The 139,311-nt window shown below is 33.8% G+C and overlaps 7 protein-coding genes, 1 long non-coding RNA gene, 2 other non-coding genes and 2 pseudogenes across 11 annotated transcripts; 8 read left to right on the top strand and 4 right to left on the bottom strand.

The window, feature by feature from the left end:
- Positions 1-10,043: 10,043 nt before the first annotated feature.
- On the bottom strand, positions 10,044-13,440 carry LOC146908491 (cytochrome P450 76T24-like). Its single transcript, XM_085730051.1, has 2 exons — positions 12,521-13,440; positions 10,044-10,820 (listed from the first exon to the last, which is right to left on the bottom strand). Exons 1-2 carry the CDS (start codon positions 13,415-13,417, stop codon positions 10,206-10,208), a joined length of 1,512 nt encoding a protein of 503 aa, XP_085586177.1. The 5' UTR covers positions 13,418-13,440; the 3' UTR covers positions 10,044-10,205.
- A 6,723-nt stretch (positions 13,441-20,163) lies between these two features.
- LOC146908490 (AAA-type ATPase family protein) lies at positions 20,164-25,663 on the top strand. The gene is made up of 13 exons (XM_085722582.1): positions 20,164-20,484; positions 21,600-21,691; positions 21,806-21,825; positions 22,032-22,251; positions 22,325-22,420; positions 22,525-22,640; positions 22,745-22,825; positions 23,461-23,584; positions 24,256-24,305; positions 24,551-24,641; positions 24,880-24,915; positions 25,057-25,154; positions 25,265-25,663. The coding sequence occupies exons 1-13, from the start codon at positions 20,168-20,170 to the stop codon at positions 25,379-25,381; spliced, it is 1,458 nt and encodes a 485-aa protein (XP_085578708.1). The 5' UTR covers positions 20,164-20,167; the 3' UTR covers positions 25,382-25,663.
- Positions 25,664-26,487: 824 nt separating this feature from the next.
- On the bottom strand, positions 26,488-26,571 carry TRNAL-CAA (transfer RNA leucine (anticodon CAA)). The gene has a single exon. It is a non-coding gene; the product is annotated as a tRNA-Leu (tRNA).
- A 1,016-nt stretch (positions 26,572-27,587) lies between these two features.
- RCK (DNA helicase ROCK-N-ROLLERS) lies at positions 27,588-37,618 on the bottom strand. 2 transcript variants are annotated; one of them, XM_085726392.1, is made up of 28 exons: positions 37,419-37,618; positions 36,566-36,652; positions 35,974-36,157; positions 35,500-35,661; positions 35,000-35,237; positions 34,869-34,905; positions 34,730-34,776; positions 34,433-34,470; positions 34,312-34,333; positions 33,982-34,194; positions 33,644-33,800; positions 33,481-33,532; positions 32,192-32,263; positions 32,023-32,072; positions 31,815-31,932; positions 31,673-31,736; positions 31,465-31,548; positions 31,252-31,377; positions 30,970-31,166; positions 30,702-30,890; positions 30,341-30,592; positions 30,211-30,260; positions 30,008-30,025; positions 29,412-29,491; positions 29,127-29,325; positions 28,984-29,021; positions 28,514-28,894; positions 27,588-28,429 (listed from the first exon to the last, which is right to left on the bottom strand). In XM_085726392.1, exons 2-28 carry the CDS (start codon positions 36,631-36,633, stop codon positions 27,810-27,812), a joined length of 3,756 nt encoding a protein of 1,251 aa, XP_085582518.1. In that variant the 5' UTR covers positions 36,634-36,652; positions 37,419-37,618; the 3' UTR covers positions 27,588-27,809. The 2 variants fall into 2 exon arrangements, with proteins under 2 accessions (XP_085582518.1, XP_085582519.1); XM_085726393.1 differs by lacking the exons at positions 34,312-34,333; positions 34,433-34,470 and having other exon boundaries at positions 37,419-37,557.
- A 6,285-nt stretch (positions 37,619-43,903) lies between these two features.
- TRNAV-AAC (transfer RNA valine (anticodon AAC)) lies at positions 43,904-43,977 on the top strand. The gene has a single exon. It is a non-coding gene; the product is annotated as a tRNA-Val (tRNA).
- Positions 43,978-45,290: 1,313 nt separating this feature from the next.
- On the bottom strand, positions 45,291-48,706 carry LOC146908486 (vacuolar-processing enzyme-like; annotated as a pseudogene).
- An 11,185-nt stretch (positions 48,707-59,891) lies between these two features.
- Positions 59,892-61,501, top strand: LOC146908485 (fasciclin-like arabinogalactan protein 10). The gene has a single exon (XM_085730050.1). It carries the CDS (start codon positions 60,084-60,086, stop codon positions 61,341-61,343), a length of 1,260 nt encoding a protein of 419 aa, XP_085586176.1. The 5' UTR covers positions 59,892-60,083; the 3' UTR covers positions 61,344-61,501.
- An 8,523-nt stretch (positions 61,502-70,024) lies between these two features.
- Positions 70,025-72,887, top strand: LOC146908484 (uncharacterized). Its single transcript, XM_085727410.1, has 5 exons — positions 70,025-70,364; positions 70,702-71,090; positions 71,624-71,738; positions 72,025-72,516; positions 72,751-72,887. Exons 1-5 carry the CDS (start codon positions 70,116-70,118, stop codon positions 72,778-72,780), a joined length of 1,275 nt encoding a protein of 424 aa, XP_085583536.1. The 5' UTR covers positions 70,025-70,115; the 3' UTR covers positions 72,781-72,887.
- Positions 72,888-73,579: 692 nt separating this feature from the next.
- Positions 73,580-75,371, top strand: LOC146908483 (uncharacterized). Its single transcript, XM_085727408.1, has 2 exons — positions 73,580-73,790; positions 73,937-75,371. Exons 1-2 carry the CDS (start codon positions 73,667-73,669, stop codon positions 75,010-75,012), a joined length of 1,200 nt encoding a protein of 399 aa, XP_085583534.1. The 5' UTR covers positions 73,580-73,666; the 3' UTR covers positions 75,013-75,371.
- A 5,407-nt stretch (positions 75,372-80,778) lies between these two features.
- LOC146908482 (uncharacterized) lies at positions 80,779-100,472 on the top strand (annotated as a pseudogene).
- A 1,908-nt stretch (positions 100,473-102,380) lies between these two features.
- LOC146908481 (uncharacterized) lies at positions 102,381-104,934 on the top strand. The gene is made up of 2 exons (XM_085729274.1): positions 102,381-103,075; positions 103,185-104,934. Exons 1-2 carry the CDS (start codon positions 102,381-102,383, stop codon positions 104,932-104,934), a joined length of 2,445 nt encoding a protein of 814 aa, XP_085585400.1.
- A 5,781-nt stretch (positions 104,935-110,715) lies between these two features.
- On the top strand, positions 110,716-114,478 carry LOC146908480 (uncharacterized). The gene is made up of 2 exons (XR_015018857.1): positions 110,716-111,175; positions 114,206-114,478. It is a non-coding gene; the product is annotated as an uncharacterized LOC146908480 (long non-coding RNA).
- Positions 114,479-139,311: the final 24,833 nt, after the last annotated feature.

The raw sequence follows: 139,311 nt of genomic DNA, 5'->3' as shown, positions 1-139,311 counted from the left end.
AAAATAGTTTTTGTTTTCATGTTTTAGAATAAATGTTTAGTTTAACTTTCTTTTTGAAGGAGTGTGTAGTTTAACTTGTTATAGGAAAATGAGATGCAAAGATAGTTATTATGATAGAGAGGAAGTAAAATGATAGTTCCCTACAAATGATTCCCTCAACAAAAAAAAAAAAAAAAATCCCTTCAAATGATAGTTTAACTTTTTGGTATTTTCATCTTTTAAAAATATACTAAGACAATTGTTCACTTAAATAATACATTTTCTCATTGTTGACAAATAAAACTAACATTTTTTTTTGGTGAATAAATAAAAGGGTTAATTATGTTTCTAGTCCCTATAAAATAGCGACCTTGTAAGTTTAGTCCCTACTTAATTTTAATAGCATTTTTAGTCCCCATAAAAAAAAATTACTTATAATTTTAGTCCCTGCTAAAACAAAGTTTGATTAATTATCCTTAAACTCTTAAATTTTTGAACGATTTTTTTGAGACAAGATTAGAACACTATGAAAGGTTCGTTTACTAAAATTTAGAATTTTCTGACATGAAATGAATTAAATATTAATTTTTTAAAACGACAAAAGTTAAAGATAAAAAGTAATAAAATCTGGATGTAGAAATCAAATTTTGCGATAATTTTTTGCGGACGAACTTTTAGTAATGTTCTAAACATGTCTGCAAAAAATTGTTCAAAAATTTAAGAGTTTAAGCATAAATTAAACAAATTTGAATTGAGTAGGGACTAATACTCAGTGCAGAAAAACAAAATTAGGGACTAAAAATGCTATTAAAATTAAGTAGGGACTAAACTTACAAGGTCGCTATTTTATAGGGACTAGAAACATAATTAACCCTAAATAAAACTATCATTTGTCAAAAAAAAAACTAACATAAATTTTAAGATATAAAAATAAAAAATATTTTCCCAAAGGAAATTCTATTTTCATTTATGTTTTTATATTTAATTATAAAATAGCAACACATGTTTTCAGCCTGCTTCCAACTCTGACAATGTCTTAATCGTACCACTTCTTCGGTATTCCATTGTGAACCATATATATTGGCTCTGTTTTGGTAAACCCAAAAAAAAGAGCTTTTAGCTCTTAACTTTTAGCTTATAAACTCATTTGACAAAAAAAGCTCTGTTTGGTAACACAAAAGATCTGTTTGGTACAACGAGCTTATAGCTTATTTCAGGAGCTTATAAGCTATTTTTCAGAAGCTACTTCAAGTAGCTTTTGAGCTTATAGCTTTTAACTTCTCATTTTTTCTTCCATATTTACCCTTATTATTCAAAGCAAAAGCTATCAGCTAATTTTACCAAACACTTCAACTAACTTATCAACTAAAAGCTATCAGCTAGCTTATCAGCTATCAGCTAATTTTATCAAACAGAGCAATTGTGAAAATTTCATTATTGTTATGTTGTCTCACTTTTTGATTATGAAACTTGCCCCACAATTGAGTTTCAAACAAAACCCTCTGCCCCACAAAAGACAAGGGGGCGGTGACCTTTTGGCAACACCTAGAGCAGCAATCATATCCATGTAGAAATAATTCTTAGAAGACAAACAAAATCTAATCAACTACTAGAGAGATAAAGAAATAAATAGAGGAAAATTATGAATGTGATAGATTGGTGATGTAATTGTTATAGAGATAGAATGAATATGAATTGTTGAATTAATGTATGAAAGTTAGTGTATAAATCTAAGTGTTTTATACATGGAAAATGTTATTTCTCTGGAAAAATAGCATCAAGAATTTTTCAAGACACAGCTGACAAGTTTTAATTGCATGATTTATTTGTTCACTTTCTATTTTTCAACCACACCTTCATGAATTGTGGCAAATAGTGTATTGTGATTGGTTGTTCTTTATTCTTGAAGAATTTTTTATGTTATTTTTCTAGAGATATAACATTGCTCTATACATCTAATACAAAATAATTAATGAACTAGATCCAGGTCATTTACGTCATGACAAATGATGGACACATGCTGTGGAATTCAATATAAAATATTCGTTTTAAAATTTATGCATTCAACTTTTAAAAGTTAAAATATTGTTTATTTTCATATAAAAATTTAAATTTGATTTTCTTAGCATGTGCTCTAAGGACACAAGTTAGCAAGACTCTTAGTATGAATTCTTAGTGACCCATCAAATTTTAAATAAGAGTCATGCTAACTAGTGCTTTATTGGGTTGACGTGTTAAGAAAACAAAAAATAAAGTAACTTTTGTCTTAAAAAAAAGCTTCTTCTTTTTTACACTTTTAAGAAGTTAATTACAAATGTTTTAAAATAAGAGTCTTGCTAACAAGTGTTTCAGGGACACTCTTTAAAGATTTCTAATGAAAAAATTATTCTTTTAAAAGTTTAAAGACTTCATTTTCAAATATAATAAATACATAAAATCTTGTCACTTTAGGTGTTTAAGCCGTGAAAGTACTCGTTAGCATTTCTTTTAAACTAATTTTAGTATCCTTCAAAAAAAATTAGTATATTTGGTTCCTTAGCAAGTACCTAAGGTCATTTGTTAGTTGAAGTTCACATGTTGAATGTCAACAAAAGCTCTTCCGGGAGTCATAAACTTTCACTTATTATATGCTTTCAAATGAAACCCTTACATTTCTTATAATAGAATGTAGATCACGAGATCTTGTTGAAAGGACTATGCATCACTATGCTTTTTAATTTAGATAAAGAGAAGCAAACTCGGCTAGCTAGCTTCATTCCAAAACAAAATGTATTGCAGCAAATAAAAGAAAAAAACTCAAAGTTGGATAACTCAATACATAAGTTTGCTTTGCAGTAACAACCAAATTGAAATCAAATTCTAATTCAACTATATATCTATTCTATCACTATGGAGTAGCATAATCTAGGTAGATATTCGTTTGCTTCATAAAACTAAGTCAATTAAGATGACCTCTTGAAGGTCACAGTTCTTAATTACAAAGAGAGTTAATAGATTGACGATTAATGAAATTACTAGATAAATTAATCTTGCGGAGTTCTGGAAGTGCAAACGGTTGATCACCATCATCTAGCACAAAATCAAAGTTAGTAGCAAGGAAGAATATATTTCCTTTATATATTGTGATAGACGATGATGATGATGAACCACCTTAAATATAGTAACGCAAACTTATATAGTGGGTAATCCTTTTTTTAGAAGGAAATAGGCAATTTATTAATTTAATGACTTAATTAATGATTTGGTCCCTTAAGTTATTTGTTGATTACATTTTGGTCTCATAAGTTATTAACGTTACAACTTGGTCCATTAAGTTAGTCTATGTTAGCCAATTAAATACAATAAAATTCAACATCAAACTCATAAATTCATCACATTCATCATCTTCATCATCTCTCTTCATATCCTTCATCAACAAACCCAGAAAAACTCATTTTCATCATTGTTTTATCTATAAATAAATTTCTTAAACAAAATAAAAAAATAACAGAGATACAAAACTTAAATAATAAAATCAAACTTAAAGTAATAAAATCAAAAGAAAACAACAACAATCCATAGATCTTGCCCAATTGAAAGTCCTTATAATTCTTGTGAGGAGCTCTAAAAGCAAAGATTTTGGATCTCTGAACATTCACATCACCACCGCTACCACCATTGGCAGATGAAGAGCTATTTGAATCTTTAGCTTGGAATCAAAATCATTCTCCATTTCCAACATTGCTCGGCTACCACTTTTCATTTTCATCCACTGAATCATAGTTGATCCACGATGTGGCAAAATTTACAAATTTTTGGGTATATCCGTTGTGGTATTCAAATAAATAAATGCCGCCTGTGCTTTTTTTAATTGGATTTTGTTTTTCTCTCAAATGAAATTTTTTAATCAGTGGTGATGGTGATATCGAGGAAGTTGCATAAAATATAGAGAATTTGGGGTTAGGGTGTTTGAATTTGGGAGAATTTCTGTTTGTTGATGATGGTCTTGAAAGGGGATGATGAAGGTGATGAATTTGATGATGAATATGATGAATTTCTGAGTTTGATGATGAATTTTAACGTTTTTTAACAAAAGTTAACAGCAATGATTTTAATTGACTAACAGAATATAACGTAAGGGACCAAAATGTAACGTTAATAACTTATGAGACCAAAATGAAACCAACAAATAACTTAAGGGACCAAATCATTAATTAAGCCTAATTTAATTAAGTTGTTGTTACAGAAAGAGATGTAATATGTTCATTCCTCCATCCAAACCCCTGTTGTCTGTTGAGCTCTCGAAGAATCACACATTTCTAAGAGCATCTCCAATGGGGGGTCCTTACTTAACAAGGATCATTCCCCGTTAGGGACCCTCCATTGGAGGAAGAAAAAATGAGTCCCGTTAAGGAACGTGCAACTATATAAGGATCCTCTTTCTCCTGGGTAACTAACGGGTCCCACGTTTAAAAAAGTAATAAAATGTGTACTACTTGGTCCCACTTGCATAAAGGAATAATAAAATGTGTACTACATGGTCCCACTTGTAAAAAGGAGTAATAGATAAATTATTTTTGTTTAATGATGTAAAGATAGTGGGACATATTAAAGTACTTTTCATTGAAGTCCTTATTAGTGTATTGTCATTGGAGTCATTGAGTCCTTAATAGATACTTTTATTAAAAAATTATAAATAAATGATATGTCACGTGGGGTCCATTTAAGGAGTCCTTGTTAAGGAACTACCATTGTGGATGCTCTAAGTTACCTTTCTTATAAGTAGTGGTGAAGGATACACTTTGGCTCCACCCACCAGTTCCATTATTGTTACCCCACAAATGTGATGAAACTGTCAACGTATCAGGGTTCAATGTACCAAAAAATGAACAAATAATACCCAATGTGTGGGCCATGGGAAGAGATCCAAGCATGGGAACAAAATGTCTAAAATACTCCCGGCGGTAGTTAACTACGTATCGCTGCCTTATGCTCCCTCCATTTCATAATACTTGTCCATTTTGGAGAATAATTGTTTCGAAATACTTGTCACTTTCAAGTTTCAATGCAACATTAATTATTGTCTTATCAATAATACCCTTGCATATTTATCGCAGAGAGGGAAAAAATAGAATGAAATAATAAATTGTTAAGGGTATTATAGAAAAGACACATATAATTTCATAAAAAATAACAAAATTTATTTGGTTTCTTGGTTACTGCAATTTCTATAAAATGTACATGTATTTTGAAACGGAGGGAGTAACTAGAAAATCGACGGTAGTTAACTACCGCTGAGTTTTTGGTCATTTTCATGTGTTGCTAGAAAGGCGAAAACAATGGATGTCAAAAAAGCAAGTTTCGCATAGGAAAATCCAATTATATTCATGCATGAAAGATTTTTGAAATGTGACATTAATTATAACTATAAGGGTAATAATTTTGAGCTTATACCTTTTAGAGAAGGAAAAAGAATTTGTTCAAGATTGTCATTAGCTCATAGAAATGTGCATTTAATCGTGGCATCCCTTCTACGTAATTTTGAATGAACACTTGGAGATGGACTAAAGAGGGTGCAATCTCTTCGAGTTCAAGTTACTTCATCGGCTTAACAGCTTAAGTAGATTTTTTTTTGTGGTGACCGGGGTTCGAACCCCGGACCTTGCATATTTTATACATTGTCCATACCAACTGAGTTAAGCTCACGAGGACAGTTAAGTAGATATGTTTAAAGCGAAAATGTGAATAAGATTAACTAATATCATTTGTGTCGCTACCATGGTTTAAAAGAAATTACAAGTACGGAAATTTCATTCCAATAGTTTCACTTATAGTAAGAGTTTTTCTAAACAAACTTCTTTGATTCTTATATTATCTGTATGTGCATAGGCAACATTGTACGACCCATGCCTAGGTGCCAATATTTTGCTAGTTTTTACTGTAGTAGAGAACTAGGTGTAGGTTCCTCTAAAAAAGTTAGCTGGTGTAGCTACGAGAGATTAAGGGCCAGTTTGTTTGAGATTTTTTTAAAAAAAAAAATCTATTTTTTTAACTAAAAAATCACTTGTTTTTTTTGAAGGAACTTGTTTTTTTTTTTAGTGTTTGTTTAAGATTTTAAAAAAAATCCATTGTTAAAAACATCATTTTTAGCCTCAAAATGAAAAGCTATTCCAAGTAGCTTTTTCAAAATCTATTTTTTTTCTTTTTTGGTGGTGCAATCTATTTTTTTTTCTAAATACAAGGAACACAAGCGTAAGAGTTTTAAATCTTAAAATAATGATTTTTATTTTAGTAAACAAACATAAATAGCTTTAGAATTTTTTAGAAAATCTCTAAATTCTTTTAACCCAAAATCTACTTTTTTTTTTTTTTAAAGTTAAAACAAACGCACCCTAATATTCTTCATTTTTTAAGTAAAGAGATCTAGATGAAATAGTAAGAGACATTCAGAAATTTGATGGTTCTACCAAATATTGTAGTATGTATTTCTCTCTCCTAAAAGGGAAATGTTAACGAGTGCCCCAGGGGCACTCTTTAAGCACTTTAAATGATAAGTTTTTTTATGAAAAGTTGTGTATTTAATGCATTGAAAATTGTAATAGTTGACTTCTTGAAGGAATAATTGCTAAATTTGGGATCCTTAAAGAGTGCCCTGGAGGCACTCGTTAACAAGACCCTTTTTTTTTCTTCAAAGAATGTATTAAAATATCTTAGTTACCCTTATTGTGAGATTTACATTTCTTGGCAGACTATTTTCAGTCCCCACACTTCGTGTGAGATTTTCCACCATAGTTTCAATCCTTTAGAACATTCTTGGCAGCAATATGGTTCTTGATCACATCGGATTAGTCTGTTACACTCTATTATCAACCTCAGTAGACTTCTAAAATTCTTTGTTTTCGCATAAGAAAGGTTGGAACAATTTTTTCTCAAACTATTGTGACAAATAGACTTGAAAATAAAATACAATTGTATGATGAAGGGTTTTTTGTTGGATCCAATTTTAGCTAACACATGTTTGATGTTTTGATAAACAAACTCAAATGATTATAATCCAAATATAATGAGAGAGTAGAGTTTGTTTGTTGTTGAAGAGTTTTTTTAGTGTAGTGATAATTTTCACTTGAGAGAGATGATTTCTTTGTGTAAAAACTCTTGTTAATTCCATTGAAGTGTTCCTCTATTTATATGAGCTGAGAAACTTGGAGACAACTTCAGATACTAGTTGTTGGGCATGTTTCCCAATGTGACAGGTGCTCTCATTTGTTGCTTGGAGAGCAAGAATGCCAAAAATGTGAATTTTGTCAAGTGAACGTTCTCAAGAACGTTCTTCTAGTTCCAGGCAGATTTGAAGCAAACACGTGTAGTGTAGACCAGCCGTGATATGGTGGCTTCTTGATGTGATATGATCATGTCATATTGATGATGTCACTTGTATCTCTTTGTAGTTTAACCAGAACATTCTAAAGAACTTTTTCTTGTGTAAACTGAATTTGTTCTTTTTCCTTTTCCCTTTAAGGCACGAGATTCTTCAACCATTCAGTGATGATTCTTCTTTTAATGCAAAGCCTTGTTGTGACACATTAGATTCCTTCTATTTATGTCATATTGTCAAAGGTTCTTTATATCATCTTTTGGTGAGACATAAGGAATATTTTGTTGTTTGATCTTTAATGATTTGAATGTTGAATGTAGCAAAAAGTTCATGCATGTCCTTTTGCTCTTTTGCTTTGATGAAGATATTATCTTCACTTGTAAGTTTATAATGTTCTTCTCTTTAACAAGAACATTCACATGAAACATTTCTCACAAAACACATTAGAAGATAGCAACTTAAAAACAAAGAAATAATAGTTACAATTTTGTTTCATCGACAACTTCTTCTCTAATTAATTTTGGGTTTCTGCGGATATGCATCAAACCCATAAATTAAAAACCAAAATGCATTTAATCTTTAGGATTTTAGTTGCTTGAAACAATAAGAAACAATAAAGATGCAAGAACCAAAAACCAAGATAAAGATGAAAGAAGCAAAATTCATTTCATCTTTTAGGTTGTAGTTGCTTGAATCAATAAGAATGCAATAACTAAAAATCAAATCCCAAAATCCATTTATTATTTTGAGTTGTAATTTGTAGTTGGTTGAACCAATAAGAATCAATACATACATGTGCAAGAACTAAAACTCAAAACTATCCATTTCATCTTTTAGGTTCTAGTTGTAGTTGCTTGAATCAATAAGAAGGTAAGGACCAAAAATCAAATCCCAAAATCCATTTATTAAGTTGAGTTGTACTCCCTCCGGTCACATTTATAAGCAAAAAATACTTTTTTAGATACATTGAAGAATTAATGTATCTAGTCACATTTATAGGTCAGATACATTAATTGTTCAATGTACCTAAAAAGTTGTTTTTTGTTTATAAATGTGACCGGAGGGAGTAATTTGTATTTGCTTTAACCAATAAGTATTGATACATATGAAAGAACTATAAAACTCAAAACTATCAATTTCATCTTGAGAAATACTATGAACACTCTCTTTAACCACTCTCTCTAATAATCATTCATTTATAGGATGAAACTCATGTGCATTTCAGCATTTTATGTGGGATCAATTTCCAAAATGTGATACCCACATAAATTTTATTCAATAAAAGAATGAGTGTTAGATAGAATATTGTTAAAAACATAGGGTGGAGTTTAACATGGGAAAGGTCAATCCTTTCCCACCATGGGAAAGCTTATTTTAACCATTAGATTACTGATTTTATCACGGTCTCACCACACTATATTTCTCTCTCTCTCTCTCTCTCTCTCTCTCTCTCTCTCTCTCTCTCTCTCTCTCTCTCTCTCTCTCTCTCTCTCACCATTCTCTTCAACCTCCATCAGACTACCTACCATGAACCCACCACCACCAATGTCTACAACCTCCATGAGTATTGATATTTTCAGATCTGGAATTTTACATTACAATATTTTTCACCCTCCTGTCCTCCTTTAAACGCACCCACCACTTCTGACCACCACTTCTGCCGTCATCTCTTCCCCTCTCTGTCTCTTCCTCTCTCCATTCCCTTCGACGAAACCACCCTCTCCGCCGTAAGCGACGTTGCTATCAATCACAGGGAAACACATTCGTAACAAATGCCGCAGAAACCATTATCTGAACAGTCAAGATACTCACCTGTTTCTCCTTTAATTAACACACTCAAAACAAGAACTAACATCAACTTTATAACTTTTAACTAATTATCCTCTTTCTCTCTCAAACCCAAGAAATTAATTCACGCAAACAGCTGACTAACACTTTCAAAAATTTTCCTTTTTATATGACTTTAGATCTTTTTATTATTCTTTTTGATAATTAGTTAAAATCAGGTCATGTGTTTTTCTTTTATTATTATGATGATTATGATTTTTTTTGTCACAATGACATTTCCACCAAGTCTGTTTGCTAGAAAATATGAAGTGATTGTGTTTGGAGTTTATGAGAAAAAGCAGAGAAGTGGAGGAGAATAACGATGGAGGTTGAAGAAAATGGTGAAAGAGAAAGAGAAAAAATATAGTGTAGATAGACCATGATAAAATCAGTACTCTTCTTTAATCTAATGGTTAAAAAATATTTTCCCATGATGGGAAAGGATTGTCCTTTCCCATGTTAAACTCCACCAAAACATAGTGTGCATAACACTTCTTTTTATCTTTTAAGTTATAGTTGTAGTTGCTTGAATCAATAAGAATGCAAGAAGCAAAAATCAAATCCCAAAATGCACTTATTATTTTGGGTTGTAATTTGTAATTGCTTGAACCAAAAAGAATCGATACATATGCAAGAACTAAAACTCAAAATGCATTTCATCTTTTGGGTGTTCAATTTTTGGGTTTGATGCATATGCTCAAAAAAAAATTAAAAAAAAAAACACAAAAAAGAAGAAATTGTTGATGAACCAAGATTGCAACTCTAATTCAAACACGTTAATTCATATTGTAGCTGTTGTAAGAGATTTAAATTTTAGTTGGAATTCACATAAATCCCGCTAAATTAGGCGAGTCTCATATACATTTAGTGGGACTCATATAACTTTTAACAAATCAAAGAGAATGGATTGAAAAATATGCGTCGAAGAGTGTATTACTAACATTATTCCAATATATAACTTTTAACTTATGTATACATATATTTATATTTATTAAAAAAAACTTATATATACATATATCATGAGGAGCATTACTCTTGTATATAATTAACCATGCTTGATTGAAGTAGCTTGAACTCGAAGAGGTTGGACCCTCTTTAAGGATAACCCAAATCGCTCCTCCATATTCATCTGTTCTGACTTTAGCCCATCCGCAAGTATCCATTCAAAGTTGTGTAGAAGGGATGCCACGATTAAGTGCACACTCCTATGAGCTAATGACAATCCTGGACAAATTCTTTTGCCAGCTCCAAAGGGTATAAGCTCAAAATGGTTGCCCTTATAATTAATGTCACACTCCAAAAATCTTTCAGGCATGAACATATTTGGATTTTTCCAAATGGTTGGATCTCTTCCCATAGCCCATACATTAACTATTACTTGTGCATTTTTTGGCACATTGAAGCCTAATATGTTCACACTTTCATCACATTTGTGGGGTACCAATAATGGAGCTGGTGGATGCAATCGAAAGGTTTCCTTCACAACTGCTTGTAAGAAAGGCAGCTTAGAAATATCTGATTCTTCAACTATTTCATCTTTGCCAATAGCTTTAGATAATTCTGTTCTTGCTTTTGTCATATTGCTAGGGTTACGTAGTAGCTCTGCCATGGTCCATTCAATTGTGCTTGAAGTTGTGTCAATCCCAGCAGCAAATAAATCCTAACAAAACATCATTTCTGGATTCAGTAAAGTATACTAATTGCATTTATTATTTATTTTGGATGTACTCTTAGGGCCCCGTCCAACAAATGGTTATTATGTCTAATGCAAAATTTGATGCAATATCTTTTCAAAATTGACAACAAAATGCAAAATAACTAGAGGTCTTTTAAATTCGATTAGTATTACAATATCAAACGATACAAGATAATTATTAAATGTATTTGTGTGACTTGTTTTTTTTATTGAATTAATTAACAAGTAGCAAAAATTTTGTACCAAAAAAAAACAAGTAGCAAAAATAGTTAGTGAAATTAATACTGAAACGTAAAGAAACTAATAGTAATAAAATTAATATTCTAATTAAGTTAAAATAAAAACATTGAGGCTGAGACATATCTTTTTAATGTTCTCTCTCATTTCCTTTTCAAAACTCTAGTCGTCATTACTTTTCTTCTTTTTATCTATTGGGCAGGGATTTAGGGTCAGTTTTGACATATAATCATTCTTTCGAATTGTTTTGTTTTTTTAGTTAAATAAGTGATTTTCACATATTTTCAATCTTATTTCATTTATTTGTGTGATTTCGTCCGTTTTGTATGACTCTGTTTGTTTTTATTTCACGTCTTTGTGCGGTGTTTATTTGATTTATGTTGAAAGATTAGTTTTGAGTAAGTGCACATTCAATCAATGACATTGGTGTCACATACAAATGATCTGCAAACATGAGTATTCCGGATATTTGAATATACTCGTATATGTTGCAAATTCATCCTTTTAATTTTTAGCGACTTTGAATGTGTACAGTATCAATGTACTCTATCAATTTGAATGAATGAATATTGTTTATTTTTTTAAAATAAAATTGGCTAAAAGTAGTTGGTTTATTCGAATTATTGATTATCTTGTTATGTTTATACTATATATAAAGAAAACAACTCCTCTCAGCTCTTTTGAGCTGGCATTTTCTTTCCAAAAATGCCTTCAATTTTCAATGCAGATAACACATGTAACCCGGTCACTATTATAAGCGAAAATCAATATTTTAGATTTATTTATTAAATGATGTATGTGATTTACGATAAAGATCGTATACTTCATTAATTGAACGAATATAAAATACTTCATCCATTTCAAAATGAATGTCGTTTAAGGTTTTTACACACATATTAAGAAATACATTAATTAAAAGAAAGAGATATGTTATTTTACCAAATTATTCTAATCACTATTGGTTTGTTTTTTATTAAAGAAAAAATAATACTTTGGAAGTAGTGTATATAGTATTAATTGAATGGTACAATTGAAAAGAAAATGTTATTATTGCATTGAAAACTGAAAGTGGCATTCATTTTACAACAATTTTTTTGCTTATAATTGTAATTAGGAATGGAGCTAGAAGGGGACCAGCAGAAGTCACGGTTCCCTCGAACTTTTAAAAAGAAAATATATTAGCATGCAATTATAGGTTTTGGTCCCTACATATTTTTTTTTTAAAATTTATATGATATTGTATAATGGTCCTTTTTTAACTCGATATATTGGATCTTAAACACGTATGTTTACAAGCTTAATTGAACTTATGCTTAACTAGAATCTTTTACCGTGAAAGTGAGGTTTTGGTTGAACTTTACGGAAGAACCCTAATAAATCCTTACCTAGAAAAAAAGATTAAAAAATTATGAGAAAATAACACTAACCGGAAGTAGATGAAACATCTCCTTGGGACTCAACTGATCGGAAATAGTTTCTCCATCATTGTTAAGAAGTGAATCTAACACATCATTGCAAACTTGATCAGAATCAGTCTTGGAAGCTCTTCTTTCTTCAATGATTCCGCCAATAATCTCAAACAAACTCCCAAGATGAATGGCCATCTTTGCATACAATCGTTGTGGGTCTAAAGGACGAAGAATCGGAAAGAAATCAGCAATATTAGACTTCCCAGAAAGTTCCGATAAACCTCTCAGAATGTTCTCAAACACTTGAGATTTTTCATCTTGTGTTGAATGAGCCAAATCCATAGAGAAGAAAGTGTTTGAAATTGAATTAAGGACAGTTGTAAAAACAGCCTCACCAATATCAAAAGCTTCACCTTTGTTACATTTATCATTCACGTAAGCCAATAATTCTTGCAACTTTTTTTGGCGAATATTTTTTGTTGAGTCAAGCATTTTTGGAGAAAATACTTTTGTAGCACAAATTTTCCTAAGTTTCTTCCACAAAGCTAATGTTGGAAGCCACCCAAATGAGAATTTGTAATGATCAAGTGCATGTACTGCATGTGGGACAGTTCTATTAGAGAAGATTTGAGAATTTTCATGTAAAACTTGTTTGGCTAGTTGTGGTGATGAAATTACTATGGTTGTTATTGTTCCTAGTTTTAGTGTCATAATTGGTCCATAGGTTTTTGAGAGATTTGTGAGTGTCTTGTGTGGGTTTTTGCCAAGTTGTAAGATGTTTCCTATGATGGGAAGTGGCTTTGGCCCTGGTGGAAGTTTTGTAGAATTTTGGGTTTGGTTTAATTTTCTAAGAATCAAGATGAGGATGCTTGCACTGACAAAGGAAATTAGTATCAAAAGCTTTTGGTAGTCCATGGCTTGTGGCTCTTCCACACCTTAATTTTCTGAATGATATAAACGTATATATAGTAAAGTGGGCCTTATAGATTTATTGTATGAGTTATTTTACAAAAATATTCTTCATTAGTGGTATGAAAAACAAATTAAAAAAAAAATAAAGTGATAAATAGTACGTCTTTTTCAAAAGAAATAAAAAATGGTTTTTTTGTCCTTTTGTTAAGAAACATTGAACAATTTTCAAGTGTGTTGGAAACTAAATTTCATTTGTGTCGTTATTTGTTATGAGAGAGTATTAAAAGTAAGTAAGTTGGTAGAATCAAGAGTAATTAATTTAAGGGTATTCAACTATTCATGAAAGAAAATGTATAGGAGTAAACGTTACCTTTTTTTTTGCATAATGGAAAAATAATCATTATTGATTAGTTTAGTTGATATTGTAAAATGATATATAATTTAGGACAAACAAATTTTGTTAAAATGACATATAATTTAGACGGATGGAATACATGATAATCAATTTTGTCTAAAAGTGTCAAATTTATGGCTTCAAGAGTTTGATCATAATCCAACATTTTTTTTTTGAAGGAAAACATAATTTTTTTTCGAAGAATATAAAATAAATTATATAAAACCAAAAGAGCTTCACATTCACATAAAGAGTGTTAAATTTTTTTTGTTACCCATAAAGAGTGTTAGTTAAGACTCAAGAGTAATTACAGACAAAACAGAAGAAAACCATAATAATTAGAAGCATTTGATTTGATTTTTTTTCCTAAAACTTGTTGTTCCCTATTTTATTATACTTGTGTAAAATAATTTTTCTGCTTCATTACGAAATTTCTATCTCAGTATACGGCAAAAATAATTTATCCCACACACGTCTTCACCAAAAACAAGCAATAATTAAGACATATCGAGAAAAATTGGTTGCGTTTTGGCCACAGCCACAACCACAACCATAGCCACAATTTTTTTTTACGCAACCATAACCACAATTTTTTTTTTATTTTGACGCGACCATAGCCACAATTTCGCAAGCAAATATTCCCCGTCTTTATATATAAACACCTCTTTAATTAAAAATTTGTCTTTAAATATAAATCTCTTTTCAAAATACTAGATACATTTATTATTATTTTTTCTTAAACATACCTCTAATTAATACTGTTAACTTTTTTTAAAATCAGGGGTGGATCGAGTGTGGTGTGCACCTGCACACCCTGGATTTTGAAAATTTGCACCAGTAATCTTTATTTTTTGCATTATGACCACCCTGAATTATTTATTTTGCACCTTAAACTTATAGATTTTGCACTTACACTTCCAAAATCCTTCACATCAGCTTGCGCGTCAAACTTTCTCACGAAGCATTAATTATTCTATCAGCTTTGTTGGAACTTTTCTCACAAATCTAATTATTAAGCTTGTAATTAATTAGTTTAGTTTTACTACTTTCGTCCGTAACTATAAGACATTTTTAAGGAGAAAAAAATTGTCATTTTTTATAAGATTCTTTTGGTATTTTTAAGTACATTAATTATTTCTTTACCAACAAACCCTTATTTATTTTGCATCTTTTTCTTCAATCAACAATACATATTATGTTGAATCAACAATAAATATTATGTTGAAAACATAAATCAACTCTATCTGTCTTAAGGATAAAATTATAAAACAATACTCCCTCCGTCTCACAATATTAGTCGTTTAAGGTTTGTGCATGATTATTAAAGAAATGATTAATTGTGTTGATTTCAATGGTAAAGTTGGTACTCCCTCCGTTTCAAAATACATGTCCATTTTTTGCAATGTGCACTATTCACTTGACTTACTTTGACCATATTTTTTTAACTAATCTATAAATACAAATATTAGCATGTAAGATGTTGTTTGATTTGTCTCGACAAATATTTTCAAAATATTAAATTTTTATAATTTTTTACTTTAGATAATTAAAGATATTAACAGTCAAAATTATGCATTGGCATGTGTGAAGCGGTTGACTTGGACATGTATTTTGAAACGGAGGGTCATTTACTAAAATACTCATATTAATTGTAGTTAGTGGAGTAGTTAAAGTTGGATGAAATTCAATAAATAAGGATATAATAATGGAAAAAAATAATAAATGTTGCATTGGTAGTGTAAAGTGACAATTATTTTGAGAAAAAAATATGTTTAAGAGACAATAATTGTAAGATGGAGAGAGTAGTAATTATATACAAATTTAATACTACTACCAACTTTCTTAATATCCGTAATTTTGACAAAAGGCTCATATATTCAGGAAAGAAGGCAGTAAGTTTTCAGTTTTTCTAATGAAAATTCAAATTCAAATTTAAATATGAAAAGTCAAATTTAATACACATACAAACAAAAGACAATTTGGTAATATTTACACACAAAATAGACACATCAATTGCACTAACAACTTTTTTTAAAAAGGGTCTTGCTAACCCGTGCCCTCAGGGCAATGCTTAAGGAATCTATAAATAAAAAATTTGTCTTAAAAATATAAGTTTTGACTTTTGATTAAGTGATAATTGCACATTTTTTTATAAAAAGTTAATAGTTTTGGTTGCTTAATCAATGCCCCAAGAGCACTGTTTAACATTCTTCTTTCAAAAAATATGCAAAATACTCCTTCAAAAAAAATATGAAAAAATAAATATGCAAAATACTCCTTCAAAAAAAATATGAAAAAATACAAAGAGGACTTGCTTATCTATATAAGAACGGAGAAAGTAGATGCACAAGTGAATTTCTTAAAATCATATCGGTGGAAAGAAAATAAAAATAAAACTATTGTAAATTTTAAAGTTTTGAAGTGTTATTAGATTTTTTTTTTTTAAGGAGAAGTTTTATTAGATATTTAATTATAATAATCTTCCTAATTAACTCCATTAGAGTATTAAGGAAGAGGAATATTATTGTTCGATCTCTATTATTTATTCTTTATCTCTTAACAAATTAACCACTAATAGTTGTCTTTGAAAAAATATCATTACCTAAATCTAAATGTGAAGGATCAATTCTCCAAGTCCTTCTTCGGCCTCCATGCATGTTGTCCACAACCATCACAGGTATATAAACCAGAGGAGTGCTAGGGACACATAATCGTATATAAATTGACTAACACTACTAGAAAATTGAAATTTCCCTAAAAGTAAACAGCTTTTAGCCACGTTTATGACAAACAAACTGAATTGAGAGGAAATCATTAAACTGAACTGAGAGGAAATCTCAACATGCATTTATAGCAACATGAATGTGTAATACTCTAACTAACCTTCTACTTTAGTTAACCAGTTGTAACTAAATGCAACTAATTAACTAAATAATTTTGATTAAAATCTGTTAAAGCAATAACTTGTTGTGCAAATCACTGTGATTCACCACATATCAAGATGACCTATAGATTTTTTTGTGATAGGAAAACGACTTAACCTTTCTAATTAATGAAAGGGATGAAGATCTGACCTTAACATTGTTTTATGGTTAATTTGACAATCGCAAACCTCGAGAGAGTTGTGCCCTTAAGTTAACCATGATGCTTGTGTTGAGAAACGCCTTATGACCACTTGGTCTCAGGAAAAGTCGTACGAAATTGTAACTTTCTATTACTTTTCAAATCTCTATTCTTAAATAAGTCATGTTCTTAATCATGCATTTTATATTCGGGATTTGCAAGTATCTTTATGGTTTTTAAACTTTAATTTTAACGGTTGAAACCATTAAATGATTTCTTTTCTTTTTTTTAACAAACAAATTTTCACATAGAAAAGTTGCACAGAGTAACAGCACCACACTTCCAGTGGGTTCAATCTTTTTGTGCTACAACTTAAGATATTGTATACTTATAGTAGTTTATGTGTTTAGAGTATATATTATTTTTGTTACTAATATTTGAGGTTATTTTTGTTACTAATATTTAACTCTAATTTCTTTCAAACTCAACCTTTTTCCAACAATCCAATTTTCTTAGTTTCTTTAGCTCCAAGCTCTTCAAGTATTATCCATCCATGAGTGTTAAGTCTCTTTAGAACAAGAATCATCTCCATGCATACTCAAAATATAATCTATTAAAAAAGAAAACAAATTATATCTAGAGATAGGAGAGACAAACCCTACACATAGAAAGAGAAAAAAACAAGGAAAATCAATAAAGCAAAAATAAAAGAAAAAACAAAATGAGAGAACACAACTAAACAAAAAAACTAAGAAAAACAACATAATTTGGAATTGCACCCCCCCTCCTCCTCCTCCTCCTCCTCCTTCTTCTTCAACATCAATACATGTGGCGCTAACTTCCAATACTTTCTGAATCACATTGAGATCAACATGCACTACTTTGCTTAAATAGGTTGGGAATGTGGAATTTGCTCTTCAAAGGTTATCTTTGAAATGGTTCGACCCTCTTCAGGCATTACTATCCCATCACACGGGAAAAACCAAAATAGCACTAAAGGATAAGAAATGACTTGTACTGTAAAAGGATAACAAGCCTTCATTTGCAAGTGTGCTAGTGGTGCGATGTGTCGTGCTAAATAGAATAAAAATTGGAGGCATCAGTGTCCAATCAACCCTAGACACCGTCTTAGAGATTCAAATTATTTTTATTCATCTCATACTTTCATCCATTTCACTTCGAAAACATCATAGCTAAGTCTTAGAGTTTTAGAGTCATTAGAGTAAATTGATATGTGAGTGTTGCAAAGAATTCACTATCATCCTCAAATGATTGTAATTTCTCTTTTGTAAACTTTTTTAATGATTTATGCAATTATGTTTTTATTCATTATAATTTTCTCTATTTCATTAACTTGGTATAGGTTGTTTTATAATTGTCTGTTTGATGATTATTTTATTTTTTATGAAAACAAACTCAACGCATTTCATTAATAACAACAGTTGTAATACAAGATGGCATATAATCAAGATAGCATAAGATAATGACGCCTTGACTAACAAGTGGACATCATTATTTGTTTGTCTCCTGATGAAACTTATCTTAAAGTTTTGATGATTTAGAAGTGAAGTTTTGCAGCCATTCAGAATAGTGTTGAACATAGAATCGGTGTTGAGATTGCAAGAGATGTCGCCAGACACTTGCTTACGATCAAATTCGATAGACACAGAAGGAAACTTCAAATTACTAAGCCAGTTTATTGCTTCTTTTAAAACCCTTGCTTCCGCCTCGTTGGGTATACCAAGTTGTCTTCACCACAATGATCTCCTCTCATTCCTTGCTAAGACACATACCAACCCCATATCATCCTTGCTCCTTAAAAATTGACGCATGGACATTGCATTTCACTGCTTTTGTTAACGATATATAGTATGAGAAATGATATATAAACACACTTTTTTAGACACAAATACGACAGCAGGGGCAAACTCGTAATTTCCATCAAAATCTAGGGGCAGAATTGATTTTTCAGCTGCAACCTCTTCTCTCTTATCGTCTTCCTCTCTCTTTCTCCCCCATCTCTGAACAGTAAACACAGTTCAGACCTTACCGCCACCATTGCCGGCCGTCACATCAGTCACCACCCCGCCGTCCTAATCCACCACCGAATCGCAACTCTTCTTCTCCAGCTCGTCAATCACCACGACCAGTGAGAGAGAGCACCGCCGTTCATAATCACCATAACAAATTGAATAGTCATGAAAACTTAAACTACCTTTATATCACTGATTGATTTACAAAACCATATACAAAATCACATAAACATAAGTCTAAATCTAGATTAAGGAAACTCCAACACAACCACCACAATCAAACGGTAACCGCGGCGGTGACGGTGTCGGTGACCTTTGCGAGATTCCGACGCCGAGGAGAATTTTCCGGCGATGGATTTGTGGCTTTTTCCGGTGGATTTCATTGTTGAAGGGTTGAAGATGAAGTGAGAGCTATGAGGGAGAAACTACCGGTGAAGGGAGTGAGAGAAAGATACAGTAACAGGAAAGAAAACAGAAAAAGTGAAAAATTGGAAAATACCGTATAAAAATACGGTGGTGTCTGTATTGTGTTGGGTTTTTTTGTGTTCACTTATCATTGCTGATATAGTATAGACCACATGTGAGCCTCTCCCTCCCACCTTAATCAATTGATACATTTCCCGGTTTTTTTTTTTTATTATTGATGAGATCTTCTATTATATTTCATACCAAAATTTTCACCAATTAAATAGATTAAATATTAGATATCAAGGTCTCTTCTCCTATAAAAGGAGGATACCAAAATATATATACTTGTAATTCTATTCAATTCAAAATACCCACAAATCAAAATATAAATCTTCCAAAAAATAGCTTTTAAAAGATGATTTTTTTTTTAAAGAAAAAATATGTGATTTTTGTTATGTGTAATCTTTACCAATAAATATTTAAGTTAATCAATGTCAAAATCTCATTTTGAATTTATAGCAAATAAGTTTAAAATAACTTCTACTAATTTTTTAGTAAATTTTCAAAAAAAAAAATACAATTTTAAAAATACAAAGGCAAATCCATTTTTTAAAATCCACAACAAACGGACCAAATATTAAAATTATATAAAAAATTATTTTATCTTTTAAAGTCTTCTTACATACCATTCTTAAAAATAAAATAAAATTTCTTACATACCAAATCTATGATAAATCTCAAATTATTCGATTATAAAATAAATATATTTTATTAATTTTAATTTTAATTGCAAAGTAGAAATTTCCTTTTGCATAATCACTTTTATGATGAAAATCGCGTTTGTTATTGTGATCGATGAGTTTTTTGCAGGGAATCATTGATTCCTTTAACTCTGTTTTCTCTCCTCAATCTTCTTCATCTTCTTCTTCTCAAACCAATTTCAGTGCTTCTTCAATGGAAGCTTCACCTTCTTCTCCTTCTTCTTCGGTTTCAAACGAACGCGTCGCGTATAAGCTGAAAGGCTACTACGATTTAGCAACACAAGAGATCGATAAAGCTGTTAGGGCTGAAGAATGGGGTTTGGTTGATGACGCTATTCTTCACTACAGGAATGCTCATAGGATCCTTCTCGAAGCTAGTTCTACTCCTGTTCCTTCATTCATCACTCCCAGGTGAGGTTTCTGCTATATTAATGATGGGTTTTTAATATGATTGATGAAAAATTTGAAATTTGAATGATTTGTTTATGTGGGTTATTGATTATTTGTCTTTTTTCATTGATTAGTTGAAGGGGAGAAAAATGGTATATGGGGTTATTGAATTTTTGATTTAATATTTGTGTTGTTGGCAAAAGCATTAATCTTGTTAGGACGAATGTGAAATTTTATGATTTTTGAATTGCACAAAAAAATTAGTGTTTTAATCTCTTAGAGTTGTTCTTAGTTTGGTGCTAGCTAGGATGTTATCTTGTTAGAGTATGTTTGGATTAACAATGAGTTTGACGAAATCACATTGCGCCATAGTGGTTTTTACAAAAGCTATACTGGTTGTCCTTAGTTTGGTGCTAGCTAGGATGTTGTCGTGTTAGAGTATGTTTGGATTAACGTTGAGTTTGATGAATTCACAGTGTGCCATAGTGGTTTTGACAAAAGCTATACTTTGGAGCATCGATAAAATCTCATGATCATGGTGATTTTGTCAAATTCGCTACTAATCCAAAATCAAAGTTGAATAATAGCATTGCTAAACCTTAATTACTGTCAATTGAAGACTTGGAGCTAGTTTAGATTAAGCTTCTCAATAAGAACTTATGGAAACAGAAATATAAAAATAATCTTGCAATAATGAGTTTTTTAAACGATAGCTTCCTGTACAAGTTAAAATCTCTCTATTTTTGGAAGCATTCTCATGTATCTTCATTCTTCTCTCCATAAACGTATGTAAGTTTGTAATTTTTTGTAAGTGAAGAACCATAAATTTATTTTAATTGAGAAGCTTTCATAAGCTAAAAGTTAATCCAATTTCGGTCTTAGTTATAATAGCAGATTTCTGATATTCGGTATCTTGCATTCCCCATTCTTGTTTTGCTGCATCTTTTCAGTTTCCAAATTGCACCCGAATTCAGTGAGTTAATCATAAGGGACAGCCTTTGGCTATGTGACAGCTTAGATATAGTACACTCACTTCATTTACACTGTTCCTTAGTAACTTGATGACAAAGGAAGATTCCTATGATCTTATGTTTTTGTTGGTTACTTACTAGAATCCATAATCTTGTGTGTGACAGTGAGAAACAGAAAGTACAATCATATCGTCAAAAGATATCAAAATGGCAGGGACAAGTTTCTGAGAGATTGCAGGCTCTCAGTAGACGAGCAGGTTTGCATCTGTTTCAGCAACTGTCTCCTTTTTGAATTCCGTTTTGACTTTTACGAGAATTCTTGTTGTTTTTCGTCATCCTCATTTGTTCCTATTCCTCTTTTTCCATTCCAGGTAGCTCATTTGCCAATCAGGTATGCTATGTTCTCTGTAAACTGTAAGTACAGGGTTTTTTCTTTTCCTCGTTTTGGCTTCAACAAAATCAGTGCTTCTTAAAACATATTGTGTTGTTTTTCATCGTACTTAAATATGCACTGTACGTTTCACTGAACATTATTGGGTACTGGTTTTATGATTACATGAGCCATTAATATTCCTTTTTCTCCAAAAATGTTTGTAGAGCACCTCAAACCGTGCACAAACTGCTGCAGTTCCAACTAAACTATCAAATACTACAAAAAAAGTGCTACAAAAGAATCCTCAAAGAAAAGATGAGGTGAATAAAGTTCAAAGCCCGAAACCTAGTCAAACATCTGGTGAAAATTATGATACGAAACTGGTTGAAATGATTAACACTGCCATTGTAGATAGAAGTCCTTCTGTTCGATGGGACGATGTTGGTAAGATGTGATGCACATCTGCTTTTTACTTTTATGTGTTACCATTTGTTTGATTCTTATTATCGAAATCCAGGTGGCCTGGAAAAGGCAAAGCAAGCTTTAATGGAGATGGTTATTTTGCCAACAAAGAGAAGAGACTTGTTCACTGGTCTTCGAAGACCAGCTAGAGGTATTGCCTTGGAACCTTGTCTCTTTGGGTTATGTAATAGACAATGATCTAAATTGTAGAATGAAAATGCAAAATGTTGAAACTGATGAACCTTTTCATTTTAGGTTTGCTTCTCTTTGGTCCGCCTGGTAATGGTAAGACCATGCTTGCCAAAGCAGTGGCTTCAGAATCAGAAGCAACATTTTTTAATGTCACGGCAGCTTCCTTGACGTCAAAATGGGTACTTTTTTTATCTATATACCCTAACTTGTTTGTGTTGAGTTTCATTTCATTTTAAGACTTAAGAAGTGTAACCATGGTTAACTTGTACTCACTACTCAATAGGTGGGTGAAGCTGAAAAGCTTGTACGGACACTATTCTTGGTAGCTGTATCGAGACAGCCATCTGTAATTTTCATTGATGAGGTATCTCTCTCATCTATATAGAAAGGACCCCCACCCCCTACTCCTGCTATAAATTTGGCAACAAGTCATGAAAACTATAATTCTTTGAGGACGTTCTTCAATAACTATATGATGAACAGAACCCTTGTATTAAATGATTTTTTGTTTAATGCTTGGTTTGGAGTGCAACTCTAATTGATTATTGGACTATAATTTTTAAGAACGTAGATGTAAAAATGGGGTGGCTAAGGATCTCTTTTGATAAACTTCTTGGGTGTTTTCATCTTCTAATTAAAATAGGTATATGACTGCACCACCAAAAAAAAAAGGTAGATTACTTAAATATTTATGAAGACTGTTGAAAAATGTACACTACTCCAGCGTCTTTTTTGAATGTCAGTAAGATTATTTCTGTCAAACATGTCTATCCAGATTTTTAATCATTTCCACAAGACCAATATAATTTGACAAGCACTATCATCAATTGTCCTAAATCTAGTCACTTACGATATCTGCATTGTAATTTTATGCTATCTTGTGTTTAATTAGTTAAATAGATGGATTTACTAAACAGAAAGAAAAGGTTGAATGCTTCGTGTCTAAATTTTCTCCACTTCATTCAAATGATATTAATGTTCTTTTTTATCTGACAACAGATTGATAGTATAATGTCAACAAGGACGACAAATGAAAATGAGGCCAGCAGACGATTAAAATCTGAATTCCTTATCCAGTTTGATGGGGTGACATCCAATCCTGATGACATTGTGATTGTAATTGGTAAGCATTACATCTGATATTAATCATTCTCTATCTGTAATGAACATGGTTTAGACTTTAGATCAGCATGTCTACCATGAACAGTGCTCTTGTTAATCTATTTTGGGATAGCTGCAGTTGCTCTCTCATCTTTGTTCCCCTTTGACAAATGACTTTATGTGGTTAAAATTCTCTTCTAGGGAATGCTGGAATTCGAAAAACTCATGGGAAACATAATAATATGATTTTTCTGAAAACGATCGTATGAATGATGTAATGTTATTTTTCTTTTAAACGTGTACAATGCAATTATAATTATTAGATGGGCTTTGGGATTGTTCCAGAAGAACTCGGCTGCTCTAAAGATAGGAGTAAACTTTAGAGGAGTCAAACCTATAACATCGTTACAGAATGATTCTTTTTCCTATCTTGTTTTCACTTTTAAATTCAGTTGTATCTCCCACATATGGTTTCCATTGTAATCTGCCTCCTGAGAATATGGCCTCTATTTATTGATGGATGAAAAACTAAACTGTGGCTATTGTAAATCTGGAATTGCTTGCTTTTTAGATTTTGTTTTTTAATTTCATAAAATGTCATAAGCTAGTAATTATCATGTGTGATGAGTCTCTGCTCGTGTAACTATTAGTCTCATTAAACTTGTATAAATTTCCTTTCCCTTCTGAATATAGGTGCAACCAATAAGCCACAGGAATTGGATGATGCCGTTCTTAGGAGACTGGTGAGAATTTCTTCATTGTCCTTTACTGGATTAAAAGTATGATATAATTCCAGAATGTCATATTGCCGATGTGACTTTAAGTGGAGAATGTTTTATCACTTAGAATTAAATGATCATCTAGTTCGAATTTTGTAAGAAAAATGTGTGTTAGAAAATGTGTTTATAACAACACTCTTGACTTAATAATCGTTTTTTCGCATTGATATGATTCCTTACTAACTCTCTTCTTGTTTTTACTGTGCTAGGTTAAGAGAATATATGTACCTTTACCAAATGAAAATGTTAGGAAACTTCTGCTAAAACACAAACTCAAGGGTCAAGCGTTCTCCTTACCTAGTAAGCGACGTGCTCTTTTTACCCCTCGATACTAAACTTTTATATGCATATTCTTGGAGGCACCGGAAGGCGGAACATGCAAAAAAATTACCAATTGGGAGTTTATAATTTGTTTTGTACACTTTTAACTTTCTACGCGGACATTTCATAAAATTAAGATAAATAATAATATTATTGTAATATTATATTACTAACACTACTCTAGTTTAACTAAAAACTTACGATTTTTTTGTTACAGGTAGAGATCTAGAGATGCTGGTAAAAGAAACCGAAGGTAAGTATAGATTTTGAGTCACGATGAAAAGGAAATTAATATGTTGAAATATTCTTTTCCTTTTCTCTCTTCTTTGTTTTATTGTGTCCAAAATTTGGGCACCAAATATGATTCATTATTTTTGTTTTGCATGGTTTACAGGATACTCTGGAAGTGATCTGCAAGCCTTGTGTGAAGAAGCTGCAATGATGCCAATTAGAGAGCTGGGTTCTAACATTCTCACCATCAAGGCAAATCAGGCATGCTGTTTTCAAACCACTTTAATTTTTTTGTTGCGCACTATTATTAATCTTTTAAGCGAAAATCTTCCTTTGTTGTTAAGGTTAATTATTTTTTTTGGTTTTACCAGGTAAGAGGACTGAGGTATGAGGACTTCAAGAAAGCAATGGCTGTGATCAGACCAAGTTTAAACAAAAGTAAATGGGAAGAGCTTGAGAGATGGAATGAGGAGTTTGGTTCAAATTGAAGTCTTATTCAAAAACATGCTATAATTTTTGCATGTGCTTAAAATTCAAAACAAATGTACATTAACTGAAATGTAGAGCAAGACAAGGGCACCAAAGTTTATGGTAAAATTAATCATGTTGAAACTATTTATTGATGGCTATCCTGAAATCATATTGCCTTGAAAGGCTTTGTTTTAAATTTAGGGACCTGGCAATACAGCCTTGAATGGAATGGTTGCCATTATATTATACATACACGTGTATATTATTATAAATTAATTTTAAAACTTTCACTCTTCGTATGTGTTAGAATATATGAAATTTTAGGTGTTATAAATCCAAACTCTAGATTTTGTAAATTTCCAGTATATTAAGAGCCTAATATAATGTGGCATTAAGATTTGAAGTAAAGAACGATAACAATGGAGTGAAAGTCTTTTGCTCAGTGTGTTATAGGAGCATTTTATGCAAGAAGATGAACATCCACCAAATATTCTAAATATTCACGGCAAATATCAATTTTTTCATCTTAATTTTGTTTAACCTTTCAAATTATAAGTGTTCCGCTATCAAGTCACTCATATCACGAAGAGGCGATTCTCAACTTATAACTCCATTTTGTAAGGTTGAGTTAAACTAAATCTAAATTTTAAGAATTATTATCTCTATCTTTAAATATAAACTTATTGTTGAAAAATGAATTTGATAGCATTCCATTAAAATTAGAATAAAGGATTTAAACCTCCAAAAGTTTGATCTAATGTTAAAAAGACATTTTTCTCATTTGAGAGATGTAAATATAAATTCTTTTGTAATGTTTATTGAACCCAAGGTTTTCCTTATCTTGGACGGGAACATAATCCCCATACTCTGCATTTTTTTACTTAAAACAAAAAATTATCAAATAAAATTGTATAAAAAATGTCTAATATTTTCTTTTCAACTTTTTAGTAGATGTTTTGCCCAAAAAAAAAAATAGTGGATGTCAAACTGATTAAAATGATTTAAATTAATCTGACGGTCGCTGCTTAGTTCTTAATGCTATGTGTTTAATTAAATTAAATTTTAGATTATTGCTTAAAATGACCAAAACGAAATCACAAATAATGAGATAAAAAATGAAAAATGTCAGAAGTGGGATTTGAACCCACGCTCTCTCACGAGAACCAGAACTTGAGTCTGGCGCCTTAGACCACTCGGCCATCCTGACTTCTTGTTATAGCTTCTGTCTTGTTAATATACATATTATATCCACACACTTAAATCCAAATTAAAAGAATCACACGTCCTTTATGTTACCTTGAGATGAAAATTTCTTTGTCAGCAACCGTCGGATCATGATTCGTATATCTTATATCTTTCATCAGTATAAATGTTTAAATAAATTATTTTTTTAAGGGATATAAATGATCATGTTTACAAGTGTGCAAATGATCATTGGATGGAGCAATTTTTTTGGTGTAATGAATAGATAGATTTTTAAAGTCAGAAGGTTGAGTATATCATTTTTCAACCTAATAATTTTATGTTAGTATCCTTAACAAATGGGAGGGGATTTTTGGAGGGAAGAGCTAAGTGTATATTTTAAAATAAAATATATTTAATATTTTTGAAAATTTAAATACAACATGATAAATAATCATATAGTATTTCAACCACATTTAATTTTAAAAATCTTTTATTTTGTTCATAACTTAAAAATACAAAGTATTTCCCTCTCCTCCAAAATCCTCCATCCAAATTAACCATGTACCATAGATGAAAACACTATCGTACTATACAGGAAAGAAGTACACATCCTTTATGCTAACTTTCATATGAGTTGATAAAACATATTTATTATACATGTGTATTTCTAAAATTAGATAGGATTAGCTATATTTCTATAAAACTAAAACTAATGGAGATCATAAAACATGTTCTATTCGTTATTGAAGTTATCTTTGATACAATCAACAACTACTACACTTAGAAAGAGTTTTCTCCGCTATTAATATATGAAAGAATTGAATGTGAAATTATATGAATGGTTGAACATTGTTTAGTTATTGATATCGAAAATGAAAAAACCATTTAATATTTTCATAATATTAAAAATCGTAGAGAATAATTATGATATATATTTATGCTACTAAAAATGAAAGCAGAGGGAGGTTCGAACCAAACGGATCACTAACATCGTGATAACCGAGGAAGGTTGTTGCATTTTGAAAGGTAAAGAGAATGTTTGTGCTATTCAGCCAAACATAAGAGGAAGTGAGTGTATTTTCCTCGTTATTTCATTTAGAAGCACTATATATTTTCGACAATGTTAAATTTATTTCAGATGTAATGGACAACATAGGCATGCATGCCTATAACTGCAGCCATGTATTGCCAAGTTCTACCAGTTTGCTGAAGCAGTACAAATCCTTGGTGTTATTACAGTTGTTCAGTTGTAAAAGAAAATCAGAGAAAAGAGAACACACTTTTAAACCCGAGAGATGGCTCCATTTGATTCATTTGGCCTGTAGTTTCCAAAAAACAGCACTGTCTTCTTATTTCACATGAATTTAACTTCTCTTCTTTTGATTCTATCAGCGAGCAACGCTGCTTCTTACTTCTCTGTTCAAAGCTTCCAAAATCTGATGACCAATTTTTCTCTTTAGACATTGGAAAACCAATAAATGGAACGAAATTTGACGATTGAACAGAATTGGTGCTTGAAACGCCCTTAGAAATATTTACTACTCCATCTGTGCAACAAGAATCTTCTGATTTCTTGTGATCAACAGAAGTGCCAACTTGAAAACCAGATGAATAGTTTTCCACATCAGCAGTTTTCATATCTGAAGTAAGCATACTACCAGTGACCATGTCTGAGAAATTTGTCTCTCCTACCATACCTAAAGCAGCTTTCAAATAATTGGGGTGATTCTTTGAGAACTCAGTTTTCTGGATAGCCGTCTCCATGCAATCAAGCTTACTTATCTGGGGAAAATCCTTAGATTTTCTCTTTATATGGTCAAATATTGTTTCTTCAGTTGCATTTTCATAGCTTCTTGCTTTAGGTTCAGGGAAGAAAACACCTTCAGTAATAAAAAGAAACAATGATGACATTAAAAAGAGAAAAAAAGGATTGTATCAACTATACAGCTAGTGAAAAGGTGTACCTGTATCAACTACACTGCTTATGTTTTCTGAGTTTACAGCTATATTGTGATCATTTAAAGTCAGACTAAGGTTGATATCTTCCTGTTCTGCTTTTCTGAGATCAGCCTGAAAATTGACATCAGTTTGTCCTGGAACTTTGTTGTCATCATCATCCAAGACAACTACTTCATGCCCATGGTAAGACGTCTTCTCACGACCATGGTTAGACCACTTCTCACGGGCATGATTTCTTCCAAGAAGGACCTCCACTGGTGGGCAGCGAATATTTTCAAATGAAGATAGGAGAGAAAAGTTTTTTGCTTTCTCCCGTATGTGATCAAATACTGTTTTCTCAGTGATGATTTTGAATTTGTCTTCTTCAACCTCGGGAACACACTCATCTTCCATACAAAATGACAGAATTAGATGGTGAAGATAAGAATGTTTTTAAGAATCCTAGAAGTTAGTAAAATCATATTAGGAGTGGTACCTTCCTCAAACATTTCATCCAAAAGGTTGAAAGTGGGACTGCAAATAAAGAGCACCATAAATATTCGATGTCTTCAAAATCCTATACTTAACTTACAAAAGGATAAATATTTATGTCAGACATTTCAAGTGAAGATGACTTACATGGAATTACTTTCCTCCTTATCCTTGCTCAAAGTGCTTGTCTCTTCCTGCTGTATATGATTTACATTCCTGTCATCATCTTCTTTTACAAATATCTCTTCAGGTGGAGGAAAAGAAGCCTGCTTCCTGTTTCTTTTTAAAATCACATCTGAACTTATCTCTTTCATAAAGAAAAGCTTTTGATGGACATCAATACCAACTGTATGAAAAAGAAACTGAAGAATTGAGTCATAATTCCACAATGTAGACTAACTATTTTGGATAAGTTTATTAACCACTTCTTACTGTATTCCTCAAATATAAAATTGGCTTTGATAGTCTGCTTCCCTTGTGAGACGGGCACAAGAATTGTAGTGCTATATGGGCTGTAAAATGAAAACATAATGATCTCAGACTGAAATATGTCTTGGAAAGTAAAAAAAATAAATAGCAGAACACAAATTGATTTATGTTGGCAGTAATAGTTAATTGATTTATTCATTTTACACGCAACACAAATTGTATATGTAATATGCAGTAATGTAAGTGTTTACGATATCCACACCAGTCCATAAAGATATCTTAAATGTTTACAACTTCCATGGAAGCAAATTCTCAAGCTTTTTTTTTTTTTTACAAGTACAATGACCATAATATTATAACGATGTAATGCAATGACTTCTTTTATATATCAGTGACAATCGACAAATTAAAATTCTTAACATGCTTCAGTTAAAATATTTTCTTAGACACAAATATTAATAAGTTAGTGGTTAGTTTAATTTTCAAGGTTCGAAGGATATCCTATTTAAAAAAATTTCAATGTCCTAATCTCCAATATGGATACCCTCTAACTTAAATTATTTTTACTGCAAATATAAAGTCAGGGTTAATTCATGTACCTGGAGAACTGATCAACCCTGCAACAACGATTTGCATAAGATTAAACTGTGATTAGATGAGGAAACAACAACTCACACAAATATAGTGCGATAATACTAAATACTAATTAGTCAATATCATCAAGTAGACATGTTTGATAGAAACTCTTTTAATATGTGTACACTATCAAGTCATAAAATCTGAATCTGTAAATCATCATCACCTAATTTTTTCATGAAAGAGAATAGTGTTGTCTTCTTCCAAACCAATGATCTGTGAGAAAGAAATTTGAGAAACTTATTTAAATTATTAAATGTCGAAAAGTATTCTAAGAAAACATTCAGATAACACACCATATCAGCATAATGTCGTTTTGCTAACTGCCCTGACTGTGATATCTTAGTCAATGTTACTACAAGCTTGGACTTTCCATGTGTATGGCTTTCGATTTCCGTAAGCTTCACATCAACTTTTGGAGGTAGAGACAAGAGAGAATCCTTAATATGGTTACCAAATGGGTATTTTCGACCAGTCACTAGCTCTATTTTCCTCGGATCAGCTTCAGCGAATGCTTCAAATGATTTAACTCCCATTGAATGCAGTGCCTGAATAGAGCATCAAATTAAGAACATCGACAAATTAAATGATATAGTGCATAAGATATTAGCAATTATTATATGCATTAATAAAATAAATAAAATCAATTCATATCACCTTTGCTGTGACCATCCCAATGCCAGGCAACTGTTTTAAAAGGTATGGACTATCATCCCAAAGTTTCTGATTAAATGATTTGGCTAGAAGGGCTGAATTCACAGCTCCTTTGAAATTCTTTTTATAAACAAAATAGTCTTTCATGCACTTTGCAATTCTGCATCCATTTGAGCATATAGAATTTATGTCCTGTAACAGGAGTTTGTTGAATCACCAAGACATAAGTATATTGATCTGTACCAAAAAATACTGATGTTACAATACTTACCTGAATTAGAGATAGTTCATGCACTGAAGGATCACCGGTTAAGCAGTCATTTGCTAAAATAAATATCTTTTCTTCTCTTGTTTGAATGCGCTTTTTCTTTTTTCCTTTATCTCCAAGAATGTGAAATCGAAGCCGGCCATCTTTGTCTGCATTGATATCATTTAAGATCTTCTTTTCATTGCGCCTGAGCTGTATCCCTTCATTTTCCAGTAAATAATTGTGTCAATGTTTAATGCCGAAACAATTTGTCCTAATTCAAAAAGTTTCAACACATATCCGCACATGCAATTTCTTCGGCAAAGCATACAACACGAAGAGCATCTTCTAAACTGCAGCTTTCAGGAGTCCGCATTATTTGTTTCATGGTGTCAAATCTCAAATAGTACTTTGTCATTAACCTTCCAGGATCTAAGGTAGGAAAAGTAAAAATATCAGCATCCAGTTGGATTTTCACAAATATTTAAGGAATATCATTATTCTGGAATAAATCAATACCTAATGGTCTCAAGAGGAAACCATCTTCATCAATCCATACCATTTGATACTGTGATAATTCGTTAACTTTCTGAACACAAATATCTGAGATAAGATGGTTTCAGTAACTTATAGAAGGAAATAGGGGGAAAACTATCTAGGTGAAATAGAAAGGGAGACAATAAGAAGTAGAAAGCTATAAAAGATAATCAGATGGTGAAAATTGTACCTTGCACATGCTTCTCTAAACGATCGTCAGAAATTCCCTTCTTAATTCCATAGTTCTCAGGATTCTTCTTGTGCATAAATTTTACGATCAGATGGGATGGCAGAAACTAAGACAAAAGTAAAAGAAGTCCGTACTCACTTACCCTTTTCATTCTAACATACAAGTATGAGCATTTCATCCATTCAATTGCTTTTGTAATATCAGATACTGTCAGTTGAACTATTTCGGCAAGTAAATGCTCCGTCACACATGAGAGTAATCTAGGATAAACAAAAATGTTTATAGAACATGAGCAACATTAAAGTATGTTATATTATATCAATTAGCAACTTAGAAAGAGGCTATCTTACTGCGATTCCACTACTTCACACCCACTTAAGAGATTCTCATACAAATGAACCTGGAGTACAAGAAAATGCAAGAAAAAAGAAGAGCACATGAGAAAGAAAAGAGTAAGTGATCAAAACTGAAGAACTTTGGGAATGTAGAAGTTGAAAAGCGTTCTGCAGAACAGTTCACCGTTTCTCTCCTTGTCATGATTATAACCATGCCTGTATCATCGAATGGTGGTCGGCCTGCCCTTCCTGACATCTGTACAATAAAAACTTTAGCCCAAAATGATATATTATCAATCAAAGAGTGCAACTAATACTCAAGCTTTGATTTGTTGGGTGGGTCACTACTCAAGTTAGTCATACGCCAATTAAAAGAAAGATAGAAATCACTACTTGTTATCCCATTTTCGTTACTAAAAAATCTTCAAATTTTTAGAAAAGCAATTTCAAACAACGTAAATTGTTCGAAAGTGTACTTTTAAACAAATAGCGGTGCACTTCTAAACAAAATAGAATGCACTTTTACACAATTTTTTGTTCAGATTTCCACAAAAAGGAGAACTAATGCACTCGGAATATTACGTGCGCATTGAGGTACCAACATATTGGTCCCGGCCATTACCTTTTGAGATAGTCATTGTCAGACTGAAAGAATTGAACAAAGTAAACATATGTTGTAATTGTTTGTGTTTTAAGTGCAGCTCTTAAATGAAAGAGCATTGTCAAATAATGGATTTTTACATTTGAACATGTTCCACATGTAAGAATGGTACCCACAGTAGAGCATGTTCTTGCAGCGTTAATAATATTATTGTGTCTCACTCTCCTTTGCAAATGTCACTTTTTGTTGCAAAAGTTGTTCTAAACTTTATCCAATCAGAGTGAAGAGTTCTTATCTAATGTGGCAAAGGTATGGCTCACCTCTATTTAGTATTCTTAATTTTCTTGCATTGGAGTCGCCTAGTAGTAGTAGTAGTAGTAGTAAGAGTATGATCATGTAACTTCAAGGGACGAAGTTCAAACTTCCTCAAGGATGGTTGTCAAATAAGTGAATAACTACTGATGTCACTTTAATTAATAATAATTTATCTCATCCCCTATTAAAAAATAATAATCTTGCATGGCAGATGCTCAGATACGACTTTCTCAAAGCAAGCAACTAATTGACAAGTACAGTCATATAATTAATGCAATAAGCTATCAAAATCTATTGGCTATTTGGATTAAGAATAAATTAAATAAAACAAAATGCACATCTTAATCAAAGTCTATCGGATTAATATGCAATACTTCTATACAACTGATAGGTTAATTGTCTGTGCCATACTTCTATACAGCTGATACATCTATTGATGCAAGATTCAAATTAAGTAAAACCTACACTTATGAATAAATAATTACTCATCACTTGTAATTTTGCAATACTGTTTGTAGATAACCTAAAACTATCATAAGGTATCTTAATAAGCAAACCTGCAATATAGTGGAGCGGTCATACTCCATGTAAAGACTTTTTTCCTTGTTGCTGGAAATAATAAACATTACAATAAGTTGATTTCCAAAAAGTGGAGGGATAAAATTTGTTTTCTAAATAACTTCAATGAGTTGCATAAAACATTTAGAAAATAAAACATACAAGTGTTGTGTTGATTTAATAACCACTGTATGCGCTGGAAGGTTGATTCCATGGGCTAGTGTATTTGTGGTGCAAAGTACTTGGATGTCACCTTTGAGAAAAAGGCCTTCCACAATATTGCGATCTTTGTGGCAAAGCCCACCGTTGTGATAACCAACTGAAAACAAACTATTTTGTTAAATTCATTGGCCGACAAGACAATATTATTGCTCCCTTGTTAGCTAATGCGGTCATACTTCAGCCCCCGTTGCAAGGCTTTTGGGCATATTTCACTTTGTATTGCTTAAGTTAATATTAATAAAATGCCATAGCTAATTTCCAATAAAAAAATAACATACCACCATAAAGAATATATGATTGCATTTGTTTGTCGCTAAGTGACATAGAAGCCTCCCTCAGGTGATCTTGCTGTTCTCTGCTCTTAATGAAAGGATTTGATTGACCAAAATTCATGACAATTTGAGCGAGTCTCTGAGCTGCTTCTTGAGCTCCTTTTCTTGTTGAACAAAATATAAGCGCAGATTTCCCTTTGGAGTATTGCATGAGAATATCTGAAATCCATTGTACACAAAGAAGGATGATTTTTCTTCTTATGTAGAAATGTTAATAGCAAAGAAAAGTTACAAAGAAGAAAGCCGCTAACTTGTACACTGAATTACACTGCTTACCAAAAATATAGTTTTGAAGGCGCTGCATGGTAGTTTAAAACAGAAATTAAGATAAATTAAATGATAGAATGGATATTTTAAAAATATTGATACTATGTGAGTTAGTCAACTTCAAACCAACCTTCTCAAATAGAAAGTCATTCTTGGCTGGAGCATAGCCTGCATAAATTTGGTAGTAAACTACAATAAATGGATTGAAGTGACTGCCAGTACTACAGGCTAAAGCTCAAGACATTGACTAATACAATAAAAAATTCACAAATTCAAATTTGGTGTGTTTTGTTGGTATCTTCTTTTTTTCCTGCTGAGAAAACCCCATAAAACTTGGTTATGTAGACTTTCTAATTTGTATTAGTTCAATGAATGAAAACAATATGAAACTGGTTCAGTTATGAATATGTTAAATTTACTAGCATACCAAAAACCTTGGTTGTCAGCTTTACTGGCCTCATTTCTTCTCCAAACCTGTGTACATTCAATAGGAAATATATCTTTGGATATTGACTTGGAGCATTATAGTATAAAGTCATATAATGAATATGGAGGTGGAAAATCACCTTTTGATCCCTTGGTCAGGAACCAGGAGCCATTTAGCTGCAATAGTAAGTATATTGCATGAAATTTTTCCCATGGTTGTTTACATGTTATTATAACTCTTGTGACAACATCAAGTGAAAAAGAAAAATACCTAGATCCTCAATATTTGGAATTGTTGCTGATAAAGCGAGGAAGCGGACCTGAGCCAGTGGATTTAATTTCATTTTTGGATTGCAAGAAATAATTTTTATTCTGCTAACAATTGCTTCCAGCGCAGCTCCACGTGGATCATTCAACAGATGGACTTCATCAATTAGTAGAAGTGCTATGTCACTGAAAAAGCTCAAACCACCGCTTTCTATACCATATCTCGACACTGCATCAAATTTCTGTTCATTTAAAAATGAACTTTAGCCACCTCATAGTGTCAACAAATCAGTCATAGTGTGTGTGTCAGTCTGACAGGAAAAATAAATGTTTCTTGTGTCTCTTTGGATTGAGGAATATGTGCATAAACATCATAATTTATGATTACTTTGAAATCCATGTCCATTTAATATTTCAAAGAAGAAAAAAGAAACAGGAAAGTACACTAAAGATTAAAGTGTCTTGGTATACTTATGTTTAGATAACTCTCATTTGAATACTGACCTCTGGAGTGGTTAGAATGATATCTGCTTCATTTATATTTCTTGGAGTGTAAGATTCATTGTCACCTGTCAGCTCTAGGCAACAAATCCCCCATGGTCCAAATTTCTGATTCCAATCACGGACCTTCTCCTGAACTAAAGCCTTAGATGGGGCAATATAGATCTTGACACCAAGTAAAAAGATAACCGTACCAATAATTAGTTAACGAGGCATGATAATTAAAATAGATTTCAAGTTGTAAGCTTCAAATGAGTCAGTGATTCACCGTACAAAAGTGTAGACTGTGTTTTATGCACCAAATACAATATCAGTCTTCTTTATGGCAAAAAAGTACTGGGTTTACACCACTGACACTAGAAGAAAGAGAACCTGTCTACCAGTTTTACCTTTCTTGAACACAAATCAATACTACTCCAAAGAAATATTACTAATTGAAAAGTTTTCAGAGACGGAATTTTGTGAGAAATTACTTACTGTTTTCAGAGATCCCTTCACATGTATGAATCTTCCCTCGGATGATATGGACCTGGAGAGAAGCCTCAAAATGCAAAGCTCAAAGAGTACTGTTTTACCACTTCCGGTCGGAGCAGAGATAACCATGTTTACATCAGAGTAGTAACAGGTAGGAAAGCATTCACTCTGGAGTGAATTAAAATATCTGTATACCACACAACATAGAGTGTTAATCATTAAACTAATGTAAGAACCGGTGTGAGATCACTTTAAATGCGTATTCTTTTCTAATCCATTACTATCAGATGTTTGAAATTGTACTGAAAAATCATCAATTATTATGTTATGTCACAAAGATATGTACTAAATGAGCACCATCTCCTAATATGATCTCTGAAGCACAGACACCTCTAAGATTAGGTGTGTCCCCATGTCTGACACGCGTCGGTACCAACACATGTGTTTACATCCAATTAATTTATTTTCTCAAATTATTATCGGTGTCGATGTATCTTAGTAAAATATGATACAGGTTAAAAGCTTTGAGGCAGCCAAGCTTATCTAGCAGCAACCTACAATATCTCTCACATATTAAAAGAAAAGTGTATAGTACCTGAAACTAAAACATGATTGAAAAGGTTGAGGCAAATCGAACACGGACTTCAAAGAATATGAATCCATGATAGGAACGCGGAGTTAACTGCACAATAACGAGTTGAAAATAGAACATCAGTTCTAAAGTAAGAGATCAATAAAATTTAAGAAAACACTATCAAGCAAATAATATATAACATTGCGTATAATCACCAATCACTGTACATTGCAAGTAATTTCCATACACTACAATAGAGATACAGAGTAACACAACAAAATTTCAAAATCAAGCATGAAAATAATCTTGACAAAAAACTCAAAATATGAAGGTCAATTTCGTAATTAAAAAATTAACAACATCACTAATTTCAATTAATTAAAATTTAAAAAAAAAAATGAACCGATGATTCCATCAAATATTGCTGGAAATGATGAGTAACCTAAGAACTTCAAAATATCTGTTATCACTTAATTCAACATCTCTCTAGTTCGCTGATCCTTCGCGTTGTGAATCGGAAAAGGTATCAGCAAATTTCAAGCTGGAAAATGAATTTAGAAGATTATAAATCGTAAAAATGAAGAACATCTTCACTAAAGATATCAATAATTATCCAATACAACTAAATTCATAGCAACAAACACAAATCTGGAAGAAAAATGCGAGATAAATTGCGAATTTGACAAAAACGTTTGAAAAATAAAATTCTTCTGGATACAGAATATTTCGCACAATTGATGGATTTGACAAATCTGAGATGAAAATCGAGCATAGAAAAGGATAAATTGAGATTCATCGAAGAAAATGTGAAAGGATTTTTCGCTCAGATTCGTAAAATTCAGAGGTAGATTTGCGTGGAGAAGGAGAGAGAAACCTGAGAAAGGAAGAAGAATCAGAAGAATTCGTCGGTGTGTGGAAGAGAGAAGTGTGAGAGGAGAAGGAATGGAACGCGGGAAGTGTGTGAATGGAGTGTGTGATTTGTAACTAACTGAAAATTCAAAAATTGAGCAGTGTGGGGTTTATATAGTTTGATGAAGTCATCTTCCCGGGAAAATTACGGTTCACGTTGTGAATGCTCAAATTGGAACTTTCTCGAATTAGTTGACTCTTTTTTGACAAAAGAGTATTAGTAGGCATCCATTGCCTTTTCACATTTTTCAAAAAAAAATTGTCAGTGTAATTAATGTGTCTGTTTTGTGTGTTAATATTACGAAATTGTCCTTTGTTTGTATGTGTATTAAATTTGACTTTTCATATTTCAAGACAAGATAGTAGTATTAATTAGGGATATGTTTAGGAAAAAAATAATAAATGCATCTAGTAATTTGAAAAGGTGTTTAAATTTAGGGACAAAAATAAAATCAAGGTTTAAATAGGCATTTCATCCCTGCAAATATATGTCATTTGAAATTTCGTCCCTAAAGTTACTAATCCTTCCAATTTGCCCCTACAAATATTAATCATTTGAAATTGGGTCTTAATTAGATTTTTTTGATGAGGTGGAAGGTAATTAGCAACGTGGCGCATACGTGGCAAGTACTGACTGGGTATGACTCAAGCCACCTTAGCAAAGCTGATATGAAATGACATTTTTGCCCTTAATGAGACTCAAACCATGTGAAAAGGCAAAAATACCCCTTTCTTCTTCTTCTTCTTTCTTCCTCCCTCTCCAGAAACCAATTCACCCTCTTCTTCTCATTCATCCCCATGATTAAACCAATACAAAACCAACATAATCTCAAGTTCAAATCTACAAAAACAAATAACTTAAAATTGTTCAAAACAACAAAAGAAAAAACCTAATTAGTAAGAACAACAACACCACCAACTTCTGTAATCTTCTCCGCAATCTTCAAAATCAGTCACAAGCACTGCGGTGGTGATGCATACCTCCGGCGTTACCACGACCACCGCGACGTAGTGTTTCCCGATACGACCGTTGTAACGCCCGTTTCGATTATTTAATTATTTTAAATGAGTTTTAGAATATATTTATATGATTAGTGTGATTTATAAGATTTATGTGATTTATATGATTTTAGAGAAATTTATGAGACATTGTGACTTATTTTATTGTTTAATAAAATAAGATTCGAAAATAAAATAAATATTAAGTTGTGGGGTTATTTTGTGTAGAAATATATTTGTTATTTGATGTAGAGATATATTTGTTATTTTGTGTAGAAATATATTTGTCATTTGATGTAGAGATATATTTGTTATTTTGTGTAGAAATATATATGTTATTTGGTGTAGAAATATATTTGTTATTTTGTGTAGAAATATATATGTTATTTGGTGTAGAAATATATTTGTTATTTTGTGTGGAAATATATATGTTATCTGGTGTAGAAATATATTTGTTATTCAGTGAAGAGGTATATTTGTTATTTGGTGTATTAATATTATTAAGTGGGAGAGATATATATTTAATTTAGAAATAAATAAGATTATGAGGAAAAGAGTAATTTTGAGGTGTAAGAGAAATTAGATGAGGGGTTATAAATAAGAGAAGTTAGGTTTAGAAAGACATAGAAACGTACGATCAGTTTTTGGAGAAAACAAGGTTTAGAGAGAAGAGACGAGAAGAGAAGAGAAGAGAAGAGAAGACAAAGAGAAGAGAGAAGGGCTGCCAATCGAAGGGCTGCCAATCGATAATTCTAAGGTAAGGATGAGGCTAGCATTCAATCTTATTATGTGTATGATTCTAACGATTAGATTTAACGAGTTGTAGGAAGAGTTTTTGAGAGATCGAGAATTAGGGTTTAAGTGAAGAATTGAGAATTAATGGTTGTTGTTGTTTGATTTTGATGATTAGAGAAATTAGGTTTCACTCAAAATTGATGAAATATAACGTTGTTGTTGATGAATTCATGGCTGCTTGTTGCTATTATTGTTATGATATGTTTTTGTTAATGATTGATGCAATGGGTAATCATAATCATAGAACTTGAAGTGAATTTATGTTGTTCTTGAAGGTTTTCATGAAAAATGGGTAAAATGGTGATTTTTGTTGAAAGGGTGTTTTAGTTCAAGTTTTATATGGATTTGGGTGTCTTTTCATATCTAGAAACGTTTAAACAAACTTTGGGACCAAATTTGGGCTTAGGGGATTCAAAATTGGGATTTTGGGATGAAAAATGAAGTTTTCCCGAGAGCTATCTTTGACAGCATTCTCTGTTTCATGTTTTTGCATCTTTTTCACACATTTCAGTTTTGAATTGGCTTTAGGTGTAAACATGAAAGTCGTAGGTATGGATGTTAGCTTTCTAATGCCGTTTGTATCACGTCAAAACGATTTATAGAACTTGAGTTATGGTCAAATTACTGCACGTAGGTCACAGTGAATTTTTATGGACTTTCAGCACAACGTTTCCGAATTTAAAATGAAAACTGGTATTGATCGGTACAGAATTGGTCTTAGGCGTAAACATGAAAGTTTTAGATAATTTTGTTAGCTTTCCAGTGGCTTTGGTTTGACGTGAATATGATTTTTAGTTTTTGAGTTATGATGAAAATACTCCAAGGAGGTCTTAGCGAAATTGTACGGTGACAACATTCTCTATTTCATGTTTTTGCGTTTTGTTCATATGTTTCTGTTTAGAATTGATCTTTGTTGTAGACATGAAAGTTGTTGATAATTGTGATATCTTTCCAGTAGCCTTGGTTTGACATGAAAATATGTTGTGCATGATTATTTATGTTCTTACAAAGATGCATGATGAATTGTTGATACTTGAATACGATGATATATCATGAATTAATTGTGTGCTGTCATGTTGATGTTAATATTATCAATGTGATATTGTTATATGAGTATTTATGTGAATTATATATGATGTTTTAAGATGCTAAGATGTTAAGACGTTAAGATGATATGAAGTTGTTAAGTCGTCGAGTCGTTATGAAGTCGTCAAGTTGTTAAGATGTCATAGATGTTCATGAAGTTTCTAAGACGTAAGATGTTGAGTCCATGCATACTCATTTAAAGATGAGGGCTCATGCCCTGGAGCTTTTGCTCAACCACGACGATGGAGCTTTTGCTCAACCACGACGATGAGGGCTTATGCCCTAAGAGTATATTTATGCTCAACCACGACGATGAGGGCTTATGCCCTAGAATGGTACCACATGCATTTGCATTTGTCAAGATGATTTGAGAAGTTGAAGTTGCATAGTCGAGTCGAAGTTGTTAAGATGTTAAGATGTCAAGTTGTCGAGTTGTTAAGATGTTAAGATGTCAAGTTATCGAGTTGTTAAGATGTCAAGTTGATGAGCTATTAATGAAGTGCTTTATGAATGATTATGATGCTTAAGATGATGAATGATTATGATGTTTATGATGATTGATTATGAAGTTGCTTATGAAGATTGATTATGAAGTTGTTTATGATAAGATGCTATGTGATTTATGATATGATGCTATGTGATTTATGATAAGATGCTACATGTTTACTAATGATGATATGTGATGATGTTTGTGATATTTATGATGATATATATGATGTTATGATTAAGGTGATATATGATGTTATGATTAAGATGATATATGATGTTTATGATTATTTATTATGATAATACAAGATGAAGTTTATGACTAATGTAGGAAGATTAATGATACTAGTTGATGAAGTTTAAGTTGTTAAATGTGATTGATGAATTATATGCTTAATATTGTTGTTTGGTGAAATCTCACCCCTTTGCTTGAAAATGTTGCTCTTCGTATGGGTAACTTGCAAGTAACCAAGATTAGTTGCGGTCGTGAGTGGACTCCTCACAAGTGTGTCTTAGGTGCTCTGATACGTAACGGGATGGGATTATGTCTTTACTTTCTGTTCCTTACGTATTACTTTATGAATCTTTCAAGAATTGATGTTGAACTAAGTTTTATGAGATTTTATATTGAGGCCCTTGTGCCAAAGATTATTTAAGTTGTTGAAATTATTCCGCTGCGAAGTTTAAAATAATATGATATTAGATTTTGAAGGATAAATATTTATTTATTCAGTTTATGTTTTTAGAAAAAGAATGTGACATTCCGTTTAAGTTGAATTACTCTGATTTTTATTATGAAATTTTTATGTTGGGAAAACGGGGTGTTACAAGGCGCTTACGTGGCTTCCTCCGACGTTACCACGACCACCGCGATGCGCGGTGTTTGAATCTGTGAAAGAGAAGAAGGAAGTTAGAAGTAAAAATGTTAGAATTTTCATTGTTTTTTCTTTTGATTTTTGCTGAGAAAGCCAATTGCAAACTGTTACAAACTGCTTCTTCCATTGAAGACAACGAAAAAGCTTCAACCAATGTGTGGTTTTTCCATTTTTCTTCCATTTTTTTGGGTGGTTTTTTCTTTTCTTTTTTCCAGAATTGTTGTTCTTTTTATCCTGTGTGCAGAAAACAAGGATATGGGTCTGTGAGATTAAGGATGAATCAGAGGAAAACAAGGTCTAAGATTTGTTGAGATTTTGGAGAAGGAATCGTTGAATGGTGTTGTTGGCTGAATCTGAAATTATAAGCAGTTTGAGCAATTGGGTTACAAATTGGGTTACAATTCACCCTCTTTTTTTCTGAACTTTGCACCTGAATTTTGGAGAAGCAGTGACTGGGTTTGAGCAATTGGGATTAGGGTTCATGGGAGAAGAAGAGAGGAGAGTTGCAGATCCAACAAGATGAAGAAGGAATAGAAGAATATGAAGACAGGGGCAAAACTGTCATTTCCCTTTTCGGTTGTCTCATTAAGGGAAAAATTGTCCATCCATGTCTGGTTTGCTGACGTGGACTCGCTTATACCCAGTCACTACTTGCCACGTATGTGCCATGTTGCTAATCACTCTCCACCTCAGCAAACAATCGTGATTAGGACTAAATTTCAAATGATTAATATTTGCAGGGGCAAAATGGGAGGATTAGTAAGTTCAGGGATGAAAAATCAAATGGCCTATAATTGCAGGGATGAAATGCATATTTAAGCTTAAAATCAAATAGGTGCTTAGATATAGGGACGGAGGGAGTAATTAATAGGAAATAGATAGATAATAGCAAGCGTAACTACTTATAAAACCTAAATACATAAAGACATCGTACAATTGCAGGTGTGATACGATATGAATACGCGGATGTCAAACTTTTTGAAATTTAAGATACGACCAATACACATTAGCATGTTGTGTTGATATTTTTCTCTAAGAGAGTGACAATCGTATTTAGTTCTTGTGACATCACTATATTCTAAGCGTGTTTTGAGCTTAATCTATTATGTAGTATGTGTTGAATTGTTTCTTTAGAAAGGGTACTTAAGGTGAGATTAAGATAGGGGTTTGGTGGCGCACGAGAAGAAGAGAAGAATTTTTGTGTTGTTGGCCATGCTTTTGTGCGGGGGCATGGCATGCATTTGATTACCGGAAACAAACTTGGTAGGGGAATTTGAGATCCACTTACATGAATAAACTTCTTGATTTGATTTTGGGGTTTTAAATCCAGGCTATCCAAAAATCACATTGAAGGTTGTCTTGACATTCTTTTTCATTCATGACTCTCAAACTAAAAATATCAAACAATATATGTTATATAACATCATATGCAAAGATCAAACAATCAAATCAACAATGATTATTCAATTGAATGACCAATTATCAATCATAAACATTGAACACAAGTATATTCTTTTGTTAAATTAGTTTCATATTTTTATGTTCAGGTTCAAATTGAATCAAACTAAATAAACTCAATCCCTAATGATTTGAGTAGGGTCCTCATCTTAGGTGATCGAATCTGTATGTCTTATGTATGTTCTTTTCAATGACTTAGTTTTTCTTCTTTTTGTTTTCTTTTTCTCATGTAACCAAAAAAATATTTCATGATTATTTCTTTTGTTTAGTACTATTGAAAAACTGTTGTATATATGTATTTTTCAAAAATAATTTATGTTTTTTTAATGTCACAAAAAATATCATTTTATATTACTTTTCACATCATAGCTTATGTATATGTTTTAATAGTATAATAAAATCTATGATATTTGAAAAAACAGTTTTTTTTTAGAGGGAAAAAATATACAAGTTTGTTTATTTTAAAAATGCCATTCTATATCGAACTATTCGTTCTTCATTTGCTTGAGAGTTTGTTTCGAATTTTTTGAAAAATATTTAAATCAAACTTTATTAGATTTTTTTTTAAGCATCCACTTTATAAGATTTTGAAGCTTGTTTAATTTATTCTCAGGGGTTATAAAATCTCACAGTGCACACACATGCATTAACGTGATTTTTCCCCTATAGTCATCGCTTTATGAAATTTTTAAACTTGCTTAATTTACTGTCAATTGGTGTAAATAGTGAAATTGCAGCTCCCATAACATCTGGTTTCGTGGTGTAGTTGGTTATCACGTCAGTCTAACACACTGAAGGTCCCCAGTTCAAGCCTGGGCGAAGCCATTGTTTATATTTTTTCCAAATTCATGTTTTTTTTCCAAATTCATGTTGTTTATACTTTCTGAAAAAAGTATATGTATTTTTTTTGGTAGATGAATGCATGTTTTAATAAATGTAATTTTAGATTGTTTACTCACCATCACACCTATACCTATCTCCTTCAAAAAATCAAACTTACTCCTATGAGCAACTGAATTCTCCATGTAATCTATAATCGTTTATTCTTTTTTAAAAATAATTTGACTCTAATTCAAGTTATATTCAAACTACAAGCTTCAACACATATATTACTAATAATATTTGAGTCTTTATTTGCTTACCATCGATAGCCTCAATACATTTGCCAAGATTTAGATCATCTTCATCAATATATCCTTCATCTCTCTCAATACTCTGTTTATCATAGAGGTGGTCAGTATGATATATAAGTGAATTTGATTTAATAAGTGCTTGAAAAAAACTTAGATCAAAGATGTTGGATAAATTCATTTGTGATTATGAGTTTTCAAAAAAGGTCTTGGTTTACAAGTTAACTGAGCGAAAAATCGGAAGTTAATAGGTACAATAGATCCTTCATTGTTTTTTGGGAACGAAAGCGTATGATGAACGACATGTGAATTTATAATAAAATACATTAAAGTATGTACTTGGTCAAAATGATACATTAGTGAAGTAACAAATGAAAAAATGAAAACTCGTATGTTAATCTCTAAATTTTTTGAAATTTATTTGGTTTGTGTTTATGCACTTAAACAATCTCCAAAAACTAATTTAGTAACATATAATTTCTTGAACAATTATAATTTACGTGAGTTTTGTGGACAAGATAAAAACAATATTTTGATTGCTGCTGGGATTTATTAGCAAGTGCGTTTATTACTCAAATATCATTGTCGAGTATCTTAATTCTTATAGTGTATAATTTGAAGTAATGAAAAGAGCAACAATCTTTCCAGTTCTTTTTTTAGTATAATATTTGTAGTAAAATACATTAGTAGATTTCGTTTCATTTATCATATTTGTTATTTAGTTTAGTTTTAATTTAGCTGCAATACTAAGAAGGACAATACATCTTGTAGAATGAAACAATTGCTGATTTATTGATATATTTGTTATAACAAGTGGATCTAAGATGGATCTCTAAAATATTATCTAAGTGTGGACCCTTACTATTTTCAATAAAAGATGAATTTTATAATAAAAATTGAGGACAGGTATTATATTATAATAAAATTTACTAAAAATAGCAAGGTCAACCTTTGAACTAGATCCACATTAGACACCCCTTATTGTTATATCCATAATTATGACAAAATTTAAGAAGAATGGGGTATCCCTGGACAAACTTGAGATACTACTGCAATCATTTGCTTCTCTGAAATGCCAATATTACACATATAAGCAAAGGCTCTTGAGTATTTCCTTCCATAGGTTGATAAGATACCACAATGACTCTCATAAGTTTTAAACTGCATAAAATATTACGTAAACTTGGTGACTTAATGTTTAACATGTATAATACCATCATATATATGTTAAACAATGCATATATTCGAGAAAATTGATCATGAATGGTTAGTGTTTGAGAAACAATATTGTATGCAAGGTCTAACTTAAAATTCAAGAAAGTGGCAAAACTAATCATAGTGTGTGTTATTGTGTTATTTTTCTTACAAGTGTTTTAAGACAGTCCCAATCATCGACAAGAGGTTGACCAATTGCACGGACATGAAACATCATAGTAGAACTCTTCTTTTTTCCAAACAAAATATTTCCTATGAGATGGATATTGTGGTCCACGTGCTTTCTATAAGCAATTTCAGCATCTAACTCGTTTCGAGCTTTCAATTTATCCTTAGAACCATCAAGTGCTTTTTCCAACTACAATTATTCAAAAAATAATAAGTATCCTTTTATGAGTGAAATAATAACATTTCAAACTTCAATGATAGAAACATAAAGAAAAAAATTAAGCTTAAATATCCCCATGTATCTACAATTTGAATCCATACACACAAAAGTTAGGATACAATGTAAATACTATATTAATTGTTATGTTGATATTTTATTCTTTATCCAAATTTGAACTTTACTATTTAAGCCCTGCCATTCATACATGATAAGACATTGAAGAGAAAATTACCTTAAGTTTAAGATGAAGTAAATATGCATCATCTTGGCTGACAAAGCTTGTTGAAGTATTGAACGGTTCAAATGAATATACACTTGTAGTGTTAGTGAGATTGTAGTTATCATTAACATTATTACGAGGGGCAGCACCAATATATGTAACTAGAAAGTCATTGTTGATATTTAAATCTCCTAATTGCGTCACGTGAGAACCAAAGTTTTTATTACTAATTGTTCTATCCCGAACCTGTACATCACTTGCAAACATTTAATATTGAATCGAAATTATATACACATATGTTTTTTTTGGTAATAATATACACATATGTTTATAATTAAGAGAAAAGTTTCAAAAAAAAAAAAAAAAGATCACTTACAGTTAAATATTGTTGTTGCAAAGTTTCATTTGCCTATCATTTTTGTCACTGCTCGATGAACAAAAGCACAAATTCAAAAAGTTAATAGTTTTATATATATCTAACATATTACAAGATTTTTTTTAGAGAGGATATACAAGATTACTTATCTAGAGTTCAATCCATTACTTGCATTTTAATGTAATAATGTTAAGTCAATTTAGTGTTATGTTTATAACAGGATATTAAAATAAAATCATTTCAAATTATCTTAAAATTAATTATTCAAAATAATAAAATGAGTATTGATTAAGTGTATGTTTGGTATCATGGTAGATATATTAGATTCGCGATGATCAACCGCGATTTTTCAAAAACTACATTTTGTAACTTTTGCAAAATTACGACAGACCACCCTAATTCTGACACACACACCGTGATACCAAACATATGCTAAAAACGTAATATTTTTGATAATTCAAAAGATATTCAATATTCTTTCAAATTTTAATCATTAAATATAACAATATATACTATATATACACACATATACATGACAAACATTAATTGTGGTATTATAATTATAACGTGTAAACATATAAAAATAAAATAAAAAAAGACATACTTTTTTTACAGATAATATCATCATATATTGAACCCTAATTGATTTTATTATGCACAAAAAAATGCAAACCTGTCTTCCATCCAAGAAATGCCAAAGGTATCTCCCAAACATGTTGTATACTCAGTTGATGAAAGATTTTTACTGTCGGGACAGTAAAATCCATAACCCAACTCACGTGCATTGGTAGATGTAGTTACATAGATATTCATATTATTAGGAAGAAGTCCTTCAAATATGCTCGCAGAATAACATGCTTCCAAATATATCACCTATTTATAATTGAATGAATTAGTCAATGGAATAAACATTTTGAATTACCTTAGTTGATATAATGGTTTTTTATTTTATTTGTCAATGTAAAATATTCAAGGATACTCACCATTTTTTTGTAAGAATTAGCAGCATGTTTTTTCTTTAACGCATCCACGAAATCTTTTGCATAAACAATGCCATAATCTGCCATACCTGATCAAATAACAATACTAGCTCACATTTATATTTTGTAGTGAATGATAACCAACTTATACATCTCAAGATGTCTTTGATGTATATTTTAGGATAGTATTGGAGAAGTAAAGTAGTGCAATTCAACCAATTAGGTTACATCATTTTGCATCTTAATTGTTTTATTTAGTGATTATCAATGTATATTATAGGTAGATTGGATAGAGACAAAAAGGAAGAATGTAACAGGAAGATTGTGAAAAAATATACTTAAAAAGGAAAAATATTTATTATATAAATTTTTTAAATAATTTTAATGTATAATTATTAAAATACATGAAATAAAAATAAATTTTGATGATAAGAATCAAATGTATTGAAAATGTTTAAAAAAAAGCAATAGAGAAATTTTTACTGACCGATCAAGCCTGGATAACCATGGCCTGAATAGTAAATAAAGACGGTATCATTTGGACCACTGTTCAGTACTTTATCACTCCCTCCCGTGATACCACTTGGGTTGCCATTAAGCACAGCAAAAAAGTTTTCTGCATTTGTATTATTCCCTGTATAATCCTGAAATTTCACCACTATATTATAAAATATCAAAAAAGGAAGGAAAAAAAACATAGAAAAAATGAAATCTTTTCAATTTCACTCTTTTGAACACTAACTTTTTGTACTGGAATATAAATTCAAAAGTACACTACTACTAAATTGATTTTTTTTATAAAATTAAATGAAGATACGATAATTAAATTAATTATTAAATGTTAAAAATATTAATAGTAATATGAATTGAAGTATGTATAATATATACCTTAGGAACACCAGGATAAACATTAGGACCATCTGGCCTATTGATTATAACACCACGCCTTGGATTTTCATTATTGTATGCAATATCATCATACATGAAAACAATTATATTTTCATCTTGAAGGCCACCACTTTTTAATACTTGATAGGCATGACAAATATTAGCTTGGTGCCTATAATTTGGGTAACCTTTTGAACCAGCAATAAGTAATGCCCATTTTTTTCCTACTACTTCCAAATTACCTTGCTCATTATGTTCATGAACCATAGGACGAATACCCTTTGATAATGTCACTGTCACACTCATCCACGCTATGGTTATTAGTGCAGCACAATAACTTGTAATTATTTGATTCATATTTTTGGAAGATATAAATTATCAACAACAAAAATGTTATGAGATTTGTGATATTAAGAACATACAAATTGTATGAAAAATCACAATTGAAGTGATGCATCTAAGTAACTTAATCACTTTATATATATACTTAAAAGTTTGCATCAAATTAAAAATCGGTTTAATTCTTTTTTGACAAAACTAGTGATTAGAGCAATTCATATTTATTTTTGTTAGAATTGTTTAGTGTAGACCGTCGACATTCCAAATCTCAATGAAGAATAACAAAATTTCAGTCCAGTCCTAGACTCCTAGTCAACATTCACAATATAGGATTCCAATTTCTTAAACTAATTTGAAACATGTATAGATTCAACACATAAAAGTTGATGCCGCACATAGGTAAGTAATTGCAGCCACCGTTTTCCAGTATTGGTAATCATGATTCTTGAAATACAAGTCTCTTGAAACCGAGCGAGACATGGTTGAAGTGCAATGTGGATGCCGCGTTCCATGATTGTAATCATGTTACATCTTTTGTGTGTTGTGTTAGAGACTCCCGCGGACAATTTATTCGGGCTCAAATGAAATGGCAGCGGACAAATATGACAATTTTGGAGGGGGAGGTAGTAGCCTTACTCGAGGCCCTTCACTATGCTGATGCAAACAAATGGGACCGGGTTGTCTTCGAGTCCGATTTTTCTACTCTAGTGCAAGCTCTTTCATCTCCGGCCATGGTGATTCAGAATTCTATGCTACCGTTTCTAGTATTATTTATCAGTTATCTTTACATTCCAACTTCAAGGTGAAGTTTGTTAGGAGACAAGCGAACATGGTTGCTCATACTTTAGCTAGGACGACATGTTCTTGGGCTAGTCACCGTATTTTTTATTCTTATCCTTCTTGTATTGAACATTGATTGATTAATGATAATAGTTAACTTTGTTTCTGTCAAAAAAAACTAGCTAGGTCTCTCCCAAGGTATCTAATCTAACTTATTTCTAATACTAATAACAATGTTAAGAAAAATTGCCAACCCTAACTCTACTACTCTTTGGCGCCAAAGATGCTTTGTTGTTATTGGTCCACATGATTTTGTAACTCATCTATTTACTAAATATTTCCATTTACATATATTAATTCTTATATTTATTATGTAACTCACCATTTGAGCTTTGTAACTTTCCACTATCTATTCTTACATCTTTCAACTACAAGCAGTGCTAACTCATTCATTTAAAAAAATAAAAAAAATAAATAAACGATCGGTTACATTCCTATTCATATGTAAATAACAATTAATTATTGTTTGTACCAAAAAAACAATTAATTATTGTAACTCCTTTTATTTTTATGCCATCACTATAGGATGTGTCCCTTTACATTCCTCCACGTAAAACCTAAAAAAATGTTAGGCTTTAAATCATCTTAATTCCCTTATTTCCCTTTCACGTAAAACCTAATCTCTCATATTCCTTTTTTACTCATTATATGTTGCATTTGATCATTTTCCTCCTGATCTTTTGGATTTACCACCAGGTTTGTTGTTGATGTCAATGACACAAAGTAAGCTATTTTATACATTTTTTTAACCATGTTATTCAAGTGTTCTAATCTTATTGTATAATCTTTACTTTCACAGGCTGGGAGTAGTTAAAAACAAAGGTACGCATACCTTTGTGGATGATTTCTCTAATATGCTAATTGATGAGAAGGTATTGGTTGTTCCTCTTAAATTGACCATATGGTTAGGTTATGTAATTATTTATACTTATCCTCTTTCATTTGTATTGCTCAGTTTATTCTCTTATATGAATATGATGTTGTTTAAGAAATTAAGAAATTTCTTAGTTGTTTCAAGTGTTTATTTCTAATATTTTTCTATATGATTCTAAGAACTCCAACTCAATACACATGAAGGCCACACAAAGGAAATAAATAGGAAATCAAAGTAGAATGCATTTAGATTTGTACCAAAATAATCTCATGGTCAAGTAATGTAATTTCCTACTTCTTATGAATTGAATTGAGCGATGACAACTTATGTTAGTCTTAACATAATTCGTTGCAAGTGGATTTATCATGTAACATAATTTTCTACTTATTCTGAAGTTAATTGAGTGATGACAACTTATATTAGTCTAACATAAATCGTTACATGCGGATTTCTTTATTTATATATATTGCGCCTTCTACAAGAGGAATCACATTTTGTATTTTTTTAAAAATTGGCAAAGATGTATTTAAAGAACTCCGATCCTAAGAGATAAAGATATACAAAAATATACTCTAGCAGGAAAAATAAAAAAACCCATATAATCAAAATAAGAAAGCTACTAAGTAACAAAAATAGGGAGATGGTGTGACGACAAAAAAAAAAACAGCGGAATAAAATGACTGAGAATATATTGACTTTTTTTACATTCCTAATTTTAATTATATGACATAGGTAATTGAACAATTGTAGTTTTTTTTTTTTTTTTTGGGAATTTTCAGGTGTGAATCACATATTCTGTTATAAAAAAGAAAGATGTCAAACCACATTTGATTATAAGTTAAATTTTTGAATAACAAAGCCAGTCATAAGCATAGTTCATATGATCCGAGAGAAAGACAAAGAAAAATTGACAAAGTTGCCTCACGGTGGAGTGGCTGTCCGAGAATACATTAGTCATGCTATTATTGGCCATTGAACAATGCATTCATTATATGCAACTTCTTGCAAGCTTCATTTTTTCTCTATTGATGTTATGGTGTAACAAATTTGTGAAACTAATGTTTTAATTTGTCACAAGTGAATCTAAACTTATTTCACAAGACCGGTCCTAATATTTTTTTCTTCAAGGGAGACTGGTCCTAATATATGTGACTATCTTTTATGTTTGGTCATGTATGTATTCGTAAAATATTTCTGAAACAACTATTATCGCAAAACTCAAACTAATTTTTTTTCTTGCAAGCTTAATTTTTTCTCTATTGATGTTAATAGGCAACTCCATGAAGTCCATCACATTTATTTTCATATATTATTTTTCAATGTAAATGACCCGTGCGGTAGCACGGGTAAACGGTCTAGTCTAATTTTATACTTGTTATTTTTTGAAACATCTCACTTCAAATTTTAATGCCTACATATTTTATCGACCGTTCATGTTATCATGCTAATTAATCACATACATATAGTAAGATAAAAACTCGTCCAAAAAAGTAGATTTTAAGGAATTTTTCTTTCATAACGTTGTGAAGTAACAAGAAGAGGATCCATAACATTTTCTCTACTCACAAGCAAAGAGAATGAAGCTTTTGTGAAGCCAAAGAAAGCCAAAAGGAACTTGATTTGTAATTTTGTAACATGGTGCTGTTGGGATAAAAGAAAATGAGTCAAAATAGTTACTATATATAGAGGGAGTGATGGCTACGTTAACCACATTTGAAAAAGTTTATTCCAACTGCTACATAATCATGGTTATATACTTATACTATTATGATATAAGGTCCACTTTCCACTATTCATAAATGGATCATGCTAAGCACTATAGGTCAAGCATCAACGTGACAATTCACAATATTTTCTCTTTTAAGCAATTTTTGGCATCCATGTCTTTTAACATCAAAATACTAAAGTTGGTAGGTTGCAGTTGGCACCATTAGCTACTTCTTTGTTCTTGCCAGCTATGTGTTCCAACATTTTTATTGCGGAAATTAATTAATACTACTAGTACATTATGAAGATTGAAAGGCATCTATCATATTGCAGAAATAACTATGTTTTGAAGAAAGTTATGCAATTTATGTGAAAATATTATTGACGTCTTGTTTCTTTTTTATTCAATGAGAATATATGTCTTTTTTCTTAGTCTAAAGGTTAGGAACTTTGTTACCAAAAAAGGTTAGGAACTTATTGTATAAATATTTATATGAATAAGAATGTCATACGTAAAATAAAACTACGATATTTGGTGACTATTATAAGCCACATCATGAGAGCTCTACACTTCCTTAGAGTCTCATTAAACAATTCACCGAAAATGTTCTCAAGTTTGTTGAACTCAAATATAACACTAGTTCAAACTACCCCTATATGTTCCAAGTGTTGTTTTTTATGAAAAAGGACAAATAGTTAGATAAAAAAAAATTGAAGAAATTTTTTTTATTGCTGATTTAGGTACATGTAAATAGTAGTACAATTAAGATTATCTCCAACTTTTAAGTTAATGTGTGAGCATCCCCTGAAAAAAGTTAATGTGAGCATTGTTTGCTTTATACTCCTTCCGGTTCTATTTACAAGATAAACTTGAGTCAACAAAAGTTGATGTATCTAGTTAAAAATTTAGTCTGGATAGATCAACTTTTGCTGACCCAATTTTTTCTTATAAATAGGACCGGAAGGAGTAGTCAAATAGTACTTAATTTGAATGATTTCGATCGATTCAGCCAAGCATTTAAAGTAAATTGATAAAGTACTAGTAGTATTTTTTTTTTTTTAATCTTCAAAACATAGTTTTTTTTTTAAAGTACATACAATGAAAATAGAGGACATGTAATTGATCCTTTAATGTATTTTTTCTTAATCAAAGGTACTGGTCCCTTTGAGTACTACAATCTATTTAAGGGGTTGATCTCTCCAAACAAATATTTCCTCATAGCATCAGGCATCAAGCGAACTCTGTATCAAATGGTTAAAGAATCCAAATATATATTATTTGTGTCACGCTATGTTAATCTCTTTAATGTATTTATAATAATAAAATATAAACCTACAAATAAATAATTGATTAATACAATTTTTTAGAGGAATTGATTAATACAATTATTTATCAAAAATTGATTAATTACAATTTAACAAAAAAAAATGTAAACCGGCCTTAAAATTAATTTATTATACGTCATTAGTCCATGTCCATTATTGAGTCGTTGACCATGCAAAGCGCTGAATTTTTGAAGCCGTTACAAGGTACTCTAACAAACTCATCAGAACAAGTACATTCAGAGTCTGAAGGGAGAGAAAATCACTTGAGTACCTAACTTTCAAATTAACAAGTCGAACTGCAATGCTCTTTACACTGTCACATTATATGTTGGTGAAACTGCAGGCTAACCACTTGCAGAATGGTCTTGCTTTTTTATATCAAAGAAAAAAATAATTATGGTCTTGCTTTTAACACTTTTCTTCAATATTCTTTGTCTTCTCCTGTTTTTTTCCTAACTTCTTATGTACAATTGCCAACTAGGAAGTCCTAGATCAAGGTACAGGCAACATATAAACCAGGTTAAATTCATATACAATCAACGGTTACATACAGATGTTATTTATATTTATGTGTATGTTTAGTGTTTACTCACAATTGATCATATATTAATACATAAATGATGAGGATTAAAATTATTTGATTGTCTAATATAGTTTTGTAACATTGTGTTTTAATACTGACTGTTGGATGGGCAAAATTTGTTCATTTCACTCACATATAAAAATAATTTTCTCATATAAATAATAAAATTTCATACAATATTTATCATGTGAAAATTTTGTCATCAAATGGGTGAGACTGTTACTTGTCAACAAAGAAAAAACGGTGAGACTATAAAATCTATTGCAACTGATCACATTAAAGTGGTGGCCACTAACCGACGATAATATGTAAATGCAATGAAAATTAGGTATAAGGATCATCTCTTATATATTTAACATTTTAATCATTTAAAGGTGATGTATAACTTAACAACTCGCAACTCAAACCCAACAATTTCTTTTTTTTGTTTTTTTTTGGATAACAAGAGGGCCTAAGCCCAACAAAGAAAGGAACTACCGCCTAACAATACGCGGAGTACAAACACCAGTTAAATCAGCTAAAAACAACATACTAATTTGAGCAGGACAATGCTCATATAACATCAAAGTGAAACCTCCATCACAAGCTATATTTGCAAGTGCGTCAGCACAAGCATTTGCTTCTCTGTACGAATGACAAATCCGAACCTCCCAATTCATATCCAACAACCGTCGAATATGTTGCAGTAAACTCCAACTTGTTGCCGTTCCTATTTTCGAGGAAGAGAGAGTAGTGGCCACTACCCAAGAATCAACATGAAGCTCCACTCTATTAAAACCACGAGCTCTAGCCAACTTCAATCCTTCAAACGCACCCCAAAGCTCAGCTACATTTGAATCACAACTCCCTAATCCTTTTGAGAAACCACAAATCCACTCCCCATTATCACCCCGCAACACTCCTCCACAACCAGCTGTATATCCCCCTTTAGACGCGCCATCGGTGTTAAGACGGATCCAACCAATCTCCGGTGGCTTCCAAGATATATTCTCCACCACTCTCCTACTAGTAGTGATCATAGGATGATTATATTGATTGTCCATGTAACAATTAACCCTCCTTGTAACCTCCTTCCAAGAGTTAAGAGGCATCGTAGCTTCACTATCATGACTCAACTTGTTTCTCCAAGACCACAAAGTATGACACGCCGTCGCCCAAAACTCAGCCCAACAACCTGTATCATTCATGCCCAACTCCATATTCATGTTTAAGTCGATCCAATTCTGCAAATTGGCTTCAAAAAAGTTCTCTCTTTGATTAATCCTAACTGTATTCAACCAAATACCTACCGCGAGTGGACAATCTCGAAGGACATGCAACGTATTTTCAACAACATCTCCACAATGATAACAATAAGGATGTCCGATTCGCATATAGTTCAACCTACTATTCGTCATGAGACGGTCATGTTGAAGCAACCACACCAAACAACGAATTCTTTCTGCAACCCGAAGCTTCCAAACACGAGACCAGCGATGATCACCACCAATTCGATTGAGACCGCATAAACTTTCATAAGCATAAGCAACAGAAAATTCACCTAATTTTGTTGCTGCTCCGGTACAAATATCAGGCCCGTTATCTATGCAAGGGGGAGGAATTGCTCTCAGCTTGTTTAAAATCTCCATTGGCATCCAAGATTGGAATTCATCAACCCGCCACTCACCATTATGATCAACAAGATCAGCTACTGTACAATTGTGCATATTAGGTGGAATATTAAGATCTAAATCACTCATCTTAAGACCCACCTCCACCCAACATTGGTCCCATGCTTTAACCGATTGTCCATTGCTAATAGACCAAAAAGACATGTTAATTAAATTAGGCCATAATTCTACCAATTTTTTCCATAAGCTGGAATCATGCGTTTTAGCTACCACCACATCCAAGAATAAATTTTCTCTATCATATTTGCCTTTCATAACATTGCACCATAATGAATTCTCACCAAATTTCAACTTCCAGCACAATTTCAAGAGACATGCCTCATTCATATATTCCATGTTTCTAATTCCAAGGCCTCCACAATACTTTGGTTTTGTAATATCCTCCCATTTTACTGCATGAATATGCCTACGGTTCTCAGTATCTCCCCAAATGAAAGATCTTTGCATTTTTTGAATCTCATGCAAACAGGCTTTGGGAATAGAACAGCTCATCATTGGGTAAATAGGCACCGCTTCAATCACCGACTTTGCAAGAGTGACTCTTCCAGCAAAAGAGAGTTGATTGGCTTTCCACAACACAAGTTTATTTTTAACTTGATCTATGAGATATTGGAAATCTTTTCTCTTCGGAGCTTTACCTGTAAGTGGCACTCCCAAATATTTTCCCAAATCCTTAGTTTCTTTGAAGCCAGAAAAATTTACTAGCCTTCTTCGAATGTCCGAATTGACATTTTTAGAGAAAAAAATGCTAGTTTTCTCATTATTTATTTTTTGACCTGAAAGTTGACAAAAATTATTCATAACATTCTTCACACACCTCATTTGTTGTTCCGTTGCTTGACCAAAGAGCAATAAATCATCTGCAAACATCAAATGAGAAACACTTGGTGCATTCCTCCCTGCTTTCAAGGAAATCCAATCCCCATTTTCCACAGCCTCACAAATAAGATGCGACAATTTATCCATACACAATACAAATAAATAAGGAGAGATGGGATCACCTTGCCTCAATCCTTTCTTGGGAGAGAAATAATTTGCCCGGTCACCATTCCAACGAACATTTGTCTTCACAGTTGTGACCGAGTGCATAATAATATTGATCAACTCCACAGGCATTCTCTGTAAGTATGAGTTCCAACCTTCTATTATAGAATCCAAAATCAAGTCGGGAGCGCCAATGGTTCATACCACACGAGAGTGAGACGACACATCCAGCACATGTTGCTAAAACCTAGCAGGGGTTCAAAAACTTCAAACTTTATGTATGTACATCTCTCATATATCAAATATTTTTATTCATATACAAAGATAATGTGAGACTTGATCTCTCATTTGAAACCCGAAAATAAATACTTAAGAGTTTAACGCGCCACTGATTTAAGGGAAAAATTAAAACTCTTCGCAAGATATTTGAGTCATTCCAAAATATGAACTTAATAGACTTGATAATATTTTTTTGGTTACAAGGCTAAAATAGACTTGATAATTCAATACACATTGACTTTTATCAATTAAAAATATCCCTCAAAAAAATCAATTAAAAATAGCCCAATTTCTTGCTTTCCATGTATACCAAATAGTAGCCAACAAAATCGAATTTTCTTTTAACAACTACAAAACAATAGAACTAGTTCTATCTCTCTCATCATCACACTACCATCCGCAATCAATCCATAAAACTTTTGAGCACTCTCTAGAGACCATCGTTTCCCTTGTCCTAATTAGGAGACGGTTTATCCCTCTTCTAGATTTCTATGGAGAAAATGATTGTCTTTTGAGTTTAACTGTAAATTTTTTACATTATAAACGTATAACAATTATTCATATCCATGACTTTAAAAATGGTTAATGTATAAGTTCAATATTTTTTTTATGATGTAACGATTATAATTGCTTGACTTTAGATTGAGTGTGTGAAAACTCTTTATTTTCCCTTCCATTTTTCTGTCTGTTACATTACAATGCATATATTATTTTTCTAAACTCGGCTTCACTCAACACTCTTATCCCTTTTATTTTTCGGTTAAGTAGTTTAATGGATGAAATTCACTTTTTTTAAGGTGAATAAATAGAGTGTTTGGAGTTCGAATCTAGACCCTGCATATAACAATGCATGTCCATTTTTTATATGAACATTTTAATGCGTTACCAATGGATAATCTATTCAAAAACTGAGATGCTTTTCCGTTGCACTGTTCACACAATAGACACAAACAAGAAAGACATCAATTGAAAAGGTTCCAAGAAGGGTTAATTAAGTTTTTAGTCCCTATAAATATTCACAGTTTTGTTTTTAGTCCCTATAAAATAAAATCACATTTTTTAGTCCCTGTGACTTTTTTCTTAAGCATTTTAGGGACTAAAAATGCTGATGGAAAAATTTTATAGGGACTAAACATGCGGATGGAAAATTTTATAGGGACTAAAAATGTTGATGGAAAATTTTATAGGGACTAAAAAGTGTGATTTTATTTTGTAGGGACTAAAAACAAAATTCTGAATATTTATAAGGACCATTTACTTAATTAACCCTTCCAAGAATTATAAAAACTGAGAATAAGACATAAGAAAGTGAAAAGGACACAGAAGCCATTTCACATAAAGAAGGGCAAATGGCAATGAAGCCAACGAATGCCACGACCTCTCTTTCCATTTCCAGCTGTGACCAAGTAACCCTTGTCCCCCCTTCTCCCAAATGATATCCCTCTCACATGGTCTTTCATAACTCTAGTTATCATCATTTCCTTAACCACCATCTTTCCTTTTTCTCTACTAAGAAGGTATACAGATTAGGTTACTATAATTGCAAATGTAATGCCAAAGACAACACATTTTTCCCTAAAAAATTAAGTAAGAGAATGATGTTTTAATAAAGAATGTACATTATTTGAACAAAAGGAGAACTTACAATTACATTACATTACTCTAAAGAGATTAGTATAATTCGAATCCACCATGCGTTATCCAAATACAAACTTAGTTATATTTCACTACTAGTACTTGAAATTCAAATAATTCATTCTTTCTAATACAGTGCATGTTGATTTAATATCGGTGACCCACCATAACTTAGTTAAAAACTACACTTGGGAGCTTAGACCATTTACAATGGTCATCAACATTAAACATCCTTCAACACCCACTTTTTCAATTCCCAACACTCCACATCATCTTCTCTCTCTTAATTCAACACTCATTCAACTTTAACCTCTCCAATGGTTTTTTTCATTCAACACTCTACCCCACCACCTTTTATTTCTTATTCTTATTTAATTTTATATTTTTGTTTTTATAATTACATAAAATTACAATTATCGATTATAATTAAATTAAAATAAAGAAAAACCGAAAAAAAATTGAAAAAAATTTATTTAAATAATTTATTTTTATTTTTGGGATCCATTTCACTAAAAAGAAGATTAAAACTTCACTTAGTTTGCTAATAGAAAGATATAATAAGAAGAAGATAGTGAAAAACTTGGTATTTTTTTCTGTGTCCAAATGAAATGAACCAAGTCTCTATTTATAGAGAAAAAAAAATCTTGAATTTTGATATATATTTTTTTTTTTAAATTTTTTTTCAACAAAATAATTGATGTAGAATTATTAAAAAAAATTAAAAACAGACCAGCCAATACAAAACCAACACGCGTCCCCTTATTCCATATTTCTTTCTTCTCTCTCCGTCCTCTGCACACTCACGCTCCTTGTCGGCGCGTGTGCTACACGCGCCATGTTTTAGCCAATGAAGCAGCGCCGCGTGGCATCCGGTGCAGATTCAATTGTGTTGAATGCATTCATCCTCTCTCTCGTCCAGCACATCCTTCAACACACCTTCAACACACCATTGGCCTGATTTTGCTTGTTGAATGTCAGATTCAACTCCCCCATTGCACATAGTCTTATATGAAATCACAATGCCCCAACAATTTCTTTAAACACACCCTTAATAATAATCTAAACATACACATGGTCATCTACTGACACAACATCTAAAAAATTTAGAAATCAATTTATTTTCTTTGTAGTTTTTGTGTGTAAATTGTGATCTATGAAGTATGAACACTCTTTAAATTAAATGTGTTCTGATGTCTTACACCGACACTCATAATTATACTGAATTACATATGTTTTTCAAATTATTAATGGTGTCAGTGTACGTATATGTATATGTATCATGTCATAAAATATAAATCTATGATTGTCCCTGTAACATGACCCTTTCCTTTTACACTTCATATTCCTAACCGTAGACTGACAAAGCATAACCATGGTTAAAGAAACAAACCCCACAGACACGCACACACTACATACAAACAGACACTGCCACCTTTAACTCTCACTCTTCCACTTCACTTCCCACACTCAAACCATCTCTCTTTCTCTCTCTCCAAAATGGGTCACCACTCTCTCATCCTCCTTCTCATCCTCTCCATGGCCACCACAATCTCCGCCCACAACATCACCGAAATCCTCTCCTCCAACCCCGACTACTCCCAATACAACACCTTCCTCTCCCAAACCAAACTCGCCGACGAAATCAACTCCCGCCAAACCATCACCGTCTTAGTCCTCAACAACGCCGCATTCTCTTCCATCACCTCCTCCCACCCTATCTCCGTCGTCAAAAAAATCCTCTCCCTCTTAGTCCTCCTCGACTACTTCGACAACACTAAACTCCACCAACTCACCAATGGCACCACTCTCTCCACCACCCTCTTCCAAACCACCGGCAACGCCGTCAACAACATCGGATCCGTTAACATCACCGACTTAAAAGGCGGTAAAGTCGGCTTCGGCTCCGCTGCTCCCGGCTCTAAACTCGACTCATCTTACTCCAAATCCGTTAAACAAATCCCTTACAATATCTCCGTCCTCGAAATCACAGCTCCGATCATCGCTCCCGGTATCCTCACCGCTCCACCGCCTTCCTCCTCCGTTAACCTCACCGCTTTGATAGAAAAAGCCGGTTGCAAAACATTTGCATCGCTTATCTCATCCAACGGTTTAATCAAAACGTTTCAATCAACCGCTGATAAAGGTTTAACGATTTTTGCTCCGAACGATGAAGCTTTTAAAGCTAAAGGTGTTCCAGATTTAACCAAGCTTTCAAATGCTGAATTGGTTTCACTTTTACAGTATCATGCTGCTGCTAAATATCTTCCCATTGGATCTTTGAAAACTACGAAAGACGCTATTTCTAGTTTAGCTGCAAACGGTGCCGGAAAATTTGATTACACTGTTACAACTGCCGGTGATTCTGTTACACTTCATACCGGAGTTGATTCTTCGAGAATTGCTGATACGGTTTTGGATTCTACTCCTCTTGCTATTTACTCTGTTGATAGTGTGCTTCTTCCATCGGAGCTGTTTGCTACTTCACCTTCTCCGGCACCGGAGCCTGCTGGTGCTCCTTCACCGACACCTGCTTCTGCTCCTTCACCGGCGGATGCGCCTACTCCATTGCCAGCTTCGCCTCCGGCTCCGGCTCCGGCTGGTGAGAGTCCCGATGGTGCTCCGGCTGATGCGCCGTCGACTGCGGCGGAGAAGAGTTCTGGTAAATCTGCTGGTGTGAACGTGAAAGCTTCTGGTGTTTTTACTGTTGCAGTGACTGCTTTGTCTGCTTTTGTGGTTTCGTTTGTTTTTATGTCTTGATTTTGTAATTTCAGAGTGTTCTTGTTTTATTATTTTGTAATTTATATTTAAAATTTACGAGCTTCTTTTTTCTTATTTCAGAATGTGATTGCACTGGATATTTTTTTAATTTATTTTTATGCTATAATTTAATTTAGGTTTGGACCGTTGTAAGTGAATTGTGCTTGGCTTTGCTTTTATTTTTGTAATAATTGTTTTTTGTCGGTGTTTGAATATTTAAAATTCACATACAATTGCGAGAACGTGAGTTTGAAATTAGAAGATATTGAAATTAATATCATCGACTTTGTCAATTGAGAACGACTATTTAAATTTTGAAATGGTAGTGAGAGAGAGTGGTGGTTTTTGTGGTGGTGTTATATGAAGTGGTGCGCTGTATGATGATTTTTGTAGTATTTGCCTTTTTAGAAGGTGTTTTTGTTAGTGAGTGAGCTGTGATAAGAGTGATTGGTGAAGGTGAGGGAAGACACGTGGTGGGGTAGGAGTGGGTCATGCATGTTAGCAATGGTGAGGACCACCACATTTTGTTGTGTTTATAGGGACATCAACTCAGATCTGACATTGATGACTGTGCGGCGAATGGTTTTTCAATTTCCAACCAGTTTTTAGTACTTTACACATGTTTGTAAAAATCTAGACCACGCGCGGAACGTTGAGCGTGTGAGTTTTGTTAAATGAACGAAAACAAAATGTTATTTATTCATTTAAATTGAAAAAATTTGTCTTCGTGAGCTTAGCTAAGTTGGTAAGGACAACGCATAAAAGACAACGCATAAAATATACTACTCCCTCCGTTTGAAAATGAGTGTCACTTTAGGCAAAAAAATTTGTTTCAAAATGAATGTCGCTTTACATTTCCAATACAACTTTAATTTTTTTTCTTCCAACTTTACCCTCAAACTTTTCTCTCACACAATTTTCAATGCAACTTTAAGTTTGTCTTTTTTTAATAAAGTAAGGACAGTTTAGTAAAAGTGTTATATCCAATGATTATTTCATTCCATTTCTTAATCTGTGTGCCAAAGCCTAAAACGACACTCATTTTGAAACGGAGGGAGTACAAGGTTTGAGGTTCAAACCCCAATCACCCCCACTTCTCCATATTTAATTCTGTGAGTTCCAGTCACTAAGCTACTAGACCAACAAAAAAAAGAAAAAAAAGAAAGAGAACTTAAAGAGAAGTTGAAGTTTCTCTCACTAAAAAACTATGACTGACTTATCGACCTCCTTTTTTTTTAAGAAGCAAAACGAAAATTTTATTTCTTAGAGTAGAAAAAGGGGTGAGTTAAATATGTTTTTTAATCCCTATAAATATACTACCTCCGTCCCTAATTATAAGACCTTTTGAGAATTTTTTTGACTCTTTATAAGACCCCTTTGCTATTTCCAACCACATTAATTATTTCTTTACATACATACCCCTATTTATTATACATCTTTTTTTTCAATCAACAATAAATCTCTGGTCCTATTTATAAGAGAAAGTTAGGTCAACAAAAGTTAATTTATAAGAGAAAGTTAGGTCAACAAAAGTTAATGTACTTAGACTTAATTTTTAACTAGATACATCAACTTTTGTTGACCCAAGTTTCTCTTATAAATAGGACCGGGGGGAGTATATGGAAAACATAAACTAACTCTCTCTTAAGGATAAAATTGTAAAAACAATAGTGATTATAAACAACTTTAATACAAATATCCACTTTCTTTATTCCCGTAATTTTAGCAAAAGGGTCTTATATATAGGGATGGAGGTAGTACTAACTTTTCGTTTTAGTCATTTAAAAAAAATAATCGACTTTTAGTGTCTCAAAAGTTTTTCATTTTCACTTTTGGTCCATCATTTAAAGTAAACTCATGTAGAATTCATATCTTTAAATAAAATTTTGCAGAAAAGTTTGTAATATTACAAGGATCTCTCCCAAAAAAAATTGAATTTTTTAACAAAACATTATTAAATATGAATTTTTATATTTATTTTCGGTTAAAAACTCATATTAATTCATGTTTTGTTAAAAAAATTCTATTTTTTTAGAGAGTTTTACAATATTCGACACATTTATGTGAAATTTCATTAAAAAATACATGAGTTGACTTAAAAATGGAGATCAAAAATAGTTATTGAAAATTTTATAGAAACTACAAAAGTCGAAGGAAAAATTTAGAGGAACTAAAACGAAAATTTGATATATTTATATAGATAAAAAACATATTTAACCCTAGATAAAATGCATCCTATAGCACAATATATGTTTCTGGTGATGTCAAATACAACACGAGTTCGAACTTTGTAGAGAATAATTTTTGTTGAGAATAGTTCTTCTTGAGAATACCTTAAACATGTCAAATACAACACGAGTTCGAACTTTGTAGAGAATAATTTATGTAGAGAATAGTTCTTCTTGAGAATACCTTAAACAATAGGCGCGTGCTAGCGTGCGCGAGCAATATATATCTCGCAGGTGCGCAAGTTAAATAATGCTATCACAGCCGTTGGATTGTGATGGTGTATGTGTTCCTTGTTACACCTGATTTTCCTTTGACAAGCAACTTCTGACCCCACTCTAAACTGAGTCACCGCTTGTAGCTACATTATTTTCCTTATTCTCAGCACTCAGCAGACACGTAGATACACAACCTTTGAAATATCAGAAATGATATTTTGACAACCACTTTTTGACAACTTTTTGACAACTTTCTCTCTCATAATCACATGATGTTGTTATCCTCTCTCTTCCTTTTTCTCTCTCCATTGTTTTTGACCAATAAGAAGTGAGAAAAACAAGGTTGTCAACAAAGTTGTCATCAAATGGATGTCAAAATATCATTACTCTTGAAATATATAGATGTTTCTAGATCTAAAAAGCCCCTTCACAGTTTTTTTGTTGGTGTTTAAATTGTTCGTTATTTGGTGTTTCCTTTTTATCAAGGGTTAAATATATTTTTTGTCCTATAAAATTGGAAACTTTTAAGTTTAATCATTACTTAATTTTAATAGGTTTTTTAATCCCTACAAAAAAAAATACTTCTAATTTTAGTCCTTGTTACAACAAAGTTTGTTTAATTATAACTCTCAAATTTTTGAACTATTTTTTTGACACAAGTTTAGAACACCATGAAAGGTTTATTTACTAAAATTTAGAATTTTTTAACATAAACGAATTAAATATGAATTTTTTAAAACGGCAGAAGTTAAAGATAAAATTAACAAAATCTGGACGTAAAAATCAAATTTTGCGACAATTTTTTGCAGAGAAACTTTTAGTAATGTTCTTAACACGTCAGCAAAAACTTGTTCAAAAACTCAAGAGTTTAAGCATAAATTAAACAAATTTGAATTGAGGAGGGACTAATAGTGAGTACCGAAATTTTTTTTAGGGAATAAAAGAACTATTAAAATTAAGTAAGGATTAAACTTAAAAGGTCCCAATTTTATAAGGATCAAAAACATATTTAACCCTTTTATCAAATAGCAATTATGGTTGTTCGCGGTTTGGTTTGGTTCGGTTCTGAGATTAAAAGTTATCCGAACTGCAAGATAAATAAGTATGCGGTTTGATTTAGTTTGGTTGACTTTTACTATAAAATCCAAACCAAACCAATGTGGTTTGGATTGGATCGGTTGATGCGTTTTTTTAGACAATATTTTTTTTTCCAACATTACAATTTTATTTTCATCGAACAATGTTCTGAACTACGTGGACGAAATTAAAACGTGCACAAAAAGTAATCATATTTTGTAAAAAATACAAAAGACTAATTTTTTTAGGCAAAATTACACTTTTAGTCCCTTAACTTTATTTTAGGTAACAGTTTAGTCCTTTAACTTTTTTTCATTTCAATTTTGTCCTTTTGATCCATTTACATATGAATTTTTAAGCTTAAAATTCATGATTTTATTTTCTTATGGTCTTTCAGTCTTCAAATCTATGATCCTTGTCTATGTTTGCATAAGAATATTAAATTTGAAGCTTGAAAATGTATATGAAAATGGACAAAAATGACCAAATTGAAATGAAAAAAAGATAAAGGACCAAATTGTTACTTGAAATTAAGTTAAGGGACTAAAAGTGTAATTTTACAATTTTTTTATCATTCTCTAAGGGTTCAAGTATCACATAAATAAATTTTATAGAAAAAGCAAAGAAGAAAATTAACAAGAGAAAAAATATGTCATTTTATTAAAGTTTTCATTGAATTTCTATGAGTATTGGTCTAGGTGATATATATTTAATTAGTGTTTTTCTTATATTGCGGTTTGGTTTGGTTCAGTTGGTAAAATTAAAACCGTAAACCGAACCAAACCATGCGGTTGAGTAAAAAAATGATCTGAATACATCCGAACCATATATAGTTTTTTGCAGTTTCGATTTAGATTGGTTCGATTTGCGTTTTTTTTATTGGTTCGGTTTTGAATACCACTAATAGCAATGATAATGAATGACAACAGTAGTTGAGTAGATTATCTACCAACAATATATGAAAGTTGATGTATATCAAAATTCCATAATCGTCCTCTTTAAAATTCACGATCTCTTTAATTTTATGTGCATAATGGTCATTTTGCATAATTTAATTTAATTGTTTTAATATTTTTTTAAATTAATCATGTATGATGGTCATCAAAACTTTAACAAATGTCCACGAATAACTATGAAATTAATTAATATGTAAAAAAATTACAGATAATGTCATAACAACTCTAACAAATTTTCACGGATAACCATGGAATCAATTTATTTGTTTTTTAACAAATAACTTAAAAACAAATATTATGATGAGGCTCTTGTGCCAAAGATTATTTAAGATGTTGATATAATTTCCGCTGTGAAGTTTTAGATATTACATTGTTGGATTTTGAAGGATAAATTATTATTTATTCCATTTATGATTTTTAAGAAGTGTAACATTCCGTTTAAGTTGTTAAACTCTGATTTTTGTTAAGAAATTTTTATGTTGGGAAAACGGGGTGTTACAATGCAAACATTGAACGGTGTTTTGAATATAAAATAAAAAGTTATTTAAAATAAACATTACATTTTTTTTATAAGGCAAGAGTCCAATGACATAAAAAAGGGATAGAAGACAGTCTAATAGAGTTAAAATGTCTTGTAGATTCCAATCTATGTCAGGTGCTCATAAATATATTATTAAAAAAAGGAAAATATAAATACAAAAAAGACTGGAGGACATAAACCTAACCCAGTAAATCCACACAAAGTTTAGGCCAACTCAATCGGGGGATACAAAGAAATAAAAACATCACCGGTGAATGTCTAACGTGAGTTCCCTCAAAGAAATAAACATTACATTAATTTTGATATTTTAAAAAAAATCATGAATTCCCTCAAAAAAAAAAACAAAAATCATGAGTTTTAAAAAAAATTAGTTTGTTGACTTTCTCAAATATATATATATATTTGTTTTCGCGTACATAAGAAAATAAATTGCACAACATACGCGATTCAAATATTTAACATAGTTTTCCTTCAAAAAAAAAATATTTAACATAGTTTTCTATATATAAGGAAAAAAAATATTCAATAAAAATATTATATTAATGTTTTTTTGAAGGATCATTATATATTTGATAGTTTTGATTTAATATTTTTAAATATTTGACGATATTAACATGTGATTATTTTTTATATAATTGCCACAATATTAAGTGAAGCACGGGACTATTCCTAGTAGTTTTTTATAATTTGAGTTGAAGCATAACGTCAAAAAAAAAAAAAAAAAAGAGTTGAAGCATATGTTTGGTGCACTGGTTTCATTCATTCATACTATTGTTTGGTGCACTGGTTTCATTCATTCATACTACTATCATATTTATGAGAGTACTCGAGAAAATGGCAGGGGGAGAAGGAATTGAAAAAACACATGAAACAAGAGAAAATATCTAAATAAAAGGGTTTTTTTTTTTAATTCAAATTGAAATTGAAGATATCATATTCTGAATTTTTGTCATCATAAATTTTAAGGTTTTTTTAATTCAAATTGAAATTGAAGATATCATATTCTGAATTTTTGACATCATAAATTTTAAATTCAAAGATAAAAGGAAAGGAATAGAAAGAAAACATGGGGGAACAAAAAAACTGTAAATGAATGCAATGGGGATGAAGAATTGAAGATGGCAGAGGTGGATTGTTTTTATGGCCGCTGGACATTGGGAGAAAGAAAGAAAGATGGGGTTAGAGATGAGAGAGAATGGGAAAATTTGTGAATGAAATAAAGTAGTATTCAGTGTTGTCGGTGCACGTTAAAAATCATATAGTTTCACAATCCAATGGCTAGAATCTTTTTAATTCACTCACTCACGGTGGGAGACCTATCATGCTCTCCCACCCTAGCCTGAGCCTAAACAATAACCCCTAGTCCTAAAACTCTTGATAGGATACGAGATTTAATGTCTTCAAACCAAACCATGACCAAAACTCTAGCAACCAAAAAAGAGAACTCCGGAAAAATAAATTATGACGTCACTTCCATCACAGAACAAGTGAGAAATGGACACCTTAGAATTTCGTTTTATGCCACTAACAAGTTATAGAACAACACAGACAATACGATGAACATCATCCACGAATCCAAAGTCAAACAGACAAGGATTTTGATATAATATCAAGATAACACCATTCAAGATCAATTATCAAATAAATACTACAAAACTCATCTACCTTGTTTAAAAAAACAAAACAAAAAACAGCTGCAAGCACTCCAAAGCAGCTTCACTGAGACAAAATTGCTGACAACCATAGGAAACTCAAGACTCAATCCGACAATGAAAACGTCCTGCTGCAAAAGAACAACAAAAGATTCTACCACCAAGATACTTGTTGCAAGTCTGCACCTCTATTCCATGGAGAATTTTTAAAACAATATTTTATGGTCTCCTTATTCACTTGTGCACCTACGTCAGCTTCTATATATCCCACATGAGAATATGGTCAAAATTCTTGACATCTAGTCCTCCACTCCTGAAGCTATAGCTATTGCACCATGGTTTGTAAATATTGCAAGAAACTGAATCCTAATCCCACAAGAGGAAAATCAATATGAAAATGTCACTTCCATTGAAAGAATAACAACACGTCTAGAATTACCCTGCTACGTACCAAGACTTGTACAATCTATCTCTCCTTGATTCAAGACTAATTCCTTTGCAATACCAGTAAGGCAGTAACCTACTAACCTGTTAACAACATTCACTTCCCCTTCAAATTCACAACTACATCAATCTAAGACAAGCTGTAGGATTGCCATATCATTGATGCACATTGTAATCTATGCTATTTGACTTGAATCTCAGCCAATTCCAATAGAGTCGTTTCACCTTATCAATAATATTCTCCAAGTGAACTTCCTTATCTTTGAAAAAACTTGTCGTTTCTTGTCTTCCAAGTACTCCAGATGTTGGCGAATCATATCACGCTGAGTCTATTAGCTAAGATTCTCCCATTACCTATCAATCCTTCAAATTGGTCTGAGTGTAACAGTCCTTCGTTTGTCATGTCGTAGATATCCCGAGCCAATCGCTAATCAAATACCAAGTACTTGCAAACTCCGGACACTCGAAGAAAATGTGAGAGATTGATTCCTCGGCACCACACTCGCCCTTTCTTCCGAATATTGTGTATGGTAACTACTATATTTCGATGCACTCTGCAAGCAAAACATATACTTTTGACGGGACAGATTTATGCCAAACCTTCGCCAAAGATGGGGCAGACAAGGCAATGGATTCTAATATGAGCTTCTTATATGCATCCCTAACTGAAAATAATTTGATGTTTTCATAACACCCAAATATAAACGACAAATGTCTTTCCACCACAAAAAGCTCATATCAACATCATCTCTAATGTTCCCATCAGTACTAATTAACCCCATATCTATTAGTATCATTGTATTCAAATCTAATATGGACCTTAAGTAAAAAAAAATTAAAATTAAAATTTTAAAATTCAAGATATGATACAACCGAAATACTTTAATAAAAAATTAAAATTAAATATCTAAATGCACAATATATAAATATAAATAATATTAATAATAAAGAAAGTGACAATTAGGAAATTACTTATATAAAAAAATCATCTTTACTCAGGCAATTACGTATATCTCAAAAAGATAACATCATAATTGTTATACTATATCCCAAAAGAATCATTACCTAATGCATATGTTATAATTTTTTTAATTTTTCTTAAATTTTTAAAGAAAAAAGAAATTAGAAAAATCATGTTTCCTATTTTTTTAAGAAGAAAAAGAAAAAATAATAGGAAAATCATATATCCCACGCGTATCGATTCCCACCGTTGTATCCCTCACGTATCTCATAAGCATTTGTAAATGTATCGGACAATATGATTTTATTTAAGAAGTAAAATTTAATGATTTTGTCAAAAAAAAAAGTAAAATATTTAATGATTGGATAATCTGTCGATGCATACCATCGTGTATACACGTATATGTATTGGATAAGTATTTGAAATAATTTAATGATTGGATAATATCTCGACTCATATTATGGTGTATACACGTATCTGTATCGGATAAGTATCTGAAATAATTTAATGATTGAATAATATCTCGATACATATCTTGGCGTATACACGTATCTATATCTGAGAAGTATCTGAAATGTACGGGACAACACTAAGATATTATGACTTGAAAGATGATAGTACATAGCCAATTTTAAACGGGTTGGCAAGAGAGGATTTATTGGCGCCTAATCCCCCTCCCCTCCCATTACAACTAACAATGGCATTGTCATCATCTCAAGAAAAACTTCAACGTTCAATCTTTCAACTTCCACCAAACTTTTTCGACTCTTGTCATCTTCTCCCTTCTCCTCGCTTCGAAACACTTCAACCACCCTCAAACCACGTTGATCATATTCAAAACGCCGTTGTTTCGGGTTCTAGCTTAACGTGCAATACATGTAAGGCTCAGTTTGATTCTTTTCAAGATCAACGTTCTCACCTCAAATCTGATATTCATCGATTCAATGTTAGTTTCATTATACCCTTCACTATGTTCATCTTGTAATTGATTATTTGTTTATTTATTGGATGCATGCGTAAAATAATTGTATATTGACGGTGATACTAATTAAATTCTTAATTTAAAATGATTTATGTTTGGATAGTTTCACATGAAAGTTAGTTAAACAATAAATTTGAGCATAAAAATCACCACGTTTGGAGGAAAAAGCTAATAATCATAGTAGCTTCAAGTTAGAATAAATTCTAGAGGCAAAACCTGTTCTAAATGAGGACGGCCAAGCATACCAAAATCTGTTTTAAGCCTTCTTACATTGTTCTTGATAAACTTATGTTGATCATAGGTGAAACTGACAATTGCTGGGAAAAATACTGTGAAGGAAGAGGATTTTGAGGACCGGACATCTGATTTTGTCAAAGACTGTGATGTGTCAAGTATATCGGGATCAGAAAGTGACGATAACAGTGAAAATGAGTCTGGTAAATCCGGTGAAAGCTTTAAACAAAAGCTATTCGTCTGTCTTCAGACAGGGCAAAGAGTTTCCGTCTGGAAGTGTTTGATTATGAATGTGAGCGAAAATGTGTTGTGCAATGATGTTCAGAGGTTGAAATCCGTGATTGTTGAGCCAAGGGATAACACCCGACTGAGGATTGTTCTGCTTGCATCCGGCAGGCACTTTGCTGGTTGTGTCTTTGATGGCGATACACTCGTAGCTCACAAGACATTTCATAGGTTAGCAAATTCTTTTCGTTACTAAATATTTTAAAAGGAGTTATAGTTTTGCACTTTTATGTGAGATTTATACAATAAAATATGGTTGCAGTTTCATTAAGAGCATATTGCAACATTACTAATTGATCTTATGGGATGTTTTTCATGTAATTATATTCTCAGAAGATGAAAATGAATGTGACTATTTAATCTTATTCTAGTCTTTGACTTTTTTAGCTAAATTTTACAATGATAGTTAAATTTCACAATGATAGTTAAATTTCACAATGAGAATGAGGGAAATGTTGTAATGTTGTATCATTTATGCATAAGTTTCTCCAGATAGTTGTTTGGCTTTTCTGCAGTTCTTTTTCTTTCCTGCCCCCAGGTTTTGTGTTCCAAGGCGGTATGACCTATGTCATATCATACATACCTCATAATTGACCAAATACCTATCTTCCTATTTTCTTATTCATTTTTATTGTTACTAGTTCTATTTACTGAAAAATTGTAAACGGTTCAAAATTTGTTTGTAATTTTAATCTCTTATGCAGATATGCTGTGAGGGCCAAGGCCGGAAAAAAACAGTCAGCCATAGATGCTTCTGGCAGAACTATACATTCTGCTGGTGCTTCACTTCATCGTTACAACGAACCTGCATTTAAAAAGGTTTATTAATCAAAACTATATTGCTTTGCTTGCTAATTTTAATCTCAATTATTTATATTTATAATTAAAACTACAGCTGCTAAGCTTCATTTGCCAATACTTTAGAACTCCTAAGATCAATTTAGTAATGATAATTGGCCCTATTGATCATAATTTTTGACAAATTGACTGTTGTGTTCATCTTCCAATTTTACTTACTAATGTTCTTTTGTATGTTTGAATGCTTGTGCTTTTGTGCAAAGTTATATATAAATCTGAACTGACTATTGGCATGCTCATATTGTAGGAAGTTCGTGAACTGCTTACTGCTTGGAGACCTTATTTTGATGCTTCTATTTGCATTTTTATACACGCACCTTCAAGCAGTCGTCAGCTGCTTTATGATGGAGAAAAACCATGTTTTACCAATCCACAATGCGTTAGAAATATTGCTATGATTGTCCGCAGGCCTACTCTCAGGGAAGCAAAATGTGTATATACCCAGTTGACCCTAGTATCCTATGAAGCAGACGAGAGCAACCAACAAGACTCAACTCCTTTACATCAAGCGGCACAATCTGGTGATGCTGTAAAGGTTATGGAACTTTTGGAACAGGGCTTGGATCCGTGCACTAAAGATGAAAGGGGACGAACCCCATACATGTTGGCAGCTGGCAAGCAAATCAAGAAAACTTTCAGAAGGTTTATGGCTTCAAATCTTGACAAATGGGATTGGAAAGCTGCAAAAGTGTTCTGTCCATTGACCAAAGAAATGGAAGAATCACAAGCTGCTATGAAGGTGATTCTGATATATCTAGGAATAAGTTATTTTATGATTTATATAAAATGAAATGATTACATTTCTTTATTGTCGATACTTTTCTCTTTATATTTGATGACTTGCTGATAAATGTTATTGGCAGTAAAAGGGAGACTAGGGAGTAAGTTGATGCTTTGAAGTTTTCACTTTATCATTCAAATCTAAGAACTTCTGTGAAAGAGTAATTAATTGCCTTCTTTTGTGCATGTACAGGCAGAAAAAAAAAGCCAAGAGAAGAGCTAGAGCAAAAGAATTAGAGGAAATACGTGAAGCAGAAGAAAAGAAGGCTCAGGTACATCTTTAATCTTTAGATTTCTATGTAGTATGAGGACCTCACGTTTGTTTTCTAGGTCTTGTAGATATTACCATAGGTTGTCAAAAGGACCACTTTCACAGCAGCCTGTGGCTACTATCAGCCAGTTGTGGCATCACAGATCGATGCTGTAGCTTTAGTGGCTGCAACCGCGTCTTTAGAAATCGTGGCCAATGGCAGCGCTACAGGGCTAGTACTTCAAAAACCCTAAATGACCCTTAAAAGGGAAGTTACTAAGTCGCGGAGGGGGGGATTTTGGGCATTTTACTTCCTAGCTGGGCTGAGCATCTGGCAACCTGTCTCTCTGGTTTCTCTTCACCCTTTTTAGTGTGACCAAAATGCACACTATATTAGAGTCTTATTGGTTTTAGAGAATGCTTTCTGTTTTCACTTTTATTTCTAATTATGAAATTTTTTACTTTGTTTCTCGTTTTCACGATTTGTACTAGAAATTGTGAAAATAAATTTTTTATTGCACAACCATTTATTTGTTTTCACTGTATCAACAGATCTTTAGAACTGGAACAAAATAAAGTGTCAGTTTTGTAACTAAAAGTGAATACATGAAATAAAAACAAAAATATTTTTGAAAACCATTCTGCAATTTATCTTCTGTCTTGTTCTGTTCTATTTTTAACATTTGTCCAACAATAAAACAGAATTGATTGTGTTAAAATTACACTACACATTTATGAATGAACTGTTTTATATTTTAATCTTCTGGATTTTGTTTTTATCTAAAAAAATAAACAGGAGGAAATAAAGAGAGCACATGATGCAGAAAGAGAAAGGAGAGCAGCTGCCACAGAAAGAAGAATGGATGCCCTCAAAATTCCGGCTAATAGTACAACCACTTCAGCTAATAGCCTTTCAGAGGCCAATGAATGTGGTTTAGTCGGGGATACAACATCCTTTTCCTGTTGTAATTCATCACATGCTGGTAAAGTTCCTTTCCACCGGTTTAATTACAAATACTGCAGCACTTCATGCATGCATGTTCACAAGGAGATCCTAGAAGATGGATGACAATGTATTTTCCCATAATTTCTCTGTAATTCTTTATGCATGTTGTTACTTGTTATGTAGGAAGAATGTCTCCGCTAAATGAAGAGGAGTTCAAGACCTATTTGGCGAAGGCTAGAGAAAAGAGAGACATAGTTTTGCAATTTGGTGCTGCTGAAGCAAAATTGGACGTTAGTGGTGTTACAATCCGCAAGCTCAAGAGAAAAGGTGGGGGAAACTCAAAGGAGGGGTCACCGTCACTTTCAGACACAGAACCTATTGCTGCACAACCTTTGAATAACATAGCGGCTGCATGCGGTTCTAAGGTGGTTCTTCCTTCACCTAGGAAATGGATTAAGAAGGAGAAGTCTTGTGTCCCAATGGAAAAGACTGATATAGCATCATTGTGGGACGGGAGGTTTGATGGAATGGATTTTGTGGACAGAAATCTATGCTTCACAAAAGATGTGCAAGAGGTGAAGGAGTCTGGGTTGGAAAAAGCTAGTGAGATGCTTGTGGCGTACAACCTTCGCTCTGCTTTACTTGGGAAGGTGATTATGGACCAATTTCAACCTGTACTGGGACATGAAAGCAACTGCCGAGACGAACTGAATGCAACCAAAGAAAAATTGAAAATAGCCAATGATATTCTTGGAGATATGAAGAAACAAATATTGAAGGTAAATAAGAGATTGGAGGAAGAACAGACTGCTCTGACTCAGTTGGAGAAAAAGACTGAAAATAACAAGGTGTTTGAGGAGGAGGTTGTTGGCTTGAAGAAAAGTGTAGATACGCTCAAGGGGCAATCGGCTGCGAAGGATATGGAAATTGAGGATTTGAAGAAAAGCATAGATATGCTCAAGGTGCAATCCACAACGAAGGATATGGAAATTGAGGATTTGAAGAAAATTATGGATATGTTCAAGGGGCAATCCGCAGTGAAGGATATGGAAATTGAGGATTTGAAGAAAAGTATAGATACGCTCAAGGGGCAATCCGCAGAAAAGGATATGGAAATTGAGGAGTTGAAGATAGACGCTGCATTTTGTTATCAAGGTGGTTTTGGCAAGGCCATAGAACAAGTTCACATCCTATTTCCGTCGTTTGATTTGTCGGAGGCTGACGCTATGAAGTCCGTGGTTGATGGAAAACTAATATAAGTTTTTTTACTTACAATCTTAAGTTTTTCCCTTTTGTTTTTTAGCTACATAAGTTTTTCCATTTAATCTCGAGGATTTTTGATATAGTACTACTAACATTTTGATGTAGAAAAGTGTTAGGAACACTCTTCAATAGTCACTTTCGTATTTGGTGAAATCAATGTTGGTCTCACATAAAGTGGTGGGACTCATGGATTCCACCGAATAAACAAGTGTTAGAGAGGGTGTTCATCCTTTGAATACCTTTACATTTTGATGTTATATGTTTTATTATACTGTCTTTTCTTTTCACCGAGAAAAGTGTGACATTGAGCATATGTTTGGCTTCAAACTATAATGAAGGCACAAAATTAAGAAACTATATTCAGGTCATTGTTGAACTTGGCTATTTGCTACATTTGTTTCTGATTAACCAACTGATAAGCCATCACATAACTTAATAAATAGATTTCTCAGTATAAATTTCTGCATATTGTAATAAATCGTTAGTAAGTATGTAGTTCTTGACCTTTAATGCTGACAAGATTATGGTGATATCATCAATTCCTGTTATGTTGGAGGTCTAGTCTGTTGGAAGTATTGTGTTGGAATCGATTTTGACTGTCATACGCTCTTGTTACCTTTTCTTTTAACTGGATGAGTCAAATGTAATGTTCCAAGCCAATCTTGTTAAGATTGTAATTACATGTATGGCTGCATTCGTAATCAGGGACGGATCCAGACTTTAGGTGCATGTGGAGCTAAAATTTCAAATAAATAATACTCCCTCCGTCCCATAATAACTGAACCATTTGCAAAAAAAAAAAAAGTCCCAAAATAACTGAGCCATTTCATTTTTCAATACAATATTAATTTCTTTTTTCCCTTTATAACTCTAATTAATACTACTTTCATCATTCTAATTCAATACTCCCTCCGTCCTAAATTATAGGCAAAAAAAACTCATTTTTTGTCCCAAATTATAAGAAAAAAGATCAACTTTTATCATATTTAATTATGTTTTTTCAAAACATTATCTTTTCCAAGGAAAAATTAAATGCAAAGTGCATTCAATTTGCTTTCTTTTTCGTTTTCTCTATAATCAACTACCAATGAAAATTGTTTTTACACCTTCCTATAAAACTTATTTCAAAGATAACACAAAAAAACTATGTTACAATATGTTTTAGTTTTCTTAATAAGTGTGATTTTTTTGTTGCTTATAATATGGGACCGAGGGAGTATATTCCACTTTACATTTATGATAGTGGAAAATACACCAATATTTAACAAGTGTACTTAAAACTATTTTTCTCTCTCCTTCATTTATACATTTTTCTTAATACATGTGAAATGAGCTTTTGGCTCAGTTAATACGGGACGGATGGAGTAATACAAACTATTTTTTTTAATCCACAAATATTATTACCTTATTGTTTGATACAATACATTATAATGAAAATCATCACCTATCCATTTGTTGAAAATGAGATAAAATGACATCATTGCTAATTGTTAATAGAACATCTCTTAGCCACTGATTACCCATTTTATTACATAGGTTACTCTTCCCAACTTTCCTAGCTAAAAAAACACGTTCAACACTTGCAGTTGCTACCGTGCGTGTGTGCTATATGTGTTTTATCTATTAAAAATAAAAATAAAAAAATAGGGAAAAGCATGTGGAGCTATAGTCCCATATAGCTCCAACATGCATCCGTCCCTGTTCGTAATGCCACTTATTTATGTCATATAACTTCTAATCAATTTTACTTATTTAAGTTATTCTCATTTTCCTTTTTCTTTAAAAAAAAAAAAGTTATCCTCATGTTAGCTTTCTATTATGAGCAGTTAACAACGATTAGGATGCGACAATTTTTTGAAGAAGTCAAAATGGAATTAGAAACATGAACACTTAGTCTCGTAAGTAGGGATGGGAATAGGCCAGACCGGCCTACAGGGGCCTACGGCCTAGCCTACGACAGGCCAGGTCAGGCAAGGCTTTTTAATTAATTAGAAAAGGTCTAGGCTTTTTTAAAAGCCTATTTAGCTTAATAGGCCAGACCACATGCCATTCAAAAAGCCTCTTAGGCCTATTAGGCCGGCCTATTTAAGTAAATATGAATAATATTATTTATTATTATATTATATTTTGTACTTTGAATTAAAATAAAAACGTGTTAACTTAATCAGTAATTTAAGCTTATTAGTATAAATTAATTTTTTGCATATTTAAATGTATTATTATAAACTAGAACTGAAATATGATACAATATATAGTCAAATTCCCTAAAAACACATGTTGATTATCAAAAGAGAGTTTAATCTAATTGATATATTAAATATGTTCATATGAAATAGACTTTTAAACAGGCTAGCAGGCCGTATCAGGCTTTCAGAAAGTCAGGCTCAGGCCTAAAAAGTAAGCCTATGTCAGGCCGCAGGCCAGGTTAAGGCCTTCAAAAAAATTGGCAGGCCAGGCTCAGGTCTTACAAAGCCTAGCTCGACCTAGCCTATTCCCATCCCTACTCGTAAACACAATGAGTGCTTAAAGAGAACTAAGGAAAATAAAAAGTATGAGTTACATCAATAGTCCAAAAAAATTAGCGCCAAACCCACATAAGTCTCGCTTAAAAACACAAAAAGAGACTACGTAAAACAAAAAGAAGCTAAGTAATGGCTCCCAAACAAAAATGGTGAGATTAGGTCCCTTACTATTTTTTTGTGAATTAAAATTATTAAGTTTTTATTTAATAAATTTTAAATAAATAGTTCCCTGTCACAACAAAAAATTAACTAAATATTTGTTGAACATATCTCTACTCTTCTGTCTTTTTTTTTGTTTTCTCTCCTTGAACATATCTCTACTCTTCTGTCTTTTTTTTTGTTTTCTCTCCACTTTTCTATCTTTTTTTGGTGGTTGCCGGGGGTTTGAACTCCAGACCTTGCATTTATTATGCATTGTCCTTACCAATCGAGTTAAGTTCACGAGGACCTCTACTCTTCTATCTGTTTGCATTTATGATATTTGTTGTTGACATATTTTAACTAAAAAGAGGAATTAGTATGATGTATATTTCCATTTTAATCCTTTTTATTTGGTCCATATTTTGCCTGGAGATACTTACAACAGTTTTTTTTTGGGTCAGGTAGCTTACTTACAATAGTTTAAATTCTTCATGAAGGATGTATATAAATTTTCATGCAAATATTTCATTTATTCAAATTCATTGAATTGCCTCTTGATCTTCCCTTGTACTTGTGGTCCAGGTGCTGATTTACTAGACTTCTTCTAATCTTCATTGGAAAACGAATATTTTAGTGTGCATTAATTAGCTTAGGAGATGTAAAATAATTAATGGGATAAAATGACAATTAAGGCCCTCAATTGTAGGGATGGCAATGGGTACCCTATAGATAGGGTGCTACAGTGCCCTTCCTCATACCCGCCTATGTAAAAATACCCCTACCCGAGCTCATACTCTTGTGACAACAAATTTAGTACCCTTTCGCATACCTTATGAGTACCTTAGTGCTCATATCTGCATCCATTACCCGCACTTTAACTATGAAAAGACAATAAAAATGTCACAAATGAAATAAAATTATGGTTCAATTTTTTTAAAATCAACACATAAAATAGTACGAATCGTAGTATTTAACAAAATAAATAACATCTAAAACATTCTTCAAAAATTGTATAGGAACATGTGGGATCAGTTATTGTATTAAGTAGTTTTTAGGTTTAGGCTTAGACTTAAATAGCTAAATAAATAAATTAATTATACACCAAAAATAAATAAATTGTTTATCCTATTATATACTCCCTCCGTCCCCATATGTAAACACCCTTTTATTAGAGGGAAATAGTGGTTACATATAGAGACGGAGGGAGTAAATATGTATATGCTGATTGCGGGGCTGAGTAGTATAATACCCTTGTTGAGGCAAAATCCCTAAATTAATTTTAAAGATAATAAACCAATATGATTAAAGAATTAATGGACTTTGATTATTTCCTTGGTATTTAACTTGTGCTCTTGAGTGTTTTACTAAGACAGGAACCAGGTTTAAATCATACCAAGAATCAAGAAATAAAAGGACATTTGAATTCAAGATCTAACACTGAGATCAGAAGGTTAGATTAGAATGTTGCTCAGAGTTCAGAATGTTCGCACAAGAGATCAGAAGGTTGCTTCTATACAAGCCCAGAATCTCAAGAACATGGATCAAAGTCATGCAAGGCACATGTGACATAAATAAATGTCAAGAGAAGTACTTTTGCATGGATCAATCAAGCAACAAAGGCATATACAAGGATTATGTCAAAAAGGATACTTTATGTTCATTTAAGACTATGAACATCAAAGTCCTAGGAATATTCCACAAGAGAATATCATCCTAGATGTTAATATCACTGCTCTTCATGGTGTCTCACTATTAGGATTTGATTACATCAAATGGTAGTCTTACAAATCATCCTAAGTGAAACAAATGGAACATTCTGATAGTCAGAATGTTCAGCTCAACACAGGCTTACTTTATGAACAGTACAGTAGGTGAAAAGCAAAAGCAAAAGCAAAGCAAATCTGTCCTGCTCAATCAGAGATAGACATGTATGAGAGTTGGTACAGAACAAGGACCACAAAATCTCTCAAAGCCTGTGTATGAAGATGCAGAATCCCACTATATCCTCCTGCACCAAGTTCCAAGGCAGATCTGGCAACTGAACTTTCTGAAGTATGAAGAAAAGTCCATACTTTGGTTATTGCCCAGAAATTCATATGAAAAGCATATGACACGCCCAGAACTTCATATGTTCATTCATATATGATGAACCCAGATGAAGAACATGATGAACCCAGATGAAGATCATCATGAACGCAACAACATTCTGAAGTTCATCAGAGATCAGAATGTTTGCCCAGAATTTCAAGTAAAAGCTTGTGGGACCCAGGACACATGGCATAACACCATTAGACACCCCACAACGGCTATTTGAGCCCAAGGACTCTATAAATACAGTTCAAAGGCTCAGCATTACTTGCACCATTGCAAAGCATACAAGAAAACAACTTGATTTTGTTTGAAGCTCTTGCAAAACTGAAATTGATCAATCTCTAAGGCTTTCATTACTTAGTGCAAATCAATACTTCTTGTTATCTCTAAGATAACTCCTTTCCCTTCCTCCTCCTCTGTTTGACTCACAAACATTCAACTTCCATACAAATTGTAACTAAGTCTCATCTAGCTTTAGGGGTACTAAATTGTTAGTTTGAGCAAAGGTTGTAAAAGTCTAAGTGGGTAACTTAGCAAGAAGGTGCAAGCCTGCTGAGGCTTAGAGAATACAGGATTGTAATTGTTCAGGTGAACAAAGATTGTAAGGTGCAGGACTTGAGAGGTTATCTCAAGCATCATAGTGGAAACTCTCACAAGATTGTGAGGAGAGGACTAGCCCACATTGGGTGAACCTCTATAAATTTCTGTGCGTTCTTTCTTTCTTCCTTATACTCTTTAATTTCAGTATACACAACACACACCAACACATTTACTTTATTAATCAGTTTCTGTGTATGAACTTCAGAACGTTCTGAGTTCAGAAAGTTAACTTAACCATTCCAAGTAAACTACTTAAGAATAACTTTTAAGTTTCAGGATAATTTTTAAAGGGTCACAATTCAAACCCCCCCTTTCTTGTGACTATTTTATCTACTTCAATTGGTATCAAGAGCCCGATTCTAAGGGTTTGAACACTTTAACAAGTGTTAGAGAAAAGATTCAGGAAGCATGTCTAAAGTCAAGTACATAGCTGAAGGAGGATCATCAAACAGACCACCACTTTTTGATGGCTCAAACTATTACTTTTGGAAAGGCAAAATGGAACTCTTCCTCAGATCTCAAGACAATGATATGTGGCAAGTCATCACAGATGGAGATTTTGTTCCAACAACCAAAGAAGGAGCTGTCAAAGAAAAGAGTTCATGGTCAACAGATGAAAAGGCTCAGGTATTGTTAAACTCTAAAGCTAGACTCTTTTTATCATGTGCACTAACCATGGAAGAAAGTGAAAGAGTTGATGAATGTAAGAATGCTAAAGAGGTATGGGATACTCTGAAAATACATCATGAGGGTACATCTCATGTCAAAGAAACTAGAATTGACATAGGTGTCAGAAAGTTTGACGTCTTTGAAATGAGTGAAAATGAAACCATTGATGAGATGTATGCTAGATTTACTACAATAGTAAATGAAATGAGATCTCTTGGAAAGGCATATTCTACTCATGATAGAATCAGAAAAATATTAAGATGTCTTCCAAGTGTGTGGAGACCTATGGTCACTGCAATCACTCAGGCCAAAGATTTGAAATCTATGAACCTGGAAGATCTCATTGGATCACTGAGAGCTCATGAAGTGGTACTTCAAGGAGACAAACCAGTGAAGAAGGTTAAAACACTTGCTTTAAAAGCATCTCAGCAAACCCCATCAGTTGTTGATGATGAAGTACAAGAACCACAAGAATTAGATGAAGTTCATGAAGAAGAAGCTGAAGATGAACTTGCACTAATCTCCAAAAGAATTCAAAGAATGATGTTGAGAAGAAATCAGATCAGAAAGAAGTTTCCAAACACCAACAATAGCACCAGAACTGAAGCTGACAAAAGCCAAGTCACTTGTTATGGCTGCAACAAAACTGGACACTACAAGAGTGAATGTTGTTTTATCTTGGTTTTCGGGTGTCAAACATTGATTACGTTTGAACCTTTCTAACCGGTGATATCTTATTTTTTCTTGGGAAGGGAACAAATAAGCAAAACCCTTGAGAATCGAGGTCCGGGAGTTGTTTTCGCTACGGGAAGGTGTTAGGCACCCATAACGACTATAGTAACCTATAGGAACCGTCTTTAATTTCTACGCGCGCGCTTTATTTTTAAATGCTATTTTGAAATGCTTATTAAACCTAAGGATGTTCTAAGTGAAGAATTGGAGGGAGAAGAATGTTTTTGGATTTTTATTTTGGTTGAATTGAAGGAATTTTGTTCCTTGCCTACGTACCCGTTTAAGGGATCAAATCCACCGTAGTTCTCTTCCAAAAATGTTTTTGTTTTTGTTGATTGATTTTAAGTTTGAAAATGGGGTTTTGAAGAATAGAAAGAGGCCTCAAGGGCATGAGAATATGAAATTGTGAGGTTGAATTAGTCATTTGCAAAATGGGGTCTAAGTATTATTAAGATTCATTAAGATTTTGATTAAGAAAATAAAAGGAAAATTCAGTGGGGTTTTGGACCCCAAGGTTTATTATGAAAAAAAAAAAGTTTGAGTGAAGTTTGTTCATATTTTTTTTGGAAAATTGATTTTTCTAAGTATAAAGCCTAAACATTCATCTAAACATACAATCCTAAACATACATCTAAACATGCATATTCTAACTATATAGTGATGTGTGTGCATGTGTCGGTGTTTGTGTCGGTGTACATTATTAGAGTCCATTGTCCATATTACATCATGCCCTAGATACATTCTATGGTCTTGCAAGAATTAAAAAATGGCATAAAAGTAAAGTACAAGAATTCCTAGGCTTTTACATTCTAACTTTGCATGAAAATTAAAGTGCAAGAAACAAAGTGGAAATGGAGGATAGGATGCTTTAAGAAACATGAAACAAAAAGATTAGCAATACAAGATATAATATGGAAAATAAAGCAAGTAGAAATTGCATAACAAAATGAGCAAAACTTAACCAAAAAGTAACAAAAACTTTAGCCAAAAAATGGGAAAATGGACTTGAAGAATTACCATAACATCAAAGCAAATTTAAGACTTAAAATTCTCATATCAATGGTAATTTTCAAACGGTTCATTTCAGCCACATCATGAGAATCATAAGGACAAATATGTGCCAAGACCTATAGTGCATCTTTGAATCCATTTTACACATTATTTCTCATGGTAACAATACACATTACTTATGAAACAAGAAATTCACAATTTGCACTTTCAAAACAGCCAAACAAACACAATTTTCAGAGGTAAACACATTACACATTTGCATATTAAGTATTAACGCAATGTGGCAAAATGTTGGTATCAAAAACATACAAAGACTTCACAAAAATTGGCAAGAAGTGACACAAAATCACAAGAGAATTCTACATAAACTCTTATCATTTTTTAACATGCAAGAAGAAAACACAAGAATCAAGTCTCATGTATCAATATCGGCCACGAGGATGTTCATGCAATTTTTGAAAGTTTTTCCAAGATTTTACCAAAGTTAACACTAAACTAAACAAGCAATCAATATTTTCACCTATATTTTTCTAAGCAATTTTAACATGTAAAACACATCAAGAATTAACAAAAATATCAAGAAAAACAACTAGAAAAGCTTTAGAATTTTTATCAAGCAATTTTGAGGCAAACAGGGGTCTACCTGGCAAGAAGTAGCGTGCGGATAGCAAAAATGCAGCAAAGAGCAAGAATAAGGCCCAGGCCCTTGGGAATTGAAGGTGGATCCACCAAGTTTGGTACCACTAGCATAATCTTAGCGGCTTCACTCTTCATCTGGATTATTCTTTGGTAGAGTTTCAATGTTCCATGTTTCAAGAGAAGCAAGTTCTCCCATAAGGGCATTATAGGACTTCCATCCAATTGTAGTTGTAGTATCATGCTCCTACTGATCAAATCAATTCCAGCGGCAAGCCTAGGGAGCAAATCAATTGCATCGGCAATGTGCTGTTGTTGATTTTCAACATAGCCTGCATCTTTGTTATTCACGTTACCACTTGAATCACGCAATCGCATCAACAACCAATGAAAGCAATTTCTCATGTGAGACTTCACCAATATCTGAGCTGAATCGGAGAATCGAAGAACTTGATACGAAAAACTTCCGTAAAAACTCGATCAGGACAAATACCTCTTTCTATTCTCCTCGGTTTCCGATCTGTCGCTGCTTCTTTTCACTCCATCTGGTTCCGTTTGTTTCTTCACGCTTCTGATCAGTTCGACTCGAACTTTGTACGACTTATTTTCTTCTGTTTTCACATTCGATTGCAGCACTTCCTTCACGGCCTCATTCCCTTGAGCTTGCGCGTTACGATTGCGACGTTATCGAATCTTTGCGGTTTCTTGATGAATTGTTGAGGACTGGTTTGGTGAAGGTCCACTGAGATTGATTTTCGTTGGAATTGAAGCTTTCACTGCTATTGATTTACGTTGGAATTGAAGCTCTCTTGCTGATTTGATGACTGATTGTTGATATGAAACGTTTGGGTGTGAATTTGAGTGTTGTTGATCGTTTTTGGGATTAATTTGTGAATTGGTGATGAATTTGTGGAGGTTGAAGGTGGTGGTTGAAGGTGGTTATGGTGGAGATGTGGTGGTTATGGAGGTTGTTGAAGCTTTTGGTTATGGTGGAAGTTAGTTAGAGGAGAGAGAAAGTTGTTAGAGGAGAAAAAAAAGAGAGAAAATAAATTATGAATTTTTGTGATTTTTGTGGAGTTTTTTGTGAAATGATTTTGTTGTGAAATTTTGACCATAGTTTGACTTATATAGGTGATGTGGGAAAGCTTGGACCAATTAGAATGAGACATGTGGCACTAGACTTGTAACAAACTTTTAAGGACCAATAGCATTTGGACACATGACACTTGGACTCTAACAAACTTAAAAGGGATTAAAATGTAAATAACGAAAGTGCGCGGACTAAAATGAAAATTAAAACTAAAATTGAATTGAAAAAGTAAATTGAAAATTAACGTAAAACGAGACGATTAAAAACAACAAAGCAGATTAAAACGAATCAGAAATATTATGTGGAATGACCAAAACGCCCCTAGGGACTAAAACGACTAAAAACGACTCAAATGCAATTTTAAAATGATTTTTTAACAAAGGATTAAAGCAAGAGTTTATTCAAACAAATTAAAAGACTCAGAGACAAATTTTTAGAATTTAAACAGGGTTTTAACACATGAAAAGACTAAAATGCCCCTAGGGGCAAAACTGACTCAAAATGACTTCAAATGCAATTTTAAAATGGATTTTGACATAGAATGAAACAGAGACTTATTCAAACTACTTGAAAGGACTCAAACAAATCTTTAAAAGACTGAAAGAACTTTTGACATAGGAAATGACTAAAATGCCCCTAGGGGCTATACTGATAAAAAAAATGACTTAACTGATATTTTTGAAATGAATTTTGACATGAGATTGAAACAAGGGCTTATACAAACCAATTTAAAAGACTCAAACAATTTTCAAAGATTAAAATGAATTGAATGCAGGAAATGACTAAAATACCCTTTTTCATGAATTTTGCAAATAACATTGAAATAAAATGCGGAGAAAGATGCAATTGATCAGAGACAGTTCAAAAGACTTATAATGCAAGAAAAGAAGAATTGAATAAGTATTTTTAGGTCCAAAATTAGGGTATAACAGCTGCCCCTATTTAAGTTTCTTTGTCCGGAGGGTCAAGAGACGAAGTCTTAGAGTTGACGGGACGAAGATACTTAAATATTAACATTTGCACTGCTTTTGGACATAAAAATACGCTTTCAGATTTTCAAAAACATGAATGTTATGCAATACTTAGATTATGAATGCAAGACAGACAACTGGAGTCTATGGAACCTGTGATGTCACTGGGGATTCAGGTGGACATTGACAGGGTAGACAAACCAGGGAGTAGAAAACAGGTACAAGTTGTTCTTTTGGGTCGAACTAGCCACTTGACCAAGGAATACAAAACAAGAGATAGGTGCAAGCTGTTCTTGGGATTGAACTGGGCACTTGACCGGAAAACATAGACATATAGGCAGATACGAGCTGTTCTTTGGATCGAACTTGACACTTGATCGAAAACACAAACAGATAGGCAGACACAAACTGTTCTTTTGGATTGAACTGGCTGTTTGGTTGGAGACATAGACAAAAGGGTTGATACAAGCTGTTTCTTTGGATCGAACTTGCTTGTTGGATTATCACCACATCATGTGGGAGAGTGCAGACTGTTCTCTTAGAACGAACTCGTCGTTTGACCGCTAACAAAGCATAAGCTGGGTACAAACTGTTCTTCAGATTTGAACTTGCCGTCTGACTGATAACAGAGTATGAGCTGGGTACAAACTGTTCTTCAAATCGAACTTGCCGTTTGACCAATGACAAAGCATAAGCTGGGTACAAATTGTTCTATCGAACTTGCCGTTTGTCCGGAAGCATAGGTATACAAGTAGGTACAAGTGGTTCTTTTTTGGATCGAACCTGGCACTTGCCCAGTAACAAGATACCAATTGAAAGTCTGGCTTAACAAGATACCAATTGAGGGTAAATTGTTATTGACTTGATTTGGAAATAGACATGACCATTTTTGTTGGCCCAAGAGTAAATTGAGGGTAAATTGACATTGATTTGAGTTGAAAATTGACATTGACAGTTGAGATTGAACAGAGGCATAGACATAGACATTGGAAATTGGAATTGGATTGAGACATAGACATTGACATTGAATTGCAGAGTTGCAATTGACATGGAGATTGGATTGAAATTGGAAATCGACATTTGACATTGGAGATTGTCATTGAAATTGGAATCGAAATTGGAGATTGGAAATTTGGCATTGACATTGGATTGAAATTGGAAATTGACATTGGAATTGTCATTGACATTGGAGATTTGTCATCGGAGATTAACATTGGAATTGGACTGAAATTGGAATTTGACATTGAAATTGGCATTGGAATTGGAAATTGACATTGAAATTGACATTGGAATTGGAATTGGAGATTGACATTAGAGATTAGCATTGGAATTGGAATTGGAGATTGACATTGACATTGTCATTGGATGTCAACATTGACGTTGGAGATTGACATTGACATTGTCATTGGATGTCAACATTGACGTTGTTATTGGGGTTGAGATTGCTTCGAATTCGACATTTGACATGGTTTGGAATTGAGATTGGAAGGTTGAGATTGCATCGAATTTGACAGTTGACATTGAGTTGAATTTGACAGTTTGACATTGAAATTGAGATTGGAGTTGACATTGGAGATTGGAAATTGCTTCGAATTTGACAGTTTGACATTGAATTGGATTTGACCGTTGGATTTGAAATTGGAATCGACTTAGAGTTTGACAGTTGACAGTTGGATATGCAACATGTATGTATGGTATAGCAAGATTGTTGGATGTATGAGCACATAAAATGCATGATTATGCATGTATGAATGCTTGAAATGCATGATTGGCTGGCAGTTTGACAGGGAAAGTTTCACAGAGACAGACAAGACATTGGAAGATTGGGCACGTAGTGGCTCGTGCTGCAACATATTCACAGGGGAAAAACCTCTTTGGAGAGACCGTCGTTGGGGGACGCATCGAAACCATGGCTGAGGGCAATAAAACTTGTAGAGGAGGGACCCTTGGAAAGTCCTTGGATACAGGTCGCCGTTGCTAGGCGTGTCAGTGCTGGGTAAACATTGGATGTTCGCATCTGTGGTCAATGCTTTTTCAATATTTCATTCTTTCATTTTTCATTTTCAAATCCCACTTTTGCCTGAACCGCCTTTTCGGGTTTTCGATTCACCGGGGAATAAATTCTTTTCATTGCCCCATTTTTGCCTGAATTGCCTTCATAGGTTGTCAATCAGCGGGGTGCTCATTTTTGCCTAAGCCGCCCTTTCGGGTTTTCAACTTAGCGAGCTCTTTATTTGTATTCTTTTCATTTTTCATTTTCATTCTGTTTTTTCATTCTTGCCATTGACCACAGATCATCCTGGGGAGTAACCTGCTTGTAACACGTATTGAAATAGACATTGACATTCATTCATTCATGCATGTTTCATTGAAATATACCCTGTTGCTCAGGTTTGCTTTCAAAATAGACAGAAAAAGATTTTTTTCAATTTTCAAAAGATGTTTGTTTCCGGTATTGATGTTTATCAAATGGAAAGGAAATATTTTGTATAAAGCATTGAAAGTAGAAAGAAAAATAGAATTTCAAACAATAGCACAGGCTCAAATTGATGTAGGAGAGTGAGAGTCAGCCAAAGGCATGACTTCACGGATTTACAAAGCTTGGAAAATGGTAATTTTATTGGTTGGTGATACATTGAACACGATGACCGCTACATTTCATAGAAATTTTGAATTCGCAAGTACAGAAGCCTCTGATGAAGAAGATCATTGACAGTTGCAGATGCCCCAAGGGGTGATGGTGATTTGCCAGATATAGTTACTTGTCTTTTATCAACCTCATTTTTGCATGAACCGCCCTTTCGGGTTTTCGGCTCATCGAGGCGCTCATTCTTGCCTGAGTTGCGTACAATCTCAGCGAGCTTTTTCATATTCATTTTTTGTCCCTAACTTTTGCCTGGATCGCCCTTTCGGGTTTTCGATCCACCGGGAAGCGCATTTTTGCCTAGGCCGCCCTTTCGGGTTTTCGACCTACCACGCTATTCTTTTCTTTCTAGACAAAGTATCTCTTGACTATATCGGCATTGACAGGATTTGGGAGTTCAACACCATCCATGTGTGTAAGAATCAAAGCACCACCAGAGAAAGCCTTCTTGACAACATAAGGACCTTCATAGTTAGGTGTCCACTTGCCCCTTGGGTCGGGTTGCTGACTTATTCTTCTTTTCAATACAAGTTCGCCTTCCTTGAATTCTCGAGGTCGGACTTTCTTGTCAAAAGCATTTTTCATTCGCACTTGATACAACTGTCCATGAGTCATAGCACCCATACGTTTCTCTTCAATCAGATTCAACTGGTCATACCGACTTTGACACCATTCAGCCTCAGTTAACTTTGCTTCCATGATCACTCGAAGAGATGGAATTTCCACTTCCAGAGGGAGAACTGCTTCCATGCCATATACCAGAGAGAAAGGAGTTGCCCCGGTTGAACTGCGCACTGTAGTACGGTAACCATGCAGGGCGAAAGGTAACATTTCATGCCAGTCTTTGTAAGTGGTGACCATCTTCTAAACAATCTTCTTGATGTTCTTGTTAGCGGCCTCGACTGCACCATTCATCTGAGGTCTATAAGGAGAAGAGTTATGATGTTCAATTTTGAATTCTTCACATAAAGCTTGCATCATGCTATTGTTCAGATTGGAACCATTGTCAGTGATGATCTTATTGGGAACACCATATCGACAGATGATGTTATTCTTGATAAACTTGACAACCACTTGTTTGGTCACATTTGCATAGGAAGCAGCTTCAACCCACTTGGTGAAATAGTCAATTGCCACTAGAATGAAACGATGTCCATTGGAAGCTTTTGGTTCGATTCTTCCGATCATGTCAATGCCCCACATAGAGAAAGGCCATGGGGAAGAGATAACATTGAGAGCATGTGGAGGCACATGAATCTTGTCAGCATAAACTTGACATTTGTGGCATCTTTTGGCATGTCTGTTGCAGTCACGTTCCATAGTGATCCAGTAATAGCCGGCTCTTAACAGTTTCCTCGACATAGCGTGACCCGAAGCGTGGGTCCCAAAGGTACCGTCATGTACATCATGCATCAACTTCTCAGCTTCTTGTTTATCAACACATCTCAACAAGACCATATCATAGTTCCTCTTGTATAGGACTTCTCCATCCAGAAGGAATCTGCTAGCCCATCGTCTCAAGGTCTTTTTATCCCTGTTGGAAGCACCAGGTGGATATTCATGATTCTGCAAGAATTGCTTGATGTTGTAATACCAAGGCTTTTTATTATTCACGTCTTTATCAGCTTGATCTGGCATATTTTCAATAGTGAACACATGAGCGGGTCTATCAAGACGCTGTACTTTGATTACGGGCACATCATTCCAATGATTGACACGAAACATGGAAGACAAAGTTGCGAGAGCATCAGCCATCTGATTTTCATCCCGAGGGATATGGTGCAGCTCAACCTTGGTAAAGTATGTCAACAGACGTCTTGCATAGTCACGGTATGGGATCAGCTTCTCATGATGAGTCTCCCATTCACCCTTTATCTGATTAATGACAAGCGCAGAATCTCCGTAGATGTCAAGGTGTTTGATTCTCAGGTCCAGGGCTTCTTCGATGCCCAAAATGCATGCTTCATATTCAGCTATGTTGTTCGTGCATTCAAAAGTTATTCGAGCAGTGAAGGGAATGTGATGCCCCTGCGGAGTTACAATGATGGCCCCAATTCCTTTACCATAAGCATTAACAGCACCATCAAACACCAATCCCAATTTGCTGTTGGGATCTGGCCCTTCATTGATCAGTGCCTCTTCACAATCTTTTGCTTTCAGATACATAATCTCTTCATCAGGGAAATTAAACTTAATTGGCTGGTAATCATTAAGAGGCTGACAAGCAAGATGCTCAGCAAGGATACTTCCTTTGATTGCTTTCTGAGCTTTGTACACAATATCATATTCAGACAACAACATCTGCCAACGTGCGATCTTTCCAGTAACAGCAGGCTTTTCAAAGATGTACTTGATTGGATCCATTCGGGATATCAACCAAGTTGTATGATTCACCATATAATGACGCAGGCGTTTGGCAGCCCAAGCTAGAGCACAACAAGTTTTTTCAAGCATCGTATACCGAGTCTCGCAGTCGGTGAACTTCTTGCTCAGATAGTAGATAGCATGCTCTTTCTTACCAGTCTCATCTTGCTGACCGAGAACACAGCCCACTGAATCATCTAACACTGACAGATACATAATCAAAGGCCTTCCTTCCACTGGCGGGACAAGGATAGGTGGCTCCAACAGGTATTCTTTAATGCTATCGAAAGCTTCCTGACATTCATCATTCCATACAACAGGCTGATTCTTTCTGAGCAATTTGAAAATTGGACCGCAAGTAGTAGTCATGTGAGATATGAATCTTGAAATGTAATTCAGACGTCCGAGGAAACCTCTGACTTGCTTTTCAGTTTGAGGGGCCGGCATTTCTCTGATGGCTCGGACTTTGTCAGGATCGACTTCAATGCCTCTTTGACTGACAATGAAGCCTAGCAACTTTCCGGATCGTACACCGAATGTGCACTTGTTGGGATTCAATCGCAGCTTGTACTTTCTCAATCTTTCGAACATCTTTTTCAAATACACAACATGCTGCTCTTCATCACTTGACTTTACAATCATATCATCAACATATACTTCAATCTCTTTGTGAATCATATCATGAAACAGAGTTGTCATACCTCTTTGATAGGTGGCACCAGCATTTATCAAGCCAAACGGCATCACTTTATAACAGAACGTTCCCCACGGAGTAATGAAAGACGTCTTTTCTCTATCTTCAGGTGACATTCGTATCTGGTTATAGCCGGAGAAACCATCCATGAAAGAGAACACTTTGGATTGAGCAGTACTGTCAACAAGCACATCAATATGAGGCAATGGGAAGTTATCTTTTGGACTGGCTTTATTCAAATCTCTGTAATCAACACACATTCGAACTTTCCCATCTTTCTTTGGTACTGGTACGATGTTGGCAATCCACTCAGGGTATTCAGCTGTCATGAGGAAACCCGCATCAATTTGCTTTTGTACTTCAGCCTTGATTTTAAGAGCCATGTCTGGACGAGACCTTCTCAATTTCTGTTTGACAGGAGGACATTCAGGCCTTGTCGGTATCCGGTGTTCCACAATCTTGGGATCTAGACCCGGCATATCTTCATAGGACCATGCAAAGACATCTGGATAATCATGGAGAAGCTGAATAATCTTCTTTTTCACTTCTGGCTCAAGTGCAGCACCGATCTTGATCTCTCGCTTGTTCTCTTCAGTACCCAGGTTGATGAGTTTAATCTCTTCCTGGTGAGGCTGAATGGCTCTTCTTTCTTGTTCAAGCAGTCGAGTGATCTCATACGGTATCTCTTCATCATCATCATCCTCATCTTCAGCTTCATATACAGGGAATTCAAAATTTGGAGGAACCATAGGGTCACTGTGTTCAACGGGTTTATTGTGGTTTAATCTGCATAATATGATTGGGATGATTTTAGAAAAATGTTTTCTATGCAGATTTTTGAAATTAATAAGAAAATATAGATGTTTTGGTTTTTTCTGGCATTACCATTATTTCCAAGAAAAAGGCACTAAAAAGTAAAAAACAAAGAGTCGTGAGAAAGACGACAACTTTTTATTGATTAACGGCAATGCCGAAACAAACATGCCCTTACAAAGATATCACTTTCGCCTTGGGCAGAGCGAAAGGATTGTTATTTTGAAAACAAAAAAACATGAGCAACAAAACACATTACGTGGAAGCATGCATGACTAAAGGAACATCAATGGCCTCCCAATTTCTCACAGTGCCTCCTGGTATAACAAATGTAGGCACATAACTACTTTCAGCAGCATCTTCAGTAATAGCGTTAATGAACCCAACACTGTAGAAAGTTCCTGTTGAAACAGCAGATGTTGGGGAGAATCCAAGGCCCTCTTTACGCTTGTTTTCCAAGATCTGAATCACCTTGCCCCAGCCAGCAGCTTGCCCTGCTTGGACAGCCTTCTGGGCATCTTTCAGTGAGGCCATGCTAGCACCAGCCCTCCGGGGTTCTGCACCCTCGACAGTCAAGCCTTGAAACGACGTCCCTTCAGCGGACCCTGCTTCAACACAAGAGAATGATGACACCTGGCTAACTAGATACGCTTCCTCACCATATACAGTGACAACCTTACCATTCCTCATGAACTTGAGCTTCTGATGCAAAGTAGAAGTGACGGCTCCAGCGTCGTGAATCCATGGTCTTCCGAGGAGACAACTGTAGGAGGCATTGATGTCCATGACTTGGAAGGTAATCTGAAATGTTTCGGGACCAATGGTAATTGGCAAGTCCACTTCCCCAAGAACATCTTTGCGAGATCCGTCGAAAGCCTTAATCAAGTAACTGCTTCCCCTCAGAGAAATTCCATGATGACTCAACTGCCTTAGTGTACAATGGGCTGGCCCGAGGGGCTGGCATTCTCTTCCTCAAGGTTAGCCATGTTTCTTCTCTTGTACAATCTTGTCTGATAAACTCTATCTGGTTGGTAAACTTTGCAAGTACGAGCCACTTTTCAGACTGCGGCGGACAAAACCAGGAGACAATGAGCACGGGAAGCCATTTGTGACCGATGAATGATGCATATGATGCATGATATGCAAATGCGAAAAGACTCTTTTTTGTCAGAGGACTTTGTCAAAGTGGTTGTGAACATCACGGAGAAACACGGTTTTATTTGAAAATCTTGAGCAAAACTAAAAGTTTAGTTGAGATGGCATCACTTGGCGTTCACATCCGTGATGTTCAAAAGATGACTTGTCTAAGTCCTCTGATAAATGCATGGGAAAAAATTTTTATGCATGTATGCATGTATGCATGAATGCATGATTATGTTCAAGTTCGGAGAAAACATGGTGGGTTTGAAGTTCAAAGTCGAGGAGTCATGGGTGGACACGGTGTCCGGTGAAACTATGGTTTTAGGATAATAGTAACCGGGTTCTAAAAAGGTTCCCAAGTTGCAACCTCTCCGACGTATCTCATGGTGTCACGAGACAACCCTCGCTCCATGATTATACGTGGAAGGTCTAACTTGAGTGTAGTATCGCGTGACGACTAAAACTCGAGACAACACCCGGTTTAGCCTCCGCACTACATCCTAGAAAATGGCCATGGATGGGTTTGGTTATCTACGGTTCATAGCGTCATAGCACAATTAGAAGCAAAGTGCCTAAACGCGACAACTCGCGCCGACAACATCACCCCCAAAATGCCTCAGCTATGTGGGATTGATCGCGTAATCCAAAACACGAGGCAACCCCCGGAATGAATTGTCGATTATATCCCTCCTAAATCCTAAGTTCACTCAGCCCGGGTGCAGGACTTTTGATATTCTCACCCCACACGTTTGCAAGAAATTAAACATTTATTCACATAGGAAAGCAAGTAAAGGAAGCAAGTAAAAATACAAGCGCAAGCGTGGAAATAAAGACTAGGCGTAACTCTATATCTCCCCAGTGAAGTCGCCAGCTGTTTTATCTTGGTTTTCGGGTGTCAAACATTGATTACGTTTGAACCTTTCTAACCGGTGATATCTTATTTTTTCTTGGGAAGGGAACAAATAAGCAAAACCCTTGAGAATCGAGGTCCGGGAGTTGTTTTCGCTACGGGAAGGTGTTAGGCACCCATAACGACTATAGTAACCTATAGGAACCGTCTTTAATTTCTACGCGCGCGCTTTATTTTTAAATGCTATTTTGAAATGCTTATTAAACCTAAGGATGTTCTAAGTGAAGAATTGGAGGGAGAAGAATGTTTTTGGATTTTTATTTTGGTTGAATTGAAGGAATTTTGTTCCTTGCCTACGTACCCGTTTAAGGGATCAAATCCACCGTAGTTCTCTTCCAAAAATGTTTTTGTTTTTGTTGATTGATTTTAAGTTTGAAAATGGGGTTTTGAAGAATAGAAAGAGGCCTCAAGGGCATGAGAATATGAAATTGTGAGGTTGAATTAGTCATTTGCAAAATGGGGTCTAAGTATTATTAAGATTCATTAAGATTTTGATTAAGAAAATAAAAGGAAAATTCAGTGGGGTTTTGGACCCCAAGGTTTATTATGAAAAAAAAAAAGTTTGAGTGAAGTTTGTTCATATTTTTTTTGGAAAATTGATTTTTCTAAGTATAAAGCCTAAACATTCATCTAAACATACAATCCTAAACATACATCTAAACATGCATATTCTAACTATATAGTGATGTGTGTGCATGTGTCGGTGTTTGTGTCGGTGTACATTATTAGAGTCCATTGTCCATATTACATCATGCCCTAGATACATTCTATGGTCTTGCAAGAATTAAAAAATGGCATAAAAGTAAAGTACAAGAATTCCTAGGCTTTTACATTCTAACTTTGCATGAAAATTAAAGTGCAAGAAACAAAGTGGAAATGGAGGATAGGATGCTTTAAGAAACATGAAACAAAAAGATTAGCAATACAAGATATAATATGGAAAATAAAGCAAGTAGAAATTGCATAACAAAATGAGCAAAACTTAACCAAAAAGTAACAAAAACTTTAGCCAAAAAATGGGAAAATGGACTTGAAGAATTACCATAACATCAAAGCAAATTTAAGACTTAAAATTCTCATATCAATGGTAATTTTCAAACGGTTCATTTCAGCCACATCATGAGAATCATAAGGACAAATATGTGCCAAGACCTATAGTGCATCTTTGAATCCATTTTACACATTATTTCTCATGGTAACAATACACATTACTTATGAAACAAGAAATTCACAATTTGCACTTTCAAAACAGCCAAACAAACACAATTTTCAGAGGTAAACACATTACACATTTGCATATTAAGTATTAACGCAATGTGGCAAAATGTTGGTATCAAAAACATACAAAGACTTCACAAAAATTGGCAAGAAGTGACACAAAATCACAAGAGAATTCTACATAAACTCTTATCATTTTTTAACATGCAAGAAGAAAACACAAGAATCAAGTCTCATGTATCAATATCGGCCACGAGGATGTTCATGCAATTTTTGAAAGTTTTTCCAAGATTTTACCAAAGTTAACACTAAACTAAACAAGCAATCAATATTTTCACCTATATTTTTCTAAGCAATTTTAACATGTAAAACACATCAAGAATTAACAAAAATATCAAGAAAAACAACTAGAAAAGCTTTAGAATTTTTATCAAGCAATTTTGAGGCAAACAGGGGTCTACCTGGCAAGAAGTAGCGTGCGGATAGCAAAAATGCAGCAAAGAGCAAGAATAAGGCCCAGGCCCTTGGGAATTGAAGGTGGATCCACCAAGTTTGGTACCACTAGCATAATCTTAGCGGCTTCACTCTTCATCTGGATTATTCTTTGGTAGAGTTTCAATGTTCCATGTTTCAAGAGAAGCAAGTTCTCCCATAAGGGCATTATAGGACTTCCATCCAATTGTAGTTGTAGTATCATGCTCCTACTGATCAAATCAATTCCAGCGGCAAGCCTAGGGAGCAAATCAATTGCATCGGCAATGTGCTGTTGTTGATTTTCAACATAGCCTGCATCTTTGTTATTCACGTTACCACTTGAATCACGCAATCGCATCAACAACCAATGAAAGCAATTTCTCATGTGAGACTTCACCAATATCTGAGCTGAATCGGAGAATCGAAGAACTTGATACGAAAAACTTCCGTAAAAACTCAATCAGGACAAATACCTCTTTCTATTCTCCTCGGTTTCCGATCTGTCGCTGCTTCTTTTCACTCCATCTGGTTCCGTTTGTTTCTTCACGCTTCTGATCAGTTCGACTCGAACTTTGTACGACTTATTTTCTTCTGTTTTCACATTCGATTGCAGCACTTCCTTCACGGCCTCATTCCCTTGAGCTTGCGCGTTACGATTGCGACGTTATCGAATCTTTGCGGTTTCTTGATGAATTGTTGAGGACTGGTTTGGTGAAGGTCCACTGAGATTGATTTTCGTTGGAATTGAAGCTTTCACTGCTATTGATTTACGTTGGAATTGAAGCTCTCTTGCTGATTTGATGACTGATTGTTGATATGAAACGTTTGGGTGTGAATTTGAGTGTTGTTGATCGTTTTTGGGATTAATTTGTGAATTGGTGATGAATTTGTGGAGGTTGAAGGTGGTGGTTGAAGGTGGTTATGGTGGAGATGTGGTGGTTATGGAGGTTGTTGAAGCTTTTGGTTATGGTGGAAGTTAGTTAGAGGAGAGAGAAAGTTGTTAGAGGAGAAAAAAAAGAGAGAAAATAAATTATGAATTTTTGTGATTTTTGTGGAGTTTTTTGTGAAATGATTTTGTTGTGAAATTTTGACCATAGTTTGACTTATATAGGTGATGTGGGAAAGCTTGGACCAATTAGAATGAGACATGTGGCACTAGACTTGTAACAAACTTTTAAGGACCAATAGCATTTGGACACATGACACTTGGACTCTAACAAACTTAAAAGGGATTAAAATGTAAATAACGAAAGTGCGCGGACTAAAATGAAAATTAAAACTAAAATTGAATTGAAAAAGTAAATTGAAAATTAACGTAAAACGAGACGATTAAAAACAACAAAGCAGATTAAAACGAATCAGAAATATTATGTGGAATGACCAAAACGCCCCTAGGGACTAAAACGACTAAAAACGACTCAAATGCAATTTTAAAATGATTTTTTAACAAAGGATTAAAGCAAGAGTTTATTCAAACAAATTAAAAGACTCAGAGACAAATTTTTAGAATTTAAACAGGGTTTTAACACATGAAAAGACTAAAATGCCCCTAGGGGCAAAACTGACTCAAAATGACTTCAAATGCAATTTTAAAATGGATTTTGACATAGAATGAAACAGAGACTTATTCAAACTACTTGAAAGGACTCAAACAAATCTTTAAAAGACTGAAAGAACTTTTGACATAGGAAATGACTAAAATGCCCCTAGGGGCTATACTGATAAAAAAAATGACTTAACTGATATTTTTGAAATGAATTTTGACATGAGATTGAAACAAGGGCTTATACAAACCAATTTAAAAGACTCAAACAATTTTCAAAGATTAAAATGAATTGAATGCAGGAAATGACTAAAATACCCTTTTTCATGAATTTTGCAAATAACATTGAAATAAAATGCGGAGAAAGATGCAATTGATCAGAGACAGTTCAAAAGACTTATAATGCAAGAAAAGAAGAATTGAATAAGTATTTTTAGGTCCAAAATTAGGGTATAACAAATGTCCTGACATCAAGAAGGTGCAAAGGAAACCTCCCTTCAAGAAGAAGGCAATGATCACTTGGGATGACTTAGAAGAGTCAGAACCTCAAGAAGATGAAGAAGCCAACATGGGATTGATGGCTCAGTCAGATGATGAAGAAGAGGTAATTGTCTATAAAACTGATTCTTTTTATAAAGATCTTGAAAGTAAAATAGATAGTCTCTTATATGACTCAAACTTCTTAACTAATAGATGTCATTCTTTAATCAAGGAACTTTCTGAAATAAAAGCAGAAAAAGAAACACTTCAAAGCAAATATGATGAATCTAGAAAAACCATACAGATTTTGCAAGATTCCCATTTTGAAATGTCAGAAAAACAAAAAGAATTAAACAAGAAACAAAAAGGCATTATTTCTATACCTTCTGAGATGAAAAAGGAAAACACACTTTTGAAAAAGGAAGTTGAAACTTTGAAAAATGATCTTACAGGTTTTATAAAATCTACAGAAACATTTCAAAATATCTTAGGATCTCAAAATGAAAGTGCTAAAAAATCTGGCTTAGGTTTCAAGGATCCACACAAAATCATTGAAAGTTTTGTACCTAAAACTAAACCAAGAACTAAATGTTATTTTTGTGATAGGTATGGACATGATGAAAAAATATGTCATGTTAAGAAAAAACTTATCAAAGAAAATAAAATTAATCTTAGTTCAGAACGTTCTCATCTCAATAGATCAGAAAGTTCACAAAAGGCTGAGAAAGCTAAGAAGTCATGTTCCTACTGTAACAAATCTGATCACACAAGACAGAATGTTACAATAAGGAAGGATCTCTTAGAAGAACTAACCCTCAAGGACCCAACATTACATGGGTACCTAAAATTTTTATCTTGTCAAATGTAGGTCATGCCTCAGGGTGCTAGAACAAAGCCATGGTACTTGGATAGTGGTTGTTCTAGGCACATGACAGGTGACAGGAACTGTTTCCTGACCTTTGAAAAGAAGGATGGAGGACTGGTGACATTTGGAAACAATGACAAGGGTAAGATCAGAGGTAAAGGTACTATAGGTAAACCTAACTCTGCTAAGATAGAAAATGTTCAGTATGTAGAAGGTTTAAAACACAATCTACTTAGCATAAGTCAATTGTGTGATAGTGGATTTGAAGTGATCTTTAAACCTAACATATGTGAAATAAGACAAACCTCCTCTAACAAACTGTTTTTCTCTGGATCAAGAAGAAAGAACTTGTATGTCTTAGAACTAAATGATATGCCTACAGAATCCTGTTTTATGTCTCTTGAAAAGGACAAATGGATTTGGCACAAAAGGGCTGGTCATATAAGCATGAAAACCATTGCTAAAATTTCTCAACTTGATCTAGTTAGAGGTTTGTCTAAGATTAGCTTTGACAAGGATAAGATCTGTGAAGCATGTGTCAAAGGTAAACAAGTGAAAAGTAGTTTTAAAACCATTGAGTTTGTTTCAACTCAGAAACCTTTAGAGCTTCTTCACATTGATCTTTTTGGTCCAGTTCAAACTGCAAGTCTAACAGGCAAAAGGTATGGTTTTGTTATTGTTGATGACTTTTCCAGATTTACATGGGTTCTATTTTTAAAACACAAAGATGAATCTTTTGAAGCTTTTCAAAACTTTTGTAAAAGAGTTCAAAATGAAAAAGGTTCCAATATCATTACAGTAAGGAGTGATCATGGAGGAGAATTTGAAAATGCATCCTTCAAAACATTCTTTGATGAAAATGGTATTAAACATAATTTTTCTTGTGCAAGAACTCCTCAACAAAATGGAGTTGTTGAAAGGAAAAATAGGACTTTGCAAGAAATGGCTAGAACAATGTTAAATGAATCAAATGTTGAAGATTATTTTTGGGCAGAAGCCATTAACACATCTTGCTACATTTTGAATAGAGTTTCAATAAGAAAAGTTCTTAATAAAACCCCATATGAACTCTGGAAAAACATTAAACCTAGCATATCTTATTTTCACATATTTGGCTGCTATTGCTACATTCTGAACAATAAAGAAAAATTGGGTAAGTTTGATCCTAAATCAGATAAAGCTATCTTTTTAGGATACTCTACAACTTCTAAAGGTTATAGAGTGTACAATCTAAAAACCCAGACAGTTGAAATTAGTATGCATGTCATATTTGATGAGTATGATGAACATTCTCAACCAAAAGAAAGTGAAGACACAGAAGTGTCAACACTTCAGAATGTTCCCAGTCAGAACACTGACACTCCAGTTGAGAAAGAAGATGATCAGAATGTTCAGGATCAAACCTTCCAAAGTCCACCAAGAAGTTGGAGAATGGTAGGAGACCATCCTGTAGATCAAATCATTGGAAGCACAACTGATGGTATAAGAACCAGATTGTCCTTTCAAGATACCAACATGACAATGATCTCTCAAATGGAACCCAAGTCAATCAATGAAGCTATTATTGATGATTCCTGGATTGAGGCCATGAAGGAGGAACTCTCTCAGTTTGAAAGGAACAAAGTTTGGAACCTGGTTCCAAATAATCAAGAGAAAACCATCATTGGAAAAAGATGGGTTTTCAGAAACAAGCTTGATGAAAATGGTAAGGTTGTCAGAAACAAAGCAAGATTAGTTGCTCAAGGTTACAACCAACAAGAAGGTATTGACTATGATGAGACCTTTGCACCAGTGGCAAGGTTAGAAGCCATCAGAATTCTCCTTGCATATGCTGCACAAAAGCATTAAACTTTTTCAAATGGATGTTAAAAGTGCATTTTTAAATGGTTTTCTAAATGAGGAAGTTTATGTAAGTCAACCTCCTGGTTTCATAAGTAAAGAAAAACCAGATCATGTTTTCAAACTCACTAAAGCACTCTATGGTCTTAAACAAGCTCCTAGAGCTTGGTATGACAGACTTAGCACATTTTTAATTGAAAATGGTTTTTCTAGAGGAAAAATTGATACCACACTTTTTAGAAAAACACATGATTCTGACTTACTTATTGTTCAAGTTTATGTGGATGATATTATTTTTGGTGCCACCAAAATGAAAATGTGTGAAGAATTTTCCAACCTTATGCAAAGTGAATTTGAGATGAGCATGATGGGTGAACTTGGTTTCTTCCTTGGTTTACAAATCAAACAACATCCAAATGGAATTTTCATAAGTCAAGAAAAATATGTCAAAGACATTCTTAAGAAATATAAAAAGAATGAGGCAAAAATCATGGTCACCCCTATGCATCCATCTTCAAGTTTAGATAAGGATGAGAGTGGAAAATCTATTTCTGAAAAAGAATATAGAGGCATGATAGGCTCATTATTATATTTGACTGCTAGCAGACCTGACATTATGTTTGCAGTAGGTTTATGTGCTAGATTTCAAACTTGTGCAAAAGAATCCCATTTAACTGCAGTTAAAAGGATTTTTAGATATCTAGTAGGTACTACTGATCTTGGCCTTTGGTATAGAAAAGGTTCTAGTTTTGATCTTGTAGCATATTGTGATGCTGACTATGCTGGAGACAAAGTTGAGAGGAAAAGTACAAGTGGCTTATGTCAATTCTTGGGACAAGCATTGATTGGATGGTCTTGCAGAAAGCAAAACACCATTGCTCTTTCCACAACTGAAGCTGAGTATGTATCTGCAGCTAGTTGTTGCTCTCAAATTTTATGGGTAAGAAATCAGTTGGAAGACTACTCATTAAGGTACACAAGTGTTCCTATTTTTTGTGATAATACAAGTGCAATTAATCTTTCTAAGAATCCTATTCAAAATTCTAGGTCTAAACATATTGAAATAAAGCATCATTTCATTAGAGACCATGTTCAGAAAAAGAATATTGCATTAAGCTTTGTTGATACTGAAAATCAACTAGCTGACATTTTCACAAAACCCCTTGTTGAGGATAGATTCAATTTTCTTAAAGAAAAATTGTCAATCATGAAAAATCCCAATAAAGATTGATTACAGATCACTAAGGGCCTTAGACTAAACCCCTTGATGTCATATGATGCAAATCAGATAGATCTATCTCAATCAGAACATTCATCAGAATGTTCCTGAGCTCAGAATGTTCCTGAGTTCAGAATGTTCATCAGGTCAAAATGTTCATATGATCAGAATGTTCATCCTAACATTCATACAATCAAAACATTCACAAGTTTATTCATCTAAGTTTCATCCTTTCAGGATGTCCACAAAACTTAGTTATGTTCAAAACTTGATTTCTGGGTCAACTATCTCATGCGTGAGATTTTGTGTTGACTTTCTCCAAAAATCCTTCTATAATCTCAAGCATTTAATGTTTGGTTATAAGAAGATGATTTTAAGGTTTAACCACCATGTAAAACCTGAACTATCAAATCAACCAATCCCTTCCATTTCTCACAAACGGCTACTTTTCTCTCTCTCTCTCTCCTCTGACCGTTACTTTTCTGCAGTTTCCTCCTTCCCAATGCAAACTGCTATCATTTTCTTCTCACCCTATAGTCATTTTCTCTCCCTCTCTCTTTCCCTTCTGCACGTTTGGTCTATATAATCAGTAACCACTTCTAATTATTCTACAACCATCTCAATCCAAACTTCTTTCTTCTCAACTCACAAAAATTTACAAATCCTCTGTTTCTCTCTCTCTCTCTCTTACGAAGAACATGGCAAGAACCAAAACCACTCCAAAATTCTCTGATGAAGAAATTCCTCAAGAGGAACATTCTCAATCACCACCACTAAACGCTGCTGCTGGTCAATCCTCTGATCAACAACCACTTTGTGAAATCCCTGTTCACACTATTCTTCCAGATGTAATCTATCCTGCTTTTGATCTACCCAAATCTTCAAAATCAAAAGCCTCTAAGAAATCCATCACCAAACCTAGACCCATTCCTACCAGAAGGTCAACTAGGATGAAGAAATCCTCAAATGAACCAACGGCTTCTCATGTGAATCTTGTTTCTGATGAAGAGAAAAAGACAGATTCAAGTGATGATGAAAGGGAAGAAGACTCTGAAGAGGATCCAGAAGAAGAGATGGAAGTCCATGGAGAGAAAGATGAAGAAAAAGTGGAAGAAGACTCTGAACAAACTCTCTCTGAGATAGTGAAATCTATGAGAGTGTACTCAAAGAGGGGTAAGAAAGTTGCCACTCCCTCTCCATCAAAAGGAAGTTCATCTTCTCAGAAAGATGATGGTGAGAGTAATGAGGAAGAGTCTGAAGAAAAGACTCAAGAAGAAGAAGAGAAAATCTCTTCTAAGAAGCATGGCAAGGGAAAAGACATTGCCAAAGTTGCTGCTGTTATGAAGGCTCAGAGAGCAGAGAAGATTGCCTTCAGACCAATGAGCAAGGCAAAGTACTTTGACTTTGAAGACTAAAGCATGGAACTTGAAAGAGTTTACAGAACCTCAAGGATGGACAAAGTTTGTAACTCTTCAAGAACATACTTATGAAGGACTGGTCAGAGAATTCTACACCAACCTATCAGTCAAAGAGAAGAAGAATGTCAATGAGAAGTTTCTCATCTCCTCTGTCAAAGGTGTAAAGATTGAGGTAACCCAAGATTTTCTCTCTCAAGTCTTGAACATTCCAAATGAAGGCAAAAGAATGTTTTCTAGCTTTTGGTTTAATGAGGCTAGAGTTAACCGTAACCAACTCATTGTTGAGTACACCAAAGAAAACAAAACCTTCAATTCCACTAATCTAGAGGATACCCCCAAAATTCTTCATAACATGATTAGACACACCTTGATGCCTAGATGTGGCTCTTTTGATGTAGTCTCTGACATAGATCTGTGCATCATTTACCACCTCATGACCAAAACCAAGCTAAACCTCTGCTATATCATCATCCAACACATGATTGATTCCTGTTTAGCCATAAAACAAACTGGTGCTGGTTTGCCCTATGGAATGCATTTGACTCCCTTGTTTCAAAAGGCAAAAGTGCCTCTTGAAGGAGAAGAGCGTAAGTTGGACTTTATGAAGTTCTCATCCAAGACTTTGGGACAACTACACATCACTTCATCCAACATGCCTGCTCCTCAAAAGACTGGATCAGTCAAGAGACTTGCTGATCAGAAAGTTCAGGAAATAAGAAAGAAGCAGAAAGCTGACAAATCTGCCAAGAAGGAGATTGGTTCAGGCTCTCAAAAGGATGAAAAAGGAAAACCTACTCCAGCTCAAGAGGTTTTTGCTCATATTGCTGAACATGCAAGAGAGTTGGTTGAGGCAAGCAGTCAAGAATTTGAAGCTATGCTTGCCAGGAAAGCTGTTGAGAAAGTTGGAGAAACTGCTGAAGGTCATCAGAAAGCTGATGAAAACTCTATTGATCCAAATCAAAGAGTTAAAGAAAATACTAAGAAGATAACTCAGAATGTTGATGAAGATACTCAGGAAGTGGCTGAGATCTTAGCTTCAAACATGTCCATGGAGGAAGATGTTCAAGTTGAACAAATGGAGTTCACAACTGGGTTTGATCTCAACATTGAAGATGTCAACACTGACTTCAACAATGAAGTGTTCCAAGATGGTCAGGAAACCACTCAACATGTGCAGGAACCAGCTGCAGTTCAGAATGTTGAAGTCTCTGAAACTCAGAACGTTGAAATTCCTGCTGAAGAGATTCCAGTCAATCAGAATGTTCAAGTTTCTGCTGGTTTGAATGCATCAAATGAGCCTCTTCTTGCTCAAGGTAGCCAGCTGTCAGCAGATCCAGTGCCTATGGCCTCAGGATCTTTGCCCTCTGCTGAGGTACAGCTCATGGCTCAAACTGGTCAGAATGTTAACCTCTCATCCTCCACAATGGGATCTGTTGCTGGTGCAAGCAACTTTTTGGTTTCTAATCTCCCTACTCCAGACACCATTCCTTCATATACTCCACCTCCACCACCAATGAAAACCACCACCACTAGCAAGCTACCCAACATGGCTGCTCTGTTTGACTCCCTCAACACCTTTGTGACTGCCAACAGAGAGAAAGCTGAAGCTTCTGATGCTGCTCCACCTACTGCACCTGCCAAGCCTTCAAGGGCTGAGAAGCTGGCTTCTAGGGCACTCAGGGTCTCCACCAAGACACACAAAATTGTCTGTGCTTTGGCTGATTGGACTACCAATGTCCATGCTCCTGGATTGGCTATCCTTGGTCCAATCTTTGCTGACCAATTCATCTTTGATGAAGAACCATCCTCTGATTCTGGGGATTCTACTCCCTGAATCTTTCTGTGTTGTCCTCCCTATCCATTTTGCAGATGACTAAAGGGGGAGAAGCTTTAGGATTTAAGTCTTAAGTTTTTCTTAGTTTTAGGCCCTAAGTAGGTCTAGTGATCACTAGTTATTGGAGTTAGAAACTTCACCTTTTGCTTGATCACATGCTTTGAATTTCTTTTTGTTTTTGAACCATATATTCATGTAATTGTACTTCATGCTTTACATTAATGAATGATATTGAGTTTGGTTCAAATCTGCATAATTTTTATTTTATGCAATGTATTATGAAATTAAGGGGGAGCTTTTTTTTTAAAGTTCTTAAAAACTCTGCATAATGGATTATAAAAATGAGGGGGAGCATTAAAATAAATGTTTAAGCTCTGTTATTCTTCATATATATAATCAAAATCCTTAATCCTAAATCATAAGTTTATCATCTTCAAAAAGGGGGAGATTGTTGAGGCAAAATCCCTAAATTAATTTTAAAGATAATAAACCAATATGATTAAAGAATTAATGGACTTTGATTATTTCCTTGGTATTTAACTTGTGCTCTTGAGTGTTTTACTAAGACAGGAACAAGGTTTAAATCATACCAAGAATCAAGAAATAAAAGGACATTTGAATTCAAGATCTAACACTGAGATCAGAAGGTTAGATCAGAATGTTGCTCAGAGTTCAGAATGTTCGCACAAGTGATCAGAAGGTTGCTTCTATACAAGCCCAGAATCTCAAGAACATGGATCAAAGTCATGCAAGGCACATGTGACATAAATAAATGTCAAGAGAAGTACTTTTGCATGGATCAATCAAGCAACAAAGGCATATACAAGGATTATGTCAAAAAGGATACTTTATGTTCATTTAAGACTATGAACATCAAAGTCCTAGGAATATTCCACAAGAGAATATCATCCTAGATGTTAATATCACTGCTCTTCATGGTGTCTCACTATTAGGATTTGATTACATCAAATGGTAGTCTTACAAATCATCCTAAGTGAAACAAATGGAACATTCTGATAGTCAGAATGTTCAGCTCAACACATGCTTACTTTATGAACAGTACAGTAGGTGAAAAGCAAAAGCAAAAGCAAAGCAAATCTGTCCTGCTCAATCAGAGATAGACACGTATGAGAGTTGGTATAGAACAAGGACCACACAATCTCTCAAAGCTTGTGTATGAAGATGCAGAATCCCACTATATCCTCCTGCACCAAGTTCCAAGGCAGATCTGGCAACTGAACTTTCTGAAGTATGAAGAAAAGTCCATACTTTGGTTATTGCCCAGAAATTCATATGAAAAGCATATGACACGCCCAGAACTTCATATGTTCATTCATATATGATGAACCCAGATGAAGAACATGATGAACCCAGATGAAGATCATCATGAACGCAACAACATTCTGAAGTTCATCAGAGATCAGAATGTTTGCCCAGAATTTCAAGTAAAAGCTTGTGGGACCCAGGACACATGGCATAACACCATTGGACACCCCACAACGGCTATTTGAGCCCAAGGACTCTATAAATACAGTTCAAAGGCTCAGCATTACTTGCACCATTGCAAAGCATACAAGAAAACAACTTGATTTTGTTTGAAGCTCTTGCAAAACTGAAATTGATCAATCTCTAAGGCTTTCATTACTTAGTGCAAATCAATACTTCTTGTTATCTCTAAGATAACTCCTTTCCCTTCCTCCTCCTCTGTTTGACTCACAAACATTCAAGTTCCATACAAATTGTAACTAAGTCTCATCTAGCTTTAGGGGTACTAAAGTGTTAGTTTGAGCAAAGGTTGTAAAAGTCTAAGTGGGTAACTTAGCAAGAAGGTGCAAGCCTGCTGAGGCTTAGAGAATACAGGATTGTAATTGTTCAGGTGAACAAAGATTGTAAGGTGCAGGACTTGAGAGGTTATCTCAAGCATCATAGTGGAAACTCTCACAAGATTGTGAGGAGAGGACTAGCCCACATTGGGTGAACCTCTATAAATTTCTCTGTGTTCTTTCTTTCTTCCTTATACTCTTTAATTTCAGTATACACAACACACACCAACACATTTACTTTATTAATCAGTTTCTGTGTATGAACTTCAGAACGTTCTGAGTTCAGAAAGTTAACTTAACCATTCCAAGTAAACTATTTGAGAATAACTTTTAAGTTTCAGGATAATTTTTAAAGGGTCACAATTCAAACCCCCCCATTTCTTGTGACTATTTTATCTACTTCAACCCTTACCCGTATCCATACACATTTAAATTTGCGGGTAATAACCGGACTCAAGCCCGAACCCATGAAAGCGGGGTTTTACCCTACCAATTGTAGGTATTTTTTACGGGTGTCCATCGAGTCTGGATCCATTTGCCATCGCTACTCAATTGAGTGTTTTAGTCACTTTTAAAAAGCTCAAGGGAAATGTTAACCGGTGCCCCCGGGGCACTAGTTAAGAAAACAAATATAGTAACATCGCGTTGGAACTTGTGCAATCAACTCATTAAAAGTTTAAAAAATATTACTTTTAATTTTAAATTTTCTTTTTTTGGGTTCCTTAACCAGTGCCCCGGGGCACCGGTTAACAAGACCCAAAGCTTAATTAAGGAAATTTGATGGTAATCAAATTTCTTAGTAGATAAAATAAAATAAATAAATAATAATAATAAATAATAGTATTAGATTAAAATGGTGTGTTTTCTTTTGAAAAAAAAAAAATGGTGTTTTCTTTCTCTTTCTTCCCTTTGGGTTTTCAGAATAAATGTTATAATTGTACCGTTTCATCTGGTGCTTCACTCAGTGCGAAACTTTTCACCTACTTTTCAAGAGGAAACACTTTGCTTTGTTTCTTATAATTTTGCCTCTTGTCGATTCATTTATTCTTGAGGTATTATCTTCCTCTTTTTCCTCAACTTTGTGCTTTCGTTTTAGTTTATCATCATTTTGTTTCAACTCTTTCTCAAGGCTTAGACAAAGACCCGTTAAAGTAATGATGGACTCCGTCGGCACCGAGCTTGATTCGGTGCACCCTGAAGTTAAAGAGTGCTCTACGCTAGGGTTCCTTTTGCACGTTAGGGTTCCTTTTGAGGATTTGATTTGCACGTTGTTTTGATGGACTCCCTCTCCCGTTTGAGGATTTGCACGTTAGGGTTCCTTTTGCATGCTTCAAGTGCAAGATGCTTTAGTAATTAACACACACACCCCACCACTTTAGTTTCACCCTATTAAGGATTTCAAACACCGTTTTTGTTACTTCTTTGTGTTGGGAGAGGGAACCTGCCTATAACAAAGGATTTGATTATGGTAAGTTGACCGAATCCGAGAAAGATGTAGTAAAATTCTCAGACTTTTGTTCCCATAAGTTGTAAGGACTTAATAGATAATGAATGTGATGCCGATGGACTCCAGAATTTACTTCACAAGTTTTTTTTTTTTTTTTGCCGATATTTCGATCATGTCTTTTTTAAGCTTGTGCATTTGCATGTTGCTATGCAGGAAGAATGTCTCCATTAAATGAAGCCGAGTTCAAGACCTATTTGGAAAAGGCTAGAGAAAAGAGAGCCACAATTTTGCAATCTGGTGCTGCTGAAGCAAACTTGAACGCTAGTGGTGTAACTGGGGTTACAATCCGCAAGCTCAAGAGAAAAGGTTGGGGAAACTCAAAGAATGTGTCACCGTCACTTTCAGACACAAAACCTATTGCTGCACCACCACTGAACAATGTGGCTGCTGCATGCGATTCTAAGGTGGTTCTTCCTTCACCTAGGAAAAGGATTAAGAAGGAGAAGACTTGTGTCCCTATGGAAGGGACTGATATAGCATCGCTGTGGGACACGAGGTTTGATGGAATGGGTTTTGTGGACAGTAATCTAAGCTTCACGAAAGATGTGCAGGAGGTGAAGGAGTCTGGGTTGGAAAAAGCTAGTGAGATGCTTGTGGCGTACAGCCTTCGCTCTGCTTTACTTGGGAAGGTGATTACGGACCAATTCCGAGCTTTACTGGGACCTCAAAGCAACTGCCAAGTCGAACTGACAGCAACCAAAATTGAAAATAGCCAATGATACGCTTAGGGATATGAAGAAACACATATTGAAGGTAAATAAGAGATTAGAGGAAGAACAGACTGCGCTGACTCAGTTGGAGAAAAAGAATGAAAATAACAAGGTGTTTGAGGAGGAGGTTGTTGGTTTGAAGAAAAGTGTTGATATGCTCAAGGGGCAATCTGCTGCGAAGGATATGGAAATTGAGGATTTGAAGAAAAGCATAGATACGCTCAAGGGGCAATCCGTAGCAAAGGATACGGAAGTTGAGGATTTGAAGAAAAGTATAGATATGCTCAAGGGGAAATCCACAGCGAAGGATGTGGAAATTGAGGATTTGAAGGTAGACGCTGCCTTTCGCTATCAAGATGGTTTTGATAAGGCTATAGAACAATTTCACATCCTATTTCCGTCATTTGATTTTTCGGAGGCTGACACTATGAAGTCTGTGGTTGATGGAAAACTAGTATAAGTTTTACCATTTAGCCTCGAAGCTTTTTGATGTAGTACTGCTAACATTTTGACGTAGAGAAGTGCTAGAAATATTCTTTTTTTCAACACTCTTCAATACTCACTCTTTTGAAATCAATGTTGGTCATACACTTTGAAAATATGTCTCACATAAAGTGGTGGGACTCATGGATTTCACCGAAAAATGTGTTATAAAAGGTGTTGAAAAGAAAGTGTTCCTAATACTCATTTTTTGAAATGTAACCTATGCTGAATATGCTTTTAAATACCTTTGCCTGCTAATCTTATGCGTTTTATTACACTGCCTTTTTTTTTCACTGAGAAAAGTGTGACGTAGAGCATGTTTGTCATCAAACTATAGTGAAGGCACAGAATTAAGAAACTCCATTGTGGTCATCGTTAGACTTGGCTATTTGCTTCATTTGTTTCTGATAAACCAATTGATAAGATATCATGTAACTAAGCAAATAGATTTCTCAGTATAAATTTCTGCTAGAGTTTGTAGGTGTTGACACATGAGATGACGAGATTATGGGTGACAAATGTTCATTGCCATGTGCATATACCCTATTGCAAATGCATTTAGTTTATCTTACGATTTGGTTGGCCTAGGCTAGACTGTGTAAGTGACTTCATCCTTTGATGTATATTTTGTGCAGATTAACTTTCCAAAAATTCCATGACTGGCATTCCATTGTTGACTTCATGTATTATTATTGCCAAGAAGCGATTTGTTGTGTAAGTTTTTGGGATTGTTACTTATGTATCTTAAACAATTTAACTTAAACTCCTTAGGTCAGGATCCTCTTTGTTTCTAAGGGTCCGTTTGGTTCAATGAAGGGGAGGGGAGAGGTTTTAATGAAGGGGAGGAATTTTAATTAAATACATGTTTGGTTCACAAGAGAAGGGGAGGGATTTTAAAAGCAAATTACTCTTTTATCCCTCTCTAATCTTAAAACAATGTCATGATTTTTAAATTATTCACTTCATAAAAAAATTAAACAAGAAAACTCAGTAACCGAAAACTCCATAAATAATCAAATACAAATGTTCTAAGGTATTCATAAATATTAGAGCACTTCTAAAATAATCTAGGATGATATAAAATTATTTATAAAAAATTTATTGTTAGAAATTATTTATAAAATATATTTATAAATAAATCTAGTAAATTTTTTAATGATAATGTTTTAATATATAGTACAATTGAAAGCTATTAAATTAAAAAAATTAGAAGAGAAGAATATGTGGTCTGAACCATCTGCATCAATACACACCACAACCCAAACTGATAGGAACTCACAAACACTTGTAGCACCGTCTGCAAAAGTGCACATTAGTTGTACAAGCTCTTCCAAGTGCAAAAGTCTTAACCAATATTAACCAAGTGCAAAGTCTTAACCAATATTAAGACTAGCAATAACCATCAAACAACTTTGAAACCAATAGCCGATGTGAGTACAACAGTCAACACATCGACACACTCAAAAACCTTGGTTAAACCATATACCATTGTGAAAACCATTTGCCAACATGTGCTTAAATATGTTCCACCAAAATATGTAAAGGCAGATTCTAAGAAGCTTGACTTAGCTAAAGAAGTGAGAAGAAATGGTAGGAATGTTTGGAGAGCCAATGCTAACAAGAAAGGGCCAGGAAAGAAGATGGATGACCCAATTGAGGTAGATGATGATTGTGATGAAGCAGAGAAAGTTGATGATGATTGTGATGATGCTGAGAAGGTTGACAGTGTAACGTCCTCCTTTTATTTAATTATTTTTTTTATTAAGTTAGAATCTATTTATGTGATTTATTTATATATATGAGGTGTTAGTATTTTATTATGTGGCATTATTCTATTATTTATTAGAATATGAGAATTATTACTGTAAGTAGAATTGGAGGTTAGAATAGAGATAAGCGTAAGTTATTGGGCCTAGATAGATTTAGGAAGAGTGATTAGTATTATAAAGGCTTAAATATGTGATTCGTCCCTGCAAATAGGGGTCCCTTAAAATTTCGTCCCTGCAATCGCTAATCCTTTTTTTTTGCCCCTGCAAAGTTTAATCAGTTAAAAATTCGTCCTTTGACCCAGTTAATCACTGCCACGTCAGCAATTTACCAAAAATGGCATGGGAATTGACGAAAATACCCCTGGCTTATTTTTTTTCCTTAAAAAAATATTTGAAATTTTTTTTTTAAATTAAAAAAATCTGAAAAAATAATTAAAAATCATAAAAAATTTCGGACAAAAAAATGTTAAAATTAAAACTGAAAAAACTGAAATTTTTCGGAGAAAAAATTGTAAAAAAAAATTCGGGAAAAATCTGGAAAAAAAATTTTTTGAAGGGAAAAAAAAATAAACCAGGGGTATTTTCGTCAATTCCCATGCCATTTTTGGTAAATTGCTGACGTGGCAGTGATTAACTGGGTCAAAGGACGAATTTTTAACTGATTAAACTTTGCAGGGGCAAAAAAAAAGGATTAGCGATTACAGGGACGAAATTTTAAGCGACCCCTATTTGCAGGGACGAATAACATATTTAAGCCGTATTATAAATAAGGAAGTTAAGTTAGAAAGAATTTTTACTTTAAACCGCTTTTTGGAGAAAGAGGAGAACTCAGAGAGAGAGAGAGAACCTAGGAACGAAGAACGCTGCTTTTGATTTCAGAAAAACAATCTAAGGTAAGGGTGAGACTATCTTTCACTAATATTAGGTATGTGAATCATTAGATTGCATCTAACATGCTTTAGGATGAGTTTGTAAGGGGGAAATCTTATTCATCATAGGGTTGTGTACTCATGTGGATAGTGAAGGGTTGCTAATTTTCATTGTTTTCTTATTGCTTTGATGAATCTATGGTTAAATTTGTGTCCTTTTGTGTTCTGTGATTATGTGTCAGTATATGCTACTAATTTATGATGTTTTCATGTATTCGTGATTTAAAATACAAATATTCTGTGTTTTTGGAAAATATAAGTAAAAGTGAGTTCTTTACTTGTGTTATGAATTAGTCTCGTAATTTTCTTGGGTACGGCTTGTCAGTAGAAATAAGGGTTTTCGATGGAATGAAAATTTGGAGTTGAATTTAATGGTAGAGAAAGACGGTTAATATTTTTTGTTTAGGAATAATGAAAGAAATTAATCGATCATTCTATGAAACGGAAGTGCTGCTATGGAGGTCAATAAAAATTACACAGGATTGCAATATATAGTTGATTTGTAAACTAGGTTCACGATGAAGCATTCTATTAGTATATGTCAATTAACTAATATAATTATAGATACATATCTCTTAGTAACTTAGAAAGTCCCAAATCTACTTCTCATCAGGTAAACTTATAGAAAAGTATGTGTCAAAGTTTGTTTTCTAGTTCACATCATCATGTATTCAATTAATTAATGTTTTCCCAAGTTATATAAATAAATGGTAATTTAGTAAATTGAAATATTAGTACCTCATCCCTCTTCTCCATTATAAAATGATAATAGTGTGTCTTCTTGGCAACCCTTAAATTAAGTTTAGTTACTTCTTGAATTAGGTGATTGTTAGCTGATAATAAGATTGATAGTTTACTTATTGAATAAGTTGCTACTGTTAAAAACGTGTTCCTTGAAATGCGTTGGAACTTTCAATTAAAGTAACGATGTTGTTGAGCTCATGAAGAAGTGATTGTTGATTTGCTTATATTATAGTTCATGGTTTATGATATGAATTCTCTTATTAAACTCTAGATTTGATGATAATGTATCAGAAGTTGATTAGTGGCTGCTATGTATCGTTGATGATACAATTGGACCTTTTCATGTTTTTTTAAGAACGTAATAAAGTCACTAAAATTAATGAAGGGCTGAATATGTGTATTAATGTGGTATTTGATGACGTGTATATGATAAAATATTTGACGATGTATAATTGATATATTATTTAATGATGTGTAAATGATGAGATATTTGACGATGTGTTATATGATGATGAGTTATTTAAAGATGAGTTATATAAAGATGTGTTATTTGAAGATGTGTGATTTAAAGATGGGTTATATAAAGATGTGATATTGTTATTTATGCACTATATGTGTTAATTATGATGCTTATGTTGATGAGATGTTTAAGATGTTGTTGATTATCATTTGATGTTGTTGTACTATGATGCTGATATGAGATGAATTATTTAGATGTTGCATATACTGCTGAGTCTTATTTAAGATGTAAATGTCGGTCTAAGTCAAGGAGTTATAAGATGTTCATGAAGTTCTAAGACGCAAGATGTTGAGTCCATGCATACTCATTTATAGATAAGGGCTCATGCCCTGGAGCTTTTGCTCAACCACGACGATGGGGCTTTTGCTCAACCACGACGATGAGGGATTATGCCCTAAGAGTATATTTATGCTCAACGACGATGAGGGCTTATGCCCTAAAATGGTACTACATGCATTTGCATTTCATGATGATTCAAGATGGTTTAAGACGTTAAGAGTTGCATAGTCGAGTTTAGATGCATTGTCAAGTTGTTAAGTTGTGATGTTTTAACGAATTACTTTGTGATGTCTTTTAGTATGATGATATGTGACGATGACTGTGACTGCTATATGATGATATTTTGCTAAGATAAATGATGATGTTTATGTATTTAATTATAGTTGTTAAATTATAAGATGTTTATGTTGTTAAATGCAATTCATGATTTATGAGCTTAATATTATTGTTTGAGAAATCTCACCCCTTCTGCTTGAAAATGTTGCTCTTCGTATGGGTAACTTGCAGGTAATCAAGTTAGCTGCGGTCGTGGGTGACTATCTCTCACTGTGTCCTTAGGTGCTCTGATACGTAACGGGATGGGGATTTTGATACTATATTCTGTTCCTTTACGTATTGCTTTTGAAGTTTAAGAATTATTATTGAACTAAGATTTATGAGACTTTTATGATGAGGCTTGCGTGCCAAGACTATCTCTATTGTTAAACTAAATCCGCTGCGAAGTTTTTAAATGTTATGTTGATGAATTTTTGAAGGATAAATTATTATCTATTTTGTTAAGATTTTATGATAAAGAGATGTAGCATTCCGTTTATGTGAATTACTCTGATAATTTATTATGAAATTTACGGGGTGTTACAGACACGATCAAATATGTTTAATGTTTTGGTTTAGTGTTTAATCTGTGTATGACTCTTGAATGAAATTATGTCTAGCTTTTGGTTTAATGTTGGTTTAGTGTTTTGCAACACCATATGTTTGGTTGTAATTCTGACTAAGACCAAGTTATGTTGACAGTTTATGGGTTACACCTTGCTATTATTATGTAATGCTTGTCGATGAACAAGTTATGTTGACATCATCTATTTCAATGTAAAATATTAATGCTTTGCCTATTTTAATTTTATGTATATATGTTGATAGCTTCTATTTATCAATATTTTGGTTTAAAGTTTTTGGTTTAGTAGACATCACAATCACATTTCACCACAATCACATTTAATTCATAAAATCACATTTCATTCCAACCAAAACATTACATATTGTCACATTACAAATTGAAATACACCTTTAACCAAAACATTACATATTGTCACATTACAAATTGAAATACACCTTCATCATGTTACATAAACATCACAAACATGGTATATAACCACAAACACATTACATTCACAATCACATTACATTACTAATAATAATACTTTTCCACTTAATTCACTACTTTTTGGCATAGCATACCCCAAATATCACTCAACTAACTATAACAAAAAACTTCAACCATTCCACTTTCTTCTTGTCTTGCACCAATTTCAACTTCCACTTGTCTTTCTTCTTGTCCCACATTCCTTGCATAACTTCAGCACAGTTACACTTGTTTGGTTTAGCCTCCACATTTGACATTCCTTGCATAACATCTAGGCATGGCAATGGGGCGGGGTGGGGACAGATTTTACATTTTCCGTCCCCATACCCGATTCTCATATACTTACTCATTACCTTACCCATACCCAACTGGGATGAAAAATTGAACCCGATCACCGTCCCCGACGGGTTCGGGTATCCCCGCTCCATCCCCGTCCCCACATTGAATAATTTTTTTTAATGAAAAATAGAAGCTTTTTTGCAACCCCTGGAGAAATGTTGAAATGCATTATCCAACAATATGCCCACTTTAATAATTGTTAGACCGATTTATTTAGTTACTTCTTTAAATATCAATCGCAGTTTTTATAATACGACAATTATCAAACAAAATAACATGACATATCTACATAAAGTAATTTTTTGCATTTGGGACGGGTTTGGGTATGGGTTCGGGGTGGGTACCTATGTAACGCCCATCTTAATTATTTAATTATTTTAATGAGTTTTAGCATATATTTATATGATTTATATGTGTGATTTATATGATTTATGAATTGAAGTGATTTACATGATTTATCAATGAATTATGTGATTTTAAGATTTATGTGAAGTATATGATTTTTGTGAACTTATAATGATGGTGTGACTTATTTTATTATTAAATAAAATAAGATATGAAAATAAAATAAAATATTAAGTTGTGGGGTTGTTTTATAAATTTAGAGAGTTTAAAGGTAGAAAGGGGGATATAAATAGAAGAGGTTAGGTTTAGAAAAGTTTTACACAGAACGTACGTTTTTGGAGAAAAAGGGAGAAAAGTTAGAAAAGAGGAGAACAAGAGAGAGGGTTGCGATTTTCATCAAACAAGGTAAGGGTGAGACTAACTTTCAACATTATTAAGTGTATGATTCTGAAAAATGGATTTAGCATGAATTAAGATGAGTTTTGTGAGAACTAAGGATTAGGGTTTATGACCGATTTTGATGATTGAACCATAAAAACTTGTTAGATTGATGTGGAACTTGTGTACAGACCTTAGATATTCCATAGGGAATAATTAGATGCTGTTTGGATGATAGAAACATGAGATTTGATGAAAATTGAGATTCTGAGAAAAAATGATTTTAAGTGTTTTTGAGAAATAAGTGATTCTAGGATAAGCTGTTTTGGAAATTTAAAAATATGATTTTTTTCAGTAAAAGATGATAGGTTTTGTCGAATAGAACGCGTAGGCGAAAACGGAATTGGAATCGGGGTAACGGTTAGGTTTTTACGGACGAAACGGTAAAACCGGGAAAAAACCAGGATTGCACAGAACTGCTGCGCAGGTCACTGGCTACTGCCTTCCCACGCCTGAGCGCAGCTTTCCACGCTTGAGCGCAGCAAGGCAGCCCCTCATGGGTGACTGCTTGTTGTGTTTTTGTTGCGTGCTGTCAGAACTTCGATTGTTGCGTTCTTGTGTCTTTTTCACCCGTTTCCGTGTTGAATTAGCTTTCGGTGTAAACATGAAAGTTGTAGATAATTGAGTTAGCTTTCTAATGGCTTTGGAGTGACTAGAAAATTATGTGTAGATTTTTAGTTATGAAGAAAATAGTTCAAGTGAGTCTTCAGAAAACTTTAAGAAAACTTAGCATAACTAATCCCAAGTTAGTCCAAAAACTTATGGTTGGTTTCCCAACTTTAACTTAAGTATTAGGGATTTAGTTGAGGTGTTTTATGAGTATTTGGTTATGTCTCATTGATCAAACTTGATTTGCTTTTGAAGAATGTTTTAGACTTTGATATGAATGTAATTGATTAATGTATATGTGGTTATTGTTGTTGATATGTTGGAATACATTATGTGAGTATTGTATGATACATAATACTATGATGTTTTATGATGTTAAGTTGATATGATTCATTCCTTTGATGATGATATGTTATTCAAGCACTGTTATATGCTGCATTTGTCGTTGTTTGCTGCTGTTGACCATTTAATGTCACAAAGTTGTATGAGTCGGTCCAAGTTGTAAATATCTAAGAAGTAGTCCATGTTAATGGAATTATAAGAGATGTTCATGATGTTGTCTAAGTTGTAGGAAGATTGAGTCCATTGCATACTCATTAAAGATGGGGGCTTGAGGCCCGGCAGCTTAATGCTCAAACTAAAGATGGGGGCTTGAGGCCCGACAGCTTAATGCTCAAACTACGTTGGGGGCTTGAGGCCCGACAGCTTTTGCTCACTTTGTTGAAGAGCCTATTTACGCTCATATATGTTGGGGGCTTGATGCCCTGAATGGTACCACATGCATTTCCATATAAGAAGTTTTTACGAAGGTTTAAGATGTTAAGAGTTGCATTGTCAAGTTGAGTCGCATCGTCGAGTCAAGTGTTGAGTTGAATAAGATGTCTGATGACTTTAAAGATGATATTTGCTTATGAATTAAAGATGATATTTGATTATGATTTGATATGATGCTAAGTGATAAATCTTTGATATGTTAATGATGTATTATGTTGTTAAATGCATTTTGATGAATTATATGTTTAATTTGTTGACTGTGACATCTCACCCCTTCTGCTTGAAAATGTTGCCCTTCGTATGGGTAACTTGCAGGTAATAAAGACTAGTGGCGGTTGTGAGTGGACTCCTCACATTATGTCTAGGTGCTCTGATACGTAACGAGATGGGACTTGCTTTTACTTCGATTCCTTACGTGTCATTTATGAACTTTTTATGAATAAATATTGAATCAGAACTTATGAGATTTTTCTGATGAGGTCTGCGTGCCAAAGACTTTTATTATGTTGAACTATTTTCCGCTGCGGAGTTCAGATTTTATGATGTTGAATTTTGAGGGATAAATGTTAATTATCCACTTTATGACTTTCAAGTAGTATGTGACATTCCGTTTATGATTTAAATACTCTGATTTATTACGAATTTTTATGTTGGAAAAACGGGGTGTTACAACCTATATACCCATTACCCGTCCCATACCTGTGTTTTGAAATCGGAGTAAACCCAAACCCAGTCAAAACAGGGAAAACCTGTCAAATTGGGTTTGGTTTGAACGGGTAACCACGGGTATGGATTTTGATGTCATGCTTAATGTAACGCCCTCCTTTTTATTTAATTATTTTAATTAGTTTTAGAATATATTTATATATTTATATGATGTATATGAGGGATACATGATTTGTTGAGATTAGATGTCTTTTTATAATTTAGTTAATATATTTTGTTGAGTGATATTTTGTTATGTTATATCTTGGTATTTACTAGCATAATATATTTGTTAATTGTTATAGATATATATTTGTTATTTGGTGTATTATTATATATTTAGTAGAGAAATATTATTTATTAGAATATGAGGATTATTAGTGTGAGTGGATTTAGGGGTTTGAATAGAAAGAAGAATAAGTTGTTGGGCCTAAATAGATTTGGGAAGAATATTTTAGTATTATAAATAGAGAAGCTTAGGTTGGAAAGCCTAAACCGCTTTTTGGAAAAGAGGAGAACAAGAAAGAAGAGAAGAGAAGAGAAAAGTCAAGAGAAGAGGAGAAGACCTTAGGAAAGAAGAACGCTGCCGCTGATTCAGGAATTAATCTAAGGTGAGGGTGAGACTATCTTGCATTAATATTAAGTTGTTAAATCATTAGATTACATCTAACAAGTTGGGGAGAGTTTGTGAGAATTTGAGAATTAGGGTTTTGAGAGAGATTTGATGATTAGATGATGAAAACTTGTTGAATTGATGTAGAAATTGTGTACAGACCTTAGATAATCCATAGGATGATTATTGGAAGTAGTTTTGAGGTTAGCACCATGAGATTAGGTGAAACTTGAAGAAAATCTGCATTCTGCCGAATTTTGATATTAAAACTGGTATTGATCGGTGCGGAATTGGTCTTAGGTGTAAACACGAAAGTTGTAGGTATGGATGTTATCTTTCTAATGCCGTTGGTCTCACGTCAAAACGATTTATAGAACTTGAGTTATGGTCAAATTACTGCACGTAGGTCACAGTGAATTTTTATGGACTTTCAGCACAACTTTTCCGAATTTAAAATGAAAACTGGTATTGATCGGTACAAAATTGGTCTTAGGCGTAAAAATGAAAGTTTTAGATAATTTTGTTAGCTTTCTAGTGGCTTTGGTTTGACGTGAAAATGATGTTTGATCTTTGAGTTATGATGAAAATACTACAGGGAGGTCTTAGCAAAATTGTACGGTGACAACATTCTCTGTTTCATGTTTTTGCGTGTTGTTCATATGTTTCTGTTTTGAATTGATCTTTGTTGTAAACATGAAAGTTGTTGATATTTGTGATATCTTTCCAGTAGCTTTGGTTTGACATGAAAATATGTTGTGGATAATTTATTATGTTTTTACAAAGATACATAGTGAATTATTGTCGATGTTTAAATACGATGTTATATGAAGTTGTTTATGATTGATGAATATGATGTTTTAAGATGTTGTTTATTATCATTTGATATTGTTATATTATGATATGACGTGAATTATTTATGTGATCCATATGTTGTCAAGATGCTAAGATGTTAAGATGTTAAAACGTTTAGATGATAAGAGTTGTTAAGTCGTCGAGTCGTTATGTAGTCATCAAGTTGTTAAGATGTTATGTTGTCAAGATGTCAAGATGTTAGGATGTCATAGATGTTCATGAAGTTGTCTAAGTTGTACGAAAGTTATGTCGTTGCATTAGAGTTGTGTCGTTGCATAGTCAGAGATGGGGGCTTAATGCCCGACAGGTCATTTATGACCTTAGAGATGGGGGCTCAATGCCCGACAGGTCCTTTATGACCTTAGAGATGGGGGCTCAATGCCCGACAGGTCCTTTATGACCTTAGAGAAGAGGGCTTAATGCCCTGGTGGTACCACATGCATAATGAAGATGTCTGAGATGATTTAAGATGATTTGAGAAGTAGAAGTTGCATAGTCGAGTCGAAGTTGTTAAGATGTTGAGATGTCAAGTTGTCAAGTTGTTAAGATGTCAAGTTGATAAGTTATTAATGAAGTGTTATGATGAACGAAGGCGAATGATTTATGATAAGATGTTACGTGAGTTATAATTATGTTGATATATGAAGTTGATTACGAATTTGATTATGAAGTTGTTTTCGGTAATGCTATGTTCTGATAATAATACTTATGTGAAATTACATGATGATTCTTATGATTATATTTGATATTAGGTGTTGATGCTTATAAATAATGTTTGATGAAATGCAGTGACGTTTGTGATTAATATTGATGCTATGTGATAATTGTTGGAGACTATTATTTGATGTTATATGATGATGTTAAGATTAGTAATTGATAATATATGAAGATGTTTATGATTAGTATTAAGATAGTTTTACGACCAATATAAGAAGATAATGACACTAGTCAAGGAAGTTTAAGTTGTTAGATATTGTTATACCCTAATTTTGGACCTAAAAATACTTGCTCAAAATATTTTTCCATCTTTGATATATGTCTATTACTCTTGAAAGATTGCCAATTTGCTATTGTTTTACACTGATATTTTACTCTGCTTTATCTTCCAATTTAGCTTTAAAAATCTTTTCATCTGTGCATTTGTCTATGTTTTCTTGCATTTCAAGTCATCCAAAAATATTTTTCTTGCATTTCAAGTCTTTTGAGTTGGTCTCTGATCAATTGCATATCTCCCTGCATTTTATTTCAATGTTATTTGCAAAAATTCATAAAAAGGGTATTTTAGTCATTTCCTGCATTCAAACTCATTTTGGTCCTTGAAAATTGTTTGAGTCTTTTCAATTGGTTTGTATAAGTCTTTGTTTCAATCTCATGTTAAGATCCATTTCAAAGATTGCATCTGAGTCATTTTGAGTCAGTTTAGCCCCTAAGGGGCATTTTAGTCATTTCCTGTGGTAAAATTTCTTTCAATCCTTGAAAAATTGTCTCTGAGTCCTTTAATTTGCTTGTATAAACTCTTGCTTTATTTCCCTGTTAAAAAACCGTTTTAAAAATTGCATTTGAATCATTTTGAGTCATTTTAGTCCCTAGGGGCATTTTGGTCATTTCACACAAAATTTTGACAGAGAGAGGTTACTTTGAAGTACCTCATTTGTGTAATTGGTTCATTTTAGTCCTTTTTGTGTTTTTTATTGGTTTCACTTTACGTTATTTTCAAAATTACATCTTTTAACCAATTTTATTAATTTTTCATTTTTAGTCCTTTTTCCATAATTGCATTTTGGTCCCTAAAGTCCTGTTATTAGCATTTTAGTCCTTTTTTTTATTATTGCAGGTCTCTAAGTCTTTTATTCAATTTACAATTTAGTTCTTTAATCAAAAAATTGTAGTCCAGTCTTTTTTCAAAATTGCAGATTGGTCCCCAAGTTTCAGAAATTGCAAAAAGGCCCTTAAGCCAAAATTAGTCCAAGGCCGAGTTAGTTACAAGTCCAGACAGGTGTCAACAATCCATTGGGTCCCAAACACACATGGCAGCCTATATAAGGGCCAACTCATCAGTGCACAGAAGGGGAACCATCCATTACGTGCCACATCACAATCACAATCATAAACACTTTCAATTTTCTCTCTCCATTCAGTTACAATCAAAAAGCCAGAAACAACAAGAACACGAAGAACACATTGAAACCCTAATTTTCCAGAATGCAAATTCAAGATCAAATGCAATGAATTCATGATGATTCTCAGTGATTCATTGAAGAATCTTCATCATTGAATCATCGTTCTGCAATTCAAGTGTGAATCCACCACTGGTAGCAGCAGATTCAAGCACGATCACAGAAGATCAGAGAAGAAGAAGAAGAGGAATCAAATCGGTGAAGAAGAGAGAGGAGAATACCGATTTATTTTCGGTTCAAACCCTTACCAGAAGAATATGCAGATTTCTTGAGGATCTTTCAATTCGAATCTCCGACTAAAACCAGGTAATCACAAGAACCTTCTCTTTTTCATCGCAAGAGCTCAAACGAAGGTCTAATAACACAAATAAACGGTGAATCAGAATAGATCGGTGACCTAAAAACATTTTCCTTCGAAAAAACTTTGAAAAGATTCGAAAAAATTTGAAGCCGAAACCCTAAAATACGAATCAACGAAGATTCTCCGTTTATTTTGTAAATCCAAGCTCATATTCATGATCCGTGTAGAAAATCGTTTAGATTAGGGTTTCATTTCAAGAAGTTTCGAAAAGATTTGAAAACATAGAAGCCGTAAGATTCAAGCGTAGATCTGTTCATATCTAGGCTTTATTTCAAAAAACCAGTTCCAGAATCATAAAGAGGAGTCTCAGACGAACACGACGGTGTAAAAATTTCCAGAAAAGTATTCAGGTGCGGCGGCGCCACCGGCGAGCCACCACACCTCTGTCGTGGTGTTCGTCGGAGAAGGTGATCGAAGAAGAAGAGAGTTGCAGAGCTTCTCTCACTAGGAGAGAGCTTAGAGAGAGAAAGAGAAGTGAGGAATGGGATGAACCGGTCCCCAAACCCTTATAAAGACCATTAAACCGGACCGATTCAACCCTGGTTCGCTTCTGTTTCATTCTCCACCTTTAGATCTAGGGTTAGGAGGGACTGGATCAATCCAACGTCCCTGATACGTTTGGATGATCCAGGATCCGTTTCCCCTTGGGCCTGGGTCTCTTTTCTGCGCAGACTTTGTATCCTTATGATTTTCTTGCTATATGCACACTGCTGCTTGATAATTACACCCCTGTTTTGCCCAAAAATTCATATTAAAATTCCTAAAAATTTTCTATGTGTTCTTGACAATTTTCTTGATATTTTTGTGATGTTATTACGTGTTAAAACCTGATAAAAAATATTGTGACATTTTCTTGCCTTATTACTTGAATTTCATGTAAAAAAATCCATGAAAATTTAATTCCAATTCTTGATAAATGTCTGTAATTCATGACATGTGACTTTATGAAGTTTTTACTACTATTTGAATGTGTTTCTACTGAATATGTGCATGTGATGTTTGGTTGCTTGCTTTCCAAGTTTTGTTTGTGAATAAATAATGTGGAATTTGCCTAACTTTGGTCTTAGATGTTTGGTAGAGTGTGTTCCTTTAATTCTCTTTGTGAAAACTGAATTAGAACTCTTTGGGAATTCTTTGAAATATGAGAATTATAGGTCATATTCAAGCCTTGCATTGGTGATGAATTTTTAGGTCTATTTCACATTGTCCTTGCTTGTTTTTTATGTCAATTCTCTTACTTTTTGTTATGATAGTTTTACTTACCTATATCTCTATCCCTTTATGCCTTATAATACTAACAATTTCATCTATTGGTTTCATACATCTCATAAGCATCTCATCTCCATTCCACTTCTTGCCATTTAAATTCATGGAATACTTAGCATGTAAAAACTTAGGGGTTTTGTAATTTTCTTAATGCTTTTAAATTGTTGCAAGACCATAGAATGTAAACTAGGGCATATGTAAAGGATAATGGACTCTAATGATGTACACCGACACAAGCACCGACACATGCACACACATCACATGGATATTTTAGATGAATGTTTAGGGAGTGTATGCTTTAGATGTATGCTTAGGAATCGCGATACTTAGAAAAATTCTCTTTTCCAAAAAATATGAACAACATCACTCAAATAATTTTCTAAATAAACTTTGGGATCAAAATCCCATTGATTTTCCCTTTATTTTCTTAAACAAAAACCTTAATGAATTTTAACCATACTTAGACTTCTTTTGCAAAATAACTAATTCCACCCCACTCTTTTCCAATCTTATGCCCTTGAGGCTTCTCTCTCTTATTCTTCAAAATCTCATTTTCAAACTTAAAATCAATCAACAAAAACAAAAACCTTTTTTGGAAGAGAACTACGGTGGATTTGATCCCTTAAAAGGGTACGTAGGCAAGGAACTAATATTCCTTCAATTCAAATAAAACAAAACTCAAACATCTTCTTCCCCCTCCAATTCTTGACTTAGTAAACTCTTAGGTGTAAATAATACTTTTTAATAGCATTTAAAAATAAAGCGCGCGCGTAGAAAGTAAAGACGGTTCCTATAGGGTACTATAGTCGTTATGGGTGCCTAACACCTTCCCGTAACGAAAACAACTCCCGGACCTCGATTCTCAAGGTTTTTGCTTATTTTTTTCCCTTCCCAAGAAAAAATGAGATATCAAAGGTTAAAAAGGTTCAAACGTAATCAATGTTTGACGCCCGAAAACCAAGATAAAACAGATATGATTAATGAATTATTAAGATGTTTAAGTTGTTGAATGTACTTTATATGATTTATATGCTTTATATTATTGTTTGAGAAATCTCACCCCTCTGCTTGAAAATGTTGCTCTTCGTATGGGTAACTTGCAGGTAACCAGGATTAGTTGCGGTCGTGAGTGGACTCCTCACAAGTGTGTCTTAGGTGCTCTGATACGTAACGGGATGGGATTATGTCTTCTATTTCTATTCCTTACGTATTACTTATGGATTTTTATGAATAAATGTTGAACAAGACTTATGAGATTTTTATGTTGAGGCCTGCGTGCCAAAGATTATTTTTATTGTTGAACTAATTTCTGCTGCGAAGTTTTAAATTACTTATGTTAAATGATTTTGAAGAATAAATTGTATTCATTCAGTTTATGAATTTTTAAGAAGTGTAGCATTCCGTTTAAAGTGAAATACTCTGATTTTTAATTATGAAAAAAATTTTACGTTGGGAAAACGGGGTGTTACACTTAATAACATGAACTTCTTTCAATGAATCTTTCTTTGACTGCTCAATTGATGCATTTGATGGCACTGCAACCATATGTCTTGCAGAAGGACCAAGTTGGTCATCTAAGATAAACAAATCACATTTTCTTATTTTGTGTTGCATGAACAACAAACCATAAAATTTCAGTCTACCAAACCATTATATTAAGTATTATCAAGCAGAACCATAACTTCAAATTACTACACACTCACCTGCCAATTGTGACACTTCCAAAATCTACGTCTCTGGTTCTCTACAATGTTAGCAATGTAGACTACCACAGGATGTTGACAGTAGCACATATGAAGCATTCCACGCAAAGTCTTGAACTCCTCAAATGGGTAGTGACCTCCGTACATAAGAGTATTGGGTGGATAAAGTTCCAGTCGACATTATTTGGGGTTTGAAGCAATTCAATTTTAGCGTTTTAGGTCGAATGAGGGTGAAATAGAAGCGCGAATACAACTCACACAATCACGAATTGATTATTGCGAATGGTTTCGGTGAGAAATTCGAACTATAATGGGTTAGTGAAATTAGGGTTCTTGTAAAGATGGAAGAAGATAGAAGGAAGAAGAAAAGGAAAATGTCGAGTAAGAAGAGAGGGAAGAAGGAAGGGAAAGCCAGAGACATTTTGGTCTTTTCGCGCATCTCAATATTCATTAAGGGTAAAAATGGAACTTCAAGTCTGAAAAGCTGAGTCAACGAGGTGGTTACCCAATCAGCTGGTGTCATGTAGGCGCTACGTAAGTAATCATATGCCACATATGCTAACAAAAGTAATTAGCATTAAATTTCAAATGATTAATAATTGTAGGGTAATTATGGGAGAATTAGTAAGTGCAGGAACTGTCCTCACGAGCTTAGCTTAGTTGGTAGAGACAATGCATAATATATGCAAGGTCCGAGATTCAAACCCCGGCCACAAAAAAAAGAATTTTGCTCTTTACCCAACACATTTTGCTCAGTCCCTACTGAAATTCCAAAAATACCCCTGCGTGAGTTAACTCACGCAACTACTGATATATCAGCAGAAAACAAGATTTACAATATCGTGAGTTAAGTCACGCTGCGTGATGCATAATATATGCAAGGTCCGGGATTCAAACCCCGGCCACAAAAAAAAAAGAATTCTGCTCTTTAACCAACACATTTTGCTCATTCCCTACTGAAATTCCAAAAATACCCCTGCATTATGGAAATTTCAGTTGGAAACAAGCAATTTTGGTTAGATAAAGAGCAGAATTCCCAAAAATAAAAAAAGAGTAAGTACCGGACTAAAATTCAAGTGAGCCCAATTTAAAGGGGTTGGCAAGAGAGGATTTAGAGGCGGCTGAATCCTTCTCTTTACCCAAACGATTTTGCTCACTCCCAAAGTAAAAGTCCATACTTCCCCTACGTATGTTAGCTCACGTAGCGTGAGTTAACTTACGCCAGTTATAAGGTGAACGTGACTTTAGTCACGCTACGTGACTTAAGTCACGCTAGTTATAAGTTGGCTGTGACTTAACTATCGCAATTTTTATTCTAATTTCCTTTATTTGAATTTATTAATTCAATACGCAATCGTAAAATAAATATAAAATAAAATAAAATAAAATAAAACAATGAACAAAAATAAAGAATCAAAAATAATAAATATAAAATATCATTTTATTAATATAATTCTTATTAGATTTACAATGGGGTAAAACTAAAACTGGGAAAAAATAAAAACCACCAGAAAACCTATCTTCATGTGGTAAAACTAAAAATAAACCACAAGAAAACCAACCTTCCTGGGGTAAAACTAAATCTGCACATTTAGTTTTACCCAATGTGGTTTTTTGCCCAAGAAAGCTGCTCACTACTTATATTTTCCCCAGCATACCTGTTTTATCTTGGTTTTTCGGGTGTCAAACATTGATTAAGTTTGAACCTTTTTAACCTTTGATATCTCATTTTTTCTTGGGAAGGGAAAAATAAGAAAAACCCTTGAGAATCGAGGTTCGGGAGTTGGTTTTGCTATAGGAAGGTGTTAGGCATCTATAGCAACTATAGTATTCTATAGGAACCGTCTTTACTTTCTACGCACGCGCTTTATTTTTAAATGCTATTTGAAAATGTTATTTACACCTAAGGGTTTGCTAAGTCAAGAATTGGAGGGAGAAGAATGTGTTTGAATTTTTGTTTTATTGGACTTGGAGAAGTTTTGACTTCTTGCCTACATACCATTTTAAGGGATCAAACTCCATGTAGTTCTCTTCCAAAAAAAATGTTTTTGTTTTTGTTGGTTGATTTTAATTTTGAAAATGGAATTTCGAAGAATAAGAGAGAGAGGCCTCAAGGGCATAGGATTTTGGAAAATGTGAGGTGTGATTAGTTATTTTGCAAAAAGGTCTAAGTATTTAGCAATTGTTTTATCATTTATTAAGAAAATAAAAGGGAAACTTCAATGGGATTTTGATCCCAAGGTTTCTTTGGAAAATTATTTGAGTGAAGTTGTTCACATTTTTTCGAAAAGAGAAGTTTTCTAAGTATCGTGATTCCTAAGCATACATCTAAAGCATACATTCCCTAAGCATACATCTAAAGCATACATGTGATGTGTGTGCACGTGTCGGTGAGTGTCGGTGTACATCTTTAGAGTCCATTGTCCGTTACATAGGCCCTAGTTTACATGCTATGGTCTTGCAAGAATTTAAATTGCATAAAATAAAGTACAAAACCTAAGTTTTACATTTTAATCTTTGCAAAATTTAAAGACAAGAAAGGAGATGAAGATGCAAGATGAGATGCTTATGAGGTATATGAAACACGAAGTAGAGAGTTAGTAGCATAAGGCATGAAAATAGTAGAAAATATAGGCAAAGAAGAGTGGCATAACAAATGGTAAAACTAACATCACAAAGACATATCAAACATAACAAAGAAAGTAGCAAAATACTCCTAAAAATCAACCACAAATACCAGGCAAATACAAGGCCTCTAATCCTCACATTTCAACAATTTTCCAAAGGTTTCAATTCAGTTTTCACAAAGAGGATTAAAGGAATACACCCTACCAAGCATTTAGGACCAAAGTTAGGCAAATCTCACATTATTTATTCATAAACAAAACTTGGAATACAAGGCATTATCAAAATCACAAACAGTACCAAATCCATGAATTCAGAACTACAAGCATCTCAAAAAAATCACATAACACAAATCAAACACATACATCAAGAAATGGAATTGAAATCATGCAATTTTTTCACAAGTTTTTAACATAAAATTTCACAAATAAGGCAAGAAAATATCACATTATTTTTTATCAGTTTTCCAAGTACAAAATTATCACAAAAAAGGTCACAAAATTAAAAGAAACATGTATGAATTATTGTAGAATTTTTAAAAAGGTTTTGAACATAACAGAGGTGTGAAAAGCAAAAACAGTGTTGAAAATAGTAACAAACAAGAAAAAATAGAAAATCTGCAGAAATACCAGAAATAGCAATACCAGAAATACCAGAAATACCGGCTGCAGTATTAGGAGCATAGAAGGCTGAGAGTCCATAAGGGCGCCCATTGGGCATAACAAACTGAGCATCAGAAGCTACTATAGACAGTGGGATAGATGGGATCCCTTCAGTAGAAGCTGGAACAGATGTGGCTGGTTGTTATTGTGCAGCCATCAGAGTAGACATAGTGTCATGAGCCTTAGCCAAGTCTTCTTTCATAGCAGCCAATTCGGCGCGGAGCTGAGCATTTTCTTCTTCAAAGTTAGCCATGTTTCTTCTCTTGTACAGTCTTGTCTGATGAACTCTAGCTGGTTGGTGAACCTTGCGTGCACGAGCCACCTTTCAGACTGCGGCAGGAGAACCAGGAGGTAATGAGCACCAGGGGAGTTTTTTGTGACCAATGAATGCATATGATGCATGAAATGTGTAAATGCATATGCAAAAAAAGGCTCTTTTGTGTTATCGAAGGGTTTTAGACAAATTAGAAATTTGTAAACATTACTAAACAACTGAAACATCATAACCAAACGAAACACGCAAACATCACAAGGTCTTACAAGATAATCCCCTTTGAAATGCTAAGCCAAGGGGTAGACTTTGAAATGTAAAACAACATAAACAACTGGAAACAACAACGGGAAACAGAAATCCTCAAGCATAGGAAGTGGAAGGATCATCCTCAGACTCAGACTCAGACTCGTAGCTGCAATATCGGGCATAGAAGTCACGGGCACCCCTAGCCCTCTTGGAATCCCTCATAAGCAACTTATCCTTTTCTTCAATTTCTTTCCTAGCCTTAGCCAACTCCCTCTTCAACGTCAAAACCTCATGAGTCTTCTGCTCATCTTTTCCATCAAAAGTCATGATCAGATTCTCAGCCTCATAGTATCTAGTCTTCCACTGATGCTTTTCTCGGCTCTCCATAGCTAGATGTTCCTGATACATCTTCTGAGTAGGCAGAGGTAGAGGTAAAGGCATGGTTGGAATAGATGCGGACACATATCTCATGGCGGAGTAAGGCATGCCAATCTTCTCGGCCTGGTTTATTACCCATTGGGTATAGGCCTCATGAGCAATACCGGATCTCACACCCATGTGCTTCACATCTTTCTTCTGAATCTTGGACCAAGCCTCTATGAAATCTTCTCTTATTCATGTATGAGCATTGGAGTAGTGGAAGAAATAAGGAGATGTAGCAAGATAGATGGGCTTCTCTTTCATCGGGAAACCAAATTGTCGCAAGGCGAGCTCCGGGTTATAGTTGATTCCACCCCGGGTACCAAGAAGAGATACATTAAGAAACTTTCCACCACCGAAGATAATTTCTTTGTCCCTAGCGGCGGGAGTGAGCCAAACCACTTCGTTAGGGGTGAGAGCCATAATACGCTATGAAATAGTCCAATTCTCTGGATTATCATGGAAAGACTTCGGAAGGTGCGAAATAAACCACCTATATAGGAGAGGTACACAGCAAAGAATGTATCCACGACCCTTGCCAGACCGATCGTGAATAGCATGGTATGTGTCAACCAGCAAAGTAGGAACCGGATTCTTGGAGCGGAAGATCACAATAGCATTCATATCCACGAAGTCATCAAGATTTGGAAAGAGGAGAAGCCCATAGATGAGTAGTGCAAGAATAGCTTCAAGAGTGTCTTGACAAGTAGTTTTGAGATTGGCTTTCTCAAGCAGATACTTTGAAGTGAACCCTCGGATGTGAGCCTTAGTGACAAGATTCTTGGAGACATCGGAGGTCTTGAGATAGAGATCACGAGCAATAACCAAAGGAATAGGAGGATGCTCAAGACCCGTGAAAGGTGTCCCTTCGGCTATGGGTAAACCTGTCAAGGAAGAATAAGCCTCAAGAGTAGGCACCAACTGAAAGTCGAGAAAAGTGAAGCACCGATATTCCCGATCATAGAATTGCACTAGAGTATGCACAAGCTTCTCCTCCACATTAGTCTGGAGAAGAGTAAGTAAGTCCCCGTAACGATGTCGAAAACCGGTCGGATCCTCGACCTTGAGTGCCAGGTCTCTCAAGCTAGCCAAATCAACCTTCATGAACTTGTAGGACTTAGTCTTCCCCATTCCTACAATGTTTACAGATTCAATTTGTCTAAGCCCTTCGATAAATGCATGGGAAAAGTTTATGCATGTATGCATGATCACATTCAAGTACGGAGAGAACATGGTGGGTTAAGATTTAAAGTCAAGGAGCCATGGATGGACGCGGTGTCCGGTGAAACTAGGGTTTTGGGTAATAGTAACCGGGTTCTAAAAAGTTCCCAAGTCGCAACCTCGCTTACGTATATCATGGTGCCACGAGACAAACACTCGCTCCATGATTATCCGTAAGAAGGTCTAACTTGAGTGTAGTATCGTGTGACGACTAAAACTCGAGACAACACTCGGTTTAGCCTCCGCACTACATCCTAGAAAACGGCCATGGATGGGTTTGGTTATCTACGGTCCATAGCGTCATAGAACAATTGGAAGCGAAGTGCCTAAACGCAACAACACGCGCCGACAACATCACCCCCAAAATGCCTCAGCTGTGTGGGATTGATCGCATAACCCAATACACGAGGCAACCCTCGGATTGAATTGTCGATTATATCCCCCCTAAATCCTAAGTTCACTCAGCCCGGGTGTAGGGCTTTAATATTCTCACCCCCACACGTTTGCAATAATTTAAACATTTATTCACATAAGAAAGCAAGTAAAAGGAGCAAGTAAAAACAAAAGCGCAAGTGTGAAAATAAAGACTAGGCGTAACTCTCAAATCCCCCCAGCGGAGTCGCCAGCTGTTTTATCTTGGTTTTTCGGGTGTCAAACATTGATTAAGTTTGAACCTTTTTAACCTTTGATATCTCATTTTTTCTTGGGAAGGGAAAAATAAGAAAAACCCTTGAGAATCGAGGTTCGGGAGTTGATTTTGCTATAGGAAGGTGTTAGGCATCTATAGCAACTATAGTATTCTATAGGAACCATCTTTACTTTCTACGCACGCGCTTTATTTTTAAATGCTATTTGAAAATGTTATTTACACCTAAGGGTTTGCTAAGTCAAGAATTGGAGGGAGAAGAATGTGTTTGAATTTTTGTTTTATTGGACTTGGAGAAGTTTTGACTTCTTGCCTACATACCATTTTAAGGGATCAAACTCCATGTAGTTCTCTTCCAAAAAAAATGTTTTTGTTTTTGTTGGTTGATTTTAATTTTGAAAATGGAATTTCGAAGAATAAGAGAGAGAGAGAGGCCTCAAGGGCATAGGATTTTGGAAAATGTGAGGTGTGATTAGTTATTTTGCAAAAAGGTCTAAGTATTTAGCAATTTTTTATCATTTATTAAGAAAATAAAAGGGAAACTTCAATGGGATTTTGATCCCAAGGTTTCTTTGGAAAATTATTTGAGTGAAGTTGTTCACATTTTTTCGAAAAGAGAATTTTTCTAAGTATCGTGATTCCTAAGCATACATCTAAAGCATACATGTGATGTGTGTGCACGTGTCGGTGAGTGTCGGTGTACATCTTTAGAGTCCATTGTCCGTTACATAGGCCCTAGTTTACATGCTATGGTCTTGCAAGAATTTAAATTGCATAAAATAAAGTACAAAACCTAAGTTTTACATTTTAATCTTTGCAAAATTTAAAGACAAGAAAGGAGATGAAGATGCAAGATGAGATGCTTATGAGGTATATGAAACACGAAGTAGAGAGTTAGTAGCATAAGGCATGAAAATAGTAGAAAATATAGGCAAAGAAGAGTGGCATAACAAATGGTAAAACTAACATCACAAAGACATATCAAACATAACAAAGAAAGTAGCAAAATACTCCTAAAAATCAACCACAAATACCAGGCAAATACAAGGCCTATAATCCTCACATTTCAACAACTTTCCAAAGGTTTCAATTCAGTTTTCACAAAGAGGATTAAAGGAATACACCCTACCAAGCATTTAGGACCAAAGTTAGGCAAATCTCACATTATTTATTCATAAACAAAACTTGGAATACAAGGCATTATCAAAATATATCACAAACAGTACCAAATCCATGAATTCAGAACTACAAGCATCTCAAAAAAATCACATAACACAAATCAAACACATACATCAAGAAATGGAATTGAAATCATGCAATTTCTTCACAAGTTTTTAACATAAAATTTCACAAATAAAGTAAGAAAATATCACATTATTTTTTATCAGTTTTCCAAGTACAAAATTATCACAAAAAAGGTCACAAAATTAAAAGAAACATGTATGAATTATTGTAGAATTTTTAAAAAGGTTTTGAACATAACAGAGGTGTGAAAAGCAAAAACAGTGTTGAAAATAGTAACAAACAAGAAAAAATAGAAAATTTGCAGAAAAGCAAGCCCAGACCCAAGGTTTTGATGGATCCGGATCATCCAAACGCCTCAGAGGCGTTGGATTGATCCGATCTCATCAAAACCCTAGATCCAAGGGTCAGGAACACGCAGCACATGGTAGACAGGTTCATATACACAGAAACTTCACATCACAAGCATACATGTGGCGAACCACTGATCTAACGGTGAGGAATCAAGGATATGCTAGACCAGTGTGAACCGAACTGGTTTGCATGAACCGGTTCGGTTCACGCACTATAAAACAACAGGAACCGGTCTAAAGGCTCATAACCTTCATTCCTCTCTCTCTCTAACATCTCTCTCTCTAGGAGCTCTGCAAAGAACTCGTCGGAGAGGATGAATACCGATCGGAAACTTCATCTTCTCCGGCATATCCTCCAGATTCCGACGAACATGAAATTTAATCTTTTTTGAAGAAAAGAAACACCGTAACACTCGTTTTTTCGTTCTCCATCCGAATCTTTCATTGTTTCTTGCAAAAAACTTGTAGATCTTTCTAGATCTACACTTTTATAGTTCGGTTATGTTGAAAATGTCGAAGAACGAGTTGAAACGAGGTTATGGCGTTCGTTTTTTACGGTGTAAATCCTCATCTCTTCCTCTATTTACAAACGTTTTCAAGAAAAACGAGGAGAGAAGTGAAGATTCACACCGATTCACTTTTTTTCACATACGCAGTTCAGGAACGAGGAAAAAGATAGATTAAACCGGAGAGAAGGAGTAGAACTTTACCTCGTTGAATTCGGAGAATGATGATAAATAGAAAACTTCACGAAATCCGTTCTTGATGCTTCTGGTAAGTGAGCACGAACCGAAAATAAATCGGTATCTTTCTTCTTCTTCTTCTTCACTGGTTCTGTTTCTGCTTCGAACCTTCTTCTTCTTTCTCTCGACACTTTCCTTGTGATCGCGTTGAATTCATCGTAGTTATTGACGGATTTACGCTTGAATTGCAAGGAAAACGGTTCAGTGATGAAGATTCTCACAGAGAATCACTGAGAACTGCGATGAATTCGATTGAATTTGATGAAGGTTTGTCGAATTGAAACGGTTTTGATTTTGATTTTCTGGAAACTTGTGTGATTTTGTGCAATTGGTGATGAATTTGGTAAAAAATTGAGTTGGTTAGGGTTTCGGTGATGATGAATATTGATGAAGTTCTTGATGAACTTCAACAATGTTCTTCAATTCTGTTGAACTTTGATCTAACCGCAAGGAGAGAGAAAATGGTTATGTGTTTGTGTGATGTGGCTTCTGATTATTGATTGATTCTGACACATGTGATGAGTTGGCTTGTATTTATAGGCCAGCTGTGATTTTTGATCCAATGAGCTCTTGATACCTGTACTGGACTAAAATGACTCGGCCTTGGACTTGAAATTCTGACTTGGGACCTTTCTGCAATTTGACAAACTTAAAGGACTATTCTGCAATTAAGAAAAAGGACTAAAAAAAGCAATTTTAAAACCAAAAGAACTTAAATGCAATTTTTAAAACTTTGAAGGACTAAAATGCAAATTAAAAATAAAATTGGGTAAAAAATGTAAAATAGAAAATAACGTAAAGTGAAACAATTAAAAACAACAAAAAGGACTAAAATGAACCAATTACCAAAATGAGGTACTTTAAAGTAACCTCTCTCTGTCAAAATTTTATGTGAAATGACCAAAATGCCCCTAGGGACTAAACTGACTCAAAATGACTCAAATGCAATTTTTGAAAGGTTTTTTAACATGGAACTAAAGCAAGAATTTATACAAATTAATTGAAAAGACTCAGAGACAATTTTCAGGGATTAAAATGAGTCTGAATGTAGGAAATGACTAAAATGCCCTTTTTCATGAATTTTTGCAAATAACATTGAAATAAAATGCAGAGAAATATGCAATTGATCAGAGGCAAATTCGAATGACTTGAGGTGCAAGAAAACCCTTTGTGTGGTTTCAAATGCAAGAACACATAGACAAAATCACAATTGAAAAGATTTTCAAAGCAAAATTGGCAGATAAAGCAGGGCAAAATATCAGTGTAAAACAATAGCAAATTGACAATCTTTTAAAGGTCAAAGACCATATCAGGAATGAAAAACATTTTGAGCAAGTATTTTTAGGTCCAAAATTAGGGCATGACAATACCCACTACTTATCATTCTTTCTCTTTTTACACCAAAATAAAGAAGGAAAAAAAGAAGGAAAGGAAGAAGATTCATAGGGGGAGAGAGTGAGAATGAGAGATGGTGTGAGGAAATGGGGAAGTTTAGGAGTGTATTTATAGGGGAAGATTGTAACATAGGTTATATCTACCATAAATAGGGTCAAAAAACGTGTAAAAACTTAACAAAAAACGTGTAAAATCAATTAAATTCCATTGAACAAAGTCAAAAAAACGTGTTCTTGAGTCCAGGATTTACACTAGCGTGAGTTAACTCACGCACAGGTTAACACTAGCGTGAGTTAACTCACGCTAGTTAGGCCGGTGGTCACAACTCAAGAACACGTTTGTTGGACTTTGGTCGGTTATTTAACCATGGTTTTATTGTGTTTTACACGTTTTTTTTTTACTGTTTTTGACTGAATTTAGTGCATATAAAACCTATGCACTAAACAATTTTCAATTAGGCCTTCATTTTTTTTTGGTTACATTTAAGGCCTATATTCTAAATTAATTTATTAACTTTATTCTAAAATATTTTGCTTACATTAATCTAAATTATTTTCTTAACTTTATACTAAATTATTTTATTAACATTATTCTGAAATATTTTCTTAACATTATTGTAAATTAGTTTGTCCACACTAATCTAAATTAATTTATTAACTTTATTCTAAATTATTTTGTTTACATTAATCTAAATTATTTTCTTAACTTTATTCTAGATTATTTTATTAACATTATTCCGAAATTATTTTGTTAACATTATTCTAAATTATTGATTCGATATTATTCTTTAAATAAATACAAATATAAATAAAAGTAAATGAACTAAATTAATAAAAGCAAATGGGCTAAATATAAATAAAAGCAAATGGACTAAATATAAATAAAAGCAAATGGACTAAATATAAATAAAAGTAAATATAGCAATATCTTATTTTATTAATAATTCGTACATTACAACAATTGTCATACAATAATGTTGAACTTATTCACTAAATTTACTTATTTTCTCCTTTTTGGGGTAAAAAGTAATCAATCTTCGTGGGGTAAAATAGTGAGCAGCCTTCTTGGGGAAAATACATCATCAACCCTTGGGCTAAATTTAAATCTGGTTTTTTTTACCACAAGAAGTTCTTTTTACCCACGGTAAAAAGTTTCTGCGGTTAAAAAAGCAGATTTAAAATTATCCCAAGGGTCGATCACTTTCCCAAGTCGGCTACTCACTATTTTGCCCCGACGAATTTTGATCACTTTTGACCCCCAAAGAGAATTTTGAAAAAAAAAACAAAGAAAGAAGAGAATTAGAGTGAGAGAGTGGGAGGAGATAATGTGAGGAATATGGGAAGTATGTGAGGGTATTTATAGGTAGAAATGTGAACCTAGGTTGTATCTAACATAAATGTGGTCAAAAAAAAGTGTGAAAGTGGTAAAAAACGTGTACATTGAATGTTGAAAAGCTGATCAAAGTTGGAAAAACGTTTGTTCTTCACCGGCCAACTAGTGTGAGTTAACTTGCGCTAGTGCTAAGTGGTACGTAACTTAAGTCACGTTCATACTACACTAACGCATGTTAAGTCACGTAGCGTGACTTAACATACGCTCGTAATACACTAACGCATGTTAACATTGAAGGTGAGAAAAAAACACAAGAAGGGGGGTTGAATTGTGTTTTGAAAAATTCTTCGTTTCTCCTAAAAACTGAACACACTGATCAGAAGCTAGGTGAGACAGCTTCTGAAGTGATAATCAGAATCTAAATGCAGCGGAATAAAACAGAGAGAGAGAAGAAGAACGACACAAAGCAATTATACTGGTTCCTTCCACAATCCGGAAGTAGTCCAGTCCCCCTTGCACTTCCAAGGAGATTTCACTATGAGTAATATCTGATTACAAATGCTCAAGCACACAAGCAAGAGACTTCCAATGCTCAAGCACACAAGCAAGAGACTTCCTTTGCTCAAGAACACAATCAAGAGACTTCCTGCTCAAGCACAACTGCAAGAGACTTCCTAACTAAACAAAATTACACAGAAAATTATTTAAGATTGAACACTTGATATACAATCAGAGGTGCTCACAATACAAATCAGATACAGACTCAATGGACTTAAGAATTTCTAAGATATGACTTTAAGACACAGAAATTCTAAGTGAATGCAGAACAATTTCAGCAGAGGTTTGGTACTTGTGAAAATCTTGTGAGTCTTTCGTTCAACGTTCTTGCATTACCAAATCTCTAGGTCTTCACTCCTTTATATAGAGGTGTGAAAGAGACGTTGTGAAATTGCCAGCACACCAAAGAGTTGTTAGTTGAAGCTTGATCTTTCACCAATGATCTTTTGCCTGATTTGGTTGTTGTCCTATGAAGAACAAATTTGAAATCCATTCCTTATCCAAAGGAACATCTATGCAGGCGAGACCGTATTCTGGAGCTGTTTTCTTGTCCTGTAGCGTGGACACAAAGCAGAGTAGTGGAGAACGTGGTTGTACAATTCGTACAAAGTACAATGTCAACGCTTTCGTCCAAATTGCAAGCACACGCCTTCAAACACCTTTGAAATGACCGTTGCAAACTCCACTAATCCTTTGTTTGTGTTTTCGAATCCAATAGACAGATTTTGCAATGTAGATTCTTCAATCTTTGAATGTTCTTGCAAATCCAGTTGATCTTCAGCTTCTGGTGAAATAGCTTCTGATGAGGCAGCTTCTGATGGTGCAGCTTCTGATGATGTGGCTTCTGCAGCTTCTGATGACGCAGCTTCTGATGATGTGGGCTTCTGGACCTCTTGTCTTCAGAAGCACTATGCTTCAGGAGCAGCTTTACTTCAGGAGCGGTATTTCTTCAGGAGCAGCTTGACTTCAGGAGCGCTTTGCCTTCAGAATCATCTAAGCTTCATTTTCTTTTGCTCTTTATTTGCTCATTCAGAACCAATGATGATGTAACTTTATAATTATGGTCCTGTACACTTGAACAAATATTAGCTAGTCCAATTTACAATTTTTAATACCTTGTTATCATCAAAACCCTTTAAGGTTCATTGTTAAACACATTTTGTTCCAACAATCTCCCCCTTTTTGATGATGACAAACAAAAGTATTTAAAATTGATCAATTGTTGTTAATCTAATTAACAAGTTGACTTTGGGGTTCTGAGGTTTGTAAGCTCAGAATCTGAGGTTTGTAAGCTCAAACTCCCCCTGAGTCTGATAGTCTTTAAGGTGAGGTTTGTAAGCTCCCCCTAAGTTCTATCCAGGTTAATTAAATTCATTTTTCGCACAATAAAAAAAATATCAGAGCTTAAAAACAAAATTGAATCATTGAAAGAATTAACTTATAGATAAGAAGAATGGTTCAATTAATTTTACTTGAATTTTGATACTCCTTCGTTCGTTCATAGCTTATACCAATAAGGTAAAAAAAATGATAGAAGTTTTTCAAAAAATTTCAAATGCCATTAATGGGGCTCAGAGCCTTTAAATACTTGTCACATATACTCCCCCTTTTGTCATTATCAAAAAAGATAAAAAAAAACATAAAAGACAAAAAGATTTGAGAAAAACTCAAACAAAAGAGAGTATACAAGAAGTTAATCAGATCAAAAATATATGAACATGAATATCTAAAATATCAGAAGCAGCTAAACAGTCAGAATCAGTAAGCATTCAGAAGCAAAGAGAATTAAAACAGAATGGTTTCAGAAGCAAGGACTAGGAATTTAAAACAAACAACAAACAAAAAGAAAAAACACAAGGGTGTGCAACTAAGTGTTGGTTTGATGTTGTTTCTTCATCTCCTCCATTTCTTCAATCTTCTTCTGCAACAATTCTTCAAGCTGTTGTTGCCTCTGGAGAAGAGCCTGTTCCCTTTCCTTAGCTTCTTGCTGCTGCTGTGCCATCTGTTTCTTCAGAAGCTTACACAACCTGGCTTCTCTGGTCAAGTAGTCTGTTTCTGAGAAGAAAGGCTGGTTTGCCAGGAGCAGTGTAGAACTTCTTACTCTGAGACTCTGATTCAGATGCTCCATTAATTTCCTGACAGAAGCTTCCTTGCTTCTGATGCACTTAGCCCTTATGCTTTCAATTAGCTCAGTTGCCCGGTTCTGAAGGGATGCCCAGGAGTCTTCATATGCACTTGTGAGATCAATTGTCCTTCGTTGATCCACAAGATTATGCAACTGACTCAGGATTGTGAGAAGCTCAGAATTAATATATCCAGATTCCAGGATGTTTGAGGGTGGTTGTTCA

This window comes from Medicago sativa, chromosome 7, assembly GCF_051527215.1.
Source record: "Medicago sativa cultivar Bolivia chromosome 7, Bolivia_mono, whole genome shotgun sequence".
NCBI classification, from domain to species: domain Eukaryota; kingdom Viridiplantae; phylum Streptophyta; class Magnoliopsida; order Fabales; family Fabaceae; genus Medicago; species Medicago sativa.
The sequence above is the reverse complement of the archived record's forward strand: the minus strand, read 5'-3'. Positions and strand labels throughout refer to the sequence as shown.

Bases quoted from the DNA above. Each gene is read 5' to 3' on its own strand.
- RCK (XM_085726392.1), bottom strand. From the start codon at position 36,633: ATGGATTCATATTCTTTGAAGTCCGTGTTCGATTTGCCTCAACCTTTT. The intron at 35,238-35,499 runs GTCAGTATTCAA...TTAAATGAACAG, and splicing joins TCATTCTAACCACTCCAGAG to AAATTTGATGCAGTGTCGAG. The intron at 33,533-33,643 runs GTATGTTTTATT...TATTATTTCCAG, and splicing joins ATTAAATCAACACAACACTT to CAACAAGGAAAAAAGTCTTT.
- LOC146908485 (XM_085730050.1), top strand. From the start codon at position 60,084: ATGGGTCACCACTCTCTCATCCTCCTTCTCATCCTCTCCATGGCCACC.
- LOC146908490 (XM_085722582.1), top strand. From the start codon at position 20,168: ATGAGTTTTTTGCAGGGAATCATTGATTCCTTTAACTCTGTTTTCTCT. The intron at 22,252-22,324 runs GTAAGATGTGAT...ATCGAAATCCAG, and splicing joins TGTTCGATGGGACGATGTTG to GTGGCCTGGAAAAGGCAAAG. The intron at 24,306-24,550 runs GTGAGAATTTCT...TTACTGTGCTAG, and splicing joins ATGCCGTTCTTAGGAGACTG to GTTAAGAGAATATATGTACC.
- LOC146908481 (XM_085729274.1), top strand. From the start codon at position 102,381: ATGGCAAGAACCAAAACCACTCCAAAATTCTCTGATGAAGAAATTCCT. The intron at 103,076-103,184 runs GTACTTTGACTT...AGGACTGGTCAG, and splicing joins AGACCAATGAGCAAGGCAAA to AGAATTCTACACCAACCTAT.
- LOC146908484 (XM_085727410.1), top strand. From the start codon at position 70,116: ATGGCATTGTCATCATCTCAAGAAAAACTTCAACGTTCAATCTTTCAA. The intron at 71,091-71,623 runs GTTAGCAAATTC...TCTCTTATGCAG, and splicing joins GCTCACAAGACATTTCATAG to ATATGCTGTGAGGGCCAAGG. The intron at 71,739-72,024 runs GTTTATTAATCA...CTCATATTGTAG, and splicing joins ACGAACCTGCATTTAAAAAG to GAAGTTCGTGAACTGCTTAC.
- LOC146908491 (XM_085730051.1), bottom strand. From the start codon at position 13,417: ATGGACTACCAAAAGCTTTTGATACTAATTTCCTTTGTCAGTGCAAGC. The intron at 10,821-12,520 runs GTTAGTGTTATT...ATGTTTTGTTAG, and splicing joins AGATGTTTCATCTACTTCCG to GATTTATTTGCTGCTGGGAT.
- LOC146908483 (XM_085727408.1), top strand. From the start codon at position 73,667: ATGGATGCCCTCAAAATTCCGGCTAATAGTACAACCACTTCAGCTAAT. The intron at 73,791-73,936 runs GTAAAGTTCCTT...CTTGTTATGTAG, and splicing joins TTGTAATTCATCACATGCTG to GAAGAATGTCTCCGCTAAAT.